The sequence below is a fragment of the Maylandia zebra genome, linkage group LG20, assembly GCF_041146795.1.
Source record: "Maylandia zebra isolate NMK-2024a linkage group LG20, Mzebra_GT3a, whole genome shotgun sequence".
NCBI lineage: Eukaryota > Metazoa > Chordata > Actinopteri > Cichliformes > Cichlidae > Maylandia > Maylandia zebra.
In genome coordinates this window covers 31006584-31126679 of record NC_135186.1, presented here as the reverse complement: position 1 = coordinate 31126679, position 120096 = coordinate 31006584, and the positions used below count along the sequence as shown (strand labels likewise).

Here is a 120096-nt window from a genome sequence, read left to right as displayed (position 1 = left end):
ATTTTACATTTTAAAGCAGTGCCATCTAGAGGTAGCGGCGTGAAATACAAACATTTACCAGTGACATCTCACTTCCTGCCTTTTGTGCGAAGACGTAGCAGGAAGTTGCAGCCAAGAAGCACCAAGCTCAACAGCAGACGACAAAATCAGTCCAGGAAATACGTGATCTTAAATTCAAAATAAAAGGAAAAAGTCTTACGCTCAACATAAAATAAAAATAAATAAATAAATAAATAACGTTTGGCAGTTTGGAGCAAATAGTAAAACATGTGTAAGGTTTTATGGTTTATGGTTTTTATGGTTCTTGTGTGTTTTGTGCTTTTTATAGCTTTAATTTTACCACACACACACACACACACACACACACACACACGCACACACACACAGATCTTAAGGTGACATTAGGTTCTTCAATTTTTCATATTTTCCATTTTTGGCTTAGTAAATTCAAGATGCCTAACTTGAAGCTTTGAGATATTAATTTCAATTTTCAGCTTAGCTCCCTGGCATTTACTTTTTGTTTACAATATTGACAGTAATTTCATTTAACTAACCTTTATGCTTTACTTTTTTTAAAAATTAATTATCTTTACTCTAAATATCTATTAAATTTTAATATTTTCTGTTTTAGACCACTAGACCACTGATTACTTATATCTAGCACTATTTCCACTTTTAAGATAAACCTTTATTAGTATTTTAATGTTACTTTTAGCATTACTGTCAGTTATTTTGTAATTTTTTTTGTACAACTGTTTATCTGTTGTTGTTCTAGTCATTTAATTATACTCAAAAGCTAAAAATGTTACATTTTAGTATGTGTTTAGTTGTTTTTAAAATTGTATCTATTGCATGGGCTATGTATCAGTTTCTTTTAGTTTTTTAAAGTATTGTCTATAAGCTAACTTTTAATTTATTGATTAATTTTAAGTGTTTAAAGATTTTTTTTTTATATTTTGCTTTTTTTTAAACTTATTTTCCATTTTTTTCTGAATCTGTGAGCTATCAATGTACAGTGCTGTGAAAACGTACATTGTATAAACAATTAAATGTTTTTTTTAATGATATATTTTATTTGTTTTTGTTTTTTTTAATATCATCAGTCAAATTCTAGACAAAGATAACCTAAGTAAATCCACAATGCAGTTTTTAAATGATGATTTTAAAAAACTCTCCACACCTGAAACCTACGTAATTTCTATGTGAAAAAGTAATTAATGATCCTTCTGGGGAAATATTCTGTTACATTCAAGCTTTCCGTTACATCTAGTGTAAAACCAACATGGCCTTTCATATAAAGTCAAGCAGACAAATATGGTGGTGGTAATTTGATGGTCTGGACAACTTGCTGTAATAGTTGAAACCATGAATTCCGAATGTTCATCAGTTTATACGCTAAACCTCAAGCACACTTGGCTTACAGCAGAATAATAATACGAAAAACAAACCCAATTCTTGCTGTTAGGAGTGGCAGAAACAGTTATAAGGTTTAGGGAGCAAACACCTTTTCACACGGGACCGCTACTTAAGTTTTTATACCACACTCCTCATACCCCCACATCCATCCTTTTACTTTGAAAGGGCTGACCGGAAATTATCCTGTATTCCCAGTCATCCAGCGGTGTCCGGTTAGAGACAGCCTCTCTTAATTTTGACACTAACTGGAACCTCAGCTTGGACTTGGCGACTGACCTGGGTCTGTCTGGGCTTGTTTTCAGACTGAACCATCCCACACTTTGGAAAGAGAGTGTTGTGTGGTGAGCCACGTGTACAGGAACTGGATCTAGAGGAACCAGCGAAGGTCTGTTTGACTAGAAAGTTACTACTGGTATTAACAGCTAACTGGTAAGTCCAGAACTTATCTACAAATCATTTTCTGGTCATGTTTTAAGGTATTGTTAATCTCTGCGATCACTGTCTTCCTTTACTGCCGTAACAACAGTTATTTTAGTTCCTTAGCAACGAGGGCTAACGTGTTAGCCTGCCCGTGCTAATCGTCAGTGTTTAAAAAGATATGACGAAGCTAAATTAGCATGCTAGCTGTTGTTTGCTTTACTAAAATGCTAGTGTTCGTGTAACTTTTCAGCTCCCAAATGAATATTAAGGCGGACATTAGGCAGGAACGTGAGTTTAGGCAGAGTTAAAATAAATAAATAAATAAATAAATAAGTAACGTTCCTGTTCGTTTGTAGCTCGGAGGGGGGGGAGACATGTCCTTACTTACTATATAATTAAGTCTATTATTAGTTTTATAACTGATGAATTGCTAATAAGTCTGGAGGGTTTTTTTGTTAAGTGATCTAATAAATTCGTTAAATTTATTTTGCTTTGGTGAGTTTGCTGACCAGTGTTAATTTATGATGGCGCTTGTTTGTTTAACTTTTGCGTATTTTTGCATGTTTTTTATTACTATGTGCATATCTGGTGCAGTTTTCCTCTGTTGTGTCCCCGTGGTCAATATTTCAGCAGAATAATGTACAGAAAAATGGCTTTATGCATATTTCTGACAATATTTACTGGGTTTAGAAGTGGGCGTGTTTGAGTTGCGAAAGTATCGATTTGTGTCGTTGCGACACTGAAGTCGATTTTTGTTTGTTCGTTTCCCATTTTTGTATTTTTAATTTTTTTTGAAACCCTGAATGGTATTTAATTTAAAATGAGCACATGGAATATTGAATTAACCTAAATACACTAATGCAGTAAGTTTACCAGAGTAGGAGAGAATTTTAAAAAAACAAACAAAAAAAAAAACTAAAATCTGAGTGATTATACTCGTCAAACAGAATAGGAAATGGGTTGTTGTCTTCAGCACTGAAACGAGCAAAGGAGAAAATGGCAACATATATATGAAGGCCTTACCAACACAGAAATGTAAACTGAATCGCTGAAAAAGCACAGCATTCATACTGATGCTCAAGAGGATGGAAGGGTACAACAGACAATGGTGGAGGCTATAATTTACATGTAGATGTTTAAATAGAGACAGAAAAGATCTCATCAAGGATCTGGATGACAACAATGTAGACTCTATATTGTAGATTAATGGGCTGAACATGGTTTTTGATTGGCAGAGCACACGTAGGGAGCTACAGACCGCCATGGAGATTAAAAAAAGAATGTGGTATTACTGGTCTGTTTGTTGTAGGGTGAAAAGAGCTTTCCATAGGCAAATGCCTACGCAAATGGATATGGCTGTGGTACCATTTAAAAAGAATAAAACACTGGTAAAAAACAAAACAGGGTGATAGGATAGGGTCTGAGGAATAGAGACTCTGCCTCAGTATTGTTTATCAAATGATTTCTTGAATCTATCAACACACTTTAAACACATATAAAAACACCTTTGTCCTTTAGTTTATATTTATTGGATTTCTTGCATATAATTGTCTTAACTTATGATTTCTTTTCAGCCAGATTATGATATAAGTAAATATTTTATTTCCTCAGTTTTAGGGGTAGGGAGTAGTGGGGCCGTTTTCTAGTGTTTTCTGGCAGTATGACACCTATGACAATAACTCAACAACCTGTATTTGTTGAACATTTAAGAATATAGTTCTAGAATTTAAGCTGAACTAAATCTGCTGCCACCTTTCGAGGAATGGGTTTGGGATTTTAGAGAAGGGGAAATGCACATTTATATAAAGGAAAGGCAAAATTGGTGCATAAAAAAGCAGGACAATAATTGTTATGTCTTGATTATTTTTATAGCCCTGCTTTGACCTTTCATCCAGAGGTAAACATGGCTGTTTGGAGGAAACTGTGGTGCAGAAACCTCCTGGCTGTCTCTCTGCTTTTCTACATGCTCCTCCACATCATCGATGTGCACGCACGGCCAGCCAACATGTCGGCCTCTAAAGATAAGTCTCCATCCAGCAAAGACGAGAACGAGATTCTTCCCCCAGATCACCTGAACGGGTTGAAGATGGAGCTGGACGGCCACCTCAATAAGGACTTCCATCAGGAGGTTTTTCTGGGGAAGGAGATTGAGGAGTTTGATGAGGATTCAGAGCCGAGGAGGAACAGAAAGAAGCTTATTGAAATATTTACCAAGTAAGACGTGGTTTTAATTCACTGAATAGCACTTGAGTCACAGCATTCCTGAGCAAGATGCTCAAGCATAGCTGCAGATCAAGTTTGACGCAATAAACCAAGCATTCAAGTGTTGTTAAGTCAACGTCATCCTTCAGCTCAAAAAAGCAAAGAAATATTGACTACTGACCAGTGTGGCTGTTCTCACAGGTGTTACAATAAAGTGTAATGTCCGCACATCCATTAAAAGAAAAAAAATGATTTAGGAGATTTAGCAGAGCTGATATAAGAGGATAAGCTTGGTTCTGGGTGAAGTATTTCTTTAAAAAAATGCAGCACTGCTATAACTTTGGAAGTAAACATAGACAGAAAGCTAAAGACTACTAACTTGGACCCAGTTTTATATGCTAATATAAACACTTTAGTTTCATTTTTCAGTTTTATTTGTCATATGCAAGTTAGCACAGGGTCAACATTGCAATGAAATGTGTTTGACGAGCAGCAGTCACTCAGCAGCATGGTACAGTAGAAGAAAATATAATAAAAAATAAATAGAAAAATAGTAAAGAGCAAAATATTAGAGAGACGTGGTAAAAGAGAAAAGATGACTAAATATATATGTATCTATAAATATATGTACACTAGTGATTAAATAAGAAAATCTTGAGAAGAAATATGACGGGGGGGGCAGATGGGATATTGCACAGGAATGAGCAGCAGAAAATTACAGTATTGCACTTTTTAAATATAAATATCAATGACAATAAAGTGGAGTAACCAGTGCAGATTAAACAGAGTACTTGTGAAGCTGCAAGGTAGCTTCTGAGTGCGTCCTGTGGACTGTGTTGTGTGTGTTTAAGTGTTGTGTTTGAGGTGTCGTATGGCTTGGTGGTAAAAACTGTTTTTAAGTCTTGTAGTCCGAGCAGACAGACTCCTGTAACGTCTGCCAGATGGTAACAAGGAGAACAGCTGATGTGCTGGGTGGCTGTGGTCCTTGATGATGCTGTGTGCTTTACGGAGGCATCGCTGAAGATAAATGTCCTGAATGGCAGGAAGCTGTAGGATGAGGGTTTAAATTTTTAATTGTTCTCACTAAAAGGAACATCATATTGTAGGAAGATTACATACAAAGCTTCAGACAAAAGATCATCTGAGAGGAGCCCATCCCCAACAGTTATGAATACATTGCTGCGTAGCTTGGATTACTTGCTATGAAAAATGAAAACATTGCTATGTTCCTAAGCTTAAAGTCTTAGTTAGCCTGAGAGCCATTCTTACTTGGCTCATGACATGCTGCACATAAATGGTAAAAATACAAAGCTGGAGAAGCAAAGAATGGCCGCTGATTAGTTTGCCTGTCAGTAACAAGATGAGAGCCTCGTCCAGCACAAGAAACACTTGGAGCCGGGTTGCAGGACTTAAAATTCCAGATGTTAGGAAAAATATCCTAGGGCATGATATATGTGTACCTACTACGGTTGTTGTAGAGGTGCATTTGATTTTGTTATGTACTAGGTTGTAGTTGTGGACCCTTTTGCTGTGCTGTTTACTGCACAACATGTTTATCTGCGTAGAGGGCAAATTTCAGAAATACGAGGCAGCACAGCTGTATCCAATGAAGCAATATACTGAAGTAAAGCAAGCTTTGCACATATTTCTTCATGTAGTGGTCCTTTATTTTGAAATTAACTTAGTAAATTTCCTTTCGTTATTTGACGAATTCTCAGTAGTATAAGACCATTAATGTAAGAGGTCCCAAGGGTTGGGAAATTCCTGTGTTACAATATGACAAACAAATAATTCAACCTGATGTCTTTTCCAAGCTTTCCAAACCAGCAAATTTTGGTCATTGGGTATTGGACAGCCAGGGGTCAAACCGTGACTGCCACCCAGAATTAGATCATGGATACAAGTGGTGTAAAGTGGCTTCCTCCAAAGGACGAATGGACTCTTTAGAGAGAGTGAAGAGCTTGTTCATTCAGAAGGGAATCAAAGTAAAGTTACCCCTCTTCTAAAAGAAAAGAGCTAGGTGAGGTGGTTCAGGCATCTGACCAGGACGCCCCCTAAGCACGGATCTTTCAGCATGTCCTATTTGAAGGAGGACCCAAGGAAGACCCAGGAGATTTAGTCTCTTGGCTTGGTCCAGTCCAAGCGTCAGTAAATGTTTTTATTCGTTCATCCATCCAAAGGCAGACAACTTAAAGGCTGAATTTATTAAATGGAAGAAACTAATTTATTCTCTGGTTCTTCTGAGTCACATGATTCATGCAGCTTATCATTGTCCTGGATGTTTTTAATCTATCAGCTTAAATGGCAAGAGGAAAGATTCCTGTTCACGCCGGAGAAGCAAATTCATGATAATAATATAAAAAACAAGCATATATACTGTAAATATACAGCCAGGGTCATAAATCACTCGGTCACTTCAGGGCTAAAGTGCTTTACATGTGTGAGCCAGACAGACAAAGCCTTAGGTGGGTCATTATCATCGTTTAATTAGACGCCTAATGGAGTAGAGACGCTGCTAATGTTCAGGAACTGGAGCTAAATTGGGAACTAATTTATTATTTTAATGATTTCCTCACAGGGTCGACTTCAACAGGGACAGGAGCATAAGTGCCAAGGAGATGCAGCGCTGGATTATGGAGAAGACGGAGGAGCACTTTCAGGAAGCCAAGAAGGAGAACAAGAACAGTTTCCGTGCTGTCGATCCAGACGGTGATGGTGAGAGTCACAGACCATGTCCCAGACTTAAAAATACTTCCTGTCAGGTCAAATCTAAATTCTGATTTCATGGGTTGTGTGTAGGTCACGTGACATGGGATGAATACAGAGTGAAGTTTCTGGCCAGCAAAGGTTTCAATGAGAAAGAGATTGCAGAGAAAATAAAGAATAACGAAGATCTGAAACTGGATGAGGAAAGTAAGTTGAGTTTTTTCCCGTCGCAAGTAAAATCTGCAAAGCTCTGCTGTAAATCTGACTGTGGTGTTAATATTTATCCGATCTTCATCTCTACAGCTCAGGAGGTCCTGGAAAGCCTGAAGGACCGCTGGTTTCAGGCTGACAACCTTCCAGCTGACCAGCTGCTGAATGAGGAGGAGTTCTTGTCTTTCCTTCACCCTGAGCACAGCAGAGGCATGCTCAAGTACATGGTCAAGGAGATTGTGCGTGACTTAGGTATGTTTTACTTATAAATATTACTTTATAGTTGTACTGTCACAAGATAATGGTGTATTTACACACTGAGCAGATGTGGAGCAACCTAAGGATTAACAGACAGTCAACCTTTTAATGGCAATAAACATTTATTGCCATTGCATTAAAAAAATAAGTCAAAGAGAAGAAAATGCAACAGAAGACAAATAAAAAGAGTAAAAATTCAGGACAACGTTATTAAACATCTTACAAAATCAACCTAAAATGGTGAGTTTTGCTAATTTTTTTAAAAATGAGGAACTGATCTCTCAGTAAGAGGAAGTTTTTTTTTTTCTACAGCACTGGGACTAAAACAGTAAAACGTTACAGTAAAGTTTACTTTAAACTTGCGTTTGAAACTGTAGTTGATTCTCTGATCTGAGGTCGGGAGGTAGCATGAAGTGTTAGGAGTACTGAGATGTAAAGTATAGCTGGACCAGGGAGTGATTTTTGAAGTAAATCTTAACCTGGGTGATTTCTGCGAGGTCTGGACTCAAGTGTTTTGTGAGGCCTCTCACTGCTTTGTACTGACTGCAGAAACCGCAGCATCATGCCGACATGTATGCAACGAGTTGTAGTAATATAATCGTGAGGAAACAAGGGTATTGAAGATTATTAAATTATTTGTAAGTGTGAGCTGTAGAGTGGTACAGATGTTTGACATGCTGGTTGGATTTCAGATTGCTTTATGTTGGTTATTAGTTGTCCGAAGTGTGGAGTGACACTAATATAGTGATAAAGACCAGTACAAAAGAGTTTTATCTGAGATCAGCTAAAGTAAATTAGAAGGCAATGTAATGAATTATAGTGTAAAGATGTGCTGCACACACACGGCTGTTTTAAAACATCCTCAACCATGCAACTCCAGCAGTGAGTTTGGAATTGCTTTACATTATGAAATTAATGTATCCAATCAGAGAGTCGCACACCACCCTTCAGCTTGTAACCTTCTCTTTAGTATTTGGAGGGCTGATTTGGTGATTTTTTTTTTTCTTCTCTTTTTAAGGCATTAACAGCACCATTGTGCTAAAATGTTTCGCTTCACAGTTTCTTAGATAGCAGGACAGTTCATTTGATAGAGAGAGGGACAGAGAAAAAATAGAGCAAGCCTTAGCTTTAGGCAATCACGAGACATGAGTTAACAACTTGAACTGATACAGCTCATTATTATTGTGGTCCTCTAGCTACCACGCCTAAGTTTAATAAGAGTTTCTTGAGGGTAAAATTGCTCCATGTTAAAAGAGAGCTTGAGAATGCCGCACATCAACATGGTCTCCTGAAGCCTCGTTTAATGGTTGTTTGACACAGAAACCGTGAGATGTTCAAAGCCCTGTAAACATTTATACTGATGCTTGAGGTGTGTCAGTCTCGCTGCAGTCTTCTCCTGACAGAAAACCTACAGCATCAGCTTTCCTGGTAGAGGAACAAAAGAAGTCAAAACAGGATAATAGTTTCCTGAGTTTTTACAGCCGTTGCAGCATCTCTTTCTCTTCCTGTCATTTGGGAATCTACAGTGTGAGAACCTGCATCACTGAAATGCTGGTAAAGACCAACCTTTCAATGCACTTGTGTCTCCAACTCGGCCACACATGCACAAACTGTGCTTATCTGCTGTTGTGACCTAACCTTTGCTCCATGGCATTCATAAGGGCGGCAACAGTGCACACTCATGTACTGAGAGTCAGTCCCTCCCTACACTTCCCTTTTAGTTCAGAATCGGAGGTGAAGTTATTGTTCCCGAGGCAAACACTCCTTATTCACTAAAGGTCCCAGTGTTTGTTTGTTTTTTTATCAAGAAGCTGTGTGTTGTGGAGCTGGAATAGCTTTTAAAGAAACCTGATGATGAGATGAGAAGGAACGTGGGCGACCGTGGCTCAGGGGGTTGGGAATCGCATCTGTAACCGGAAGGTCGCCGGTTCGATCCCTGGGCTCTCTGTCCTGGTCGTTGTGTCCCTGGGCAAGACACTTTACCCTACTTGCCTACTGGTGATGGCCAGAGGGGCCGATGGCGCGATATGGCAGCCTCGCTTCTGTCAGTCTGCCCCAGGGCAGCTGTGGCTACAACCGTAGCTGCCTCCACCAGTGTATGAATGTGAGAGTGAATGAATAGTGGTATTGTAAAGCGCTTTGGGTGCCTTGAAAAGCGCTATATAAATCCAATCCATTATTATTATTATTATTATTATTATTATTATTAATTATAACAAGGAAATTATGGTAAAAACACTAAATAACATTCAGACACCTCATATAGTGGAGAAGAACTGGATAGTAATTTTATTTAGAAAGAAAATAAAAAATAAATGTATACAAGAGACGTACATGGTTTTTCCTGCTTAAAAATAACAGGTTACCTCAAACTTAACCATAGTTGAGCCACATGTAATTAAAATGAGCTTATTTTACATTATTAGATATAAGCCTGTCCATTTAATAAACAGAAATGTATTTTATTCGTGAGAAAATTTAACCCCACTTCATTAAATACTGGTTTACAATCCTTTCATCTCAGTCCTGGTGGTTTTTCTTTCACAGAGGGACTAAAGCTCTTGCATGAAAAGCATTACTGAGATATTTATTTGACAGAACTGGTTTGGTCTCTCTGTTGGCACAGACAAGCACTGTTTGTACCTGTTGGCATTTTGTCACACGGAAGTAAGCATTAACTTAGTTTTATCTAAGTGATATTTCAAGCCCAAATATAACAGGTTTTCATTTACATCCCATATGGGAAAAGAGTAAAATGTCCCGTTCCCTAATTTTCCATCTTCTCCTATAGTAAATGTTTAACGTTCTCATACTAGGATTGGCAGTTGAAAGTGGCCCCACTTGCAATTTTCTCATGCAGCGTAATGTTTACTTTTCATTTTTCTCATGAAACATAATTTTATGAACAAACGGGGCTGCTGTCATTAGGAAATCTTATACAATGTAAACATTTCAGGCAATTTTTTTGTATGTTCTTTCTTTTCCGTATGGAACTAAAAAAAAAGAAAACGCAGTTAAAAACCAGAGGAAGGCATCAGCTAATGTAATATTTTCCTTTATTTATGTCATAATAATAGTGTCACCAGATCCCAGCAAACTAAATGTGCAGGTGTGGGATTAATGCTAGGAAGTTATTAACATAAAGATAAACACACTATGCAGGTTAGAAGTTTAACATGTGAAGGACTGAATGGCTGCAGCTTTCTCAACCAGTACTACAACAAAATACTTTTATGATCACTGTAGCTGTTAAACTGGTGTTAGGTTAGGTTTTTGTGCTGGCTCACTGTGGTGATTGTGACAGCTGATCTAAACAGTGCGCCGTATAATTCTGGGGTTTTTCTTTCAGACCAGGACAGCGATAAGAGGCTGACACTGTCGGAGTTCATTTCTTTGCCCGTGGGCACTGTGGAGAACCAGCAGGCTGCAGAGATCGAAGATGAGTGGGTCAGAGAGAGGAAGAAGGAGTTTGAGGAAGTCATTGATTCAAACCGCGACGGCATCGTAACCATGGATGAGCTGGAGGTGAGCGATGAAAAAGCAACTATAACCATGATAGATACAGAAATGATATGCAACATAATTATTTGATTGGTTTTGTTTATTTGTTTCAAATAGAAACACAATGATTGAGCTGATTAACAGAAACAACAGATCTCAACATCTCTACATAAATCAAAGCACAGAAAAGAACAAATTGATCAGTAAGGGTCCAATAATGCTCACCGGATTGATCACGTTGCACACAAACAGTCGCCACAGATCCGTACCATTACATACTAGTGATGAAGGCATGAGTACTTATGGCAGTACTCTCCACTACCACCACAATCACCACTCAGACAAAATGCCCATGTTAGTGATGGTATAAGAGGAGCAAAGATTTTGTTTCTTTTTTCTTGTTTTTTTTTGTTTAGAATGCCTAAATTTTTCAAACTCTTACAGCATCTGCCTCTGTCTCTGAACTCCTGTACGTATTATATATTATTTATGTTATATATGGTAGTAAAAGGTGACTTGGTCATGCACCCATGTCTTCAACCAACGCAAGATGATAAAACTTCAGACGTGGATGCCGAGCCAGAACGACACCAAACTGCAGTCACAACAGCGAGCGTAACCAGGCCATAACATAAATACTAGATATGGTAATTGAGAAGTATATAAACAATGGGAAATAAAAAAAGTAAACTAACATTAAAGATGATGGAAAAACTGAGTGAGCTCTTAAGTGTGATTTGGAGAAATTAAAATTAAATTAGTACAGGTTTTATTGTAATTTGTTGTAATCACAGTCTGCTCTGAATGAGCCCTGGGACTTCAGGGTTTGAGCTGATGTTGTCAGCAAGGTTATGCAAAGCCACCAAGCCAATTTCACAAAATGAGGTGGAGCGTGGCAGGAAGGAAGAAGCCGTGAAGTTGTTGTTCAGAGCCAGGTTACACTCCTTTAACACTTTGTTGGCAACTTGGAAAATGCCACCACTATTTTCCAATGTTTTAGCTTTTTACATTTGTCACTTTTTGTCAAGTTTTCACACATATTGTTTTATATGGTTCCACACTTGATAAAGGATTAAAGATGCGAGTGAGTAAAAAAATGCAAAATACAAAAGCAAAAAATAAAAGAAACCCTTCCATTTATACTTTGAACTTTTATAATTATTACATCAAAATAAAAAGTAAATCAACGTGTGTGTATATATAAAGAAAAAGTGACTTACTGAAAAAGATAAATTACATTTAATTTCACTTTATATGTGACTTTTCCTTAAAAGTTCCAACTGCAGGTCTCCTTTATATGGCGTGTATGAAACAGCTCAATAAGATGTGGGCTGAAATATCAACATTTTATATTCTTAATTATTAACACTTTCAAAAGGAATTGATAATTAAGCTTCTCTTCATAGTCCTTATAAATTCTCCTTCACGTCTTTTCTTGACCTCATGATGATTATCTGCGTTGTGAGTGGCTGGAAAACCTCCATCAGGAGGTATCCAGGTAGGCGTCATGGTCAGATGTACCAGCTCCCTCAGCTGGTTCTTTACAACGTGAAGGATTTAAAAACTAGTAGAGACCGAATAAAAACATTCTTACATATGTCCAACAAAATAGCTACAGCAGGTATAGCTGATATATTTTCCTGTTTCTCCGTGTTTCATCTTTCAGGAGTACATGGACCCGATGAATGAGCACAACGCTTTGAACGAGGCCAAGCAGATGATCGCTGTTGCAGACGAGAACCAGAACCATAACTTGGAGCTGGACGAGATTCTCAAGTACAGCGAGTACTTCACAGGGAGCAAGCTCATGGATTATGCCAGAAACGTACACGAGGAGTTCTGAAAACAGATCCGGCGTGAGGGACAAACCTGGAAGATTGGCGACGAGATGATCAAGATGTTCTAGTGTGCAATTCTGTATTTAAAAACCCTAGCATCAGCAGCCTCTGTCACTGCTGAGTCCAGTTAACACACTCCTCCTTCAACCCTGGACCAGTGAAGCTAACACAGTCTGCCTTTTGCGTGCCATTGGACTGTTTGAAGCGTTCTTCATTTTAAATTTAAAAGCGCTGCACCGATTCCAAAATTTATTTTTTTTTAAACCGTGAAATGTGTGTATATGAGGAATTTTCATTGCTGGTGCAGTGGTGAGAGAGACTGAGCAGCTAGGCGAGCTGTTTTTCTGCAGGATCTGTTGTCTGTATACAGTGTAAATATTCACATTTATCACACACAATGCATCTGTCAGTGGGAAAGATAATGGTGCTGAAGGGTGTGACGCTTAGAGAGACACTAATGGAGTAAAAGCGTATATTTGTGCGACAAGATATATCACATAATTGCCCAAACTTAAGAATTTCATTTTTAGTGTAGTATAGTTCCACCGCTTTCCACAATAGGTCGAGTCCGTCCTTCCACTGTACTTAAAAACAGGGTGTTTATGTATTTAAACAGAAAAAGTAAATAAGATTAGAATAGAAATATAAGAAGAACTTAAACTAAAAAATCTGTTTGTTGAAAAAGATTAATATATGAGTATATTTTGAAGGAAACTCAAAAGCAGCATCTAATCATGTCATTTCACCTGTGTCCGTTTCTAAATCTTTACTGCAACCACTCTAATTCAGACTTAATGTTTAGATGTGGAAGAAGAATATCTTATATATAAATATACATTATTATTTTAATTTTTTTTTTTTTTTGCATCTTTGAACGTCATGCAGACGTGTACTCATTTAGTCCTGGTGTCTTGGGTCTTATTTACCTCTTGAATCTTTAAATGCTCACAGTCGATCCATATAATTGATTTTCAGCTGCATGGACAATTATCGGATTTAACAATTTTCGCTGCATTTCTGTTTCCAGTAACCTGTGGAGTGTTGGCATCCCGCTGCAGTCTTTTCTGTCCTCTGTGCGATTGTAAAATAAGATTTATGATAAGAGAATGTGACACAGCTTTACAAAATGTACTGCAAATATGCCATAAACAATAAATATTTCTTATCAACTGATGACTGTTTGCGTTTGAGTTATGTTTATCCCCAGGCAGGAGGCTAGAGCCCTTTGGTCCTGGCTTTGAAAATGTACTTCAAGAACAGAAGAGGAAAGCCAAACTAAAGCACTGAGTGTTTGTCAATTTTGAACTTTGTTCAGTGGAACAAAGTTCAAACATGACCTTTTTTAGACATGGTACCTTAGGCAGATGTTGCATTTAATTACTGCGTTTCAATGTATCAGTCTGAAACCTGCATTTAAAAAGTAACTTTAAGTTAAATTTAGTCCCATTTAGTATCTTAAAGTCATTCGAACCCTTCGCTAATCTCCAAGACCCAAATCTGTCAGATTTTTCCACCAGTGTGACAAATTCTAACACAATGATGCCTCATTGTGTGTTATGTATCTAAAGCTTCTTAAAGATTATTTTATTGAAACCGTATTTGCAACAGTAACATGTAGGGGAACTCCTAGTGTTTATGTTGATGTGTTACAAAGTAACATCAGACTGGGATTTCAGTATTTGTAAAAAGATCAACTTCTGTAAATTAATATCTCTGTTCTGAGCTTTTGAGAAGAAGAATCAGAGAGAAATGTGTTGAAGAAAATCTGCCAGTGAGCAGGTTAAGTTCACAGGCTAACTCTGAGTTTAAGTAAACCCTCTTTTGTAAAACAGAAAACCCAGAGTTTCCCTCGTTTTTGAGTTAACAAACTCAGTTTTCACTAAGCCTGCTTCCTGGACCTAGGTCCTTGACTGCCGCTGGTTTTTCAATACTTTCCTCTTGTCATCATTCCCTTCCTCTCCTTCACTTTTTTTTCTTGCCCTGGCCAACTGCCTGTATCAGAAATGACCGATTCAGTAATTATCATGTTCAAAACCATGTGGGAACTTATCGTCTTCAGTCTGAAGGCTTAATTTATGCTCTGCCCCAAAAAGCTTGATGGAATTCAGGAAAAGGGCTCATGTTTAAGCTGCTCCTGTTTAACTAAATCTTCACCTGGTTTTACTAAATGCCTTTCAGTTGATTTTAACTGACCTGGACCTTTTTAAAGTTTTAGTGTTTTCTTTTTTTTTTTTAAGGTTCAAACTCGTTTAAATCACCTTTCTTCTTCATTCTAATGCTTAGTTTGACATTCAGCAGGTTGTCTTGACCATACCGACATGCACCGAGTTGTAGCCATGTGATTGGTTGATAAAATATAATAAATGGTAAATGGCCTGTATTTATATAGCGCTTTACTAGTCCCTAAGGACCCCAAAGCGCTTTACATATCCAGTCATCCACCCATTCACACACACATTCACACACTGGTGATGGCAGCTACATTGTAGCCACAGCCACCCTGGGGCGCACTGACAGAGGCGAGGCTGCCGGACACTGGCGCCACCGGGCCCTCTGACCACCACCAGTAGGCAACGGGTGAAGTGTCTTGCCCAAGGACACAACGACCGAGACTGTCCAAGCCGGGGCTCGAACCGGCAACCTTCCGATTACAAGGCGAACTCCCAACTCTTGAGCCACGATCGCAGTTGAAAAGTTGTTTCTAACAAAGTGGCCGCCTTCTGTGCACTGTTGTATGTAATGTGTGAAAGTATCGTGTTTTTAAAGCACACCTGAGGCTCGTATCCTGTTTTAATAAGGTTTTTATTGCGTATATACGGGTTAAGGTTCATTGTGTGTTCTATGTAATGTAGCACTTCACAACACAGCAGGATTGGAAGAACAACCATCATTTCACCAAACCAATGATTTGCTTAGAAGCAGTGACATACTGAACATCAATTAATTCTTATTTTTTTAATATAAATTGTCCTTGTCAGATTTGATTATTCACTATTAAAAATGCAGCACTGTGAATTTTTTAATCTAAATGGCTTCAGCTTCTACGTATGCCATACCCAATTTCATTTTATGTGCACGCTTTACTCCACAGACATCACTTCACAAGACAAGAACTTGTACATTTTCCCAGTATTATTAATGTGTTTGCCGTACAAATTAAACATTACTAATCTGTCTACAAACCAGCGCGGCTGCAGATTACAAACCTCCCCTGAATGCTACTCCATGTAAGACACATGCAACCTTAATGTTAAACTAAAAAACAGACGAAAAGAAAGTCTCCTCTGATACACCTACTCTATGCAGAAATGCATCATTCAGTATACCAAACATACAAATATAGTCAAGTTAATGGCCAGTACTCAAACAATAAAAACACACAGACACATCATTATACAGTACAGTACGCTGCTTACTCTCCATTAGTTTTTGTAATATAGTACAGATAAAACACACACATACATACAGTACATTCATAAATAAAACATAAAACACAGCAAGGTAACTTATCACAATGCGCAGACTTTTAAATTAAAAGAAAATGGTATAATTAAGTGAGGCATTTGTTTATATGTAAATGTGTCATTTAACCCATTATTTGATGAATGTGATGATTATTAATATAGCAGCATAACAGTAGAGTTCCACACAGCTTTCGTAAAATCAAAGTATTAGGTTGATATGTGACAAATAAATTACAGTCTGTAAGTAAATTTAGCTTTATCTTCTGCTTGTGTGCTCACAGCACGCTAACCTGTGACATATGACGCAAAGAAACCTCAAAGGTAGAGAATATTAAAGTAAAACTTGACGACGATTAAAATAGTAACACACTCTGGGCGGCAAAAAACAGTTGAGTTGAAGAAGAAGAAAAGTAATAAAAAGAGTCCGATCACAGTCGCCTGTGATGAGCTTGTGCTCGTCTCTAGTCGCGGTCTAAGTTTGGTCTTCATCAGTGTTCACAGGTAGGGATATTGGTTGAGTTTTCGCTGGTAAGCGGCACCGGAGCGTTGGAAAGGCTGTGCTGCCAGCTGTTGCTGCTGCTGCTGCTGCTGCTGTTGATGGTTGTTGCCGTACTGTCCTGGAGCAGACCCCCCGAGGGCTAAGCTGCTGTTCTTCTGAAGCAGAGCCAAAGAGGAGTAAGCCCCGCTTGCCCTGCCATGGCGGGATGTACCGCCCTGCATCTGGTCTACAGCCTGAGACACTGAGGCCAAGGCGGCAGACGCCGGGTAGGCATACAGATTTGGCGTCGAGCCAAAGAGGGTGCTTTCGTGGAGCCGGTAGGACGAGTGGGAGGAGACGGGAGGGGGATATGTGGGCTGCCTCCTCAGGGAGCTACTGCTTGCTGTTTGCTCGTGAGAAGATGGCATCACAGACTGCTGCAGCTGAAATGAAAGACAAGAATGGCTTGTGAAGTGCAGAGTCAGTCTACAATACCTTTGGCCAGAGAATGCTAAGTAACGCCGTGCACAGAACATCATGCTGTTGAAAGCCGTTACCTGACTCAGATTCAGAGGCTGAGATCTGCTGGACGCAGCCCGCTGATTGCGCTCGGTTGTGGAATCTCCTGACCGACCAGACGCTTGTGTGGATGCCTTTTTGGACTTTACTGAGCCGCTTGTAGCTTGATCTAAAAAAAAAAAAAAAAATACAGCCAAGTGTTAGCACTCAGAAGATCAGAAAAATCAATAAAACATAATTTTTTTCTTATTAAACTGCTGTTGAATAATCCAGTTTTGCATCTGCAGTAGCTCAATCATTTATGTGCTGCCTTTTAATAGGATGGTTCATGTACACATAGGCATGTCAACTCTAAATGTTTTTCAATCCCAAAACCAAAGAAGAATGTTGCACACAGTTTTCAAATTAAATGAGCCCCTCTGTTTGAACCGGTTTTGGACCTGAAGCTGCTGGAGCCTTGTGGGTTGTGCTTTCTCCAGGCTGGCTTTTAACTGAGGGCATGATGACTGCTAGAGACTTTGTAGGCTGAGAGGAGGTTTTGGGGCTCAGGGGGCTGCTGGTAGAGGAGTCTGAGTCATGGGAGTCGTGCACAGTCACACAGCTGATCACATTGGTTCTCTGACTTGTTCCAGAGCTGCGGGAGAAAAGAAGAAGAGTAAAAGGTTTTAAAAATAACATTTTTATTAGACACTACTAAAAGTTGGGGAAAAGAAAGCAGTGCAACATAAGGTGACCAGATTGAAAACGAGGCTCACCAGGCAGCAGGAAACTTTGTATCATCCTCATCTTCAGAGTCGCTGTGAATGGTGATGATGCTGACGGCAGGGCTTGGTGTGTCAGAGATAACAATGGGCTGAGACTGGTCACCGGCAAAGGAAGTGCTGTTGACCACATTGGTGGCTGATTGTACTGAGGACACCGGCCTGGAGGAGAGAATAAGCAGCACACTGACTGTCTTAAATCAAATATAAACATATGCGAACAATAAGGTGAGAAATGAAAAGATCGACAGGATACCTGGGTCTGCTCTCAGCGTGTCGAGCCTTTGATCTCTTGCCCTGTTGGGATCTCGAGTGAGCGGCCCCTGAGCTGTGGTTTTGAGTCCCAGTATGACGGCCAGCACCAGAGTCGTGCTGGTTAACGCTATCGTATTGGCTGCCATGGCGACCCCTACAAAGCAGAGATATCGCTTTAGTACAAGTAAGCAGTTACACTTGTGAGAGATGCTGTTCCATTTTAACTCAAAAATGAGCACCATCAGAATAAACTACCTCCAGCCTGAAGTCTGCTGACTGTCGGAGATGTGGGCTCCCATGGGTGGCTCTGGCACCACAGCCTGCCCCGGGTTGTGAATGGACATGCCAGGCATCTGTTGCCATGTGGAGGGGATTAGAATCTGCTGTGTTCCCGCTGGCCAGCCCTGCTGTGTGAGCACATGTACACAAGCATGCTGAAAAACTGTAAGAAACAGGTGTTAAGTGCAAAACAGAAATCTGAGAGAAGACTCAGTGAGCACATGCCTCTATCACTATGCCAGCTGAATAAAAGGCAGCATGGGTTCAGCTTACATATTGTTTTCAGATTTATTGCTGTGTGTAGAGAGAGATGTATTTTTAACTGCTAAAAAGGAAAGAGAAGTGATTTAACAGCTTAAAAAGAAAACATTTCACATGGATTATGATGCCAAGCATTTATGCCACATGAATCTGGGCCAAGCAAACGCTTTCTTTGTAACAACAATAATCACCAAAGCTTAGACACAGACGTGCACTGCTGTCTTCCACCAGGTGGCACCAAAGGTTTGCTGTATAAGTATGCTAGTAGGCTAATAGGTTAGTAATAAAGAGTCACAATTGTGTTTCCCACAATTATGTAGGAAAGAAGAAAAAACGGAAAAGAACTTGTCCCCTTGGACTGAAAATGTATGTCATCAAAGATTTCTTAAGCAAGACAGGAGGACCTGACTGGACACAGGCTTAAGCCAAAGGACCACTTGAGCCCCTTTTCCATTAGTACCTCCTCGGATCGACTTGCCACGGTGAACCATGCTTTTCAGGGTTTTCCATTTAGTCATAGTACCTGGTACCAGGTTCTAAAATAGTACCTGTTCAGCCGCGGTTCCAAGCAATCTGAGCATATACTAAAAGGTGACGTTGTCAGACTGCATGCCACCAATTGGTTGGTCAGTGACGTCACTCAATCATGAGAGCATCTCATTTACGAAAATCTAAACTGCCATTTTTGAAACCTGGCAATGCTACAAAAACAACACCGTGGTCCCACAGACCGAGCAGCTGGAATATCATTGCTTCAAAGTCCACCTTTGTTGTAGGGTTTTGTGTTGCATACTAATTACGCCAAGGATGCTCGGATACATTGCTATAACAACAACCACGCACATTAGCTGGTACTTGATTGTAATGGAAAACCAGTCGATCCGAGTCGAGTCTTGGCATGCCAATCCAAGTGGGTAATGGAAAAGGGGCTTTAAAGATTGATAACATTAAATGATCTGTAATGCAGCATTTTCTGTAAGAAAACTGTAGGCATTTCATTTAAACGTTTTAAGTACAGCTGTCAAATTTAGCAATATTTCCTTCTTAAATCATAAAAAAGTAGTTGTAAATGTAAATGTAACATGAGTAACACATACTAGTAATTTAAGCATTTATAGGATCCTACCTGTGCCAGCATGCTGGGCTGGATGTGAAGAGACTGGGAGGACTGGTTCTGAGGGACTAAGGGTACTGAGTTTTCCATTCTCACTGGGTAAGCAGATGGCTTGTTAGAGGTTTGAAGACCTGCACGAATGTCAGATATGAAGAACTGGTCACAAAATATAGGTGGAAAAAGAGAGAAAACATAACTTTTTGTTTAAACTGTCCCATCATTTTTACCCTGGATGGTTGGTGGGCAAACAATAAGTGTCTGCTGGAAGGGCTCGGTCTGGGTGCAGAGCTGGGTGGGTCTGGTTTGCAGAGGAACTCCCTGCTGGGTCAGACCAGGGATGTTGATGGTGGCCTGCTGGTAGAGGCCAGGCTGATAGTTCAGCAGTGGGACATTACTACTGAGAGACAGGGACTGGCCTCCTGTAGAGGTCATCTGGAAGACACGACAAAGGAAATTTTTAAATTAATGCCTAAAAAGATGAATTGAGATTTTTACATTTTTGTATGAGAGTTGCATTTACAAGCATACAATGTCAAAGTCTTCAAGTGCCTAAAGCCAGGCTATGAATCAGAAATGGAAAAGTTTCTTTGGTGCATTCCTACATCTAGTACTTGTAAATAAGTTGTTTTTAAATGTCTCGCCGTTTGAAATGAAAGCGTCTGTACATAGAAGTGTACAAGCTAATAAATTAGCATTGTTCTACAAAATAACCAATTACATCTTCAACAGAAATTATGAATATAATCTTAAGATCAAACTGTTCCCGAGGCAGTTTAGAGAGGATCTTCTCACTTGATTGTGCTGATTAAGTTGGCTACTGAATGTGACAGTGAGGTTTGTTGCTGCACTCGGGGTGTTGTTGCTTGCAAACATATTTTTTCCGTTCTCAAAGGCGCTGCATCGGCGTTTACATATATCCATATTTTGGAAGCAGGACTTCACGCTGTGGAATAAAAACAAATACATATAAATATATACATTTAAATCAGACAGAAGCTAAACAACAGTCATCACAATCTGTAGCTTCATTTCTTTATCCACGCAGGTCTTACTGTGAGCTGTGCGGGAAGTGCAGCAGGTGGGTCATGGTAACAAATGGGTGGTTCAGCGTCTTCATAGGTGTGATCCTTTTGTCAGCGTCGAGTGTCAGCATCTTCTTCAGCAGGTCTATAAACTCCCGTCTGTCAGCCTTCTCTGCCAGGATGTCTGTGCCCTCCAGGTTTGTCATGTTCACCTGCAGGAAGTCACGGCCCATGTGACATGTTCACAGCACAAAAAAGTACCTCCTTTCAACTTTTACTAATTACTTTTCCCTGGCCTACATGGAAAACATGAGCCTGGTTCTTTACACCATGCTCCTTTAATATGCATAGCAGAACCTCTAGTAAGAAATACCAGATTATTCCCAAGGTTGTTATTTAAGTAAAAGGGAAAAGGGGAAAATATAATGCTTGTCACATTGTTGCTCATCCTGTGCATCATTTTGTTTCCCTGATTAAATGATTCAGTGTAGCTCCTGCCTTTCCAAAGCTTTTTGATGACCGAAGACAAATTAATTGATCATATTAGAGGTATCAACACAACAACAGCTATAACAGCAGGTTATGACGTGAAATGGTGTTAATGTTTGTTGGATTGTGTACTGCTATGAACTGTGTGACAGCACTGTTTCCTTTATTCATAGAGAAAGGTCCAGTGTATCCTCTGCTAAACAAGGTAATCCAAAGAAGCATTAAAGCAAGCAAAACTCAATCAGGAGAAGAAAAAGTACACGTCACAGGGGCAACTTGAACTCCTGACCACTCGCTCTGAGATCTATTTCTTATCCTATTACACATTAACACACTTAGATCACAGTTACCAAATTAGCTAAAGTCAAATGTCGGTCTATTTAACAAAAATACAACAAAAAACAGACATATGCATTTCATTTCTTTGTTGCAATGATGCAGTTGCTGCAGTTTTTTGCTTTGTTGATATGGTCTGACTGGGGCTTTACCTGGAAACACTGTTGTTGTCTAAAATCTAGGGTATAGTTTTTGCCATCATGCCATTTTGGCTGCTGTTTGGGCCATGTTTGTGAGGGTCCTACTTTGCCCCAAAGAGGGAGCAACACTTAAAATATCTGCTTACAGCAGCTGTCTCTTAGACAGGATAACTCCTCACCTGCATCATGTCATCCAGACAGTTGAAGATGTATTTTCTTGCCTCCTTCGACTTGATGCCCATCTCTGCCTCGTGCTCTGCAGGTGTCTGCAGAAAAAGGAACCACAGCAACACTTCAGTACATGAAGTGTTTTTTCTCGTTTGGGGACTCATATCTGTGTCACCTACTTTGAGCCTCCACAGCGGGTAGCTCGAGTCAGGGCCTCGGTTGAAAAAGCGGCTGGTCTTGGTTCCTGCACTAAGGAGGTACTCTGCTGGAAGACCCTGGGTCTGAGAAATGTAGCGAATCTGAGAGAAAACAATGAAAAATAAGTATAAAATAGTGGTTAAATGATGGTTAAAATTAAAGGCACTGCCTCTTTGGTTGACAGCTGTCCCAAGACAGGCAGCTGTGTCTGATTTTTATGTAAATGTCAGTGTGTATAAGGGTGCTGCAGATGACCTGGTCATACTCTGAGGCACCGGGATAAAGGGGCCATCCTAAGAACAGCTCAGCAATGACACATCCCAAAGACCACATATCGATGGCTTCACAGAAAGGAAGGCCCAGGATAATCTCTGGAGCTCTGTAGGCCCATCAAAGCCAATAAATGTGAAGATCACAGCAAGTAATTCACAAGATATTTCATAGCTCTAGGCAAAAATGCTCACCTGTAATATCGAGACTGCAGGTAAGTTGAGCATACAGCTTTGGAAACATGGCTCGCCGAGCCGAAATCAATGACCTTCACCCTGTATGGCTGCCTCAGAGGGTCTACCAGCATGATGTTTTCAGGCTTCAGGTCAGCATGGATCAGCCCCAGGCTCTTCAGCTTCATTAGCGCGGTGGCGACCTGCTGCAGGATTGGCCGGATGCACTTGAGCATCAGAGGGCTGAACTTGCTGTGCTTCAGAAAGTCGTAAAGGTTCTGCTCCAGCATCTCAAACACAAGGCACGTGTGATTCTTGTGCTGGAAACACTCGTACGAGCGGACAAAGTTGAACTCATCGGCATTTTCCGTGCTCAGCCTGCTGAGGATACTCACCTGCAAGTAGGAGGAAGATGATATTATGTGGTAATAAACAGAAAAATGAATGCGAAAGTAACATCTTCCTTAACAGGCCAAAACATGAAGGTTCACAGAATTTATCTTCGGTACCACCAGTACTCAAAATCACATATCAGCCCTATGGCAGAAACAACACAGAGGATCAGAGAAGTCAGTAGGATTCATCCTCCAATTAAAACATATAAAACAAAACCTGTACAAAATTCTGCGGCAATCAAATAGATTGGCCACTGACTGAAATATCTAAAGTTCAGGTTATTGTATCTGTATTCCCGTAGCTGGATGTTGGCTGATCTCAACCATAACTGCCAACCATGCAGCCAGACCACTAACACTGCTTACAATATAAAGCAAATAAAAGAAACCTGCTTTTGGCTGCTCCCATTTGCACAAGGGATCACCACAGCAGGTAGCCATGCTCATTTGATTTGGCAGATTTTCATGCCGGATGCTCTTCATATTGTGTTATATTGTGAGCACAAGCGTCTCTATGGAGGTCCACGTGCCTGACAACTGCACAGGAAATATGACAGCTGTCCATGTCTACAATCTAGTATAATCCCTGCCATGTATCAGTGCTTCAATTCGCTGTAGTCTAGTCCTGAGGTAACTATTGATGTCTTATTAAAAACAAGGTGGAGGCTGACATGGTCAAACAAGCTGAAAACAGGCCAAAAGCACAAGTAGGATTGCATTTATGATGTCATATACATGCACCGCCATTCCCAATTTTCATATTATATGAAATTATATGCTAATAAAGGCTCCTTTCATCAATTTTAACAATATGTACTCACCTCAATTTGCCCTTGCCGAGCATAAGAGGGATGGTTCTTCAAGATTTTAATGGCCACTATCTCATTTGTGCCCCGCTTCCAGCATTTAGCCACCTGACCGAAGGTGCCGCGTCCCAGGAACTCGAGCACCTCGTAACTGTTGGACATGGAGCACAGGATCTCGTGCTGCACCAGCTGATAGTCGCCCTCGCTGTGGGAGTTGCTGCTCTTGGTGGTGGAGGTGGAGTGTGCTATGGACTGAGCAGTGGTGGTTCCCCCGCCACCGCCACCATTGCGGTTTGAGACCACGGGGGCGGAGAGCTCCTCCAGTATCTGCACGCTGTCGCTGCTGTCCACCTCCTCACTCTTCCTCTTCAGGCTGTACTGCTTGTGATAGAGATCGGACGGCTGGGAGGAGGACTCTGCATCCTTGATTCGCCGGCTGGAGGAGGAAGATGAAGAGGAGGATGAAGGAGGCCCGCAAAGGCTGCCCGTGCTGTCTGCCGCCCGCACCACCGTCTGCTCCCTTGAGCCGGCCGTTGGCGGGTGGACCTGGTTGGAAGTGTACACTTGGTTAAAGTTGGAGCCAGAGGTTGAGGGTGCAGCTCCCTGGGTAGGGCTCTGCTGGTAGTAACCATTGTCTCCCAGCTGGCTTGATGCATCCCAGGAGGGGTTTTCCACTTTAAGTCTCTTTGAGCGAGAGTAGGCACTGGAGGACACAGAGGGGGAGGAGAACACCTGGAGCTGCGACGCCATGTCTGTGGAGGAGCAGGAAGTGGGTTAGTTTTGTTTTAGAGCCTCTATTTATATTTGTGTGTGTGTTCGTGTATGTTAGTCATTTATTTATGTTTAATTATGTGTAAACAGACAGAAGCAGTTAACTGTTTTATCCTCAAGTTTGGAGCTGCAATAATCAATCAATTAAAGAATTATCTGATTAGTGCCAAACATCAAAGGTGATCAGTGGTACTATTTACGCTTGACTTTTGACCTACTTTACATCCCATTTCCTTTATATTTTCCTCTTCTGGAGTACTTGGCAGCAAAAATCATCCTGCAGGAGTAGACTTCACCTAAGCAGGAAAATGATTCTCATATAGTCTACCTAAAATCAGGTCTTTTAAACCCCGTGACTCTTTTTTTCCCCCCCAATTTGTTTTCTATTAATTTCAACAAGTCATTGGGATGTTATTTATGATTAAAGTGGACGTATTAAACTAATTTCCGGCTCTGTATTTTTATTCTTGGATTGTAGCAGGGTAGCTATCCCTAATTCCTTAAGTCTGAAACAAGCCGATTTGATTCCCGTAAAGCAAATTTCTTCTGATTAGTGACCCCTCCCATAAAAGCAGGTGGGTGGAGCTTCCGGGCACACAACTAGAACTGTACTCTACAGATGAGCACACGTCACACAGAGCCAAGAGCAGGAAAAAAACTGTCATGGTGAGCGTTTACAGCAGAGTGGAGATTTTGACTCACAGGAATTACTGGTACTTTTTTGAAATTCAAATAATCTGTAGGCCGATTAGGCATGAGTTTCATCAGTTAAAGTTAATTGTGAGTGACATGTTGTTGGTAACTGTTAGATATTGGGGGTGGACATTTAAATCTCCAGAACTGAAACCCGTATTTGATTGGTTTAATGAAATAAAAGGACAAAAATGATCACATTTTCACAAGAGACCTGGACTGAGCTATATACTGTTTATTATTCAGATTTGTGATATTGCATTTATTAGCACAGAAAAGTGTAATTCCAGTGTTTTGACCCAATAGAAACTATCAAGCTGGGGCTACATCTAAAACCACTTGACTTAGACATCATTAACATGTGTTTCCGCTAACTGGCAGTAACTAACCCCAGCAGCATTTTCCCAAACCTGACTGACAGTACCTGTATTTGCTGACTCTGCACACCGTTGCCTGTGTGATATTAAGGCCTCGTCATCTTCTCACCGAGCAGCTCCGTGTGGTGCAGCAGCGGGTCGGCGGAGCTGCTCGCTGCCTGCTCGGAGCTGGAAGGATGAGAGCTAACCGAGCTAACAGCCAGCTAGCTTTTTCACGAATATCTGAGTCATACCTGACTCCGATCCGCTGTCTCACATCGCGCGACAAACCCGCATTACGCTTGTCGTTTCTCTCGAAATGTCAGATAACATCCCGATGAGCACCGTCTCCGGGACACAGCTCCATCATCACAGTCTGCTCGCTCCACTTCCTGTCCTGCCGACGTAACCGGCGGCGAGATGTGACGGACGTCAACGGCCACGTGCGTCTCCTGCAGTCAAAGATCGTGTATCTCCCAAGTGTATCTCTCTTCCTTATTTTCCTATCTTTATTAGACTGATCTGGTTCTCTTTTAATTAACCCTGTGACTATATATGTATAACTACATTCGTGACATTTTCCCTGTAGTTTCTCTCTGAGTAGCACTGGTTGAACTGTCTGTCCTGGGACAACATGTCTATGTGGTGGAGGAGTCCAAGTACTTGACTGAAGACTAGTACAGAGTCTGTATACAAGAAGGGGATGAGCAGGCTCTGTTTACTAAGGAAGCCGAGATGCTTAATGTGTGCTGCAAAATGATTGAGAGTTTCTATCAGTCAGCTGTGGGGAGCAGAGTGTAGTTTTCTGTAGTTAGTCTGGCTCTGTGATTGGCAGCAAATTGTGCATTTTTGAAGCTGTGATAGAAAGGTGGACACTGAACAAACTGTTGTCCATAGTCTGTAGTCCTGACCACCCTCTGTGCCACTTGTACCTTCTTCAGTACTGGTGGAGCCTCAAGGACCTTCTATAAGGTGGTAGCACTAGGTTGTTAATGTTGTTATTAACAGTTATTTATATTGTATTATTATTATTATTATTATGACATGGAAACTAGTGAAAAATCATCAGATTAAGTGACTAATATACAGTATAAGTTTATAATTCTGTATGGAGGACCTGAGAAGCAACGTTCATGGCTGAAAAATTAGTCCTCCCGTGGTCGGCTGAGGCTGGCTCCAAAAGGAGTTAAATCCCCAAGTTCACAACATTAAGAAAACCGTCAGTATACACTGGATCATGAAAAAGATTATTATTATTGTTATCATTATTATATTGATGTGATTTACATTTAAATGTAAGGGTGTGGCTGCTTTCATTGACAGCTTCAGCCAACAGCTGCCAGAGAGGCCTCACCTCAGCTGAAGTCACTTAACTTGACCCCTTGACTGTCCACATTTCTCTTTTGGTGAGTGAAATTGTAGAAGTTTATATCTGTCAGATGCACTCAATACAGTTTGAAAATGCAGACGGCTAACTTTGCACTGCACTTTTTTTGTCTAAATATGGTCACTTCTGGTTCTAAAAGGAACAAACCCCACCTCCAAATGCAATGTCCAAAATCTGATAGGTGATGCCACAGTGGCTACGCCCATCTTTTTTTAAACAGTTGATGGACAGTTACCATGGAAATAAAGCATTAAATTATGATTTTATTATTTTATCTTCTTAGACAGCATTTTTAAAACATTCCATTCGTTATTTATATATTTAAAAATGTACTTTTTTAACCCATGGAAATTTAATATTGTTTTTGTACACCTTTTAAAATTAAACAATTTAGAGATAGATTATCTTTCACCCATCTATCCATTAATTTCATTACTTACAAATATATTAAACAGAAAAATAATGTGTAATCAATTCATTTATAGAAACTGAATTACTGAATTTTATAGATAGATATACATCTTTATATAGAGAGAAAGATGGAGTTGGATGTGTGTGTGTGTGTGTGTGTGTGTGTGTGTGTGTGTGTGTGTGTGTGTGTGTGTGTGTGAGAGAAAGGGCTTCACTGTATTTTTATTATTCCCTAATTAAAAAGATCAATTTGTCACACATTTCAACACACGGAGGCGCTGTTGTCTCAGCGACAAGGAAAAACGGAGTGAGTCGAACAGACGATGTTTATTTCCATCCATCTCTCATCTTGCCTTTTCAGATATATTAGCATTTTTATTTTTGTCTCTACAGCTTGTTTACAGCATCAGAAGCACTGCGTTTTATAGTGGTACACCACAGTAGACAAAAATACATCACCAAGACTACACCAGCATAGTCGATGCAAAAACAAAGGATAAAGAGAACATGTTTCAGATCAAAACTGCTTATCAAGATGATAATAACTAATGATATTAAATTTCTTATCCTTGAAATATAATAGGAGTACATGCATGCAGTACATATACAATCAAACATACTGGAAAGTATTGATGTAATGAATCAGCAAAGAAATGATGGTTCATACAAAACAAGTGCTCAACTAACAATGTATTTATACACATATATATCTGAGAGGAAAAGACCAGCAGATCCTCATAGAACAAAACCCTATCAAAATAAAAGTTGTAACTGAACTAAAATGCATTAATTTCTTCACTTTAATGAACTTTAAATGTGACGTTTATTTATTTATGCATTTTTTGTAGCTTTCTCTGTACACAGAGAAAGCTACAAAAAATGCATAAACTGACTGTATAGTATACTGTGATGGCTGAATTTATTCAGCAGCATCAGGCTCCTCTTCTCATTGAAATCCAGCTGTGGTGAATGTTTGGAAGGCTGCATTTTTCAAGTATTTTCTCCCTCTCTCGACTCTTGAAGGACTACCTGAAGGAGTGTCGGAAGTGCAAACTCCTTCTTTTCAGCTTTTCTGGGTTGTGGGAAGCCATGTGCGAAAATTCTCGGAAGATGTCAAGGTACGTGGCGTCTCCTGATGAACAAAAAGAGAAAACACAACAGGAAATGACGATGAAAACCACAGCCCGAGACCCAAAGCTCTTTGAAGAGTCAAAACATCTTTCTAAATGAAAGTTAGGAAGGAAACAACAGAGGAGCCTTCTGAATGAAGGGCCGAGGCACCATGAAGCTTCCCCTCTTTCAACTTTCCAAATACTGAGCCTCTACTTTTCCTGTTGTCATGGTGACCGCTGAGCCCACCACCGCTACTACCACAACAAAAGCAACTCAAGTCTTTTGTGTCCGTGAGAGCTGCCAGGCTCAGAAAATTAAAAAGGGGATGAAAATTCCTGGTTTTCCCAGCTTGTTTCTGAGTCAGAGAGTTCAAGGCTCCTGGTATTTATGGAGGTTTCCTTTCCTCTATAGACATTCCTTATTGAGCTGGTTTTCCTATCTGTGTTTGGCCTTTGCTCTCAGAATATTTTACAAATGTTTGTTCCCACAGTCTTAAGAGAATTGAGGCAGTAGAAAGGATTTTGTTGCCTCTTTTTTTTTTCCTCGAATAATGAACAGAAGGATTTTTTAGTAGTACCACTTTATTAGGTACAGCTGTTAAGTTTCTTGTTCATGCAACTATCTATTCAGCCAATCACCTGGCAGCAACTCGGTGCATTTAGGCATCTAAAACCGGTCAAGATGACTTGCTGAACTTCAAACTGAGCATCACAATGAGGAAGAAAGATAATTTAAGACAGCGGTCCCCAACCTTTTTTGCGCTACCGACCGGTTTATGTCCAAAAATATTTCACGGACCGGCCTTTAAGGTGTCGCAAATTAGTACAACAAAATAAAACCAGTACCGGTACCAAAACAAAGAAGTTTTATTCATAACACACGGGAAAAGACCCAGGGAAACAGAGTTAATGATAAAAACAATAAAAACTCTGAAAACCATAAATTTCACACCCAAGCCCCAACTGTCGCGGCCCGGTACCAAACGACTCACGAACCAGTACCAGGACGGGATTTGGGGACCGCTGATTTAAGAGAGTTTGAATGTGGCATGGGTTGGTCTTAGTATTTCTTTGCTGACCTGTTGGGACTTTCCCAAACAGTTAGGCCATTTCTAGAGTTTACAGAGAATGGTCATAAAAAGAGAAAATATCGAGTTATCCATACTATTTGATTATTTTGCCTGCTGAATTAATACGTTTGCTCACTTACAAAGAAATGAACAGTCTCTCATTTTTATGGTCGTCTCATATTACTGAAGAGAAATTGAATATCAACCAAAAATCCCCCCCCCAAAAAAAAAAAAACCCACATTACATAGAAATTATAAATTTATTTGTTGGAATGGAAGAAACTGATTCTGTGGACTTAATGTCGCGACTTAATGAGTTGAGATCAGGAGTATCTGTTATTGATCGACTGTCTAATCAAATACTTAAATTATTCAATGATACACAATTCAGTTTATAACTTTTATATAATGTGTTGTTATTTTTATCTATCATACTGTTTAATGCACTAAACAGCCCCCCCCCTCCAAACACACACACACACACACACACACACACACACACACACACACACACACACGCCACTTCAAATATTAAATATATTAGTTATTTGCTTCATAGTTATGCTTTGTGGTAAAGTTAGTAAAGCAAGTGAAAGAAGAAATAAAGCACAGAAGAAAGAGAGAAGTTAGTGATTAGTCAGACCTTTTGTTTATTTTTTAGTATCATATTAGAAGACACAAAGAGGAAAACATAGGTAGAAGTTAGTGTTAACACACACAAGTACTGTAAATTCTGAGATGCATGTTTTTGTTTTTTGTTTTTTTTGTTTTTTACAATATTACAATATTCAAAGAAATTGTACAGAAAACAGTCAAGAGACAGGAAAAAAGAAGTACAGGAAAGTTAGAAATGGCCTGTTAGAAGTTAAAGTGTTAATAGTTTTTGCGTTTATATACACAACAGTCACTGTAGACACATTGAGCTGTACAACACCTAATCCTTCAATGGCTTAATGCTTTGTCGACGACATCATTCATCTTGTAAAAACTGAGACCTTTTGGAGAGTGTTTTGGTGGTGTTGACACCACGTACTGCACAAAAAAGGAAAGGCTGAGAGACGGCATGTTTTCAAAGTGCGGAAATGAGCGAGCTACCCTTCCTGTCAATGTCATATCGTTTAAACAGTTTTACCTGGCAAATAAAAGAATGGGACTGTACAAAAATTATTAGGAAGGTTTGTGGAGTCAGAAAATAGTTGGCGGCAAAATAGTTTCTCCAACTAAATTTACTCAAAGGGGCTAAACCAGTAGCTGTAAGCATTGGGATATTACACTGTCTAAGCTTATCATAAGACTTTTTCTTTAGTGTCAATTACAAAATAACACCATTAGGCAGTAATGATGCTGAAATTCTTTCCAGTGGATAGCGTTTATATAAACTAATCTGGAAATCACAAACATCTCTACTATAATCATCTTTAGACAGTCCCAGATTGTTAAGATTCTCCATATAAAACTAAAATTGGTAAAAACATTTCTGCTCTCTAAAAGCTCTGCAAGCTTTCTTTGGTTTGAGCTAAACCCCAACAGTCTGAAGGGAGTCTGTCTGTATTTTTATGTAGGCTTTGGATAACACACTGTCGCTAACTGCAAGCTAGCAAGCGGATCAAACAAAAAGTGTTGAGCTGCCAGGTTCACTGTTCTTGTCACCCAGCCAACAGATGATTGCAGGAGAGGGTGTTCAGTCTGTTTGCATTAACTGATTTCTGCCATGGATGTCACCTCATGCACTGTTGTCGTGATTTGGTATTATATAATATGGATATTAACATTTTCCAACAATATTCAATGTTACATATTCACGTATACTGGGTACAGAACTTTAAAAATAAGCAACTGGGCTTCAGTGGACCTGGGCATCAGCCACCCATGCAATATAAACTAACAAACAATATAAGCCTAGGCGTGACACATCTGATTACCATAAACAAACATTTTAACATACAAATACTGTATATACAGTAACATGGTAGTTTAGAGTGACTTATCAAAAACCTTCCAGTGTAGTTTCTCCTAAAGAATAACTCCACCAACGAGTGATTTTTATATCATATTGGGAACATTAATATCGTTCTGTGTGGTTGTGGTGTTAATCCCCCCCCACCCAAAAAAAAAAAATCTATATCCAGCTTAAAAAAATACCATCTGCCTTGCTGTTAAGCATAATACAAAAAAATACTGATTATCTGTACTGAAATAGTCATTGCACTATGGCTCTGAGAGTCCTGTCATATATTAAAAAAAATTAAAAGTGCATCATTTTGCGTTTAATGAAAAATAAAAGCTTTACTTAATCAATCTTTTAATCACTACGCAGAAATAATTCTCACATCATTTTCTCTCCATTACAGTTATTGCAGCTTCACAGTTTCCCCTCATGAAGTTATTTAAATAAAGAGTTCCTCCACTATTTTATTCTTTTATTAAATAATGGAGGTTAATTTTTGAAAAATTGATTCAGTTAAAAACAAGTAGGAAAGAGAAACTGGCTGAACCCCCCTGCGGCTGTTTTTTTTTTTTTTTTTTAATTATTACTGGTAAACAAACACATGCTGACTCCTGAAGGGTTTTTCCTCCTTTGGTTTCAATATTTATAAGATTTCTTTCATTTTAGTATATTTATAATTCAACCAATTTCCTATTACAGTGGCTCTTTACGCTATGCTAACTTTCAAAACATAGTTTTTCAGCATTTAAATAAAACTGCTGCCCCTAACAGCTATTTTGCTCCTGAACCATCTTCAGCTTGCTGGCTGACCTTAAAACTTTTATATCCATCAGCTTATTTGCATATGTGAGGCTGTGGATAGCATCCTGTGTACCATTTCACACTGTAGAGGTGCAAGTTTCTGGTTTGCTAATAAGATAAGAAGCTACCATATTAACGTCATAAGACCTGAACTCATCATGGCATGCATTTTTAATTTCTCTCTGCTATTTGGGCTGATTCGACCTGATGAATGTAAAAATAAAGAATTATCTTTTTACCTGATTTTGCTCTACAAGGGTCTGATATCCATATATGAGGACATTTGTTTTAAATTTTGATAGAACAGTGGCAATATAATGTCTTTGTAAGTGCATATCAGGCCCTTGTAGAGCAAAATTTAGTATAGTTAGTAGTTTTTAGTCTAGACAACCCAAAATGTGATGTCCACATATGTGGACATATGGGGACTGCAGGTCCAGGAGGTTAAAGTTATGGAAGTCTATGGAAGACATTGCTGTTGCTGTTGTACGTTCCTCACAACTTTATAGGCTCAAACTATAGTTTCAAGTAATACTGAGTAAAACTTGCATGCAGTTAATGTTGTACATGTTGGTCATTATTCAAACCATAAAACTCTATATATGACTTGTTGTCTTGACCTTGAATTGGGAATAATACCATAATGGTATTAGAAACCAAACGTTTATAACAATTAGATTGTGCATACAACAAGCTTGGGTTTGACAAGCAGATCAGATTTTCAGCTTTAAGTAGATGGCGACCATGTTTTCAATCTGCATGTGTGGAATTATGGGATTTATAGCAGTAAGTGCTGTTTGGAGTTCAAGTCCATAAGATAAAGCACAAGTCTAATGATCTCCATTTGGTAAAGTTTGGTTTCTGTGTACAACTTGTGGGATTTACACACTGACAACTGGAGACATCATATGTAAGTTGTTATTCTTACAGTAGTACATCCTAGTTCACTTTGAGGACACATGCATAGTTAGTGGTCTGTTAGTTTAAAGGTCAGCATTCACACTGTGATCACAAAATTTACATGACCGGCACCCTCACTGATAAGTCTTAAGATTTCACACGTTTTGTTGTGCTGTGCTTTGTTTTAAACAACTTCTAAATTCCTGGGAAATCTTTAAAAGAAAGTATAGTGTGTAAAGTTAGCATATACCAAAGAGCCACGTGACAGACAAATATACAGATATCCTCATCACTTTGATCAACATCATCATTTTTCCATGGCACACATCTCTAATACAACACCTCCATGTGTCTTGGGTAGTTTTGCCATGTCTACTAGAAAAAGTAAAGAGGCTTTTACTTCAGGAACCAGCCGTGTCTAAAACAGGGAATCCCACAAAATATACACCCCGACCACATGATGAAATGAAACCTAACTCTTTTGAGTTCTTTGGTTCAGAGCTCCCTGTATCCTCTGAAACCCTCAAAGTCCTAGATTGGTCCCAAATACTCTGCTGATGACATTATTTAAGGTCCACTCCTGGCCTCATAATAACTAATAGATTTCTAACGTTTCCCTGGCAGTGATTTCTCTGCCACACCTGGCCAATTTATTTCTGTTTTTGGTCCAAACTGACATCGTTAAAAGTAGATTAGGAACATTGAGTTGCTGTTAGAACCTGAGAAGGGAGCGGCCGGCTGCTAGGTTTGCGGAGAGAAACATGACAGATGTAGAGAAGAAGAAAATTGGGTAGTAAAAAGTCTTTCAGACGAACATGAAGCCTAAGATCCCCAAACATGTGTCTTCATGCATCTATTGGCACCCCCTACATTAGTTCAACCTGACCTGATTATTATGAAGCTGCTATATTGAGACAGATAAACTCCTGAATGCATTTCTTATACTGCTGCTCAGTGGGGCTGCTGATTGGGTATTGACCTGGCTGTCCAAAGGGTCCTTCTGACTCCCGCATCTCATCGTTCATCCGGGCAAGACGCAGCCTGAAGGAAAAAATGAGAAATCAAAAAGAGGATTTAGTTATTTGAAAAACACTTAATGGACTCTATAGTGCGTAAGTAAAACAACATACAGCGTGACTATATCTGCGTTGGCTTGCTGCACAGCTATACTCAGCGGATCCTGGCCATCTTCGTCACCATCGTTCTGTGTAGCTCCTCGTTTGAGGAATAAACACACCTGCCTGGAAAGACAAAAGAAAACAAGATCAATTATAACCAGAACTCAATGGTAATCATTTTTTAAAATATTTCAACCACAAGTTAGGTCACGTTTCTTTTACACTGGATGTATCTGTAAAAGTAAGGAAGGTTTAGTCTGTTTCCTTGTTGCAACCGGGGCCCACACAAAAACTAACCAAGGGCCGTGCTTTGAGAAGCCTGGCACTATTGGAGTGAAAATATGATTTATAGCCACTTTCAGTCAAACAATGGTTTTCCCGGGAGAACAACAAGCCTGAACTTCTCATAAAAGGAAAAGTCAATTCTTTTAAATCACTCATGCATGCCTTTTAAATAGGTTTCCTGCACGAGGCTCATTGTCCTGGACAAGCTTAGCATCACTCCAACAAAGCTCGCTTTACTAAACTGTAAACCATGTGTGAAGTGGTTAGAAATGCAGCAGGGAGAGTAAAACTCCTCATGACTCACCCCGTGTGTCCCAGATACGTGGCATGATGCAGGGGCCCCCTCCCTCTCGCGTCTCTTTGGTTGACGTCAGCAGCGTTCTGGAGCAGAAACTCACAGGCAATCAATGAACCCTAAAATAAAGCAGAAGTGAAAAGATGTTTACATTGGATTATGTCATAATCAGATTTTTTGTCTAATGAAAGACCGATGCGAGAAGTTTCCAGACCTCTTCGGTCGATTCACTCACCCCGATCACAGCCTGTATGAGGGGCGTTTTTCCTTCGTCTTCCTCGTTTACTAAATTGACATCAGCTCCATGAGCTAGCGCTGCAGCCATGACGGGGAGGTTACGAGCTTTCGAGGCTTTATAGAGCAGGGCTCCGGGATGAAGATCCCTTAGGTCCTCCAGGTCTGACGTCTCTGGCTCGGCCTCCAATTCAGCCTCTCCGCTCGAGTCCTCGGACACCTCACACTCTGAGGACAGCGTAACATAACTCAGCAACAGCATACAGACATAAAAGCAGCTCGTTACAGTTCATCCCCTGGACTCACCCTCCTCTGTGACGCTGTCCACTACTGAGCCAAACACCAGGATGTCTGTGCTGCCGTCTGTACTGCCTCCCAACCCGCTGTCGCTGCTCAGACCTGCCGGACCGGGAGGCGCCACAACATGGACACATTAGTCACAGCTGTCTCTTTCAGAGCAATTAGTGTCATTTTAATGGTGCAATAGTGAACACACAATCCAAGCTCTGTAGTCCCATGCTTTAAAATGTGTGGTACAAAGGTGTGAGTGTCACAGTAGGGAGTTGCTTACTTCGAGGCCCAGATCCCGTATCAAAGTAGGAGAAGAGGGAGTCCAGCTCATCGGGACAGAACAGAGATTCTCGTCTGAACTTAGCAGCTGCTATGAGAGGAACAGAAAGAAAGCTTTTATATGGTGTCTAATTTGTATGAAAAACACTGGAAAACTACATCGCTAAGCTGCATTTCACCTGACATACCTGAGGAGAAGGTGGAGGGGGAGGTGTTTCCAGGCTCCTGTCGGTATCTCCGCCGTGTTTTGGGCACCGTCGTAGCGCTGTTGTGTCTTCGGCATTTCTTCACACTCCACCGCCGCTCCGACTTCCTCTCCCCGTTGATGAGTATCTCAGTGGAGCCCAGCTTCTTCAAGAATTTCTTCTCTACATATTTTGCCTTAATCCAGGCCTCTTTTTCTTGCCTGAACAAAACCACATGACATACGACTTTTGATGTTAGTGCCTCAAAGGTCACATGTTTATAGATCAGATTAGCTGCGCTTCATCAGTTCTCACCTTGAGCTGGATGGTAATGGTTTCTTAAGACCTTTTTCTTGGCAGGAGCCTTCATAGATGTGGTTGATGACGCTGTTTCCGAGTTCACACATCAACTACGAGGAAATATGACAATGATTAGGAACTTAAAGTAATAGTTTGATAGTTTAGGAATTATATTGGGCTTTTTGCTAAAGGGTAGCTGAGATAACCCAGATCACTCCCTTGTCTTTTTGTAAAATATAAATGCTTGCTAGCTTAGCATAAAAACTAAAAAGGGAAACTGCTAGTTTATCTAAGCTAAACAATCTCACCGTTGGTTTAACATTTCTGTTTTTAAACTAATTAAACAAACATAAAGCTCGTATTGGTTTCAGAGAAACATTTTGATATACATTTTGTGTATTTTGAGTAGTTGCCTTTAGACCACAGTTAGGGCTATGCGATATGACCAAAATCTCATATCCCGATATAAGAATTCTATCATCCCGATAACAACATAAATCACAAAAATGTAACATTTTCTGTAAATTCTGTGAATCTCGGGCAGCTCGACTTGCGGGAAGTGTTTCCAGCTGCGCGTCATGTAGCTGGAGTCGAGTGTTTTAACCAATGCATGAAACTATACATTTTTAGACATAAGTTGTAAAGGCCGCCATTTTCTTTGTGAGTATTTATTACACAGCGTGCTGCGGGGAAAGCCTGTTCTAACGTTTGAGTCTAAGGTTTATTTTTTAGCACCTGTCGGCTCTTTTTTGCTTCTCATCCATAAATAATCTGCTCTTTCACGTGATTCAGTTTATTTTGAAAAGTCTCAACAGTATCTTGAGCTTTATTGTGAAAGGTTTATGTGGTACATAAACAAGCGGACACGCGATGCTGTTACCGTCGTTGTTGCTAACGACAATGCATAAAAACAGGCGCTAATCCGTCTGTAGTGTGGTTATATTAAATCTAAGAGAAAGAGAGAACTTTAAGAAATTAATATAGTCACTACAGTGACCATCAAAACAATGAAAAAATATTGCCGTAAACAGTTTATTTTGAAACAAACGATAGCGTAAAATGAAACGATAGACGTTTTTATATCGTCATCCGATACATATCGTTCTATCGAACAACCACAGTTAATATAATTTTAAATTTTTCTGTAATTTCTTAATGAATTTCAACTTTTGCCTAAATATTATGAACCAAACTGGAGTTTCCAGTTTGTTTCATATTATTTAGTTATAATAGTTTTTATTTGTTTTAGTGTTAGTGACATAGAAGCCTTTTTTTTTTTTTTTTACATTGATACATTATATACAATATAAAGTGGGTTATTTTATAACAACGTATTATGTTACGATATAAATACTTAAGTAATGGTCATGTAGATATCACATTCTCAAGAAACATGTTCATAAATGGTTTTGAAGATCAAAACAATTCCTGTATTTTTCTCTGTTTTAGATCATTTTATCAGTGCAAACTATCCTTTACTTTTATAAAAGTCTTATTATTGTTTTTATTTCAGTTAATTCAGTGTTTTTAAATCATTTTTTCCAAATAAGGTGTTCATTTTAGCTGGTTACAAGGATACTGCTTTGGAAAAAGCCAAACAAATAGGTTCCTCTTTAGTCTGACTTACTATCATATCTTATATTTTTAATGTTTATGGAGGTGTGCATGCACGACGGTCTGTTTGTCTGTTTGAACAGGTACACTCGTGTTTTAATGTGGGATTTCATCCAAACTGTGAAGCCTTTTGTCACAGTAGGTTTTAACAAGTGCTATAAGACAGTGATATCCATTTTTCATCTTCAGGTTATTCTAGTAATGTGTTTAAAAACTGCCCCATGGCTGTTTAGCTGAGACTAATTGTACCTTTAATAATTCTGGTTCCCACGAGTCCAGCGTGAGTGAGCGCACCTTTGAGCAGTGAACTCCAAGACTCCTGCAAGAGAAACATATTCAGAGTCCAGAGATGTGCTGTTGATGTTCTGTAGTCAAACTGTTTAGTGCTTAAAGGGGAAGAATTTCACTTTGTTAGGACTGTAAAGCAGCAGATGGCGTCCAGCTCGACAAAACAGAAAGCAGTTTATATTCTTCTAATATGAAAAGATGCACCATGGCGTTGTGTGGTGACCTGATTTGAATCCCGGGCTCCTAATGTCATGCAAATCACTGTCTGGTATCTAGGCAACTGTTGCACGTTAGAAAAAAACTGCACTGAGCTACAAGAGGCCACGTCTGATCTCTCTGTGAGAAGAACAGTCCAAAGGAGGAGCATGAATATTCAACAGGTGGGCACACACGCATTCAGGGACGGGATTTGAGATTACATAAGCAGTGAAAATTGTGGCTGCAAAATAAACAAAACTCCTAAGGGATCAGACGCTTGAAAACGACCCTCAATGACGCCACAGTGTGATGGAATGAAACAAAAGTGCAAAGGAAGTGTCTTTCTGCAAACATGGTGCCTCCATTCAGCAGCATTACATCATATCCAGCACTGAATTCAGCTATTCAATGACTTATCACTCTGTGAAAACTCTCACTCAAGGCACGACTGATCCAATAAGCAGTGTCCTGCACTTTAATCTGTCAGCAGCGTGTGTGGCAGAACGTGCTCTCCCAACTTTAGCAGGCTGCTGGCACCTCTTCCTGTCCTCAGAGCCAGCAGCCGCCACACAGCACGAGGCAGGTTTAGAGGAAGCGCTCAGATTCTTTAAGTCCACCCTAAAGATGCTTATCGTGCTTAATTGTGCAGTTTGACATTGAGAGGCTGTTTTCACACTCTTCTTCTGTTGGGAAGTCAATATGACTATGATGACCTTCCCTTTAACGTGACACTGGCAGACTCCAATGCTAAGCTAAAAGTGACAACCTACGGAAAATATGACAAAAACAACCCAGGACTGTGGAGCTGCTGGAATACTATCAGACAAGAATGAGTCAAGGTTCCTCTTCCAGAGGACTCAGTTCCCACGTGTTTATAGACTGTAGTTAAAAGAAGAGGAGATGGTATAGTATAGTAAACATGGCCCTGTCCAAACTTTTCTGAGAATAATGCAGGCGTTTTTTCTACCTGTGGATGCCGGAGCACTCGATGCACAGCAGGATGCCGAGGTTGATTGAGGCCCAGCGAGGGTCGGCCTGACCGCAGTCGCAGCACTGCTCGTTCCCCGGCAGACACTGGATCCGCTGCAGGATGGTCTCGCCCCGGGCGCTGCGCTCCCGTGGCTCACTGGCTGAATCGATGCTGCTTGTGGATGGAGAGGCTGTTCTGTCCAGATGCTACAAACAAATGCTATCAGTTAGGACGGAATTTCATTCAATTTTAGTGAAACAAAGTATTATTTGTTATAAATTGAGAGGAAGTATGTGGAGTTGTGTCGATGTGAATTAAACTTTACAGATTAAACAAATGAGATAAAACGTTAAGTTTAAATATCCTAATAGGAACATCTGCTACGACTGGACTATTTTTTTATAACAGGTATTTTAGTCTAGGGCATTGCAGCATAATTTATTAACTGATCATAGAGCAACTGTGGGTGTTAGATAAATAGATTATAGTGGAATAAAAAGTACCATATTTGAATTAAAACATGGAAAAACATCCCATAAACAAGCATTTTTTCCCATTAATTTTGACTCACCTCTATGTAGTACGTGTCTGGGCTCTCTCTGTAGGCTGAAGCGATGCTAGCTTGAACAGCCTGAATCCACAAATGTCTTAACTTCTCAGACTCAGCCTGAAGCATACAGCTCCTGAAAGACGCCCACATTATATTCATGAATCAGAAAAAGGATTGTTGTAATATTTATGATTACCTAAAGCACAGATTAAGAAAGAATAAAGTAAAGCAAGCCACCTCCTGATGCTGTACCTGCACAGCAGTGATTTGAACAAAGCAGTCAATATTTAATTTATTTTTTTATGTGAGTTTAAATTTAGAGATACTTAGTAAATTGAAACTTTGTGATAAGTAACTTTAAAATTTGAGATATGGCCTGAATTCCTGTATTTATGACTGAGGTAGGATCTAGACCCTTGATGACCCTAAACTGGATGGATAGGATTGATTGCTGTGCAATCATTTTCTCTTTCAGCTATAAAAGTCTCACATAGATGCGTGCTAATTTTGGCTAAGATTATTACCAAGGAACAACTTCTGATGGGAAAATTCTAATCCCAATATGATGACTTCTGGCTCTAAAAAAACAACATGGTGGCAGCTAAATTACTATGTTGTGGCTTGAAAATGCAAAACGCAGAAATCAATGGGTCACTTTGCTACAGTCTATGATTATTACTAGACAAATAAACATGACACAGACACACTTTGACTTGGTGGCGTCTCTAGAGGAAAAGTTACAGGATCACCATAGTCAGACCACAGTGATCTGAGCCATTGATCCCAGTATGGTCACCAGTTTATCATTATCATGGCATCGTGTTTATTTACTTGGAGGGGGAGACGACTTCAAAGCAGAACCTCCTCTCGATGTCCTCGCATGGTTTAACAGAGCATAGCCGGAGGTCCTCCACTACCACCGTCAGAGAATCCTGCAAACACAAAAACATCTTCTCATTCCTGATATCATCAACACAGAAAACAGCCATTTTCCTTCTAGAATATACATTTTTCCTGACCAGCTGTTGGCTCCCCCTGAGGGTACACTGAGACCCGAGAGGTTAAGCATTCAGGCTAAAACAGACAGAGCAGTTTTTATTTTATGTTTATTAATCTCTGACCTGCTTAACATGCATAATTCAATGTAGATCACCATAAACAGCACTACTAAATTCTCACAAGCCACATCATCCCTAAAGAAAGCTGACATGGACTAAAGTGGACTTACCTTGAGCTTCTTCTGATAGACCAGCTGACTGTTTTGTATGGAGAACCACCGTCTAGACAGAGGGAGAGAAATAAAAACATTTGAAATGGGATGCATCACATCATCACAACCTTTTTAAGGTATTTTACTCTTTATTAGTAGTATTATAAAGTTTCTAAAGTAGGTCACCTCCTCTGTTTTTTGGATTATGTTTGGAATAACTGACTAAAATCACGGAGCCAAACAAATCTCCTGTTTTATAAAGAGATTCTCTAAGCCTTAAGAGATACAGGACCTTGACATATGGTTAAAAGCTCTGATCCCAGAGAACAAACCTTTGAGCTTCGGCTGGCTCCATCAAAGTTTGGTTGGCTGCTCTAACATATTCATCCCTCTATATTAATAAAATCTTAATAACACCATGAATTCACCTTTAACAGCTTCTGTCTCTCCTAATCTATCCTTTGCTTAGGAGAAAGAGTCAAGCAAGCCTCCAGCAGGTCCTGGTGATGTATTGACGTCACAGTTTGCGTGATTAATGCATTATGCATAGCATGAGCTAGAACTGGTCCCCACTGAGGACTCGGTTAAATGCAGAGAACACATTTCCCTACATTAATAAAAGATAACATAAAACATTTACCATGTATTTATTTACAAATGTATTAACTATGACTATGCATCTAGTCTAGAATAATTTTTTTGTTCCTTCTGCTTCAGGTTTTGCATTAAGAAACTCTTTAATGGCCCATCTATGTTAAAGGAAGGTAATAAAAATGTATCTTCAAGGCTCTTTCTGACTGGAAATTCAAGATTTTATCCTCTTTAATTGAATCTGAGATTTTACTTTATAAAGACAATTCATTATATTTTCTAAATTATGTAATTAAAATGAACTACTAATAAATTCTAGTCCTATTAGTAAATAGGAATTTTCTTTATTTCTACTTAACCTTTTTCCTTCATGTAGTTCCTGCCTATTATGAAGTATTCTATTGAGCAATATATACTGAGCCTGCTTATTAATGCCATTTGTTTGGTTGTGTTTATTGTTTCGTCCATAACTACTCGTTTTTAAGATATTTTCCTAACTATTTTCTTTACTCGTCATTTCACCAAATTATTACTAGTACTTTCGATAAGTTTGTCATTTTTGTGACTTAAAATATTCCCTTTAAAACTTCACTCGGTTTTCAGAGTACCGGGGTTACCCTGGTAACCAAACTTTTCTTTATTGCGTGACATATTGTATAATGAAAGTAAAACTGCTTTGTCAGATCTCTTTGAAAAGGAGATGAGGCTTACGTAGCATAAATGTTTGTGTGGATTTTTGTAGTTACCTGTTCCAGGTCTTAAACGCATTGCTGGCCCTCTTGAACAGGTAGCCCTCCATCACCACACCATTAGGAGCATCCACGTTAAACTCCACCTTCGATTCGTCATAGGAAAAGTCCTGAAGGAGAAGAAGGGCAAAATAAATCCTGTCTGTCACAGATGGAAGCCAAAGGCCTATTTACTGCTGGCAGGGTGTCGTTTTAACCTGTTAATGGCCAAATGAGGAAAACCAAAAATTTTTCTGTAGTGAAGAGGCTGCATCTGAGGTATTCCTCAAATACCAGCATACATACTGTATATAAACCATCTGAATCATCATAACTCGTGTGATGTAGAAATGGTCACATGTGAAGCTGCATGCCTACTAACTCTGTGGCACATTGGGAACAGATGTGACTGTGATGCAGATTATTACATAAACACAGTGATTCATGTGAAATTCGCCTTCAGCCTCTTTCATGACTGCCTTTACTGCTGGCCAATGGAAAACAAAAGCAAGCAGGTATGCAGGGGTGAAGGCCAAGTCGAGGCCCTGAAGGGTTGCAGGAAGAAATCATTTAAACTTCAGTGTTTTGGTAACCTACATTCTTAAAAGTAATTTCATATGCAGCAGGACAGAATATTAACTTATCCAGTATTAAATTTCAGCTTTGCATGCATGCAGCCCGGAGAAAATAGCAGACCTAAGCGTCCCAGCAGAGCGGGTTTTAGGCTGTTTCTTGTTCAAATGTAGAGAACACATGAGCGTTTCTGCTGACGCGACCCTTCAAACTACTCTGCTGTTTCATAACAATGGGGGATATGCACACCATTAGCTTCTTGCTGCTTGTTTAAATAATAGAACAACTTGCTGCATTACACACGTCCCCGTTTTGAATATATACACATGAATGAATTCCAGAGCAGAGACAGGGACTTTGAGCGGAGTAACCAACAACTCATGGAGGCTCATAGGAAACAAAAAAACAAACAAATGCACTTGAAAACTTAAAAATGAGTCATTTATAATCATTTTGTACGCACCTCCTGCCTAAGCTTCAACAAACAGTAGACATAAAATCTGTCCAACTCCCAAAACTTTCAAAAAGGACTGTACATAAGAAGGAGTCCTTCAAAATCTTTCAAACTCAAATCTGTTGCTTTCCGTTTGCAATTAAAGTAAAAACTTTTACTACTTTTAGTATTATCTAACATACTTAGTTATATTATATTTACAGGATAACAGTTTTCCACAAGAAAAAGGGAAGTTAGACATCCTTCGATGTAATTTTCAACGATAGTTACAATTACATGACAATTCAGAGTGGACAGTGACACCCCAGAACCCCCCTTTTAGCCCAGCCCATGCACAGACAGAGAACACTACAGGCATTGATATCACGGAGTCACAGTCTGCTGCAACCAGTCAACACAAATCTCGGCTAGCACCTGAGGAAACTATCACATCAGCAACTCTTTAATATGAAAAACTCATCATGTTATTTCTTTCCACATCCTCCACCACTTCTCCAAGTTTAATGAAATATAGTCAGGTAGACTTACAGTAACTTTATTAAACAAAAACAGCAATGAAACATAGCAAACATACCTTTGATTAGGCTTCCAATCAACAACACATGCCAGAAACCAAAATGAGATGACAAAATAAACCTGCTACAAATGGATGATGCAAAATTCCCACGCAAATCCACAGTTCAAAGTTTGCATGAATTTGAGCTTTTTCTGCATGACTGCATTTTCCTGTGTCCATTGCTCTTAACATTAATACGCATGTACGCATGTGTTACTGAGCATTATGACTGAGAGTTTAATCGGAGACTGTGCCAAGAGACAGCTATGTTAGAGAATAAGTAAGCTAGAGATAAAGGGAGAAAGCGACAGGATGTTATAGCACAAAGCATTTACCAGCACTGCTTCCTTTAAAGTAATAGAAAACAAGAATAAAGATGAATAGTGTGCAAAACCACCCACCAAACTACGGTCGAACCGGCAAAAGATCTTCATTCTCAAACGCTTCAAATGCTCCGGTAACATTAAAATGCACAAAAAAAACTTGTAAAACGGCTCCTGAAAAGTGGATTCCTCAGAGTAAAAGCATGTCTGTCTCCGTGCTGCAGCTCTCACGCTTTGTGCTGCTGCAGTCCGATGAGTAATTCCAACACTGACATGTGTGCCTTCCACTACAGCCACCTGCCTGCCACCCTGTGAGCCTCCAGATTATAGCTAATTACCATACAGCTGCCAATGTATCCCTGGCAGGGAGGTGTGGAGGAATTGCGGACTTTGCTATGCTGTCCTGTAGCTGCTCTTGACCCTCCAAAAAAGCAAGTTTCAACTCCCTAAACACACCTCCCTTACTGAAGAGGACCCACTGAGAATCCAACAGGCAGCCAGCCAAGACCCCAAACAAATCCTACAACTGAAGGCTTGATTTACCGGCCACACTGACAGCAGCTCTGCCCACTTAAATCCCTGAAATGTAACTGATAAGCCGGCGAGAAATCAAGTCGACACAGCTTACCTGCACATCGCCGCACGCTGGAGGAAACACTGAACAAGCTCTGCACTCTGCAAGCTTTCAAATCCACAACAAAGATCATCTATTTTTAATGAAGCAACGTCACACAGACCAAAAAAAAACCCCATCAGTGAATTATTAAACAAGCAGCCGGCCTCAAAGTATTACGAGCAAATATGTAAACTGATGTGGAACAGCAGGCAGGAAAAAGAAAAAACAGATGGGAACACTGGATGATGAAAACACAGTGTCCTGATACTTCATCCACCTGCTGCTCCTGTACGCAGGTTGGTGTGCAAACCTAATACACCAAATGGTGAGCCCAGTTGGCTGTAGTGATTACACAGTCATCACTCATCTGCAGCATCCTTCTGTTCTCATTAATACTACAGTCTGACTGCTGTCATACCTGTAAGACATCTGCTTAGCCACTTCCCACTAATCCTCAACCAACCTGCTTGGTTTTTTCTACAAGTTTCCTGAACATCCTTTAAAATACTAAACTGATACTAAACAGTCTCCTGGAACTGATCTGTTATGCCAACATGAAGGAAACAACCACAACAAGACAACAACAAAGAACGGCACTGGTCACACATTAAGGTTAATGCTTTAATTGAACAATGAGCTTTAACAACATCCTCAATAGCAGATGTTGATGGATTAGCAGCTACCTAAATCCCTGACTGGGCTATAAGAAAACTTTCCTGTGGAAATAAAGCTTCTCCCCAAATACCTGGAAATTTATCTAATGAGGTCTGAGTGTTTGGACATCATCTAATCTGAGAAAGGAGAAAAGTATTTACACAGAGCAGATCTGGGGCACCTATTACTTCAGAAAATGTTAAACGGGACAAAAAAGAATAGCCATTATTGCATTTTTTGCTTGGAATTTTAATAAGCCAATAAGTTAAGAAACAATTCTGTTTTTTTATTTAACAAGCTCTCAAGGAAAATATCATTTAACTGGAGTGACGTAACCAACTTACAGAGGAAAATATTTCATCATTACTAAATCACAAACAACCATGTGGAACACCTCATAATTAAAATAAACTTGGTGATGCATAAGGGGCAGCAGGCAGAACTCCGCTGGTTACCTAAATCTAGGATAGTAGGCAGAGCTTGGACAGGACTTCTCCATTAAACCTGTGGTTAAAAATGAATGGCTCTGGCATTTAGCTATCTGCACTGTGCAATGTGTACCCACACAGCAATAGTGACAGTTCTCAGTTGGAGTACTTTTAACTCCCTTTCTACCCCCCAGTTGCCCCTTTGCCCTGTGTAAGTTTACACAAACCTTATTGCACATGCTCAGTGTGATGAAGAAGAAAAGAGACCAAATGACAAAGTAGGCCAATACTGATCTAAAAGCAGCTGACAGTAAAAGAGGCTGAACATCCTACCCTCAAATCAAATCATCAAATGAGCTTCAGGGAAACTAGACATTAATTATTATAATGTATATAAATGAAATAACCCAGGGAATCAGTAAAAAAAAAAATAGAGAAGCTGACTGATTTATATTATACTTTAAAAGCACATTCTGTGGTAAAATGTTAGACCGGTGTCTATTTTAGTACACCACCATGATCTCTCTGCAGAGGCCCATGTAAGAGACAGGTTCTACATAGGCCTTTCAAGCTAACTTCAGTGTTTCTAATTGTTTCGTATAAATGATTCAGGATGCACTTCAGCTTGCCCTCAAGGCTTCAGGAGTCCAACTACAGCTGCAGAAAACTTCAAAGGAGTTTGCCAATGTTCCCTGCTAACACTGTGGGCTAAGCTGCAACCGCCTCCTCTGACACTAAAATAAAGAGGTGCTTGAAGTAGAAAAACAGAATTCACATGGGAAGACAGATGAAGGCATACTCACCTGCATGAGGGTCTGGGAGGAGATGGTGGCATTTGAAACATACAAGAAGAAGAAAAGAGAGGAGAGCATTAGCACCACCAACAGCAGACTGGTTAAAATGAGGATAATAGGCTAATCTTTCAGTTTCAGCGTGCCTCTGATTATCCTCATTACTGGATTTCCATCACTTTAGGAATGAGAAACAAAACACACCTATTGAAATAACAAAATGTTTTCATTCAGTGCGGTTTCAGCTAGTTTATTTACCACTACAGGCCCCTTGGTGATCAATGTTTGATGAAGCTTAGTGTCTAACAGATCAATAACTGGCCCCACATGCTACCCATCCCTTCCCTGTGGGTCTATCCTCAGCCCAGACCACAATGCCTGGAGGCTGACCAGAGCTGACTGACAGATGGTCACTGATCCTGGGGTCCAGACGATCCAGACCCATGCTGAAAATAAGTCTTTGTAAATTATTAAACATGCCTGCCATGCCTAACCTTGTCGATTTTGTTTTTGGGAAAATTATTAGAAAGCCAATAATACTGACAATTTAAAAAAATAAACAAGGTAAGTTATACTCTATTTACTCCAAAAGTTGGAAAATTGAGTGTCACAGCAGACACAATCAACAGAAAAAATTGCAAATTTTTGAGACAATTGAGGATTTTAAAAGGGGAAAAAGCTCAATTTTAGTTACATTAAAAGTTTATAGAAAAATGTAAAAACAAAATTAAACATTTGTGAAGCAAAAATAAATAGTAAATCAAAGAAAATACAATAGCTTAATAAAATAAAGGAAACAAGGCAAATAGTTCAACAAGGTAAAAAAAAAAATACAGTAAAGAAGAACCTCAATTAAAATATGTTAAATATGAGAGCTCACTGAATAAAAAAATAACAATTAAGTAGTATTTAGTAGATACTACTTAATAGGATTGGTATTTTGTTATGAAACCGTAGAGTTTCTGTACATGACATTGTGGGATCGTAGCTAAAATAGTTGTTAGCTAATAATGGTAAACAACACAAAGAATTGACAGCTCTACTTAAAGGTGACAGTGTTTTGACTCTACAATATACTTGTTGCTATGCAACCAATTAAAAATAAAGACTTGATGAGATATAATGTTTAACCTGAAAAACATTTTTATTTAACCTGTGTTAAGGAATAAACCTAAGTTAGTTCAAACTATCACCTGTTAGCATGCTAATGTTAGCTTATTATCACTAGTACTAATAGCAGTTTTTGTTCACTATAGCTAGCTAGTTTATTATTCTTTACTTCTGGTTTCTATTGCACTTTTTCATGACTGCTCAGCTGCAAGTGTTTGCAGACAAGTCCACATCTTCTATACGAACTACAGACCACCGTGGCAATCTGCCTGTGATCAAAACAATCACAGGCAATGTGGCTCAGCACCCTCTGTGTGACAGATCTCACCCATTTACAGCCAGAAGACACCCAGAGGATACAGTGTTGGTAGAGTCAAGTTTTTTTTTAGAGTCTTTTTATGGCACCAAAATACAACCCATACAGTCAGCACTTTACATGACTGCTTATAAATCAGCTTATAAAAGTGCTGACAGTTACCATTCACAGCAGACAACAGCAGGATTAATATCTGTTAAAACACTTAAATCTACCTGCTTTAATGCTTTAATCAATGCCTGGAGTTTGTTAGGGGGATTAATCAAACATTTCTCAGCTGCACAAGTCTAATCCTTTTCCAGCCACAACAGATCAACTGGTCCAAGTGGCAGACTGGATCTCAGAGGTGTGATATAGTATCAATGTGACTGGAAAGTCAATTTAATTGTGTATATTTTTCCCTGAGTGAATTTGAAATATTTTATTTCAATTTATTGTATCATAATCAGCTTTTATCTATTTAAATTAGTTCATATTTTACTTTTATTGCATTTAATTTTATTTCACAATATTCCATTACATATTTTCTTATTTATCTCCTTCAAACTATTTTATTTTACTCCTTCTGTTATATGTTTTTGTGGGGGGTTTTTTAATCTGAATTTCATTCATCTTTATATTATTCTGCAAATTTGAGATTTTGTTATAGTTTTTTCATATATGGCATGACAAAAAGGAAAACAGGGAAAAGGGGTAAAAAAAAATCTAATCTCTGGGAAAAATTAATAAGGAAAAGCTGTAAATTTACAAAAGAACGAGTGATACAATTGCTAGGACAAAGGTTAATTTACAGAGACAGGATGAAAAAAATGGCCAATGTATATGAAAAAAAACCTAACAAATTTGTGAGAAAAGGCTATTTTGCAAATATAAAAGAAAGAAATAGGAAATTATATAACAAAAAAAGGGTTAATTTATGTGTGAAAACAGACAAAATTACCAGGGGGGAAAAAACGTGCAAATTTCTGTAATAAACTGGGAAGAAATAAACTAGCATAACATTTTTTTTTTTGAAGAGAGATATTACACGATACAAAGTCCCCAGAGAAATGGTGTTGTTATGTTGGCTCAGTGATGAGCACAGATGGCAACATTACAAAGCAGAAGAAACAATTTTAAATGAAAACTCCAATCCAAGACCTTTGACCTGTGACATACTTTCTTTTAAAATCAAACTTAGTTTATTAACTATGTACACGTTCTATTTAATCAATCGAGGGAAAACAAAAAAAGAGGAACTCACCCTCTGCTGAATCGTTGCATGTTTGTGCTCCATTTCCCTCTTCTCCATGGCTGAATCAATCACCAGCTGATCCAACTTAAAAGTCAATTCACACAAAAGAAGAAAAAAATCAGTTGTTTCAGTATTCATTCTGCTGTTAAATAACTAAAATATACTGTAAATCCTGTAAATACAGTCAGAGCTGGGATGATTCAGATTAGCTGACTATAACTGAGCCTTTTCGGGTAACCGAGAGAGTTACTAAATGGAAATTGAAATTATGTAACAGGCTGGTATCAATAGTTAAAATGAGGACCAATCAAACCAGGGTGCCTGAGGAAATGAGTGGTGGTGAGAACAATCACACCTCTCACCTCTGCAGCCAACTTCTTCATGTAGGGGTCGATCTCATCCAGCAGGTTGTAGCCCTGCTGGAACAGCGAGTACTGGGCATTCATAAATGACAGCATCTGTGTAGGAAATGAAAATTAACTTTAAGAAGTGCACAGATCCTTCATGCTTTTTTTGACTATATTAAAAGAATAAAATATCGGCTTACAGCATCTAGGATCTCAAATTTCTTCTTCGCCTGAAGTACATTGATCTGCAGAAAAAACAAAAATGAAGTGTTTATAATTAACAAGGGAGTGGTCATTCACCCCACCCACTGACATTTTGAATTATAAAAATATTTCTTACCATGAATTTGCAAATATGTCTGATTTCATATGTAAATTCTAATTTATATAAATTAATAAAACCCAGAAGATAGACTGCATTAAAACATTATTAGTATTAGTATAAGTATAATATGGTCAAAAATAACACCACTCTCCTTTAAGTCACTCAGGGTTAACATTATCTTTTAGTTGAAGCCCTTAACACTAAATATTATTTGACACAAACTATTAAGTTAACGCCCTCTGGTGGACATTATTATCTATCTATAACATGACCAACAAAAATAAACATCAGCTGGCCCTATGATGGGTTTGTTTCCTTCTCACTGCTGTAACAAACAGCCCTTATGCATCAGTTGGGACACAGAATGCAAAGCCTTTGCATTCTGTGTTCCAACTGATGCAAACCTAAGTGATATTTTGTGCTACGTTTAAGAGGTTACGTCCATATAGAGCACATCGCCCTGCAGCTTTAACCTTTTCCACCTCGAGACACTTAAAGTTAAAACTCAATAGATTAAGATGTCTAAGAGCTGTGAGAGAAAGCTGCCGGCAGACAAACTGAAGAAAGGAAAGAGGGCACGGCCATCACGGCGATCGCTCTGAATCAGTCTCCTTTTGTTCCCGCGGGCAGTCCTGGTAAACGTGTGGGCAAAATAAGCCCATGCTAAATGCGACCAGAGCAAAGCATGCGCCACTCAAGCAGAAGGGCTCTGGCAGACGACGCTGCAGGCTGACAGGCTACATCATGGTCACTTTCTAATTGTAATGGCAACAAGAGGCTGTCTCGTGGGGGTGCAAATGAGTCTGAAGGGATTACACTGCTTCTTAAAACTTTACTCTTTTTGGGTAACTGAAACTGAAAATGATGCTCAAAATCAGTGCCTGGGTGTAGTTTTCATGATTTGTTACTCGGTACATTCTTAGATCTTAGTCCAGTGAGAGTATTTAGTACATCTTATATGTTGTCTTTTTTCTTTTTACAGTGTTTTTCTGACCTGTAGCACGTAGTCCAGAGCGAGGTGTCGGTAGCACTTGCGGGTGATGCTCAGTGCGCTAGTGGCTTCTTCGACCTCGTGAGGCTTGTTCCTGGGTGCCTGAGCGTTCTTCACCTGTGCTATTTCCATGTCCTCACGCACCCTGTCAAAGTGCTTTTTTGTCTCCTTGAATTTTCGAACATCCCTGACAAACAAAATAGAACAAAATACAAGTGAGACATTAGCGTTGCAGGTTAACGTTACGTCTGAAAAAACGTGTCTGGGCTGCAAAATGTTGTAGCCTGTTCTATATTTAAACACTTAAGAAAGGTTTTTGGGGGTAACAAGGACATGTAGGCCTTTTAAAGGTTGTGGAGTAATCCTTTTCCCACCTGTATTGAATATTTTATACATCTAAATATCTACAGGGATACTTCAGCAAATTGTAGGTTTACTTACTCTTTCACAAAATTGTGCAGCTGTTGCTTTACAGACCGCTGGGCTTGATCAAACAGGATCTGAAACAGGTCACAAATAAGACATTAGATGAAATTTATAATACTTTTAGACATTGCTAGTTCATTATTATTTATTCTTTGGCTTATGTCACCATAAAGTTATTATCACGGGATTTCATTTTGGTCATGGAAGCTGTGACCAGTAAATTTAACCAGACACTTTAGACAAGAGGACCAGAACCAGCCTGCCAAAGGGAGGGTATACATTCTGGCTTTTTCGCAGTTATCTCATATTCAATTTTACAACAATGATATCACCCATGACCAGCCATACTACCCCAATGTAATTAATATACATATATATAAACTAATAAAAAGCAAAAATATTGACAATTATACAAGGGAACAACTCTGGAAATATTACAGAAAAAAATCCTGGCTAATTTGCGAGAAGAAAACAGGAGGAAATTTACAAGAAAAAAAAATTTTTAGAGAAAAAAAAAAGGTCAAAATTTACTAATGAAATATTTGCAAATTTACAAGAAAACTGTATTTCAATTTTACAGGAAATTCTTTGGCGAATTACAGTCAAAGAAATTTAATATATCAGAAAAAAACTGCCAAAATTTATAAAACAAATCAAATAAGGATAAGTTTATGAGAGCAATGTATATAATAGATAAACTCTTAAAACAGACTATTCAATTAAACAAGAGAAGTACTTTTAGTGATTTACATTTTATCATTATTGCTTTTTATTTCCTACTCTAACATTTCTTTCATCGGGCTGGCTTAGTGTGGAAAACATCTCATTGCTCATCATCATTTTTGTAAATGCATCATTTATAAAATGTGAATGCTATTGTTTATGTGGTCCACAAAGTAAAAAGCTTTCGACAAACCAGTCAGCAGACTAATATTAGAATAACTCTAAATAAATAAGTACATATTGAAAATACCATATGTTGATGCCCAATCAAATTAGTGCAGCAAATGTATATTTATTGTATTGCGTGATGTATGAACTTAGTTCAAATTCAGGATGAAATGTAATGTAGCATTTCTTATTCCAAGTCTTTTGGAAGAAAGCGACAATGTTCCTATTGTGATATGACTTTCAAAGTAACCAGCAGAGGGCGACAAAGCCCAGCTGTTTTCAAAAGATGCTCGTAAATTATGGAAATCAGACATTAATGCCTGTTTGAATGAGTGGAGAGGCAATGATGCTGTGACTCAAACACCCCTGCTCCAACACAATAACATGCTGCCTTCAGTTTGGCGTTTTACATTCGAGATCCCTCCTCTTCCCTTTCATGCTCAGAGAGTACAGTCAGTGTGCAAGAGCTGCTGCTGCTAAATAGGTCACTCGGGCAGAGAGGGAGGGAGTGAGGAAGTAAGCAAGAGGGAGGAGAGGAGGATTCTGGTACAACACAACACTGCAGTCTGCATTCAGCACAGGGTACAAACCAGTCAAACTGCCAAGGCCCACGTGTCCTTACCACAACCGAGCAGTTAGACTGCTTAAAGGGTTTCACCCTCATCCCGCTAGAATAATTGGATACATGCGTTTTGGTATGGATTAGAAGATTTGAGTTTGCCAGGCTGTATAAATAGGCTTATGAGTGTTTTAACTCAGGGATTATAGGCGCGGATGATGGGAAAGACACTCTGCTATTGTTGTTGCTGTAAGCTGTGTATAGAGGGTATATGACAGACTATTAGGGTCAGTGATGGAAAAAAAAGAAGACATTGTGTTGGTGGTTGTGCAAAAACACAGTTTTTTGTTGTTGGTTTTTTTTATCTGTGGCCAATACACCAAAAATGGTCCCATAGTTCCAGCTTTTTCTCTTATATTACATTTTCTGTTTTAAAAATTTTGCAGGATTTTCATTGATAATTGTACAATTGCCACAGCCAAAATTTGCCATTTTTTTCTTGCAACATTTTTTTCCCTCCTAAATATGTCATTTTAATCTGATAAAAAAAACACGAGTTATCTCATGAATTTGCTGTTTTTTGTCACAAATTTGCCCATTTTGTTGTAAATTAACAAGTTTAATCTAAAAATTAAAAAAAAAATGTCAGAAAGATTCTACAAACTTAACTGTGGGTCAAATGGAAGTGGTACTTTTAAATGGATTCTCTTGATGCCTCAAAGAAACGTGTTTGTTTTGATGGTAGCAGCCCACCCATTCGGCACTTTGCTGTAATGCTAGTGAGGCTAGCTGAGTAACCTTTCCTGCTTCTTGGAAAGTAAAATGTTTAAAATGGCACCCTGTTTGGCAGTAAACAGGTCTGATAGTGCATATGTGGTCTGCCTGTTTCCCTGAATGTATTTTAACAAGCTCTCAGAAAAGTGAAAGTGGTAGCTGGAAGTTTGGGCCATCAGGAGCTTTCTCAAACACGTGATGCCTAAAACACGAAAATCAGCAGTGCAGTGGTGTATGGCGGTCATAAACTCTCCAGGGTTGGATTAGTTTAAGCGTCGAGCAGACAGAACTGAGGTGGACTGCGGTTTAGAGCAAACCGCAGTCTTTAAAAGTTGTGGGCTCACCCAGCACACCTCTGTGATGTTTGTGTGCGGCAGGAGAACTGCTGTGAAACTTCCTGGCTTGGGGGGAAGTGCAGCCTGTTGCATTCCGGAGCTATTTTTGTGGCAAGCTGACACCCTTGTTTTACCGGACCAACATGCATCAGGTTGTCACTGCATAATGCAAATGTAATGTAATATGGGGGTCTGGGGACTGGTTATGATTTATGAAAAATGATGGAAATTGTCAGACTGGACTTCAGAGGTTGATTCCTACCTGTCACACTTAAAAAACGGACCCAGTTTTCCATCACTTCAACTTTAGTTTGAACCTAAAGTCACAGTGTGGAGCTTCAGACTAATAAATACAGAAAATGTGTTTTTTCCATGTTCCCATTTTTGGTTTTTATGTAGTCAGAGATAAGATATTTCTGTTTTGATTGTCTCACATGGCTCCACAGAAACACTGTTTGTGGCCTTAAACTATAGTAAGCATTAGGTAATTTGGAGGGGCAGAAAAAGCTACTAAAGATCAGAAGCACTGTGACAAACCAGCTAACAGCTGGTGGTAGGTAACAGACACTGGCTTGCAAACTAGTTCAATTTACATAAATATTATGTTTTATTTAATTTACATTTTTTTCGATCTAGACTAAGAAAATACTTGGAAAGTGTAGATTTTTAATACAAGTATACGGATGCTTTATCTTTTAAACATCAAATATTGGCCTGCTATACATTAGCATGTAGTTAATATACTAACTGTACAACATCTAATTGCCATCATAACTGTATTAACAAAGCTGGAATACAAAAGACAGAATTACAACTTTTAAAAAGTATTTTTATCCTACATTTCTCATAAGTTTAGTGTTCAACAGAATACTGAATTCTCTTTTTTCATAATCTTAGTCATATATTCAATTTTGTTAATTTTTTCAAATCTTATTTTATTACTGTTATATTATTCTATTACTGTTAGCCCTGAAACAGGCTGGTGCCCTGTCCTGGGTGTATCCACCTCTTGCCCTATGGCAGCTGAGATAGGCCCCAGCCCGCACACGGCCCTGAATTGGATAAGCATAAGAGAATGAATAGATGGATGGATGACTGTTATATATGACATTTTTACTCACTCACAGGATAAAGCCTTCAGTATAGATCTGTGGAACTTTTAACAATGTTTGTTTTTACTGTATTTTTTATTGTAACAACAAAAACTGTATGATTCTATTGTCTATCTATCGTTGCTTAATGGCATCCCACCTGACAGACCAGCCATGTTAATTATGACAGAGTGCCACTTTGTTTTGACTTGAAATCTTCTTAGCAGTTAAATGTTGAGAGCAACAGACATTTCATTTCCATATTTGACAGATAAGCACAAACTGTAGAGTTAATGTCAAACATAAGTAAGTCCAAGAGTATCTGGCACACCTTCAGCATGCTGACATCAGAGCTAAGGAATGAAATGGTTGAAGACACCATTACAAAAGACTACTGTACTGACTATCACTTTTTTAAATCCCTTCGCTGATTCCACCAGCATGTTCAGACAGAATGATGTGATTTAGTCAGTCAAGCAATTATCTCAAGCCCACTCTGTGCACAAGAACACCTTTGTCAAATCGGAGTGGGTAAAAACACACTGTTGTTTTTAGACTTTATCCAGGAAACCATGCATGCTTCGTGTCTCTAGGTTTGGATTTGACTGTGAAACTGCAAGTGCGTTGGGTAACGACTTGTGACTGAGAATACTACAGTTAATCCTCCTTTCTTACGGTCAGCAGAAATTACAAAACCAAAATGCAGCATTTGAGCCCATAAACTCCGAGCTGGGAGCCAAAGGCTGTTGTCCCACATACTTCTATACAACCAGATTACATAAAAATGGATTTAATTAAAGATGTTTTAGGCTGGAAATGCAGGACAAAAAGAAGCACTTATTTGTATGCACTATGGGAATGTTTTTCCTTTTTGGAAATTATTTGGATTGTATATGCCAATGGTTGAAGTGTGATTTGTCCAGGGCACCAATGATCTATCTCCTTGAATGCATTTATAAAGAGAGCACTGATGGTGGGTCTAGTGACTTGTGCCAAACTAATCCTTTTGTTTTGGAAAGAATCTCAAACTCTGATAATAAAACTCCAAAAGGTTGATTCTGTTCATCTGGACGTATCGTTTTCAGTGGGACTACGTCCAGATGAACAGAATCAACCTTTTGGCATTTACTTACCTGGAGGATTGAGTAAGCATCAAGACATTCTGACAATGAAAATTTGGACTGAACAAAAGGACACTGTTGCTTGTGAAAAAAAACATTTGGGAAGGGTCATTTGTAAAAAAAAAAAAAAAAAAAAAAGGGGATGGTCAGGGAGCAATCAAACAGGTTTTATGAGTTATTATCTAAAGACAACGGAAAAGCATTTTGTGATGCATGTCTGACAGCATGTATTAGATATTTGGCAAGTGAATATTACCCAGTAAATTACTCTAAAAATTATATTAATCCACATCAGTGTCTTTGAACTTCACTTTTTCTTTTTGTTGTGTTTTAATGTTTTGGATTTAATTCATTTCAAATTCTGAAGTATAAAATTCAGAATCTTCTTTACAAAAGTAAGTTTTTTTGCAATCACATACATCGCCCCCTGCTGACCTTTAAAGAGGATGCACATTTATGGCACTTTCCAGATCAACACGCTACACCCATTTTTTATACTGTTTAGAGTTTTTTCACATAATTTAAAGCTACAAACAGCAGCTGGTTCCTTCATTCAAAACTCTGGAAACAAGGAAAAACAGCTAAGCTAAGGCACCAGTGAAACAGGCCTAGAGACCAGTCAGTGACCCCTTTATCTAATTACTTTTGTCACTAAGAGGTTACTATGGTTGTCAAAGGTTTACATGGAAGATGCAGACTTGTCCACAAACACTTTCCACAAACTGGTCATGTATAGATTTAAAATGTGCTGCTTGGCACAGCTTTTATTTTGAAGGTGAATGTTATCCATTTCTGGCTTGTAAGTAAGTAAAGTAAGTAAAACTTTAGTTATATAGCACCTTTCAAGATAAAAATCACAAAGTGCTTCACAGAAGCTAAAACCTAAAAATAAAAATCAACCAAAAGCAAGTTTAAAAAGATGAGTTTTTAGCTTGTGGCTTGTGTCTCAACCGTTAACTTTCACTACAGCTGAGGGAGTAAGTGTGGAAGTTCTGCAGAGAAATCGGCGATTTTCATTGGAAAAAACTGCAAGGTGACCACAGCATCTGCTAGCAACCAAAGCAAACACAAAGAGGTTTTTGATGCAGCACCCTCTTAGTGACTGATTTTAACTCGTGCCAACATCGTCCAGTAACTACGCTACGTGAAGTAGCCTTTAAATTATATATCCCTTGTTAATTAATCCACTTTAAATATGCTGGTGACACCATTTTCTTTCTTTAACAGGTGAAGACATTAAGACTGTTTCAATTTTTTATGTTTGTGTGCCTTTAAAAACATGAGATGGATCCATGGGATGGATGAAACACATCACTGAAAAAACAAAGAAAGTATATTTGTTCAAGAAGACTGTTGCTGCATAGCATGGGTGATAAATAAACAGCTGTAAAAACTGATCTTAAGAAATTGAAGCATAGATCTAGTTCTGCAGCCTTATCTAGAATAATCTGGTCTGCAACGGCCAAAAAGGAAATTAAAACTACTCACAAAAATTAGAGGCAGAAATCTCTAAGGAATCTTAAAACAACAATGAGCCTTACTGCTATTTAACTTGATTTCCATGTAGTGGTGTATCTAGAAACACCGGTTGATAAAAAATAGGCTAATTCAAATTGTATTATAGCAAGCTGGTTGATTTTTTTTTTCTTTTTGCACGAAACCCTAAACATATTTTCTCCGGACCGCAAATCCCATCCGTTTTTGCATTATGACCTCTTTCCAGTGCACAAAGATTCACTCACATCATATTCTCCCTGTGTCAGCCCTCCCCCTCATGCCTAATGTATGTTCAGAGAGTCAAACACGTGTCAATAATTTATCGAGTATTCAAATGGAGCTTTATGGCCCAATTATGTTGATGCTGCCGCCTGTGAGAAAGAAAAATCTGTTGTGAAAACTTTGAGGGGAAAAAGACTCTCAGGATTGGAGCTATACTTGGCCTGCTGGTGACATTCACACAAACAGAGCCTGTTTGTTCTGTTGTGTGGTACTGGACTGGCAATAAAGCCAAGCTATCAGGAAATGGAAGGAAGCAGGGCCAAGACTCTTTTAAACTTGTCCCGTGTATGTGCTCAGACGCCGTTTTGTATTTCCTTTCTGGATTTTAAAGGCATCCGAGTATGCCTGTGACAAGGGCGGCTGGCACTCCGTGGCCACATTTGTACCATGCCAGATATAACGGTCATCATTTCTTATTCATTGACGCTCTGCTGGAGTCCCTTGACTACATGAGCGCCACGCAGTAAAAATCACACACAGTGTCGTTTCTGAATAAAACACAAAAATACTAAATAAATTAAAAATAAATGTTCCTACACATCATTCTCATATCTCAGAGGATTCCCTTCTATCACAGGGTTTCTGCAGGATTTTTAAAAACCAACATCAATTAGTGTATTGAGATCAAACAGTGCTGAAATGATGCATTATATCTGGGTTTTTATAAGCAAGCTATAACTACTAGCTGCTCACGATTATTTAACACAATTATTAAAAGTAGACTAAAAGTAGTCTATTCATTATACTTAACAACCAAACAAACAAAAAACTTAATCTTAATTTTTGGGGATTTTCCTGAACTTTAATTATACTTCAAATGAGCAAATGAAATAAATAAATATGAAGTTAATTAAATCTGCCACAGTCTGGTGGGGAGTGAATTTGGACTTTTATGGAGAAGCAAAAGAACAGGATGTGCTGAAAGGCAAAACGGGAGATTTATTGAAAAACAGACTGTGGCACAATAATCGTTTTATCAGCACGGCCCCAGAGCCTCTTTGGTGGTAATTCATCAATACTGCTTGAACTATAACTGGAAACTAGAGCGCTTTCTTTACCTAAACTGTTGTTGCTTTCCCACCAATTCTACAAACTCATATTCAAGTATCTCATTAGAAAGATTACACATTACAAAACTTATTCTTGCGTAAATTAAATTTAGAAATGAGCCCCTTTCTTTTAGATGGCCGACAAAGCTCATCTTGATTCTCCTTCTGCCTCCTTATGTGTACTTTTTTCGTTTCCCACAGGTGTGAAAAGTGTGGCTGAGCTTACACTCCAGTGTTTGTATTTGTTGAGAAGGTCATGAGGATCAAGCAGCAGGAGGTTAACGGCCGCTGTGGGGATTGAGGTTGTTAAAAGAGAGTTAATTGAGCTTAAAGTGGACTTTAAGCACAATTAACAATTCCACCTTCATATTCTCGGACTCTACTAGAGGAGCTTTGCATGATTTACAGTTTAAAAATTTCCTTCTTTTTGTTATACTGCCTCCTGCCAAAAGAAGATTTTAACTGCTGGTGGATGGAGATAAAGGTTGGGACTCTCAGATGACCACAGAAGAAAGCTGTTGATCACTGACTCACAGGCGTTACCTGAACATATCCTGACTGTATTATTTGAAACTGTGGGCATCTCTAAAGTGCAATGTTTTTCTGGCATATGAAAAATGTTGGCTTTCGACCAAAGGGAAATGACCAGAACTGCATTCACGAAAAACTGCATTTACATGCAAAGTCACCCATCCAAAGGCCTGGTTTAAACTTGTAAAAACCCTCATTTATAAAAGACAAGAAGGAAAATCCTTATAGTTCCCCTTTAATAAACAGGAGAATTATCTTCGCTGTGAAATGCTAAGGTTTTGTTTCTGCAATCTCAGCCTCTGACACCGACTGCACTGTTTCTGCCAGGAACTACCAGGAAATGGAGATGATCCTCTTCCTTGCACTTCAGTTCATTTCAGTTTCACCACTATCTCATTCTTAGTTTCTGTCTACAAAAGCAAAAATATTTCAAAACTTTCTAAATTTATAACAGCTTCTAAGGTTGTTTTTTTTAGAGTACCTATACCTAGGGCTGTGCGATATGACCAAAATCTCATATCCCAATATAAGAATTCTATCGTCCAGATAACGATATAAATCACAAAAATGTAACATTTTCTTTAAATTCTGTGAATCTCGGGCAGCTCGACTTACGGGAAGTGTTTCCAGCTGCGCGTCATGTAGCTGGAGTCCAGTGTTTTAACAGATGCATGAAACTACACATTTTCAGACATAAGTTGTAACAGCCGCAGTTTTCTTTGTGAGTATTTATTACACAGCGTGCTGCGGGGAAAAGCCTGTTCTAACGTTTGAGTCTAAGGTTTATTTTTTAGCACCTAGCGGCTGTTTTTTACTTCTCATCCGTAAATAATCTGCTCTTTCACGTGATTCAGTTTATTTTGAAAAGTCTCAACAGGATCTTGAGCTTTATTGTGAAAGGTCTATGTGGAACATAAACAAACGGACACGCGATGGTTTTACCGTGGTTGTTGCTAACGACAACGCATAAAAACAGGCGCTTGTCCGTCAGTAGTGTCGTTATATAAAATATAAGAGAAAGAGAGAACTTAAAGAAATTAATATAGCCACTACAGGGACCATCAAAACGATGAAAAAATATTGCCGTAAACGGTTTATTTTGCGACACCACGAAACAAACGACAGCGTAAAATGAAACGATAGATGTTTTTATATCGTCATCTGATATATATAGTTATATCGAACAGCCCTACCTATACCTATAACAGAACACAAAATAATGATATAGTGACAGACATGCACACATGCCTGTAAGACACTGACATACAGGTTTATAGGCTATACAAGGCTTCTTCTGTCAAGCAGCTGTTCAACCGACTCAGTCCATTAAGCCTCCATTTGTAATGCTGACCTTCTTCTCTGCTTCCTGATCGGCAGTGAAGGAAGAGGAGGGAGTCGCTGATCTGCGACGACACATCTTTCTCCTCTCCCTCTCTTTCTCTTCTCTCTTCCCCTTCTCTTTTTTATTATGAATATATTTAACTCTGAATTTTGCAACCATGCTCAAAAAGTCTCCCTTGGATATCAAACACTGCTTATATGTCCCATTTAATAGAAAATATCCTTCTTGTCAATTCCTAATACAGTTTTATTCCTGTAATATCAGCCTTTAACCCCATCTGCATTGTCTCTTCTAGTGTATCCACTCAGAATTTTTGCATTGTGGAATAAATAATATTAAGACTTCTTTGGAAATCAAACATTCTCTGCATCAGCCATTATGACATATGGAGTTCCACACAAATTTATTCTGGGGCCTCTACTATAATACTATATACTACTGTCTACAGGAGTTTCCAAGTTAGTTTCTTGGTTGTTTCCAATCAGCTTGCTACCACTTGAGACAGTGTTAGCAAGCTCCCACTGCTTCCTTGTGCATTAAATAATACAGTATGAAGTGGCAGGTTTTGTTTATTGCTACTTTTTGTCTTTAATCCCCACAGTTGTAGTTCATATATCAACTTGTATCAACTGTGACTTTTTTGTTTTTAGATCAAAGCTGAAGACTTCACTTCGAGAACTGTTGACCTCTGGTACTGTCTGAATGCAGGACAGCTTGTTACTGCGCCGCTGTACGCAAGCAGTGTGAATGTCTCCATTGTAAGTTTAGATGTGCTACATAAATAGAATTTAGTTATTTATTTCTTATTGCATTATGACTTATTTGTACAAGCCTAAAACAGTTAAACACAGCGGAGCAACATGAGGAACTCAGGAGTTAAGGAGGAAGAGTTATTTAGACATTACGTGTGCCTTTTCACTGACTTGAGAATACTTTTTTTTTTCACCTTCCACTTTTTACCAAATCTTTACGTTATTTAGATGTCTGGCCAAGTTCAACATCTTTTTAAAAAGCATTACTGGGTGTTTACACACCGTCAAAATCTTTAGATGTGGTTTAACCGGAAGGTCGCCGGTTCAATCCCCAGGCTCTCTGTCCTGGTCGTTGTGTCCTTGGGCAAGACACTTTACCCTACCGCCTACTGGTGATGGCCAGAGGGGCCGATGGCGCGATATGGCAGCCTCGCTTCTGTCAGTCTGCCCCAGGGCAGCTGTGGCTACAACCGTAGCTTGCCTCCACCAGTGTGTGAATGTGAGAGTGAATGAATAGTGGCATTGTAAAGCGCTTTGGGTGCCTTGAAAAGCGCTATATAAATCCAATCCATTATTATTATTATTATTATTATTATTATTATTATAACTGAAATACTGTGGTATTTCTGAGGGTCTGCAGAAAAACTGGACAAAAATCTGTCTATTTAAAACCATTGAACATTATTTGATCATTAAAACCTTGAATTAAACTACAAATTTGATTGCTTACTTGTGAGTGAGAAACCCAGGAGGATTTCTTTATTAGGCTTACTAAAAGGAAATGAAAAGTACCTGCCAATGGGAGATTTTAATAACCTGGCAACCGTAATTTTGTTTTTATAAATGGCCTTTAAATGAGCTGTAAAGGATAATTTAATTATTCACTAACCATTAACACAACCTTTATTAAAAGGTGCCCCGTTGGTGAGTATTTCCATATAAAAACAACCTAAGGAGACACTGTCAGTGTCTGCCTTTCAGTGTGAGCTGTATATACTGACATTAATGCAGCCACAGATGGTTTCAGTGACCATCAGTGTTAAAATAAAAGGAATAAAAGGCCCTAATGTAGCCTTAAATGCCAGTTAAAATTCGAATGATACCACTCTGTCTCAGTATAATGTATATAGAGTGCATGGCTGGCTTACCATGTGGTAGTTTATGATCTCTTGCAGGCTTTCCCCGCATTTTTCCAAGCACTCCTGCACAGAAAATAACAAAAACCAGTCTTTAACTGCACAATACATCCAGAAAAATTCTCATAATAGTCTCACGCCACAATAGTTTCATTTTTGTGAATAAAAGAAGCAAATAAAATCTGTCAGAAACTAAAACCATAATTTATATGAATTCTGCATGGAAGAAAATAAAAAGATCCACAAAGCTAAAAGTAAGTCTAAGCTGGTTAATGTCACTGAGCTGTACCATGTACAGGAAAAAGAGCTATAATTGCAGGACTGATTCATGCCATTTATTTTTATTCGTTTACAATGGAAACTACAAATATGAACAAGGCTTTAATAAGAAACTCACAATTAGTCATACAGTTGAAGCCAAAAAGGCTTTTAATAGTACTTAATGTCAGTAGCAATGAAAACAGTTCAAGACGCCGGAGTCGTGAGTCGAGCCAAGAAGTAAGTTTCCAGGCCTGATTTGATCCTCGCTGACTAATCTGTTAGTAATCAGGTTTGTTCACACAAAAACAATGTCCGAGGCTTCTCCTCGGACATTAGCTGCTTTTTGAGGCTAAAAAAGGCTGATTTTTTTTTTTGGCTGATTTTTGAGGCTAAAACCTTCCACAACCATATCGACTAAAAGACAAATGAGGCCAATAATACCAGATTAAAGTCTGTGATGGATAAAACCGAGGCTTTGTTTCAGAATCTCACCGAGATCATTACGTCCTTCTTGCACTGCTGAGACAGATCCCGGATGCCGTTGACAAAGAGCTTGTTGGCGCTGACATAGGCCTTTCCTGCTTCGATCATTCCACTGCATAGCTTCACCAGCTGTGGACAGAAGACAGACGAGGGGTTAAATGAAAGATGTTGAAGCTTTCAACACACGCATCGTATTAGCAGGGCTGTAGTTCAGCTTAAGGAGATGACGATGGGCAGGCCTTGTATATCAGAAAGAAAAGAATCTGTATAAGGCCAAGGCCTAAAAAAAAAAAAAAAACTGGATTCATTTAAGAAGGAGAGGTCATTTTAACCGCTCTGAGCAAGTCTTGAATGGTCAAAAATAAAATAAATTAAAAGAAAGATGTTTACAGCCTGGCACAAAAATCAAGGTTGAATTTTTGATATTATCCATCTGGACACTAGAGTCTGAGGTATAACTAACTTCAGTCACAGGTGTTGCAACCACATCCACGTGTTCACTTGCACCATCTAAGGCAGGGGTCTTGAACTCCAGGCCTCGAGGGCCGGTGTCCTGCAGATTTTAGATCTCACCCTGGGTCAACACACCTGAATCAAATGATTAGGTCATTACCAGGCCTCTGAAGAACTTCAAGACATGTTGAGGAGGTAATTTAGCCATTTAAATCAGCTGTGTTGGATCAAGGACACATCTAAAAACCTGCAGGACACCGGCCCTCGAGGCCTGGAGTTCGAGACCCCTGATCTAAGGGTTTTAAAAGCGATGGTGTGACAGCAACTTATCAATCACAACTCGTTAGCCAAAGACTATATCTTGGATACTTCTCCTCTCAAATGTTGACTGAAATTAGCAAATAGGCCTATAAACAGAGATTTACAGAGATCACAGGAGAGGGCTGTTTTCCTATAAATATCCTATAATAGTTCCAGTATCTATTATTGTAACTTGACTCTCTGCAGTATAACTCAGATCTAAAAAAGTAAAGTTTATTAAACAACTTATGATGGATAAACTGCAAATAAAAACATGCTATTTTCCCTTAAATGCTCGTCTAGCAAACCTCAGATGTGATGAGAAAATCCCTGCTCATGCAGTTGCACATGAATGGGGATGCGACCTGGCCAGCCAGCAAGCAAAATTAGCCTTTTCTGGTCCATCTTTCAGTTTCTTGTAAACCTAGCGAAGCATTTAATCTCAGGTTTTATCATTTACAAATATATGTACAAGTGTCTTTTTATCTATTTGCTTTATTGCTAACCTATAATAATTCAAAGAAGGGATACTGTTTGTTTATTTTATATGAATTTGCTTTTGGTTATGTTAATTTAAGTTTTAAAATTTTAGTTGAATAAAAAAAAAGAAAATTCTGGATTGAAATCTTGGCCTGGTTTTCATATGGTGTTTCCCAATTGCACAACATCGAATGACAGTTTTGCATATGAAGGTGTTGCAATGAAGACCTGCCTCCAGGTATCCATGAAGAAGAGTGTTGATGAGTTTGAGCAGGGTTAGTAGAAAGCCAGTTGACATCTAAAGAGCATATCGAAATTACAACGTTAAAATAAAATCATGGCAGCGGCATCGTGTTTGAGCGGTTAACGCTGTTGCAATACAGAAACATTCCTGGCCCAACCTGCAGGTCAGCTGGGGCCATCTATTGAGTTTGCCTGTGTGGGTTTCCTCCAGGTGATCCTCCCACAGTCCAAAGACTGGATTGCGGGTGTTAAAATTATACTGCATGTCCATGCATGTCTCTTGAATGTAAATAAAGATCGCACTTTCTCCCATGTGTCAACACCTATGTGGTAAATAGAAGTCTGCTTAACATGAGGCTCCGTGTGACCCATCACTGAGGTACGATCCACGCTTAAGGCCAGCGGTTTTTATAACTCAACATCACATGCTCGAGTCACAACACTCAAGCTTTTGTTTCTCTGCGTTTTCAACTCGTCATCGCACCTGAGCCCCAGACGGGAATGGAGTCATCCAGCTGCATGTGTGCTGTCTATCCATCACCTGTGTTCACATATGGCAGTGTGTGCAGGTGGGCTCCGTATGTCAGCCCCTGACATCAGCTAGCCACCCTGCACGCATGTAAAAGAGCCAATGTTATCCAGGACTGGATAATGGACAGCAGACACCGGCAACTCAGCATGAATGTTTTTGTGCATTTCCAAGAACATTTTCTCTGTCAGCAGGTTTTTTCTGTCTGCTATAACGGCTGCTTTGTTTAGCTTCTGGTTTCATGAGAGGAAAATTAATCTCTTCTTATTTTTCACTCTGTGTTCTAATGCCAGGTTTTCTGCTTTTCAGCACCCGTCTTCTCCAGCAAGACTCATTTCCTCCCAGCTGCTAACCAGACATGAATCTGATGTGGCCTTTTCTTTGGTTTATAAGCAAACTCACCATTAGCCTAGCATTATGACTGAAAACAAGGCTTTACCTATCCTGCTATTAATAATATTAACAAAAAGCTTGCTAAAGCTCACCAGACAGCCAGTCTGCAGCATTCCCCATAGATTTGCAAAGAGATTTGTGTAGAGATAGACTGAACAAAAGTATAAAATTGCTTCCTGGTCTTAAAAAAAAGAAGGGGGGACTAAAAGTCCCTTAAACTTGCATCTCCCAAAGGTCTTTAAAAGCCAGAAGGGGATAACTTCAGAGCCATCAGCTCTCTTACTCTGTGCCCTCTTTAAATGCTTTCCTGATGACTCTAGGTGCATAATCACTACTTTCAAATCATACTGAAGTCTATTTTGCAAATTCTGATTATGATGGAGTCAGAAAGGAGGATTTGGTTCAGTTTCACAGTCAGCTCCACCCCTTAGTGCAGCAGAAACAGGTGAACACCTCATCACAAACCAATGGGAGGCGGTAGCTGAGTCCATCTTTCATGCGGTCTATGAGTCCCACACAGGCCTAGAAACCAGTCATTGTGTAGTCTCCAATAAGCTAGTGAGTGGTTGCTGGCTAGGTGTAACTGTTCACAAAGACAGTGCCACATCAAAAATCTCCTTGAGATTGATTTGCTGCAGTCACCCGTAATTTGCCATCAACTCACAGAACAGGAGTAAAAACTATAACACAAACCACAAACAGATATTGGTCACCATCAAAGCAAAAGCTGTGCCTTAGTCCTGCAAGCCAACCATTCAAAACAAGCTGGTTGCAGAGTTGTAGGGTTTCAAGGCAGGTCTGCAATGTAAACTACAGGTGACCTCAACAATCCCAAGGTTTTCCATGCAGCACCGTATACTTCTTTGCAACTAATCTGACCCAGTGACTGCCAGCAATGTCCAGTACTCACTTCTCAATCAGTAAGGAATTACACACTTTTCTGTCCTCTTGTGCAGCGGTCCCCAACCTTTTTTGCGCCACGGACCAGTTTAATGTCAGACGATATTTTCACGGACCGGCCTTTCAGGTGTCGCGGATAAATACAACAAAATAAAATGATATGACCAAGACAAAAGCTGTGGTATTTTGTAAATATAATAATAAATGCAAATTCACTGTGTAATTGTGTAACTTTTTTTAGCAGCATCCTCCTGAAATGTGCCAAAAACACTGAGAGTAACATCCTCCTCTCTGCCCCTTAACTCATTCACTGCCATTGACGTCTATAGACGTCAATTGAAAAACTTACGTTGACTGCCATTGACGTCTATAGACGTCAATGGCAGTCAACGTAAGTTGAACTGAAGCCCACCAGCAGTAAAAGTAGACCTGCAAGGAGGTGCAGGGTTTGCGCACGTAAGGGATTGCGCAGTGAGACAAAAATGTGGTGCAAGTCTTGTTGTGTTTCACTGCCAGCCATTTGAAAATGGCTGGCAGTGAATGAGTTAATACTCTCTGGTAGCTATGGTATGGTAACGCGTAAATATTTATTTCAAAATAAGACACACAACGACAACACGGAAAAAGAGCCAGGGAAACCGAGTTAACGATTGAAAACCCTGAAAACTATAAATTTCACACCCAAGCCTCAACTTTCGGTACGAAAGGACTCACGGACCGGTTTTTTCAAGTAACAAGTAAAGTAAGGGATTACTATTGCAAAAAAGTAATCCGATTACTGTAACTTTCCTGTTAGCACGCTGCGTTACTGTGTTACTAAACCGCGATTTTGTTTGTGAGAGTGTCTCATGACAATGACGTACGAGCGCGTGACGTCCGTGGCAGCAACAGACGTGTGCAGATCAACATGGATAATATGGAGCGTGGGAGAGAGTATGACCATGCAGCGTTTAATGCTTGGAAGTACTGACATTACTTTGAGTTTGATTCTGTAAAAAGTGACAAAACATTAGCATCTGTGAGTGTAAGTACAAAAACATATTTTATTTTATATGCTGGAATATGCAGAAAATATATTTAAATGTTAAACAAACCTTTTTCTACCTATATTACCCAAATCTTATCAGCTAATATTTATGTAAATATTTAGATTCACGTAAGAAGTTAGCTTTTTATGCAATTTATTATTTACCATTTTACTATGCAGTCTTATACAACTGATGATCAAATTTCATGTAAGCCTCTTTAGAGTATGTTGATGGTTAAATGCATCTTTGTGAAGACCCTGGTAGATGAATATTAATAATGACAGGAATGCCTGTGGTCTGGTATATGAACTAACAATGGAGGTTCCCAACAATGATGGCAGTAAAAGAACAGCCTGATTAGCGCTGGCTCTTTCTGACACATGCAAGTCAGAGTCAGGGTCAGGGTTAGGTTGAGAACAGCACCAGATGGACCTGTGACAGGAGCATTACAGCTGGAACATCTGGATGCCTTATTACAGGGCAACTGCACGCTCTGAAAGTCATGCAGTCTGATGTTTTCTGTAATCCCCATCTTGCACTGCTGCCACGTCACGTTTCAGCAAACCTGAGCTGAACTCTTCAACTGGGCCGAGCAACAATACCCCGTCCATTATGCTAGCAATGTTAGCACTAAGGGATTAGGCACTACACAGTGATATAATCCTGTGTGTAATAGGCAGGCCGTGGCTAAGGTCTGCCGCAACTCAATATAGTGTGACAAAATGTGGAAAGAGACCAAAATTCCTCTTTTTCAGCCATTAGTTCTGCAGTATTTCTACCAATCAGGGCTGCAGTCAGTGTATGTTTGCAAGGATTCCCTCATTAATAATTAAAAACATAAAACATGGGATAGGCTTCTTTGGCACACTAGGTGGGCTTCTCCAAATGTTTCTAATTTACAACAGAGTTTGGTTTTTTAAAGGGGAAAAAAAGATGATTTTATACTTCTGCAAATGTGCAAACTGAGATATTTCTGCTAAAAATATAGTTGAGATGCTCTCATGGAGAGAGGTGCATGCACGGCTGTGTAACTCTGTGGATGGCAGCAGTGTAAAAGATTGCTTTGCTTCACTTTTAAACTATCCAAACACGCAGTTCTGATAGTTCAGATTTTAACATAAATATTAACAAAATATTGACTTTTAAGTATAAAAATTCTCCTTGTAAGAAAAAAAGAGAAAAACAGAAAATAACTTGTTTTTTTAATCTTCCTAAATATATGACTGGCATCATTTAGGGGTCTGATTACAAGCGCTAAAGGCGATCGTGGCTCAAAGAGTTGGCAGTTCGTCTTGTAACCGAAAGGTTGCCGGTTCAAGCCCCGGCTCGGACAGTCTCGGTCGTTGTGTCCCTGGGGAAGACGCTTCACCTACCGCCTACTGGTGATGGCCAGAGGGGCCGATGGCGCGATATGGCAGCCTCGCTTCTGTCAGTCTGCCCCAGGGCAGCTGTGGCTACAACTGCAGCTTGCCTCCACCAGTGTGTGAATGAGTATTGGAATTGCAAGGTGCTTTGAGGGCGCTATATAAATGCAATCTATCATATATATATATATATATATATATATATATATAAATAAAAGAAACTGTCTTTCAGAAAAATCTGCAATAGAGATTTCTAATTTAAGAGTTTCAGATCACCTTTTTGATTGAATTTTAAGGGAAAAAAAAATCACAATCTTTAAGACTGGACGATTTAGCTGAAAAAATGTTGCAAGTGAACGTTTAGTATCAGCAATCTTACAGCTTGCCACACTGACACTTAATGCCATGACCTCATTATGTTTGCTTTTCTAAAAAAAACAAAAAACCACACACACACCAAAAAACGTTGGTGCCCCTAAGCTTCATAAAACCGGACTGGCTTCTTTAAGGCGGCAGGTCTTGTGCCTTCAGGTGTGCTCGGGGCTGAGTTTCTGTTTCATTTATTCTGAACACGTTTTTGAAAAAGCTATTGAAACTTGGCCTGGTTTCTGTTTACTGCTTATAGAGCAAGAAAAACAAAGCAAGTACTGACAGCGTGGACTGGGAAAACTGAAAACATTATAGAACGCTTACTTTGTTTATCCAATATTGTTTTCAGTCTTTCATTCGCAATAACTTCTTTATGGAAAGAAGCAAAGGCAAGACACAAGTAGAAGTAAAAAGAAAGCCCACAGACATAAATATTAAGACAATTTGCACTACATTTTTCCCTTTCACAACATCTTACAGCATCATCTTTGTATGTTAACTAGTTAACTAGAAGAACCGTCTTACCTTATCTAGTTTTGCCTCGATCTCCACCACCTCTGTTTCTACCTCATCAATATTCGCCCTGAAAAATAAAAGCAGGAAAAATCCATTATTACACGTGTGGTAATGTGTAACAAATTGAATTATGTTAACTTATTGGAAAACAGTTGATCTGCAATAGTCTTATTATTCCCCACATTCCCAGAAATGAAACAGAGTTTTGCGGAGCCAGGCGAGACTCCGGGTGTGTTTTTAATGAGCGAGACGCCATCCTGGGAGCAGCTCAGCTCTGTCAAAACAAAGTGATAGACATGGTCTCTCCGCAGCGAGGGGAACATAGCTGTCTGGCTCATCACACAACCCCCAGTCCACCTACTCACTGTCAACACTGAAACCGCACCCAGCCGCATCTGGAGCTCCCCTCTCCACCCTTGAGAGACGTGTGATTTACACCCAGAGGCAGCATGACACAGGCCTTATGAACACCACTCAGAGGCTCCTCCGCATGCTGAGGTCATGTCAGAGTATGTGCGCTGCAAGCACGTCTACGTTCACCGCCCTTATGTGCCGCTCATCTGTTACGGTATGTGCTTCCTGTTGCTGATGGTTTAAATATGATCTACAGCCAGCTTCTTCATGTAGTCACATTTTCCAATTTTTAGCGTGAACCCCAGGGATGGAAATGTTGGTCAGTCGGTCAGACTGGATCTCTTGTTCCAGGCAACACAAATATCCAAGCAGCTGTACAGTTATCTATGAGGCCTAGAGCACACACACTGTTAAAACTTGGCTTTACCGCCAAATACCAGCAGAACTAATTACACCCAAATTCTGTGTTTGCAGATGGCTGAGCACAGCTGATTTGTCCTGTTTGGGATTTCAAATCTGGGAGAACTGGCTCATCCAGTGCTAGTGTGCAATTTGGAAGTGCTGTGTGTTGAAGTCTTCCTTCACTGTTTAATGATAAGGACTTGTTGGATGCCTGGTTGCTCAATTTAACCACCTTTACAAGCAAATGTGCATTACTGCTCACCCCTAAAGACTCAAAATCGTTTGTTGCTTTAATGCACGTTGAGCCAAAATGAAAAAAGGGAGTGACGTTTTGGAATTATCCAGTGGAGTTAAAACGCACAAGGTAAGCATACAAGTCAAACTACCATTAGCATCAGTCTACCCAAGCGCAAGCATGTCTGCCATCTTGAGCCGCCCGTCAGAAATCTAATGTGTTCATAGTTGATGTGAATATCTACAGACTTAGAGGGAAAGCAGTAAACAACAGGTGTTGTTTGCATGGCAAATTTGTATAGCAAGGTCGAGATGGAGGGCAGGAGGTGTGAGAGCGAGGGAAAAGAAGAAAGATGTCTGACAATTCACACTTTTTTTTTTCTTTTTTTTTTACACACAGGACTCCTTTTCCAAATTTTATATCAATGTTGTATTACGAATCGCACAGCAGCTCCATCAGATTGCAGTCGTGGCTGGCAGAATAGACATCTCCGACTCATTTCTTCCTCTCTGGCCACTGGTGGATTAATCCGCTTGAACAAGCTCATGGGACGGAGGATGGCACATGTTCTCCAACCCCCACAGCTTCTACTCCCTTAATATGGAACCGAGAGGATTGGGGGAGAGAAATGCTCCAGAGAGGAAATGTCTGTCAAAAGCTCTAACTCGTGCAGAATGGAAACATGCATTACCTAAATAATCAATACCATATTATTCCACATGTGGACACGTGCTGTTGTAACCTCAACTGATCTCCTGCTGAACGGCTCTGAGCCCAACCACGCCCAGGGATTATCTGCCAGTGAGCGAAACTGTTTTCATTGCTGATGTCATTTTAGAAGCTGCTCTTTTTAAAAAATGTGATAGTGCAGCGCTTAGCAGGCGCTCGCTTTTCAAAAGGCTAGTTCTCCTCATGTGTTCATGGCTCCAGCAGTTCTTGGGACTGATTTTAATGTCATGTTTTATTTGCAAATGTCCACAGAAGAGTTTAGATGCTTAGGGTGGTTTTTTTTTTATAATAATCGACTACTTGTGAGTTATTAAGAAACGAGATAAGGTTAAAAATAGATAGCAGCTGTTCTAGCAGACTTGCTGCCCTAAAAAAAGTAGTTAACTTCTCAGGGTGATTGGTGAGGTGGATCGTGAGGTGTATTGTATTTTGGGCCATGTCTGCTGCGGTAAAGCAACAGATGAACCTGAAGGAGAAGCTTTTGATTTACCAATCCATCATGTTGTAACCCTCAACTATGGTCATGTGCTCTCAGAAGTAACCAATCTCATTATTTTGGAGTAACCAAAACAATGAGGCTGTTGTGAGAAAGGGTGCTTGTGGGAAATGTGATTATGTACTCATGCTTTCATTTTTTCATTGTAGGTAGAGAGGATTAGAAAGCTATGCTTAAACTTGGGTGATTTTGTTTAGAGTGCTGAAGTGGGGAAGACCGCAGGCAGGACAGTTGAAGGGGGGGTACAATGGGCGGGACACCAAACCCATAAGACTGTGTTGACTTCCAGTTGTGAGCCAGACCTCGCTAGACGTAGTGGGGGTAGGCTAGTTAGCTAGGTCTCCGGATCCATCTGTATTTTATTTATTTTAAGCGCAAATAAAGACGTCTGATTTTGGAAGTAAAAGTTTCCGCCTGATCGCTACCATCAAAAAGAATCCGTGAAATCGGCGTACTTCAACACTGTGAATATAAGGGTCTCTGTTTCTTCGAGTCTAAAGGAATCCCAATCAGGGGAAGACCAGAGCTCGCTGAAAAGATTGTATGTTTCATTTTGTCCAAGATTCAAGATTGATGAAGGATGGGTGGATGGATGTTCAGATGATCCTTCATGTGGTGAGAGTAGAAGCTGTGGTTATCAAGGTCGACCACTGGGCTTAGGCCAACCCTTCAAACTAGCTTATTTTTCATTATGGCTTTATCTGCTACTCATTATTTAAATCCACTAACTGATTATTGGATAAAATACAGAAAAATACTGGGGAAAAAAATGCCTACCACAAAATTTACAATGGGACATCTGAACTGTTTGATGAGATAAACCAAAGAAGATTTACTTCTGCTCAATTTAAGTTTTCTTCTTCTCTTCACGACATACAAGGCGAGTTCAGGATCAAAAATGGGTCGGAAAATTAAAACCAACGTGCCATTTATTTATATCCTACTGCTGTCACTAGTTCTGTGTCTACAGTTTAAAACTAAATGTCAAAACTGAAAATTAAAAGCTGAAAATACCTTCTGCTGGCTCACCTGCAGTACCATGATAGTCCCCACACTTTTGGAAATCACAGGTTAGTCAATGTAATGTTTGTAGGTTTTGTCTAATAAATAGAAATCTGTGATGTTTAGCCCTGCCTGACGGGGGGTCAACTTAGGCCAGGCTTTCAAAACGCTGGCAAAAACCCTGATCATGGAAAATGAAAACCTCAGAATGTTTGGCATGATAACAAATGACTGAAACTAACCAAGTGTTTCAGTTCCAGTCTGTTGGGCAAAGTGGAAAAATCCTCTCAAAACATCGTGTACACAAACACAAAAGATGCCACAAACATTAAACCTCAGTTACGCTGGTCTAACAACACCATAATGTGAACAATGTGTGTCTTGCAGTGATGGACGAGTTTCGGGTACAGCGTGGTGACACCCCAGCTAGCCGTCCCAGATGTGCAGAGACCGGCTCGTAGGACAGCTGCTCCCTCCAAGCTGTATCCCCCCCCACTCCCCTTTTTTTCTGAATGCACACGCCTCCTATAATACATGCAGATGGAGCCTCGGGCCTGTAGCCACGGTAACCGTCTCTTAAGTGGGCCGCAGAAGTCCCTGATGTGCTTGTGAGCTGACCCTCATTCACACCAAGAGGAGCGGGGAAGCCAAATAGTGCCTTACGCGACTCATTACAGGGCTGGAGCGACAAGAGACCACCTCCATTAAAACCTCATCGGGAGCCCATTAAACAGCAGTACATCCAGATGTGGTTCACACAGACGCCACCAATCAACTCACGTAAACACGGCGCTCCTTAATGGCTGATTAAGACCCAACAGCAACACCCACAGTACATTTAAAACACGCCGTCTAAAACATTCATCCGACATGAAGCCGTGTAGTTAAGCCACGGTGTAAAAACATAATAAACACAGAGATTGTGCTGAGCAAGCTGCAGGTCTGGTGGTTTCTGGCTGGTGGCGTGCTGACTGGGCATCCAGGGGAGAGGCTGAGGTGCCTTTTACTGGCCCAAAGTCACAGAACACCTCTGTTTCTCGTTAATTCGAGAACCACTGCACGTCTTAACCAGTTCCACCTGATGCTAAACGGAGATCTTTTGAAATTCTGGAAGGTAAATAAGTGTGATGTCCATGCTGGCCAGCTGTTTTGTGGTTTAAAGTATCTTCTCAGGGAAAATGTTTTCAGTTCAGACAGCAGTGGTGGGAAAATTTTAGTCACATCCTTCACTTAAACCAGGTTATTTTTGTGTCCACCTTTGGGTTCTGAGGTTAAGATGTCAGTTCAGCTGGTCTCTAACTATGTCTTAGTCGTGTACCGAGGTTATTTGGAGCTTTTTATCTCAAGAACAGCTGCTGCAGCAGCTTAAGAGCAGAGACCGTGATCCAAAACAGGAAAACAATAAGCTGAAATGCTAATGCAAGAGCTGCAGATTGAAGCGATAATTCTCTTTACAACAACCTTTCTCTCTAATCATATTCCACTGAAAACATTACATAAACATTACAGTGAAATAACATGTTTGTTACAAGTAAATGAAAGGAAACAGTCAGATTAGTAACATGTACATCACAATCATTCTAGACCTCAGCTGTCAAACGTGTGGTTTGGGGACCAGAACCAATCCACCAGACGTTCCAATTCAGCCCACTGAAAATTACAGGAAAGTTTAATTGGTAAAGATGTGTGAATCCCTCACCAAAGGCAAAACAGACACACAGGACACCGAGCGAAACAACACAAACACAACCTGTTTGAACAGGTGAGTTTTAAGCTGCTCTTTATAGGCTGTCACAGAGTCACGGGTGCAAAGAGAGAGTGGGAAGCTGTTCCGAAGTTTGGAAGTTAAAATTTGGAAGTCCCAATCACCCTCAGTTACACAGAATCACAGGAAGGCTCTTATCCAGGGATCCGAGAACCTGGTTTGGAGAAAAGTGGGAACCAAGATTTTAAACTGAAATCTACATCCAACAGGAAGCCAGTGCAAAAGTTTCAAAAATAGGGTGATATGTAAAGATTTATGGCAGTAAGTTAGTCAGTTTACCTGTGATGATTGTTTACTGTTGCTATGACAATCACAACAGCAAAAACATCCATCAAAATGTCAGGAACGCCTGCCATCAAGCATTGAATGAACATCAGTGTGAATCCTGACTTACTGTTACAAGCCTGGACATTTAAACATTTAGACAACCTAATCCACAAATCACCACATCCCAACAGCTCCTCTCACGAGTGGTGGGTCCCCAGCAGGATGGACTCATTTGAAATGAGTCCTGCCAACCACCACGTGTCTCAGCTGGCTTCGAAACACCTATTTGCACTTGTAATATGAATAATATGCAGGATCTTAACCTGTCAAGTATTCAGTATAAAAAGTCCTCAAATAAATGTGAGAGAAAATGTATTTTTACAGGTTTGCAGTAACACAACAAAGGAATGGAGATGAAGGAATACCTTCAGCGTTAGTTAAAATGTATTGTTTTGGCTGCAGTGTGTGAAGCTGTGTGTGATGCTGATGAGCATTCATATCAGAGAGGGTTGTGTTTTGGAGGGAGACACTGAGGCAGAGCCACCTGGTGGTCTGGGCGGACAGCAAGCAGGTGGGATGCTAAAGAGACTGCAAACACTGGGTGCATGTAATGACCCCTAAAATTCAACCAGACCGACAAGCGTCTTCCAGCTGGGGCAAAACCTGCGGCTAAACCTCCAGACAGCAAGCCCACTGGGAGGATGAATTAGCCACTGAGTGATGAAGCAGTGTCAGCACACAGCTGTGCAATAGACCCACTGTTATCTTTGAGTGATCATCAACAATCAGCACACTCTTCAGCATGTCCGCATCATCATTCAAACCCCAGTGAAGCGCGGAGGAAAGGTGGGGTCGGATGAAGGAGTGGAAACGAGGGACTGGAGACGGCACGAGCGTATCTGTAAGTCTGTCTGAAGGCGCGGTGATGGAGCACTTTCTGTCTGGAGAAACTGCATTTTGTCACAATATTGATTGCTTTAGTGCCCTAATTGAGGCTGGACTGCATGGCTGAATGGTTGATTATTGGAGGAGGGAGGGTGAGTGTACTCAGCATACCCCCTTCAGCTACAACTTAGGTTATTTTTAGCTGCATGGCTCCTAATGCCCTCTGCCCTCCCCCCCCTCTTGCTCTTCCAGACCACTCACTGCGTGAGCTAAAAGCAAGATCACAGAGTCACCCCTGGCTATGCCATGCTGACCATTAAATATAAATCTACACAGTCCATTTTCAGAGCTCTAACTCAAAAATAACTTCCCCTGAGAGATGACTGGCAGGACTTTCAAACTGTGGATTTCTCCCAATGCTGGAGCACTGAGTGTCCTCTACTGCAGCCTTTCTAAAAACCAAAAACACTAGAGCTAGAGATAATAAGATGTTCTGTTCTGCAAATGATAGCTTTTCCTTTTTAAAATTGATTATTTTTAATGTGATGTTATTTCAGTTTTTAAAGACTGCTTTGCAAAAATAATGCATTAGTTGGAGGCAGCGATGGATGGCAAGACGATGGTCAGACACCAGGTTTTTTGGTGTCAGTTTCTAGTATTTAATTTGTATTTTATCTATTTAGCAGATCTGAATCTGTGCAATGCATCAATACAGTCGCTTCAAATTAAGATGACAAAAACCAGGTGGTTTTCATAAGGGCTCGCCACAGAAGGTACCTCCATATGTTTGATTTAGCAGATGTTTCGCATCGGATGCCCTTCCCACCCCAATGGGATGTGTCTCCTCCCATAATAAAACCAAGGGATCTTTCGCTTGTTAGGCCATATTACCAAGAGTCAATGTTGTAAAATGGAAGTCCACAAACTAATCAGTGATGTCATGGTGATTAAACCTATCATTTGTTTACAATTACTGAACTAAACTGACAAGTACACATACATGACCACAGGCAAAGTTCTGTCTGAACATTTTCTCCTTCTCATGAATCACCATGTTGGAAGAATGCTACATTTTTTCCCGTGATATGTTATTTGAGTTGGGACTATTATTGCTGTGTGACACATAAAGCTGAGGAGGAATAGAAGCAGCCAATGAGTAAGTCGGGGTAAGCAAGCGACCTACAACTACAACCAATGATGCATTCACCAACCAAAACCCTGTGACCTCCGTAGAGATTTTTGTATTCATACAGTTGGTGTCACATTTATTTCATCTTTTACCAAGACTTGTGCTTTTCTACGGTCTGCAGTAACCCAATTATTTACGGTGCAGAGGGAGTTCAGATGTTTGCAGTAAAACCCTTCCCAACATATGTTCAAAGCCCTGACTATTGTTTCATAAGCCTTGCCTTTATTTTCCACTTGAAAGCTTAGATGTGTCACTCATACTTAAACTGAACGGCTTTCTGTTCTCCGACAGCTCAGCTCAAATTTCTGCCACAGACTGTGCTGACTGCGTCGCCGCATTAAACCCCCAAACCCTCTTCAGGAACACACATCTGTGCTAATGGCTTCGCAAAAGTGACGTGTCTGCTGCAGCGATAATGACTCATTTATGCTTCAATTGCAGCATCGCTGAAAGTAGAGATTTAGTTACATGTACTGGATGTGTGAGCTGTCACTGGGTTAACGTGGATGTATCCAGATAGGAGCACGTTCAGGGCATACTCTGCAAGTGAAGGGAAGCGTTCACCCCCACCACCAAATATCTGTTTTATAGCCAAATAGCTGAGTGGCAACCATTCACCAACTCTGGCAGACAGACTGCCCTCCAAGCCCACCCACTCATTTAGTGGGTTAATACAGAGATCACCAAACGATTTCAAGTCTCTGATCTTTGCCTCTGTGTATGGAAACTCGCTGGTGTCAAGTTCAGGGAAGGCACGGACCATTAAAATGCAATTAATCAATAAAACAATAATAACAAATGGACTATGTTAGTCAGCTCAAGATCAAAACTGATATCAGATCCAAATATTGAATCCCCAGCTTCAGTGCATGTTCTTTTATTAATTATATTGAGTTTCATTCTTTGAAAACTTTGTTTCTACTCTTCACTGTCAAAAAAGATGTTAACAGTGGGCGTTGGAATTAAGGATGTTGGTGTTTCTTTAGTTAAAAAGACCAGTATAAACATTAGACATTGTTGACATTAAGCAGATTTTAATTTAGTGAGTGTGAGCTACTACTTTTGTTTTATTCTATTATTTCACTGCTGTAAAAGCCAAATTCCTCTGCAGGTATCACATTTTTAAGTTCTGAAGGTGAAGATAAGTATTTTGCTCCAGGGGACACCTGAACTAACAGATCCAGCGGGATAAGCTTCAGGATGCTGGTTATTTGGGATCGCAGGGGCTCAGTGAAGCCCAAAGAAAGGCAGACTGAGTTAAAGCTGCTCTGTGAGTGTCAGAGCCTCTCATATGATCGTCTATCATCCGTTCCTCCCTTATGACTTCACTGTAAAGAATTCACCAGAGCCAAAACTCTGATAAGATGTCAGGAACTTATCGCACTGTATGCATGTGGAGCCCAGCTGAGCTCACTGCTAATAGGCCGCCATCAGATCTCCGCTGAGACCACTGAGAGACGTCTGGCCCAGAAACAAAGGCCAGGAGAAGCAAAAGAGAAAGGTGAAGAGATAGGGAGGATATCTGGACTGCACACGACCTCTCCAAAACCAACACCTGATGTTTTTTCTAGCCAAGTGGGATAGAGTCTGGCTGCGTGTTAAGCGCTCCACCTCAGATGACCAGTCTGCCTGCTGTGGCTGAACTTTTGCTCGTCTGCTCCCTCCACCATCACCACCACTTCCTCCTCCTTTTCCTCTGTCTCTGCCAGACCCATGCCAGCTCTCCCTCATTCGTGCTTGCATTGGCTGTGTGATACTCCTCCGAACACCACAGACCACAGCACATAAATCCTGAGGGAAGCAGCACGAAGCTTGAAGCTTCTCCTCAGAAAGAGATGGAAAGGCACAGCGAAAAATATTCAGCGTAGAAAGAAACTAAAGAAGATTCAAACAGAAGCATTAACGACTTTTTGAATGCCAACAGTAATACCACAGGGACTCATTTATACTAGCATTTGCATTTTTTTTTTTATATAAGACCATCTCACTGTCAGAAACTATAAATATTCACTGTTTCTTTAATATTTTTTTTAATTCTGAAATGGCAATTACATCTTCATTTGGTCCCTCTGACTCCACAGGAAAAACCACAGGTAATTAAAAAAGTTCACAAAAAAGCAAATTCAACTTTTATTGCTGGTTTTTGATCCAGCTGTGGTTAGAGACGGCCATCCATCATAATTTACTCTCCAAGTCTTGGTGAGCGATCTAGTCTACAGTGATGATATAAAAGATAGATGATGTTGCCACATCCACACACAGTCTAATGGTCTCACAGCTCGGAACACATACACACTTTTTCTTTTAAAACATACAACTTAATACCACTTTACCCGACTTACATGATATCTATTCACTTCTATCTGCAAGCCTGCCAACATATGTGGACTATCTGCAAATCTGTATTAAAACTGTCTATTTTACAATGTTACATTTTTTTAAAAAGTGAAAAATATTATGTAAAACCATAAAACTGAGGTATTAGTGTTTATGTGTTTTTCCCATATCTATTTGTATTCAGTGTGTTAGCTCCTCCGGTCTTTATTTTTGGTGAAATCTGATTTAAATCATCCTCTCTTTAGTATCATAATGGTTATTTTTAGACTTCAAAAATGTCTCTACAAGGCCTTAGAAGGTTTCATACAACTTTTACACTTCTGACAGTGGCTTAACTGGCTTCATCTGCAAAATTACTGGAAAAACAAGACTGCAAGAACAAAAACGCCAACACATAAGCCAATCAAACTTTGCAAGCTGTGCACGACAGATTCTGATTTTTTATGCTCTCTCTCTCTTCCGTTAGTCTGTTATGTCCTGCTGGACCTTGAAGAATGCGTGCATATTTTCAGAGCTTCCCTTGGTGAGAGACTTGAGCTCTGATGCTGTCCATCGGCCAGCTGATCACAGGCAGCAAAGCGACAACGCAAACAGGCAGGGAAACACAGAGCAGGGGATAAAATTCCCACATAATCTGAGCAGATGAATCCCATCTTCTCAATGCTGCACGACAACAGAGAGACTCTTCAGCAGAAACATTCAAATCAAGCAACACTCCTGCAGCCAAGTGTTGCATTTATATCCTGCCAAAATGAAGGATGAAAATCAGTATGTATCTCATAACAAAGCATGAGATAAAATAAGAGGACTAGTTCGGCGTTTTAGGATTTTTTTTTTCCTGCTGATCTTGCAAAGCTTTAGATTTTTTTTTAAAGCCTAGTCGTTTTGAAAGCTGTGTCTTTCCTTTGTTCCCTGGTTTCTCCTCTATTTTAACACTCTCAAGTTTCTCTTTACTCACTCCAGTCACTGCATACAATTATAACCATCTACCAATGTAACCTGGCCACCCAAAGCCTGATTAAGTGGACAGGTCTTCACATATACATGCTAGTTTGACCATGAAAGAATTATTTTGCTGTCTTAGCTACTGCTTCATCACTTCACCTCCTCTACCTGCAAAGACAGAGTAAAGTGAGACTTTATAGAACAGAAACTATACAGTTTTATCTTTAAATTCTAATATTTCAATTCCACTACTGTATAAATAGAACCCAAGCCTTTTTATTGCAGCTCAAGAGGTAGAGCAGGTTATCTACTAATCAGAAGGTTGCTGGTTCAATCCCTGCCTGCTCCAGTCTGCATGCTTTTGGCAAGATACTAAACCCTGAATTGCTCCCAATATGTTCATCACAGTGTGAATGTTAGATATAAAGCACTTAGGCTGAAAAAGCATATATGCATATATATATATATATATATATATTATAGATTATCATGATTATGAATAGTTTCTTCCAGTAATTAGCCACAATCATGCAGCCCTGCTCTACATAATTAAAATAGATCAACCGATTTCAAACTTGTTATTAAATCATCAGATACTTGCAGACCATGAACCACCTCCTGTTAACAGTTGAAGAAAAGTCAAGAGATCACTAACGTCAGTACAAGTCGTCCTCTGGGAACCACAAACGTCCGTTTAATATTTCATGGCAATCAAGCCAACAGATGTTAAGATATTTCAGTGGACCAGCTGTTAACCAATTACACTTCCAGTATAACTATATAACAGGCGATTTTTTAACATTTGAATGTAACACTTGCTCAGAAAGAGCTGCACCTTATTCACACTTAAGAGTAAGCACTGACTGCCAAACCCCGACCCCGCCGTGACCTCTGAGCAGCTGCCCTCGGCCCTCTTCTGCAGCACAGAGGGACTCAAAGACAAGAGCAGGGCTCGTCTGCCAAAGAAACGGGAACGTCACGGCATATCTCCTCCGTTTGCTTCACAGCTGCGCAGAAAAAACAGCTGAGGTAGCCTTTCCCGCTCTTTCTGAAATCACGCTCGCTCAAATTCGTAACCGTCTGCTTGAACACATCCGCGAGGACGCCGTGCCGACACACTCCTAACAAAGACATCTACACATTTTGGACTAAAGGAAAAAAACATGTTAAAGGCAGTCAGAATAATTACCACATGATAAAAGGCTCTTTCATGTACAAAATATGCAAATATGTCAAGTACAGCTGCCTCGCTCTCATTGAAGTCATCCTCTGAGATTCTTCTAATAAGGAAAATAACGTTTCCATTTATAACTCGTCTGGCTCGCGGACTTGCGCCAAAGAGAAATGGCAAAACATCTGGATTATCTAATTTTAGCTTCTTCTCAGACAGATTAATGTTAGGGTACACAAACCTGAGTTATTAGCTGGATTTCAGGGCTGAAGACTTGCATCAAGAGTGTGTAAAAGCACAGCCCCGAAATCCACAATTATAACCCTGAAAGTCTCTCTCCTGTTACATCGGATCCGTGATGGTTTTCTTTCCCGTGTCAGCCTTTCCACTAATATTTCAAAGCTTTAACTGCAGGTCAGCTTTGGAACAGACGTCTCCTGCACAATATCTCCTTTCATTCTGCAGTCAGACAGCTGGATGGATTTCAGCACTGAAGACAGTCAGGAGAGAGTGTCTAAAAGCAACATCACATCTCCATCATACATCTGACTGTGGATCTCTCGCTTTTGCCTTTACGAAAAACATCTTTTCAGAGACTCCTGATCTATTTGGATAACCTGAAGGGAAGCAGTCAGATACCACGTGTGTTCACTGGTACTGCTGAGTAAGCTCAGATTATTTCCAAATACATGAGCAATAAGGAGGCTCTTGAACCTACCAGCAGCTCCAGAATCAATTTCTCTGATCAGGGCTTGAGCTTGTATATAAAGCTGATGACTGTACAAGAAAGTGAAGCCAAACTAGGCCCAGTGTTTCTCTCAAACAGACTGGACGAGTGTATTTTGTGACTCATTTTAGCATTTCTTTCACCTGGCTTTTATTCTGAAATTTGATGGCTAACAAACTAGTTCCAGAGTTTTTATAGTTTGGCATTTTTAAATAAGTATAGTTTTACTGTTAGTTTTAGTCTCCTCAGTTAATATTAATATATAACTAAAATATTTTATGATATCTAATACCCCCCGGCTAGCTCCAGCTCTTCCTATCTCATGTTTCCCCGCAAACTGGCTGGACACGTAGCTAATGTTGTGCTCATGAATGTCATTGGGTTGCTGTCCAGAAAGTCTATCGCCCTGCAAACGGCGCTTCTCTAACGTCGCTGACAGCGGTTCTTGTTCTGTGAGCTAGAACGCCGCCCAAACCAGAACCTTCAGCAGGTGAAGAGCAGCTCAGAGAGACTTAAGTGAACTAGGACTACTGCCTGCAGTTGCAAGTTACTTGCTGTGGGAGTTGTGTATTAAACCTACACAACTGGCAAAAAGCAATGCCAGCATTTATACTTACGTACGTATTGCTTTACAGTTTTGCAGACAAAACATTTGTTGGCAGTGGAAAGTGTCTGCCCCACCCAATGTCAAACAAATCCACTTAAAAAAAAAAATCAAAGATGTTTATAACTACAGAAAGTAGTTCAATTTAGCTGAAAGAAAAGAACAAAACAAATAATATATATATTATACTGTAAGGTGCTTAATAAAGGATAAACCATCTGTATCATTTTCAAACCACATGAAGAAAATACAAAAGAAATGTATAAACCACCATAAAAACTAAAATTAGTCTTTACACACTGTACGACACATCACACCTTTAAGGCTCTTAAAAACCTCTGGAGCTTTGAGGTTAGAAACCCATTAGCTTCCTAATAATATCCCTAGTCTTTAGGGATATTATCTGAAGTCACTGAAGCGTATAAACACAACAACAGACTCAGAGATAGGGTTGCAAAATTCCCGGAATTTTCAAAGATGGAATCTTTCCATGGGAATTAACGGGAATTAACGGGAATTTATGGGAATAAACGGGAATTAACGGGAATTTATGGGAATAAAGTGGGAATTTTCAAAATTGAAGGTTGGCTCTTCTTAGGGAACTTAAATATAGTTGAGGAAAGTATATTTTAGCATAATATTGACAAAAACAAACAAATGCAATTCAAATACACTTGAATATCCATGCCATTCCTTAATCACATGTACAGAGCACAAGCTTGCTGCATGGCTATTGAGACCACCTACTGGCACTGTGCATGCCTCCATCACATGTACACATGGACCACACTTTTGAGCCTGAAGGACAAAGAGTATTAAAGGCACACATTTGAGCCTGTGGACTTAACAAGTGAGGTAAGTTTTGATGATATTATGGGAAAATATATTCATTAAATGTTTAAATTGTGAATATCACATAAAATGTATTAATCTGGTAGATAGCAATCTGATAAGATGCTAAATAAAATGCTAGCATCTGATCAGATGCTAAATAAAATGCTAGCATCTGATCAGATGCTAAATAAAATGCTAGCATCTGTTAGATGCTAAATAAAATGCTAGCATCTGTTAGATGCTAAATAAAATGCTAGCATCTGTTAGATGCTAAATAAGCCATAGCTAGTATAACATAAAGAAGATGCTAGCTTCCTCATTTGGTTGTTTTGTTTTGAAGATCATTCCAGTTGTTTAGCTAGCCTTACTATTTATATCTGTTTATTATCATATTGCAATTGTATTATTACGATCTCTTGCATTGCATTAGCATTTTTACAAGCTCTTGTTTTATTTTACAGAAAAATGCCACGTGCGCTATCTGATGTGTGGAGACATTTTACACCAGCTAATGTACAAGGGAAATCTGTATATATGTGTAAGTATTGTGATAAGACGTACGTGAAGAATGCCACAAAAATGCAGCAGCACATTGCAAAGTGCAAAAAAATTCCTCAAGGCCCAACACATGCAGCAGCCAGGAGTTCCACTCAAGGGGAAAATGAATCTGTTTCAGCTGTATCAGAGTCAGATACCCACTCATCAGCTCCTGGTCCCTCTGGCATCAGAGGATTCTTTGATTTTATGGATGACACTAGCCAGAAAAACGCAGATGAGTGTTTCGCTCGTGCAATCTATGCAACTGGCTCACCCCTGATGCTGACATCCAATGTGTACTGGAAGAGATTTTTGAATGTTCTCCGACCAGCATACATTCCCCCAACCAGACATGCATTGTCTACTCATCTACTGGATGAAGAGTTCAGTCGAGTTCAAGCAAAGGTGAAACAGACCATTGACCAAGCTGACTGTATTTCAGTCATCTCTGATGGATGGTCCAATATCAGGGGACAAGGAATTATTAACTACATAATCACCACTCCTCAGCCTGTGTTCTACAAGAGTGTAGACATAAAGGAAAACAGACACACAGGCCAATACATTGCAGATGAGCTAAAAGTGATCATCAATGACCTTGGACCAGATAAGGTTTTTGCACTGGTCACTGACAATGCAGCCAACATGAAGGTTGCCTGGGCACATGTGGAGGAGACCTACCCTCATATAACTACTATTGGCTGTGCAGCCCATACACTAAACCTTCTCCTAAAAGACATAATGGCACTAAAAACAATGGACACGCTGAATAAGAGAGTGAAGCAAGTTCTGAAATATGTTAAAGGCAAACAAGTAACTTCCGCTACATTTCTGTCAAAGCAAAAGGAAAAGAACAAGAGTACTACACTGAAGCTTCCCAGCATAACGCGATGGGGTGGTGTTGTTATCATGTTTGACAGCCTTCTGGAGGGAAAGGAGTCTCTGCAAGAGATGGCCATATCCCAGTCTGTAGGCATCGACAGTGACATCAAGAAGGTCATCTTGGATGATGTGTTCTGGGAAAGAGTATCTAGCAGTCAGAAAATCCTCAAACCTATTGCAGCAGCAATAGCGAAGATAGAGGGGGATGGTGCCATCTTGTCAGATGTCCAGTGCCTTTTTGCAGAACTCAAAGAAGAAATCCAGACAATTCTGCCCACTTCCCTACTACTGAAAGCAGAGGAAACGGCTGTGGTCAAGTCATTGGAACAGCGGAGGGAGTTCTGCATGAAGCCAGTGCATGCAGCAGCATACATGCTGGACCCCAAATATGACAAGGGCATACTTTCCGGGGAAGAGATCAACGGTGCCTATGCGGTCATTACAGCCATGTCTGACCACCTGGGTCTCGATAAAGGCAAAGTTCTAGGCAGTTTGGCAAAGTATCGAACAAAGCAAGGCCTTTGGAAAGGGGATGGAATATGGCAGTCATGCCAGCACATATCTGCAGCCACCTGGTGGAAGGGACTATGTGAATCTGAGGCCCTTGCACCTGTAGCCTCCATCCTCCTCCAAATCCCACCATCATCAGCCGCCTCCGAGCGCAACTGGTCACTGTTTGGGAACACCCACACAAAGGTTCGCAACAGGCTCACAAATGTGAGAGTGGAAAAGCTGGTCGGCATTCGGGCAAACCTACGGCTCTTTGAGCCTGACACAGAGCCATCCTCAACAAAGCTGGAAAGTGACACTGAAGAGGAAGACTCAGAGTTGGATGCTGAGGAAGTGGACATGTTGTTGGATGATGATGAGGTCCAGGAAGAGTCTAATGACTGAGCAAAAATGAGAAAAGAGGATTGCTTGAAGGAAGATTTGAATGTTTAATGGGACGTTTTGGAGGATAAGTGGCATTTTTCATTTAACCTTTTGAATGGGACTTTGTGGAGATTTTTGGACAGGGGGCATTTTTGAATGAGCGGGGTTAGGGGATGGTAATATTGAACTCAACATTTCTGTTTTTATTCATCCATGAAACAAGTTATTGAAACGTGTTCTATTCTACTGTACTTACAAATAAATCTGTTTAAATATCTGTTGAAAACATTTTGCATGGAGGTTTTCTTATGATTTCTGTTTATATTTATGCTTGGAAATAATATATTCCCAGTTAGTTCTCCTAAATTCCCATTAATTTCCATAATTCCCATTATTTCCATGGACAGTTTCCAATATGGAATATTTCCAAAATTCCCAAGCTTAACTTACCATGGAAATTTACCGGAAACTTTTCGGAAATTTACCGGAAATTTTCCGCCCCTTTGCAACCCTACTCAGAGAGGAAGAGAAGATGAGGTCCATCTACAAATGTAACCACCAATTTCAGCGTCCGGTATTTACAGTCGATTTGGAAGCAGACATGTTTCGAACTTCCCGCTGACAGCGCTGTTCTTGGAGAAGGGAGACAATGAACGGGAACGGAGCCAGCGAGTCCCGCGTGACCTTGACTTGTTGCAGGTCGGTGGTGAAGCTATTCTAGGGATTTCATAAACAATACGCTCCCACTTTGCTCGTAATACATGAGCGCACAACAATGCAGGTTTCACTCTCAGCGCTGTAATGGATAAAACACAAGTGTGAGAGCAAAACCACCGCTGCGCGCCGACGACCAGCGCAGTGTGATGCAACAGCCTGCGAACACACTTCAGCAAATGTCACAAAGAAATTAACACACCACATTATCTTTCTGTTCTTCTGACGCTGTGGTCTAGTGATCCCAAAATGGGAAAAAAATTAAATGTGAACAGTTAATTATTCATTCATAAGGATGAAACTACAGGACAGAAGGAAGCTGTAATAACCTTAAAATATTTAGCCTCCAGTTTTTAGCTTAATCTGGCAATTGCAACGCTACAGTCTACCTTTTATGAAAGTTCACACCCATGGCCATATTCAAACTATAAAGATTTCGGTCTCTGGTTAAATATCACCATCACTTTAAAATCCCATGTAGAACACATATCACAAAAATTGAAGACATACATTGGAGTTTTGCTGCTCACCACAGTGGATCATCTGCATGTCTAGCATCCTCCCCTGCCACACCCACCCTCACCATGTCCTCCTTCATTACATTCGTGAATCTTTTCTGTGTTTTTCCTCTTTTCCAACCAGCTGGAAACCTGGTTGGAAATGGTCGGTTTAATTCTAGACTGAACTGGTGGAAACACTCTGATCAGCTGCTAAATCAACTGACCTCTTCTTTGAATGGATGCCAACATCACTTTCTTGTATTCACCTGAAACCTTGCTGCGTTGAAGATTAAGTTGACTGCAGGTTTAAAAGTGTCACCACTGCACAATTAGAAAAAAGTGGCTGCAATTAGCTTTTTAACAAGCTAATTGCTTGTTAAAAAGTTTAGCCACCATGCACAATGCAGCGCCTGCTCCATACATCCCCCTTCAGCTCTGAGGGTGGGAAGGGGGTCATACAATTAGGCCACCACAGCCCAAGGGGGAAATGGCAACAGTCACGTAGGGGGAAATGTGACACAGATTAACCCTTTCAGTAGAACTCCACCCCTATTTCAGGAGCTGGCCTACAAGTTCTTCCTGTGCATCATAAAGGGGAAATGGACAGCCTCGGATTGAGTGTTTATTATTACATAGGAGGCAAGAGGATATGTGTGACGTCACAAGAGTATTGTACAACCGTCTGGGAAGGAGGGACAGGCCAAGAAAAGGTCAGGATACGTGAGGTCTGGGATGGCGGCGTAGGTTTATACTAACTCAGGGTGGTCCGAGATGACTGCAACACACAAAAATGTCAATGAAGATATTTGGGATGCAGGAGACTAAAGAAAGTCAACACACACACACGCACACACTGAGAGGCCTGAGTTGTGAGAAACGTCCTGGACAATGTTCCATTGAAGGGAGGAAGACAATAAAGCCTACAGATGTGCTGCTTCTCTCAGCCTTTTTCTAGGCAGCATACCAGGCTGTCGGAGTAAAATACCAGCACAGAATAGCTCACAGAAAGCCAAACCTACAGTGCAACACCCTGACATTTTGGTGAAATAGCTGAAATCCCCCTAGTGAAAATCCCTACACAGGCGTGATGTGTCCGGCTGTGACAGGGCTGAGCTGGGAGTCTTCCCAGCATTTTTGTGGGTTAAACATGCAGCTTGGCTTCCACTAGAAAGACATACCAGACGTGTGAAGCATTCAGCTCCTTCCTGTCTAGAAGCTTGAGAGATGGTGCTTACAGAAACAGCAGCTTCGACACGGCTTATGCTCACATCCTTTTCAGGCTGCACAGACTTTAACTGGGCTGTCTGATGTCTTAGTTTTAATCCAGAAATCCACAAAAAAAAGAATTAGCTTATTGACAGACAGTCAAAGATAACAGGAGAGCTGTCACTTCCTGCGAGGTTTCCCCCAGGTGTTTCCTATGCACCGTGTCAGCAACATGCCCCTTACGTCACTCTGGACCCTCTTAACCTAACCCTGCCCATGAACCTGAAAGTTGAGGTGACCGTCAGCGGTGATTTAACCAGACCATGACACTGCCAGCAAGGAAGCATAGACAAAGGCAGGCAGGGTATAGGGTTTGTTCTGCTATTCAGATGTGAAAAAGTCACACAGACCCGCAATCCGACAGCAATTCAGCGAAGTGCAGCGTGGTGGGACAGTTGTCTGCGCTCAGTTAACAATGCAGAAACAAGGCACTGAATACAGCCCCCCGGAGAATCGCAGCATTGCCAGCTCTGCCAGACTCAGAGCGACGAAAGAAAAGAGCAGAATTAAACAGTTTTGTGAGAAAACGAGGAGAGAAAAAAATGAAGCCGAGTCACGGCTCATTGGCCTCTTCGGCAAACTCAACTCTCAGAGGTGAGCCGCAAACAAGCATGGAAAACAGTGAGAAAACAATGAAAAATGAGTAAAGTGGAATGCAAAATACTGACTGCGCTGTTGGTTTAGCAAAGGTCAGTGAAATAATGTGACAGTTGGTGGTTTAGTGACTGTTGCAGAATTTGTTGTATTACCCACCTAATCTCCAGAGTCGGGTTAGTAGGTCGTCTGACGCCAGTAAATGTGACAGGAGTCAGAGAAAAAGCACAACTTTTAAACATTTCTACACTTTTCTTCATTATCAAAGCTAAACCAGTGATAGCGGTCAGTACATTAATGCCGATGGCAGGAAAACAGAGACCATGATTAGAGATGAGCTGAAAAGAAAGGATTGAGTATTAAAGTCAATTTTTAAGCTGTGCATCTGCAAGCTGCTTTGCAACCCACCACTGCCCCAGCTCCTATTTCATGATATATGTGATTTAGGCTACATCTACACTAATCTGGTCGTCTAAAAACGCTCCGCATCCACACTATCATTTTCAATCGTTTCCGAACAGTTGTTCATCCACACTGAAACGACTGAAAACGCTTGCGTTGCTGTATTGCACATGCGTGAAACGTAAGACGATTCGACCTGTCTCATTTCTGTCTGCCGTTTATTTACTTTCCAGCTCTTTGAAACTTTGTTTTTTAAATGGACTAACAATGAGGTGGAGTGTTGCTGCAAGTAACACAAAAGTACAAAGTTGCAAAAGCGAGTGAGAATTAAAGAATTTGAAGAAAAGCTATCTGGAGCATGTACAAACTGATATTAATCTTTAACAATAATTGCAGGTTAGTCAACCAGAAAATGAACCAACTGATCTACACAAAGCCAAAAAAAATTACAAATCCTCACTTTAAGGATTTGAGAGTGTGTTTCTTCAGTCACAGCAGTTTTGTTGGAGTGCAAAAAGGAAAACTCCGTCTTCTCCTTTTGCTCCTCGGTGGACTTTTAAGTTTTATTACTGCTGGAAGATATTTAAGAGATTTACGTTGTGAATCAGAGCTAGGTGTCATAACCGAAGACTCAGCAACATCCTCACACACATCGTCTCCCCAGCGTTTTGCCCTTTATGCTGAACCTGCTTTCAATATTTCAGCAAACTGACGTACTTCCTGAACCGTCCCCAGACCCTGTTCTGGTCCAGGCGTGACCAGAAGTCTACCCCCGCACACATGGGAAGGCAAGGGAGGACGGAAAGGGAAGAAAAGGGGAGAGTATGAGGCAGGGAGTGAGAGGGATGGAGCAAATCAAAAACAGATGCTTGTACACGTGTGATTCAGCATTGCAAATCTGAGCCGAGTCGAAGCCCAGCGAATTCCTCCTGCGTCTACTTTTCACACTGTCGGGGTAACAGCTTCGTATTTTCGTTGGATGTGCAGTCACTTTTCATTCCTTGGGTAGCGACAAACAGCCACAGCTGCACTGTGAAATTCCCACTACAGTCGATAACATTATCCTATGTAGCTGTGAGCTGATGTTCACACACCTGGAAGCCACCCAGCCAGGGAGGCTTTCCATGCAGCCCGGTCATCAGGGGAGCCATTATAGAGACATGACATTAAACAGAGAAAGCTCTCCAGTCACATCTTTCTATCTGTCCTATTAAACCTCAGTTAAAATCTCTGTGAAGCTTATTTTATGTGTAAAGAATTCAGTGATAAAAAATCCCTAATATGGGTTATCATGTCTGCTTTCTGTGAGTCTGCTGACAAATGACGCAGAGCCATAAGCTCACAGCCAAACCCAGAGGACAGCTCCTCACATGCTGCTGCTTTCCACTGGAGGGCAAGTTTAAAAAAAATAGCATATCAAAAACACAGCTGACGCACGACAGGCTACAAGATCGAAGCAGGTCAACCGCCACACGCTGAGGACATTAGGTATTTCTGATTGTCTGTCATTAAGAGATCAATTTTGGATGGCAAAGCAGATTTTTATCATCCAAACCTTTTGTCATTTTTCTGTATTGCCCAATCATGAGCGAAGGCATTAAAAAAAAAAAGAATACCAAGAAAAAAATCCATGATGTAAAATATTTTTATGCTTTTTACACCCCGTTTCAGTAAAACTGACACAGCATTTCAAAAAAAGATCAATCATGGTCAAACATGGTGGTGGCAGTGTAATGTCTGGGGTTGCTTTGCTGCGTGAGGATATGAACAACTCGTCATAATTGATGGAACCAGAAAATCCTGAAGGAGAATGACGGGACATCCATTCGTCCAAGTTCACCTCTGAATGGCTCAATACAAAATCAAGGTTTTTAAGTGGCCCAATCACTGCAAAGTTCAGAAGGAAATTAGATTCAAATGCTTTGCCGGACCTTAAACAAGTTGTTTCTGCTTAAAAACCCTCAAATGTCGCAAGACTAAACAACTCTGCAAAGAACACTGGGCCAAAATTTCTCAACAGTGTTGTGAAAAACTCTTTGCCAGTTATCTCAAACACTTGATTACAGTTCTTGCTGCCAAGGGTGACACAACCAGTAATTAGGATTGGGGGGCAATTAGTTTTTAAACACAGGGCCAGGTAGGTTTGGATAGCTACCTGGTTTTTAAATGATGGAATCATCATTTAAAAACTCGGGAAAACCGCTGTAAATTGTTCAATAAGTGTAAAAAAGTGCAAACAGAACCATCACATTCAAAAGTGCTTTATCTGATTTAAACGAATCACTGGAAAGCAAAACAACCTTATTGCAGACTTTGTGTATTCAAATCAAAGTGGCTGTTTAGCATTCATTAAACTAATTTTCCAGCTGCTAAGTGAACTCCAGAAACATTTCTCCTTTTGCTACTTTTCTCCTCCACAAAGCCCCAGAAACTGTTTTTTCTTTTTAAATCTAATTAAGTCTTTCCATTTAGAATTGCTTAATCCATGAACCCCAGCAAAGTTGATCTAAAAATGTGAGCTGTTGTCCACATTTTAAACAAACTGAATCATCCTTTCTCAAGATTTTTACTTTTCAGTCTGTCCAGTTCTTTCTTTATTTTTTAAATATATTGTTGGGGCAGAAAAACTGGAAGAAAGACCAGTGGGATTATATACAGCAAATCAGAGTGGATTCATACCCATGCCTCTACATTTCTCTTTTGGTATATAGGTCGCCTTCTCAACCTGGTAAGCTAAACCAGCACCCAGCTAGTTGGTTTTAAATACATTTGATTTCTGAGCACATCTTAGAAAACAGCTTAAACTGGCTGCTTAGCTTAAAGTTAGGTAACAGTTAACCAGATCCAGTTATTACAAAAGGTCCACAAAGTTTAGCATTTCAGCATTTAATTAGGACATTTAATTTGCTTAATTTGTCCAGATGCTGCCATGTAGGAACTTCATTTAGCTGTCGCGTAACTGCTATTTCTTGAACTGAGCAGATGTCGAACTTTGAATAACCCAAAATAAGACAACCCACTAACTGGCGATAGTTGTGTTAAGCTGTGAGCTTCCAAATTGAAATTAAATGGATTTGGTTTGTTTCTTCTGACAAAAGCGGCATGTTTTTATGCTAACTGGCTGCTAGGCACACTTTCGTACTTTGAGCTTAAACAGACACCCAAAAGTGATGCTAATCCTCTCATCTTACTCCTGGACGGAAAGCAAACGAGACCATTAATTCCTTTAATGTGAAGTGAAAGCAATAAAAAAAGAGAGAAAGAGACAGATGAGAAAAGAGAGGAAGAAAAAGCCACGCCGCTGTCCTCACAAATTACGCCGGCCTGTGCTGCAGTACATCCGACAGCTGGAATTCACAGTGTGATTAATCCAACAGGAACGTTATCCAGATTATTTATATTAACTCAAAGTTATAGTCCATTTCAAACAGCGCTGAGTCACACTGAAGCCCAGGAAGAGCTGAAGGTGAGTAGATGAAACTAGTGCATATTTCTCTATTGCTAGTGACACAGGTTACATAAGTTTTCACTGTTTCCCTTAATTTTTTTGGATGTTTCCCGTCATGTTTTTTCTCTTTGCCAACAGTTGAACAAACACATGATGCGGACTGTCTCTGGGCAAATTGGATCCCTTCTCCTGCATATCAGGGGAAAAGTTGATTTTCTCTTGAAAATTGTACGAGACATCTGATATCTGCAGACATAAAGAATTAGCATCAGATGTTCCATAATCCAATCTGTTGGGAAAAACAAATGCCAAGTTGTGAGAGGTTCTGTTGACCCACACTGTGAAGTAAGACCAAAGGCTGGGATTATCAGCATAAAAAGCTGCTCAGTGTCTGTGTGATCCTGTGCTTACTGGCCCAGCTCTTGTTTTCCATCTCTCCTGGCCCGCATTAGTCATTGCTTTTGCCGCGGGTTGCGCAAGGAATACTAATCTCAATTTACTACAACTCATCCATCATTTAGTTGCCACAGTGCTGATTCAACGTCTGCGGCGCAGCACGGTCAACCTGCGGAAACACCGGGCGGCTGATCTGAAAGCGAATCGAGAGGAACTGAGCAGCTGTGAGGTCGGGCTATTAGATTTCATTGCACTTGATAAACTGTCCGTGCTCTTGGTCTCTCCTGGCCGTGCAAGCGGCTCTGGGCCTTTGTAATCTCTCGGGACAGATCAGCACAGCACTCGGTATGCGGCGCCCTGCTTTTCACGGCTCTTTGTGTGCACAGTGTGTGAAACGTCTTGCTTTTCATTAAAATGAAATGAGGGGGACAGACGAGCGGCCTCCTTCGACACAAAAGGCACAAAAGGGGTGACATCATCTCTGCATCACAAATAGGTTTTACCAGGGATTCAATTCCATTTACACAAATCATCAATTAACTTTCAGGATTTAGACGCAGAAATAGTCTAACTTAGGTATGCAAGAGGGGTTGGCAACCTTTACTATCAAAGGAGAATTTGGGCCACATTGTAGCCAAAAAACAAGAATCAAAAACGAGAATCAAACGCATATTTATCCTTTTTAATATATACTATTGAGGTCTGTACCATCAGGTGGCTTTGACGTGCAATTCAGTTGGTGAAATATTCACTTTCTCCTTTGACTCAATGTGTGACGAGCAAGAGGCAGGTCTGACTGCGAAACCACACCCTCAGTGTCACCAGCTAATAGGCAGGTGATTGACAAATTACCCTCCTCTCTTTCTTTCCTTACTAAATATAAAGTCTTGAGCAGTCAGTCAAGTTCAAAAGAGACCCATTCAGCTGCTGTGTGACCTTTTCTTTTTCACAGGTCGTCATTAGCTGCCTGACAGCGACACATCCAATCACAGAGTAACAGAGCATCCCTCCGGCTTATCCACCACGGCACCAACACTGCGTCAAGTTCAAGGACTGTGTGCTCGTATTTGGCTTATCTCCACCTCTCACAGTAACACTGCTATCCAACTCCCAGTGTGAGAAGGCATCATCAGTTTTAATTTGCCCATCTTTATATTCATCGAATGGTCTGAACTGGTGAAAGAGATCTAACATAAAGAGACCTCCATCGGAACTTTAAATTTAAAACCAAAGCTTTTAATACCACAAGGAAAACAAAATTAAGCTCCCTCTGTAATAATAAAACAACTTTGAGCTTTTCTTCAATAAAGCAAAAAAGGTGATCTCAGGTCAAGCACTGCAAAAGCAGTCCGTCTCCTGAGCTCTGTCTTACAGATGTGTTTATCTGCTGCTTTTGTGTTTGCAGAGACATATTTCTCCTTTAATAATCCACCTTCCTGCGGCTGCTCTCCTGATGCTTTGGAGCATGCAAGAGCTCTTCATCTGGTCTCATTTTAAAAAGATAAAAGCCTCTCCAGCTAATAGCGCTGCACATTCTCAACAGGAGGGCAGCAACGATGCAATTATAAAGCCATATTTCCCTGTGTATCATCAGATCTGTTTTTGATGACACCATTTGGATATTAAGCCTGCAGGTGTGTCACCTCGATGTTGAGTTTTTGAGCGGGCAAAATGTGGGGCAATCCCTGATTAAGACACGCATCCAACCTACTGCTCTGTGCTGACTTAATCCACTGTCATTTTCATTACCTGCAACACGCAGAGCTGCTGCCCTTAACAAGACGGTGAAAAAAGCTGAAAGCAAACATCACTGAGCTTTCTCGACATGTGAATCAAGCGCATAGACTTAAAATTAGAACAGCAGAACCAACTTACATTAATGCTGGGGAAGCTGGCAGAAAAGGATCTAATGTACGACTCTCACAGGGAAGTCATTAAACTGAACTTCATGTTTCCACATGAGCATAAATATACAATAAGATACACAAGAGACGATGTAAATTAATAATAAACTAAGGTTGTGTTAGGAAATGGAACTGACGGGGAGCAGGTGGTTATCAGTGAAGTTTTTTTGTTTTTTTTTCTTTTACAATTATGGCGCGTTCCCCACCCTCGATTGGCCGGGAGTCACCATTCTGGGAGGAGCACTCTTGGCTGAGCACAAAGGCCACTGACACAGATTCAAGATGGAAGCGGGTCAGTCGGAAATAGAGCAGAAGCAACAAGACCATGCCGGAGAAATCCCTTCCAGCAGCTGGAGAAGTAGAAACACAAGCTTGCAAAACACAAAGATGATCCGTCACAGTCGTGAACCGAGACGCCTGGATTCATCGTGACACAGAGCATTTAAGATGATTCTGATACCATTAAGAATTTAAAAAACCTTGCAATTATAAAGATTTATTAATTCATGACAGAGCAGCAAGAGCAGACCCAGATATTTTAAAATCAGGGTGTTGAAAGGGTCTTTTACACACGAATCAGTATGCACCAGGAATATCAATCAAACACCAGCTGAAGAAGCAGAGCTGGTGATACATTAAAGGCCATTGGTGAAAATTACTTTCATTTAACTTGCTGACTTATTTCTCAATTAGCCATCTGTTCTCTAAAATGACAAAGGAACTGTGATCATTTACTGTATAAATAAGCTGTTATAATTGAGCACAATTCAACACGACATCTTCAAACGCATCAAATCTGGGACATAAAGCAAAGGCTTATGACAGCTAAGATCAAGGACTGACTAAAACCTAATGAGCAAAGCTCTACATGGGCTAACACCAACCTAACATGCATGTCTTCAGACTGTGTGAGGAAGAGAAACTAGACAGGCATGTGGAGAACAAGCAAACTCCAGCTCCAGCTCCCTTTTTAAAATAAATTGCATAAAAGCAGTGAAGCTTTAGTGCACTGGATGTAAATTTGCATGCAGTTACTACACTGTGGAGTCTTCATTATCCTTAGAATTAAATCCAAATCACTGAGAACTTGTTGCTCAGACTATAAAAGGATCTGCTAAACAATGTTTTATTATTTACTAAAATCTCTACTAAACCGAGGCAGTTAATTCTAAAAGACTGTGACATCCTCTCTCCCCTTATCCCGTCATCTGACTGTGTCACACATTCATCTGTTCACTCGTTTTCTCACAGACGCGATGAGACTCAGAAGCAGGGAGCGCCACAGGTCACTGGCCTTGGATTCCCCGCCTGCCGGGGCTCTCTGCTCTGCTGTGACTCAAAGCAAGCCCCTCATCACGACAGCAGCCTTGTCTCAGCTCGCCGCCCCCAGCTGTTGACATGGGAGGGGAAGAAGGATCATCTGGACTCTTTGCCCTGGGCCATTTTGACGCAGAGAAAAGAGTGTTTCTCAGCGGAAGCAAGAATCTTGCTGGACAATGGTCATATTTTTCTGAAGGAGTGGAAGCTCACTGGAACGGACGCGCCAAAAAACCCGCCAAATTGCAAAACAGCCATTAATGAAACATCCTTTTAGCTTTCGGTAAACTTCTTAAGACTAAAGGATGTGTTAACTGTAAGAGTCCTAATGTTAATTTTTCCTAAAAGTTCAACTAATGTCTGACATTTAGAAAGTCTAGTTAAATAATCACCAAAATATTTGCGATTATAATTTCTGCCATCGTCACGCAATCGTAATGTGTGAGAAATACTGGGATCAAATTTCTTTTGTGAAAAGAATAAAGGAACACTCATGTGTTTGACTCTCAGCTCTCTTAGTCTGTGACGTCAGACTAACACATCAGTGAGGAGAAAACAGCTCAAACGTTGCTCATTGCCAGTAACATGCCAGAGTAAACACAAACAGAGGGCCTCGTGCTGCAGTGCAATCCTCACAGACCGGTCCAGATGTGTAGAGCATCGCTGGCTGCAGTCTCACATCTGTCCTGAGAGTGAAGGCAACATTTGTCAAAGAGATTTTAATTCTTCATATTGTTTGATGAAATCAAAACTATGTGATATTTGTGTCTGACAGGACTTTCAGATGTGTCATGTTGGGTGATTATAAACACATAAATGTGTGATTAGGAACATTCACAGCTTTACGCCTTCACCAGTGTAGGTGCCAGGTATAAACAAACAACAGCATCTGAAAACTGTGTGTGAGATAACAGCTGTACAGGCTGTAATGGTCTCCATCTTTTCATCTGTCACTTTGCCTCATGCAGTCCAGAAATAAAGAGGGAGGCTATCATCAAGGTTGAGCAGTTTGGAGACAAAGTTAGAAATGCAAGGTTGAGATGGTTTGGACATGTGCAGAGGAAATATAGTGGACAAAGGATGTTGGATATGGAGCTGCCAGGCAGAGGGAAAGGAGGAAAACTTGGATGATGTGAAGAAGGGCATGCAGAGGGTCGTTGTGACAGAGGAAGATGTTAGTGAGAGTGAGTTGGAGACAGATGATTCTCACTGATTCACCCTTTAAGAGAGATGCTGAAAGAAAAAGAAAGCTGCACCAAGTTTGCACGATATGTTTGTCTTATTCTAAACTGGCAATTTTTGTGATTTGTGATTTCCACATCACGTTGGCATTTAAACCTGTTTAAATAACAGATTTAAACACAAAAATTGAAGTTTGATCCATCATTCGTCCAATCAATCCACTGCCTTAAATGTCCAAACCATTTCACCCTTGCTTCTCTAAAATGTACAAAAGCAACCTGTTTTGGTCTTTGAAACTAATTACCCACCTCATAGCATCTTCAACAAAGAAAGAAAGAACAAACTGGTCTCCTCATGTCGGTAGTCCACAAACCAGAACATTCTGTGACAGTGGTTACGTACATCTTTTGTATACAGTCTATGTATGCATTTCAGGTTAGGCTACTTTTCTTGCAAGTGTGAAAACAGCACATTAAAGTGGAAGAAGAAGAACCTGACTGTCTGCAGTTTTTGCTCCACTAGCTAATAAGTCATCCAACCTTGAGCTGGGAAACCGAGAAGGCAGCCAAGTGTCAGAGATAATACTTCAAAACTTATTTCCTGCATGATTTTACACGTGTGGGAGGCAGGAATGAATCACGCAAGTCCCAAATGTAAAAAAGACCCGATTTCCCTGCTGCTTCCTCCCAGTCATCCACCTCCAGGGTTGTTACATAACACAGCATACTGTAGCTCCGCTTTTAGCTCCACAAAAGAGCCGTTTGAATGGTGTCTGAAAACACTGTTACAGGCTTCAGCGCCTGCGAGAACATACGTTTACTTTACTTCTTTCAGCATCTCTTCTAGTCATTTAAACATCCTGGGCAGCAGATAAAAGACTCTCCACGCACTGTAAACTGGAGGACGGCTCACTTATGAGAACATCTCTCTGCAGCAGGAAAGGAAAATCTGAAAACATGTGCAGCATAAAAAGGGGAGGAGGTACATTTTCACTCCATATCGGCAGATAGGAGATAACTTTATCCACCCATTCATGACCCAGTGAGGCTTCTCCGAGCTCTGAATAATGAGGACGGTGGCTGTTTAACATGCAGCTTGTCTCGCTGTGGCCTTGCCGCACTGCTTTGCATATGAAACGAGGAGGGAGAAGGTCGTGATGTGCCTTCCTCCGGCTCCAGATGGGAGTCATTAAGGTGCTGCTGCCAAGTCGGGAAGTCTTTGATTTGGAAGCAGAGATTTTATCTCAGGGAGCAAACAGTAAAGTTCAGTGAAGTATATTCACTGTAGTAGACTTTTAAGGTACTTTAAATGAGAATTTCCATTTCAGAAGGAAGTGCTGCACATTTATCAGAGAGATTTTGCAATAAGCTTTTAAATCACAGCATACTCTATGGCAAAGAATCCCCGTTATTACAGCTGAGGCCCATAACAATAAAATGTATTTATTTATTTAAGCAGATTAGATAGGATTACACAAAAGTTGAAGAAGTTAGTCTGTGCAACTATTTGGTTTTTAACTACCCATCCTCTTTTTGCACCTTTTTCTATAGTCTGACTTCACATTTTTGAAAATCTAGCACAAAAGAAAATCAGATCACATCATGTTCCTGCATCATGTCCCACATAGCCTTGTTACATACGAGCAACAGAAATTCAACAAGTTGCATTCATTAAAAAATCTGCAAGAGACAAACTAACTCTGCAGGATTAAAATATACCCAGTACCTAACTTTTGACTGCATTTGCCTGATTTCAACTTGCACTGTTTTTACTTTGATGCACTGGTACTTCATCTCTGAGTATGTCTAAGTATCTTTCAGCACTGCACTGGAGGGGGAAATGACCCTGATTCCCCTCCCCATCTGACCGGCTCTTGACTCTGTTGGAAGCACAGGACCAGGTTTGCTCTTGACTCTGTTGGAAACACAGGACCAGGTTTAGATGTGGGTGTAGAAAATTCCTTACTTATTTATGTAACCTTTGGAGGACCCCTGTCAGGGGCTTTGGCATAGTCTGTGTGGAAACCTTCAGTTTCCTCTGATCCAGGGATCCCCTACACAATCAGACAGTCTATTCGATCATTTACCTGATTGCTGTAGTGAACGTTTGCTGCTTTTCCTTCTCTTATAAGAAAATTAAACTATTTCAGACCAGTAATCAGCTAATCGGAACATAAATGGGAAGGAGCTCATTCATTATGGAAATCAGTACAGATGATGCCAGGCTCTTGATTAATTCTCGAAAGCTTCGCAGTATTTCCCCTAAAAACATTTAATTGCTTCAGGGGCGGGATAATGATATCTTAGATGTCAAATGGATGCTAATGAATTGAAAACTGGCGCTGTGAGCTCAGATATCAGGAGCTTCAGAGTCAGCCCATGTGACAACTCATGTGGCTGCGTTGCTCATCGTTATCATCGTGCTTACTGTAAGAAACGATGCTGGAAAAAATGCGCACAGTCTGAATGACGCTCCAAACTGGGATTGTAATCTAGCATGTACCAAATAAAAGTGCTGATCACTGTGACAAACCAGCGTGGCGCATTTTAATCTGAGAAAACACATGTTAAGATTTAGGGGGGGAAACACCAGCAAATATGGATAGAATTAATGCGTTCAACAGTTCAAGGAGACATTTAGGATACTGAGTTCTCTGCTCTCACCTAAACCGGGGGGAATCTTTAATGCAGTCCTCAAAATCCACCGTCATCTTGGACTGGATTGGAGTTTTCCACGAGGTTAAAACACGGATTTCATCTCCTGGGAGGATTAAAGTAGAGATGCAAGTTAGTCCACAGCGATCCTGTCTGCGTCTCCTGCTCCTGCAGCAGACCGTAGCTCGCTGACTCGCTCAGTCCTGCTCTGCTGATCCTGAGCCGCTTCACTCAGTACTAAACCCGTTGATGCCTTCAGTGGCTCCTCACAAACTCGGATTTTAGAGCTTCAAGGTGCTGAAAAACACAGTCACGCGGTTTTCATATAGAACGAGTGCTTTAATTTAAACTTGGGGTACTACTTAAATATAAAATATTATTATTATTATTATTATTATTATTATTATTATTATTATTATTATTATTATTAGTATTATCAAATATAATAATAATAAGAATAATTAGTAAAATTAGTAGTTGTAGAAGCGGAGGGAATGTTTCAACCAACATTGAAAGGAGGAAGGGCAATAATTTGTTCTTATCTCCTAATTTTGATTTGCTTACATACAACTGGCAACAAAAAAATGAACAAAAAAAAATCTTTTCTTCAGTTTCAGTTGTTTTCAGTGGCAGAAATAGGCTTCCATAAATTGCTAATTGTGGAAATTATAAGTCATCATTCTCATGCAAGTCATATCTGGTAACCACTATGCATATTTATTGAATTATATTTATATTATTATCTTAAATTCAGAAAGTCACATGAATCCAAACAGATAAATGTAGCAGATTCAAAAGTGAAATATTTGCTGATAGAAGAAATTTAAAAAATTAAAATAAAGAAATTCAAATGTAATCACATGGTGCAGCACTAGAGGAAATGCACAGTACTTTCCACCACTGTGAATAGTTGCAGCTTTTAATTATTTTTCAGATTTTCTGTAATCTAAAAATAAAATTCTATGTAAATGAGAACTTATAGCTACAGAGGTGAGACTGACTCAGCATCACCGATCTACAGCATCATATTCATGTAACAATGAATTCTTTTACTTGGTCTTCTCACTTTAGGTAACATAAAGTCCTGTAGTGCAAAATTCTTTATTAGGTTTTAGTAGCAATATTTGCTGCTAAGCTCAGTTTTCACAAAAATTCAGTATCAGTTCAATTGCAAACTGTTGATGCAGTAAAATATCTACACAGAACTGTTTTCCATGAAAGAAGAAGCCTCAAGGCTATTAGGTCTGAACACCATGCAATAGCTCTGAAGTTCATCATATCACAGTCAGAGGTTTATAGTAGATAGTAACAACACTGTTAATTTAAGGAAGTAGCATTACCAAAATGTAGGTACAAATTTTTATGTAACGCAAAATAATGGTTTCATGACTGAAAAAAATAACCACCAGAGTTTTGTAGAGAATAACAGATTGTCTAAGGAGATGTACCCAATTTCCAAGTATATGTTTTTCTTTTCTTTCTTTCTTTCTTTCTTTCTTTCTTTCTTTCTTTCTTTCTTTCTTTCAATATCAAAATGTAAATGTTACAGTAAATTTGAAGTTTTGACAGCTGTACAATATTGTTTCAACAGCAATTCGTAACAGCTTTACTATGTTCGGTGTAACTTGAAAGCAACATCGCTGACGTCACATTCCAACTTGAATTGAATGAACTAGACAACAATACACCGGCCAAAAAGATTGCAACATTTTCATTATATTTATATTAAAATTTAACAAAAAAGGAAAAACGGAAAAAAAAGAAACATTGAAATATGTAGGTAACTGTAGTACCTAATAACAATGATAATGTTCATCTTAATCCAGTTCTTAAATTTCCACAAAATCCCAAATGTTGGGATACTTTTAAACACTATCTAACAAAACTAGCTTAAATAAAGCAAAATAGAACATGAGAAAACAAAATAGCTTAAAAAAATTAAAACAATTACAAAAAAGAAAGGAGTTAATTTTTTAAAAACAATCTTTAATTAAATAATTACAAATATAAAGTAAAATGTATTCAAACAGGAGTTCAGTAATTCAAATCTAAAGAAAATATGATAAAGATAAACATAAGTTAAAAATACATAATAATAATAATAATAATAATAATGATGATGATGATAATAATGATGGTAATAAAGAGCTCAGTAAGTAAAAAATATAAATAACATAAACTAAAAATAAAAAACATACATAGTGAAGTAAAATAGATCATTAAATAATAAAGGAAAATAAAACAGAACATATCTGCGTTACTAACTGTAGTGCAGAAAAAGTGCACAGCAAATGTTAGATGACATTACAGTGGATATTACAGTGCAATGGAATGTAAAGTCTTGTGGCCAGTGCAATAAATAAAAATAAAAGAAGATTTTTTAAAAACTGATAGTCCTGTGTTATATGTATATTCATCAGAGAATTGGGATGAAAGTATTTTTATATTCTCTGGTGAGCAGATGGTGAATAAGCAAACGCCCACAGTAGGTTTGGTTATAATTTCTCTTAACTTCCACACTTTTGATGAATTATGGTTTGTTTTCATATCAACTAATCATATTTTGTCAAAGCTGCAAAATCTATATCATGTAAATTCAAAAGAGCACTTTACAATGGCCTTTAATCCTGTATCCCACAACTTCGTTTTTCCCATGCAGCTCTTAAATGACTCTCTGTTAAGTACTTCCACTTCCTAAGCAAGCCTATTATAAATGCACAGGAAATGGGAAAGCTTGGAGAAAGAGCGCCTGTTTGGGATTTCTCTGCAGGTTTTCACTAAGCACCATTGTTCCTCCTATCCTGGCTTTAAAAAGGCTGCCGCTCAGGCCATGAATGGAGATGATCTCACTCTTGGGAAGAAATGGCATCATCTTTTAGCAGGAATGACAGAGACATCAGGTCTTCAAGCACTTTGGTTCAGAATGAAATACTACTGTATGCATTGCCATGAACTTCAGAACAGACATTTATATTCTCCATATAAATAATCCTACTGCTTTTGGCAGTCCACTGCCTATTCATGTGTTATAATCATGACATTACCATTTTTATTGATTGAGTAAATCACATGCATGAAGCCCCCACCCCCCACCCCCAAACAAAGAATATATATATGATGGTCCTTGACTTTCCAGCTAGAAGCATGTGTTTCCATTTATCTTGTGGAAAATCTGCTCTATAAAAACTATGTAAAGATGTAACAATAGTCACATTCCCCACACTGACTGGTGACTCTTTGACTTTTTGTTTAGTAAGACAAGTAATTAATTGAATGAACTTTTACCTCAAATTTTTCTCATCATTGGACTGGTACCACAGTTTTAAAGATATTCGTGGTCATCTCAACAGGTGATCCAGGTGATATATATAAAAATATGTATTTTTTTTGCCCCCCCCCCCCCCCCCCCCCTTTTTTTTCTTTGCCCTTCATCACTATTCCTCTTCCCCGCTGTCTTTGTTTCCCTCCCTCCCCCCGTCATGTCTGTCCCGTCTGTAACAACTGAAAATAAAATAAAATAAATAAATTTAAAAAATAGATAAAAAAAAACTAGTTTGTCCAATATTTTAAAAAATAGATATCTAAAAGGACATTTAGCTGCACGTCACATAGCAGGAACATGCATTTAGCCATGTAGACATAGTCAAGATGACCTGCTGAGGTCTGAACTGAGCATCAGAATGGGGAAGAAAGGTGATTTGAGTGCCTTTGAACATGGCATTGTTGTTGTTTCTTTTGCCTTGTAAATTTTGAATTTTTACTTTTTATGTAAAGCTTACTTCGTCCATCATGCTTATGAATATGATTATTGATTTTATCTTCTACTTCAGCTTGAGTAAAGAAGATTTCATGGTTCACGAAAGTCCTCATCAACTTTGTCTCAGTTTTCTCAGTCTTTGCCTTACCCCCGAGCTCCTTTTACTAATCTGAGATCAAAGCACTCCCCTCCTTCTGAAGCTGTTGAGTCAGCAGTTGGCTGATCCCAAAATGCAGACTGCTGGAGAAACTTAACAGCAAACTTGGTAGCACACATATTTTCTAGACTGTTCTGGGTTTTATTATAACATCACACGATCTTGGTAGGTGATGCATATGAGCACAGGCTTTCCTTTGAAAAAGTGTGATGAAGTAATAAGTACAAATTTAGGAAAATATGCTTATTAAAGTTCTGTACTAGCTGGATGAGAGGATATCCCTATTAAATGTTATTAAATATTAAGTAATAGCAGCAGGTGCTTAGCCTCAGCTCAGTTTCCTTAAGGTCAAACACAGAAAACAAACTGAGCACGTATGAGGGATTTTGTATGGGAATCAAAAATGCACCTAGATGGTAGCAGTTGGTTGGTTTCTCTCTTAGTGCCACCATGAAGTTCAGATTTTGTTAAGGTTCATCACTGAAATTAATTAAAATGTTCACGCTGCACCATTATTAGATTCAATTTTAAATTTGTTGTGTATTTTACAATAGCTTATACAATAAATTAAATAATGAACATTATGATGACCATGATAACTCAGACTCTAAGTTTTTATATTTACATTTTTTAAAGCTTTTTCATGTTTAGTACATATACTTTTGTGCAACCAAGTGCAACCACAATTGTGTGTTGCACTCGAGGCTAAGTTATCTTCTTTGGTTTCTTAGTGTTTTAGCTCATTAGCTAGGTAGTATGAGTAAATGTACACCACTAAAGAATGTATTTATTTATTTATTTTGTTGTCCATTGGTGAAATATTTGATTAGGTACCCAAAAGTTTCAACTTACTGAGAAGTAACTCAAAAATTAAAGATACATGACAAGTTAAAATTTTGACATAAACTAGCAGAGATTTTGAGATTTTCAGTACCTTTTTTAAGTAGTAGAAACAAACATCCATACATCTACTACCATCATCAAGACAAACTTATTTAGATTATCTATAGAATACTAACCTACATTGGACATTAATTGTGACTACCTGCTAAATATTAACATGCTAGGACGTTTATGTTAGCAAACCATGTTTTCTAAGATATAACCTTGTATTGAAACAGTGGTTGGGAGACTGTTTTCTATATCTTTACACTAAAGCTCAATACCTATCAGTACTTAATTCTAATTTTAGATATTAAACAACTTAGACATCTTCTTATGGTGCAACCTCAAAATCAAAGGCTAATTTCGCATATGCTAATTAACAAATTTATCCTCACTCACTGAACTTTAGCAATGAGCACAGTGATATTATCTTAAATATTTATATATTGTTTTAGTTAGCATGCTAACTTGGTCAGAAGCTGTCCTGAATTAAAAATGAATTCATATTAAAGGGGAAAAAACGAATAGAAATCAGTAAAAGTGATAATGGCATGGTCTTCAGAACTGACAGTTTGCTAACCAAGCATGCTAACATTAGCTGACTTAGCACACCACTGTTTTTATATAAATATAGTGACTTCAGGTTCCAAAGAAACTCTAACATAGTGACTGTGCAGAAATGTTGCTTATGTCCCTGTTTTATATAGAGTTGAAGAATTTGTCATCATATTTTCTCATCATTATTTCTTTGTGCAATGCACCAGTACCACTGGCATCAAAGTATGCCAAGAGCATGATGCTACTGCCACCATGTCTGACAGCTGGTAAAGTGTCCTTAGGTTTGAAACCTCCAACATTATTCCTCCAAGCATGCTTCTTGTCTGGGCCAGATAGCTCAGTCTTGTTCTCACTGTAAAGCTTTACTACGGAAAGTACTTGGCACAAATTTAGTTGTCCTTAAAGGTGTTGATTTTGGCCTAACTTTTTGGTCAGACCTTGGCAAAGTGGTGACACATCTCGATGTTAGGATCTGCATGTGGCAGGGCGTGGTCTGTGGCGCCACTGTGGGGAGGCTGACACACCTGAGCGGCATCAACAATTACGCCTCACCTGCATTTAAGAAGATTGAACACGGAGTCCTGTTGCTGTTGTTGTTGTTGGTGTGTGACTGACAGCTGAAAAACTGTGGCCAAGTACTGTTGAAACAGCAACCAAACCGATCTGAATAAGCTATAATCTTATGAAACCTTCATAATCCAAAAAACAAGAGCAATAAAACCTCTAAAACCTTTAAAATAGGGCAAAGGCACCAAATTTTGCCCCGCAGTTGTCCAAGCTATTTTCATCAGACGTGACTCTCCATGTTTTTTTCTGTCCCACTGAAACTACATGGTTCTAACCATTATTTTCCACAGGTCTTGTTAGCCCCAGATAAAATGAGCGGGGACAACACCAGGATGCCCGCAGCGGTGAGCTTTCAATGGCTGTACCTTTATATTTTAATTAGAGTTATGAAAGTGGTATTGACCTTAATCTAAGATAAGTGCATTTTCCAAAATGTCAAACTCTTCTTTTATGATTTGGATGATGAAATTTATGGGCAGATTACAAGCCATCATATCAGTAGTAGACTCTTCATGTTTCATCTCCCGTTGCCAACTCTGTGTGGCATGTACCAGGAGCAGGGATGAGTCCTGCCTCTGTGCAGGGAGGCAGGGAGCCGTCGGCTCCCATTTTTGCTTCCATCGCAGACTCGCTCTTTGCAGACATAAGCACCACTGCGGCATCTCCAGGAGAGACATGTGGGTCTCTGGGATGCTGACCTACTTTTTCTCCCCTTTTTTGGTCTGCTGGAGAGAGTCTCTCTGCTGAGCACACAGCTTGTAACACTACAGATGAGACATGTACAAATGCCGCATGGATGTTTTGTATTATGCATGCATATCTTCTCAGCGCACTTACTTAAAATTTTAAATTCATTTTAATCTTGCACTAGAAATGCTGTGCTCATACTAATTGCGTACTGGCATGATGTATAATACAGTATTTGTGTGTTACTGTCATCTGGCTTCTTTATCCAGCGTAAAAAGAAAGAGGTTAAAACTGAAATTTTGCAGTTTGATATTTTAGGCAAAATGTCGACATTTTCTTCAAATTAGACATAAAGATTGATAGTATGCTTACATTTGTATGTTGAAAAAAAGCCAGAAAATATGATAAAAAAAAATCAGTGGCACTGGCTGCCCCTGAAATATTACCCAGAGAGCCAATCAGCAGCTGAATTGTAAAACATGTTATTGTGGTATCTGCTGTATTTTTGACCTTTCCGTAAGTCATCGTATGTATTGTGAATTATCGTGGCATTTTTTTAGTGTTGTCATCAGATGAGCACAGACATAGATTGTGTTAACGCTCAGGATCGAGCTTTTAATAAAGCTGTGAAACTAAAACCTTGGAGGAAAATACAACCCTCTTAAGTCTCATTTAACGCAATGTCAGCAAAACCTTTTAGGCATGTTTTTATCTGACTTGACAGGTGATTTCATATATACAGTTGTTATGTCCCAGTGAGCACTGAACTTACAGGGAAGGCAGATATGTGACATATGACCTTTGTGAGTTTGAGGTGCTCTTTGCCAGAAGCTGTTTACAGTCACTCTGAGATCACTGCTGACTTATTTAACAGTCCTGCCAATGCACATTAACCCGGGAACTTGACATCTCATCCCGAGTGCTTCTCTCTGTCACCTCTAGCTGTGAGACACCTCCCTGCATGTGTTCAAATCCATCGCTGTTGTTCAGGTAAAATACCACGGAAGATATTCTGAATTTTCTTTATATTTAGACTGTTCTCTATTAAGTTCACGATGACCTATAAATGTGGATCATTTACAACCCACTCAAGAATTATATTACAAATTTGTGGACACGAACAGGACAAAGCCAAAGATTAGTCTACGACACTCTTCAATGCAGCACATTGGGCAAATATAGATACTAAATATGAATAGATATAAAATACAATGAAGTCCAACAATGTTCAAGATAAACCCTGATTACATTGTGATGTTTCTGTACTTAAAGGCCACTTTAAATTTAGTCTTATTCCTATTCACGGCATGGTCTACAGCTTTTGTTGGGTCATTTTGAGCTTTCTGTTGGGACTGCTTAGTTCATAGTTCTAGTTTCTCTAGACTCTGTTTAGATTTAACTTCATGCTACTTCTGTAAACCAGTTGTAGGGGGATGCGAATTAGTCACTTGATTCGTTGATGTTTCTTAACATACTCCAGAGAACATTAAAAATGAACTAAAGCTATCACAAGACCGATTAAAAAAATCGGTAAGACTCTCTACATAAAAAGATGTTTATGAATTGTTTTAAAGTGGACATGAAAAACTACATTACTAATCTCTGACTCTCTTCCACAGCATGTCTTTATCCTGTCTTCCTTCTCTCACCCCAACTGGTCAGGCAGATGGCCCCGCCCCTCTCTGAGCCTGGTTCTGCCGGAGGTTTCTTCCTGTCAAAAAGGAGTTTTTCCTTCCCACTGTCGCAAAAGTGCTTGCTCATTAGGGGTCATATGATTTTTGGGTTATTCTCTGTATGTATTATTGTAGGGTCTACCTTACAATACAAAGTGCCTTGAGGTGACTTTTGTTGTGATTTGGCGCTATATAAATAAAACTGAATTGAACTGAATGTACTAATGACTAATTTACACCACGGAGCTCAGCTCTCAAAAACTGATATGGATGTGATACTGTTCATGTTGCTGGATTTAGGAAATAAGTGCTTAAAATTAAAGTTTTAAGAACATGTTTAGCTCCATCTTCTGTCAGGACAGAACATGACATCGTGGGTTGGTTGTGGTCAGTAGACTTATATTAGTTTATGTTAGCTGACTAGTAACAGAAAATAAGGACACTAAAACTAAAAATCACTCTAAGGGGATCACTTTTGTATTCAATTCAATTCAATTTTATTTATATAGTGCCAAATCACAACAACAGTCACCTCAATGCGCTTTATATTGTACAGTAGATCCTACAATAATAGATACAGAGAAAAACCCACCAATTATATGACCACCAATGAGCAAGCACTTTGGCAACAGTGGGAAGGAAAAACTCCCTTTTAACAGGAAGAAACCTCCGGCTCAGGCAGAACCATCTGCTGTGACCAGTTGGGGTGATATAACCAAAGTTGAAATGGGGTGGTACATTCCTGTAATACCAATATATATCATAAGATGGTGCAGTGAGTCAAAGTAACCTTTATTTAACCACATACATGATTAAGAGCAGTTTGGGTATAGGTTCAAAATTAAATATTAGAAGTTAAAAGAACAGCAGCAAACACCTGGAAACAGTTAAATACACCCACTGGTAAAACACTGCCTTCTGCTGGTGAAGGTTTGAGTGGCGTTTTGCAGAGGGCGATTACAAAAAGTACCTTTAAGATCATAGCATACTCAAAAACAGAGTTTCAGTGAGTAATTAGACGATTTGACCTTGGTTCTATTGCATGTTAATCGTCTTAGGGTAAGCCTAATTGCTTAAGGAATCGCAGGCTTTACAGTGCAAAGCCCTTTAGTTCTGCAGCTTTTCATCTACTGCAGTCTGTTGTTCCTGTCAGTGATTCCCCGTGAGGGAGAGAGTGACAGGATATCATTACAAGAGGAGAAGGTGAGTGTTGGGTCAGGGATGGAACTTTAAACAAAGGAAAATACTCTTCAGGAAGTCTGTTTCACTGAGTCAGCTGGACTTAAGTCAGGTATTCCGAGCAATCCACATCATCACCACAAAGTATGAGGCCATCAGGGACTGGGTCATCCAGAGTCACACGGGTCAAACACTGTCATATACGTCATCTCAGCAGAAAAGCTGACCTCTTTAGAAAAAATAATTATTGCACTAGAGCTTGGGTCACTAGGTAGCCATTTCATGTTTTCCCTGTGCCCATATGGTTCCTCTTCAGGTCTTCCTGTTTCCTACCACAATACGAAGACATGCAAATCATGTTAATAAGATGTGCACATGCACAGTTATGTCTCTCTACGTTGGTCCTATGATGGGCCAACAATCTGTCCCTACACCTTACTTCACCCCAAAGCCAGCTGAGAGGCAACTTGGTCATCTGATCATAGAATCAACAGTCTTATTTTAAATCCAGAGGTGAACATTTTTTCTTGTGCTAGACTTGTGTAGAATCATTGAATTAAAGCTAAAAGTCTTGATTGCTGAGATCCACTGTGGTGCTCTACAGAGGCAGTATTACAGAAATTATGTTATTAAAAGCCTCAAAGCCTAGCCGCTGTTTTAAAGTGTCCTTTTGATTTTGAATTGCTGTATGCCACTAAACTTTCTTCAACTTATCAGCATAAAATCGGAAATCCTATTGTTCAATCCCACAAACCGTATTAATATCACTGAGAGTTCTCTTGGCCCCTTGTCTACTAATGCAAAGCTCATTGCCAAAAACACAGGAGTTCAATTTGGTTAACTTTGAACCACAATAAATACATTAATAAAACCAATGTTTTCAAACTCAAAACTAGAGAAAGTCATTCCAACATTTATTTTCTCAAGACCTAATTACAGCAGCTCCCTCGTCTTTGGCATGAATGAAAAATCTCTCTCTCCTCCATCTGGTTCAGAAAGCAGCAGCTCAGCTGCAAACTGATTTTTGGAGACAGTGTCACATTTAGGCCCTTCTGGCAAAAGTCAAGACCATGTTTTTGCTATCAGAGACCCTTCACTTTTAAACAAACTGCCCGAGGAGATTAGGCTTGGAAATTAAATAAACTCCTTTAAATCACCTCTTAAAAGACACTTTTATAGACTTGCTTTGATGTGGTTCCACATGTTTTACTTGGGAAGGGGATGAAGCAGCATGAAGCTCAGATAATGGATGAAGTGGACAGTTTTCAGTGATTTCAACAGTAGGTTTCAAGTTTCAGGTTCTGTTTTAAGTAGCAAATTTTAAAACAACAGACGTTAGACCAAATTGCTTTATAGGTACACTCTCATGCAAACTAAAATGAGGAACAATAAATCCTTAAAATCTATTTAAAACTTCACACATTTCCAGGAATAAAGAAGTTCTTAATCTATAAAGAAGATTTAGAACCCTACAAGGTTGACCCTACAGTAATACATACAGGGAACAACCTAAAAATCATATGACCCCCTATGAGCAAGCACTTTGGCGACAGTGGGAAGTAAAAACTCCCTTTTAACAGGAAGAAACCTCCAGCAGAACCAGGCTCAGGGAGGGGTGGGGCCATCTGCCACGACCTGTTGGGGTGAGAAAAGGATGACAGGACTAAAGACATGCTGGCTTATCACAGCACACAGCTGCAACATGTACACAATGGTCTACAAAACATAATTAAATAGCACCATACCTCTGCTCAGGTGGTCAGTGCCTCACCTCGCAAGAGCTGTAGTGGGTTGTGACATCTCCTCCAGACCTCAAAAAGCGGAAACTGCATTTGTAGGTCATGACATCACTTCCAACCAGCTGCATAAGTTTGTGGATTTATCACCAAATACCTACGGTAGGTAGTGGCATCATCTCAAGACAAAGTGCTGTGTCAGTTTGGGCATCATCTCCAGACAGAGGCCACTGCTGCAAGAGATTGTGGCATTTCCCTCTAACAGAGACAGCTACTGTGGTGGGTCATTGCATCACCTCCAAACACCAGTAGGTTGTGGTATTATCACCAAATAGCTGTGGCAGGTTGGGCATCAATTCTGGACAGAGGCAGCTGCAGCAACAGATCATGGCATCGCCCCAAACAGCACTAGCTGGTCATGACATCTCCCCAAAACAGAGACAGCTGCTGCGGGAGTTTGTGGTATCACTGCAAACAGCCAATGCAGGTCTTGGCATCATCCTCAAACCACAGCATGCACCAAAAATGATTGAGGGCTGTCCTCTAAGTGCCACAGTCAGCTGCCGCTGCCACGTTTTGACCCCATCTTTGCTCCTGCAAAGCTCTGTGTAAGACAAACACACAACCATGGTGGTCCCTCAAGGCAGTCAAATAGAAGGTTCTCCAAGTCTCTAACTACATTTCCATGGTCTGAATTGAGTTGCTGTGCAAAATAAAGGAGGTCAAATATCTCCGGGTCTTGTTCACAAGTAAAGTGACATTGATGTGTGGATAAGTGCAGCGTCAGCAGTAAAGCGGAAGGCAAAGCTTTCCAGCTGCCGTCCTTGTTCCAACACTCATATAGTCACGAGCTTTGGGAGAAAGAATGCAGACACCAAGCGCCAAAATAAGCTTCCTCTTCAGGGTGGCCCTAAGAGACTCTATGACGAGCAGAGTTATTTCTCCTTTTTGCTGAACACTGTCAGTTCATGCCTCTTGGTTGCTTTCCATTGGAACTTGATCCTTCCAAATGGTCAGATACCTGAGGGTAGACCCAGAAGATAATGAAGAAATACTACATCTCCAAGGATGTCTTAGCCTAGATATTTAGAATAAAATGTATGAATATGGATTTGATGTTATGAGAGCTTTAGAGGCGCTGCTAGTTGGATTTTGTTACCTTTTAAGAAAACTGTTTCATGAATAATGCATGTAGCTGCTCCCCAACGAGCCAAAGGTGCTTATCTAAGTAAGGTTATACAAACAAACAAAATGAGTGCTTTTCTGTGTACATTTTGTCTAACACACCTCATGACATCTCGGTCAGTATATTTTGCCCATTTCATCAGTTCTGCTCAGCAAACACGCCTGAACAATGTTTTTGTTTTTCCCTGCTCGTTGTTTTGGGGGGGAAAGTAGGGCAAGAAATGCTGCAGGCTCATATAAGTCCCCGGCCTTTGAACACACACACTCACACACACACGGATCAAACGAACACGGATACATGAGCTCTAATAACTTCACTCTGATATCGTCACAGTGGAATGAAGTAAAGGGATGGCTAAGCAGGTTATGTTAGTGGAATGATTTAATTTTTTTCTTCCATCTCTGTGACTGTTTTCACGTATTCTGCTCTGAGGACATCAAAGGATGGATTTAATATCAAATGACCACATGGGTGTGAGTGTGTCTGCAAGATTTTGAGGAGACAGGGAGGCTGGTGTTGCTAGGTGATGGCTTGGCGCTACTGAGGGAGGCGGGATGAGACATGATCAGAGGAAATTCTTGCTATTGAAGTCTGAGCCTCTGACTCTCCAACACCTCTGCTGGCTGAGGTCCACCTGACTGATGTGCCCATGAGGTGCTCTTAAGAGCAGACAAGATGCACTTTATTTATCCAAAAGTCAGGTAATTCCTTTGTCACAGTAGTTAAAAATGAACCATAATATGAATTTAAATACAAACTTTGAGTAATAATAAATGCAAGAAAGAAAAAAAAAGCACAATTTATGTAATAGCTTACTAAATGTAGTGAAAACAGAATAGCAAATATAAAATGAAATTAAAATTGTTTTTTTTTTCCCAGGTCAATTAAGAAAAAAAAACTAAACCTCGGACGTGTTGAATGATTTAAATTTACATACATTAGCTTTAAAACAGCCCGTGAGTTCAGGTCTAAGACAAGTGGTTTCAGGTAATCAATCGAAGCCAGCTTTCCTCTGATTGGCTGTTCCTTGCAAACAGAAGGTTGGTACAGAAAGTGGGTGGAGCCTCTTTTTTCACAGTGAGAGCTGCGTGCCTTAAATGGGATCCACTCTTAGTGACGTCCCGCAAATCTAAGAGTAGGTTTAAAAGAAAAAAAGGACTAATGGCATTCATAAGTGCAAACTCACATACATCTATCATAAGACATAACAGTTCAAACACTGAGCTGCTATGTCTGCTCCCAGATTGACACTTTGATGTGAATTTCAGATATTTTAGACTCCCAGAGACTGGCTTCAAAGTTTTTCAGTTCACAGAGTTGTTGCGTCAGACACATGAAACCTGCAGACACCACCACTGAAGGAGTCATGGAGATTACTTGTACACCCACTGACCTCGTATTTGCAATAAACAATATATGACAGGAAATAAGGAAAAGCATAATATTTTGTCTTAAATCATTAAACCATTGGCTTTTGCTTGACATCGTGAGTCAAGCTCGACCATTGGGGACTAATTTATTTATTTAATTAGAGAGTCACAGTGACCAGAAGAATCCCACTGACCTTTAATATCCCATGATTTCTCCTTCAGCACCATGATTAAGTGAACTGTCAGGACCACTACATAAAGGTTACCCTCTCAGTGAATTGTAAAAATCTTGGGATGTCATGTAACTTCATAACCACAAGGGGGCATTGTTGCCTCACTGCTGCTGTAAAACTGGTTTCCTTTGAGCTTAAAAGCTGGTGAAAGAAAAGTGAGGAAATATTTTATTTTTAGCATAACTGTGGGTTACATATTAATCCATGGGTGTGTTTGTAGAGTTACAGCTCTGTCTGGTATTTAACTCGGACTGATTATGTCTTTAGAGAAGACACAGAGGCAAAGAGCTGATATCTGTTGAATTTTTTTGTAAACTTTACCTCAAAAGGTTTGCACAGTTTTTCTGTGGTTATGAAGTGCCCTGTAAAATATTTGCCCTCTTCCTGATTTCTTAGGGGATTTTTTTCACACATTTGTCACACTTCCATGTGCAGATCATCAAACAAAAGCTACCTGGCTGTATCTAAAAAAGTAATTTTCTCCTAAATCTAATAATTTGTCGCCACTCTTGTAACAAGAACTGCCGTCCTGAAGCCATGAAGCAACCCCAGACCATCACACTACACATGTTTGACTGTTGCTATGACATTTTTATTAAATCATGTGTTAGTGTTAACTTTTCAGTCCACAGAATATTTTCCTATGTCTTGGGAATCATCAGGATGCTTTTTGGCATACGATGAGCCTTTATGCTCTTTTTGATCAGCAGTAATTTTCACTACTCTCCTATGGATGCCATTTTTGTTCAGCAGCTTTCTTATTGTTGAATAATGAACTTTGACCTTAAATGAGGTGAGCGAGGTCTGCAGTTCTTTAGTTGTTGTTCCGGTTTCTTTTATGACCTCATGGACAAGTAATTTTGGAAGGTCGGCCGCTCATGAGAAGGTTCACTGCCGCTCCAAGTTTTCTCCATTTGTGGATAATGGCTACTGTGGTTTGCTGGGGTCACAAACTTGGGGCATCGTTGTCTACCACACAAGAGCTATAAGCAAATATTATTTGCCCCACTCATAATTTAGAACAATCTAAAAAACATTAACATAATATTTCTCCAACAGAGAGTTAGATTTTTGTCATTGCTCAATGTTATATGGTAATTGTATCGTCTTGATGCATTCTCAATCATCCAGGAAAGTAAATCTCCAAAAAGTTGATTCTGTTCATCTGGACGTAGCGTTTTGTGGGAGAAACGTTTCGTCACTCATCCAAGTGACTTCTTCAGTCTCAGCTGACTGCAGGTTTCGCCAAATCTTATAACCAGTGAGAATTTGCATAATTAAGATTAAGGAACTGACCCCCCAGCCCATTGCTCCTTCAGTGGGCTGGTTTCAGTCATTATGCAAATGTACTGTTTATAAGATTTGGGGAAACCTGCAGTCAGCTGAGACTGAAGAAGTCACTTGGATGAGTGACGAAACGTTTCTCCCACAAAACGCGACGTCCAGATGAACAGAATCAACTTTTTGGAGATTTGGTAAATTTCCAAATGGAAAAATACGTTTTCAATAATGTTGAAAAACAAAACCAAAAAACAACAGATAATGAAAAACATTTATTGAAAGTTTGGTGGTTTTAAAAAACTGTATAGAAAACAGCTTCCCTGAAAGTTGAACCGCCTGGGCTGTACCAAAACTGTAGCCTCTTGCGCTTGAACTGTATCTCAGCAAATACAATGCTGCCACCTTGTGGTCACTTGTAGCACCTGGGTCTTTAATGGCGATATCCACACTCTGGATCCAGACTCTTCTAGATTTTGAGAAACGTCTTCAGGACCTAAAGCTGTCTGATCGATGTAATGTTACGACTGAGGCTCTTTCTTCATTTCACAGCGTTAAGCTGCATTTGTGGTAACCCATGACTGAAGAAGATAATAGCTTCAAACAGGATTCTAGTGCTTGTTTTTGTTTCTTCACATGTGAGGTATCAATTCATTTCTTCAAGGGAGCACAATTAGGACCTAACTGTAACATCTACTCTTTACTTGTAGCAGTTTATAAAAAGATGAAATTAATATTGAGCAGAATTGATTTCAGCTCATTGGTGCAACCCTCCACAAAAATCCGAGTTTTCTACGTGGCAATTTGGGAAAATGAATTGCCCACCCCTGCTCTAGATCATAGACTGGTGCAGTTTTGCTATTTAAACTATGACATATCCCATGATCCAGCTACTCAGAGTTTGTCGTAGAGCTAGAGATAAATTATACAGATTTGAACATTAAATTGTGACACTTAGAGAGGGTATAAAGCGGATATGGTCTTGAAGCATTCATGTGGTTATTTCTTGTACTTGGAAAATTACGAGGGGTCACAAATACAGTATTCATAGTATGAATTTTACACGACCTCATTACTGTACTAAAAGCTGATTCTGATCAGGTGAGACGGAGCGACTTTTCTTCTTTCACTTGTCAGCAATGCAGAGTTTAGGCTGCACGTTTCCTCCTCCCCTTCTTTCTTCTCTTTATCTCTGAAACATACATTCACATGCGTTATACAAGCAAATGTGAAAATGTGAGTCTTCGCATCTCAGCATCTCAGCACCACAGCACTGACAGTTGTTTACTTACTGACTGAAGTATGGCTGCTTTCACTCTGATTATGAGCTTTATCAGTTGGGACTGGAGGCTTTGATGCCCTCAGCAGATATTTTGGTACATGCTGAAAAATAAGAAACATTTACAGAGTTCAAGAACAGCTTCATGGGAAGATTAATTTATGATGTGGCAACTTATAATTACATGAATGCATTTTTTTTTTTTTTTGCCAAATCCATCTTTGAAAAAAACAGCACAGTCTGACATCCTCCTCTCTGATGCATGAATGTTTAAAACAATGTCTTAATTGAAGTCATGCACCATGAAATGTTTTATAGCACATTAATTCTTTTTAATATTTTATTTTTATTTTTGCATATGAAAATGTGCAAAAGAGGGATAGTGGATATACTGGACAAAGGATGTTGACTATGGAGCAGCCAGGAAAGAGATGAAGGGGAAGATCACGAAGAAGCTTCATGGATGTAGTGACAGCAGACATGCAGATGATCTGCTGTGAAGATGCCAAAGCGGCGCAGCTGAGAAGAAGAGACAAAATAAAAATGTAGAGAAAAAATGGAGGCAATCCCACGCAGTAAACAGTCAGGCCAGCTGGGAGTCGAATCGTGGACTCGCTGCCGAGGGCGATCGAGTTACCCAAGCAGAATAATCTTTGGTATTTTGTATTGTTTTCAGTTTGTTTTATGGTTTTAAGATATGTGACAAAAAAGATATGGAAACATTTAAGCTCAATTTCAGCTCCACATGTTTTTCCTCTACTTGAGTTCAAGGATCACAGTGCACAAACTTATTTATGATGTCCTGAGCTTCAGTTCATCCTTTGTCTAAAAAAGCGGTTTCAGCTCCTCCCCCTTTAAGGCCAACCTCTCTTTAAGCCAGATTTCTTGTGATTGGCTGTCAACAGAAGGTTTTGACAGCAGGGTGACAGGGGCTTTTTCAGAACATGTAGAGCAGCCTGAAGCCAGAGCTTCTGGGGCTCAGCTGACTTAACTAGCTTGACTTGGGGAACCTACTTACTAGTTACTTTTGGGAAAACCCACAAATAGTGTCACGCAAAAGTTAGTGAGAGGAGGAAAAGTGCGCCCGATAGCTGACATATTTACTCTCCTCTAAGCCCATTCAAAGTTGAATCATAGTCCTCAGCCTGCCCACAGACGACGACAATGAGCTTGTTCTCCATGTCTGATTGCTGGAATCCTGTTTTCAGCCTTTATTTGTTGAATTCATACTGAATTATGTCGCTGCAATGACTACATCTACTTTTTTCTTGGTTTTTTTATATTACTTTTTGCTTGTTGATATTGCAGAGACTAAATCCTACACCAATACCAGGTCTCAGTTTTTCTAAAACTGAGTAAGTGCATCAGCAATAAAAATTAATTGGCAGTATTTAGAAGTACTGTAGCATATAACATGAGGCTGGGAATTACCAAGGAGGGCAGCAAGAACATCAGCAGGTGCATGGGAGGATGTGATCAAAGGTTTCCAGTCAGAGGGTAAGGCAAGCAGGACTTTTATAGATACGTGCAAATTTGTGATTATTTCTATAAAAAGGTTCAAGGCCTCAGCCCAAAAGAGTTGCAATTCATCACACAGATATCCACTGATGCATATACTTCTGGGTCTACTAAACCTACAAGGAAACTGTACCATAGCATCACATCACTGAACAACTACACTGCAAACTGTGAAACAATGATGTGAGAAAGACGTAAATGGTAAATGGCTTATACAGCGCCTTTCTACTGTAAGCTGGCAGCAAGCAAAAACAAAGGAAAACATTAAACTGCACGTACAGTTGTGAACTGCACTGCTAAACTCTTGCACATTTTTTTATTTTCTTTTGCAAGTCAGGGGCTGCCAAAGTAATTTCGTTTTGTTTTTTCAAAACAAATTGTCAGTACAAATTCTGAATCTGCATCTCCATACCCTGAAACAGTTAACATATTCTATACATCTCCACAAAAGCACATCTTTCCATTTAAATATGCAGAAGTTTTCCCCCTTCTCCTTTTAGAATGCATAATCTTGCATTGACTCGTGCTTCAAATGACGACCTGTTGTTCGGTTTCTTAATTTGTTTTGGTTTTTTTGCATTGCAGAAAAAGCAATTTGCAGGACTCTGAAGCTTGAACTTTTGGGATATAAGGCATATTCGTACATACTATTGTAAATGAGTATCCAGTATTCCAACAATATCTATATTTAAAAATGTTTTTTAAAGGAACAAAATAAGGAAAAGAATGACAGTTTCTTACTCTAAACTTTTTTTTTTGTTTAGATAGGACCAGCAGCAGCTGCCCTGTTCTTCACCAACAGGCCTACTATAGACGTGTGTGCAGATGCTTGACAGGTGGAAACATCTTCATGCACCAACATTAGTGGCATATCTTCAGGAAAAAAAACAGTGAGCAGAGTAGAAAGTGTGGTTAAACACCGCTGCGCTGCTCATACAGTAACAAGTATGCACTGCACGATTGTTAACATCAGAGAAACCACGATCGAGGTCTTCTCTTCCTGAGTGTCTAACACCTGGTAACTTAAGTTAAGTAAGTGTCCTTTGCTCTTACTTTTATTTTGGAGTCCTTCAACTTTACAACAAACCATCCACAAACACACAAAGAAAAACTAAAACATCACATTAAACAGGGTCTAGGTGCTAGATTTGTGTGCATCAGTACATCCTGTTTTAAGGGTCACATGCTTCAGATATGTCCTTATTTAAAGTGCACTGTTATTAAATAATTGTGATGAACTGTTTGTGAGACAATAGTCCTAATGAAGACTTCAATTATCTGAATCTTTTCCTCAGTGTTTATAGGATGAATGTCGTTCTCTTCACTGTAATAGTG

At 39.7% G+C, this 120096-nt stretch overlaps 4 protein-coding genes across 12 annotated transcripts in view; 1 reads left to right on the top strand and 3 right to left on the bottom strand.

Annotated features, from left to right (window-relative positions):
* The first annotated feature begins 1594 nt into the window (after positions 1–1594).
* sdf4 (stromal cell derived factor 4) lies at positions 1595–13724 on the top strand. Of its 2 annotated transcripts, none has more exons than XM_076878117.1 (7): positions 1595–1801; positions 3709–4050; positions 6617–6753; positions 6838–6951; positions 7048–7206; positions 10562–10737; positions 12380–13724. In XM_076878117.1, exons 2-7 carry the CDS (start codon positions 3740–3742, stop codon positions 12554–12556), a joined length of 1074 nt encoding a protein of 357 aa, XP_076734232.1. In that variant the 5' UTR covers positions 1595–1801; positions 3709–3739; the 3' UTR covers positions 12557–13724. The 2 variants fall into 2 exon arrangements, with proteins under 2 accessions (XP_076734232.1, XP_004560407.1); XM_004560350.4 differs by having other exon boundaries at positions 1596–1845.
* Positions 13725–15334: 1610 nt separating this feature from the next.
* On the bottom strand, positions 15335–25925 carry hipk1a (homeodomain interacting protein kinase 1a). Of its 2 annotated transcripts, none has more exons than XM_004560351.6 (16): positions 25568–25925; positions 23695–24431; positions 22500–22873; positions 22291–22414; positions 22017–22136; positions 21849–21935; positions 20735–20916; positions 20475–20625; positions 19910–20114; positions 19695–19813; positions 18284–18435; positions 18030–18182; positions 17768–17935; positions 17453–17646; positions 17051–17181; positions 15335–16936 (listed from the first exon to the last, which is right to left on the bottom strand). In XM_004560351.6, exons 2-16 carry the CDS (start codon positions 24427–24429, stop codon positions 16511–16513), a joined length of 3321 nt encoding a protein of 1106 aa, XP_004560408.3. In that variant the 5' UTR covers positions 24430–24431; positions 25568–25925; the 3' UTR covers positions 15335–16510. The 2 variants fall into 2 exon arrangements, with proteins under 2 accessions (XP_004560408.3, XP_076734750.1); XM_076878635.1 differs by having other exon boundaries at positions 18284–18432.
* A 1684-nt stretch (positions 25926–27609) lies between these two features.
* On the bottom strand, positions 27610–100896 carry LOC101467505 (arf-GAP with coiled-coil, ANK repeat and PH domain-containing protein 3). 5 transcript variants are annotated; one of them, XM_076878637.1, is made up of 25 exons: positions 100708–100896; positions 70097–70154; positions 63522–63641; positions 62781–62834; positions 51424–51482; positions 50986–51169; positions 49867–49911; positions 49682–49777; positions 49329–49403; positions 46672–46683; positions 42283–42395; positions 40964–41015; positions 40567–40667; positions 39757–39868; positions 39183–39391; positions 37979–38048; positions 36131–36225; positions 35819–36036; positions 35632–35721; positions 35367–35468; positions 35062–35288; positions 34836–34945; positions 34259–34369; positions 34015–34169; positions 27610–28429 (listed from the first exon to the last, which is right to left on the bottom strand). In XM_076878637.1, exons 1-24 carry the CDS (start codon positions 100752–100754, stop codon positions 34022–34024), a joined length of 2508 nt encoding a protein of 835 aa, XP_076734752.1. In that variant the 5' UTR covers positions 100755–100896; the 3' UTR covers positions 27610–28429; positions 34015–34021. The 5 variants fall into 5 exon arrangements, with proteins under 5 accessions (XP_076734752.1, XP_014262943.2, XP_004560412.2 ...); XM_014407457.3 differs by having other exon boundaries at positions 34108–34169; XM_004560355.3 differs by having other exon boundaries at positions 34108–34169; positions 35367–35459.
* A 15334-nt stretch (positions 100897–116230) lies between these two features.
* The window catches only part of LOC101468226 (PHD and RING finger domain-containing protein 1), a 7332-nt gene continuing 3466 nt past the window's right edge, over positions 116231–120096 (bottom strand). The window contains exons 6-7 of one of the 3 annotated variants that reach the window (XM_004560358.3): positions 117257–117347; positions 116231–117156 (exon numbers count right to left, since the gene is read on the bottom strand). In XM_004560358.3, the coding sequence (XP_004560415.1) occupies positions 117113–117156; positions 117257–117347 (135 nt within the window). In that variant the 3' untranslated portion in view covers positions 116231–117112. The other 2 variants (XM_004560359.5, XM_004560357.3) reach the window with 2 other exon arrangements.

Coding starts and splice junctions, on each gene's coding strand:
- hipk1a (XM_004560351.6), bottom strand. CDS start 24,429: ATGGCGTCGCAGCTCCAGGTGTTCTCCTCCCCCTCTGTGTCCTCCAGT. Junction 21,936..22,016: donor ACCCGCTGTGGAGGCTCAAA/GTAGGTGACACA, acceptor CTTTTTCTGCAG/ACACCTGCAGAGCACGAGGC. Junction 17,647..17,767: donor ACAAAGTTTCCTGCTGCCTG/GTGAGCCTCGTT, acceptor TTTCTCCCGCAG/CTCTGGAACAAGTCAGAGAA.
- LOC101467505 (XM_014407457.3), bottom strand. CDS start 100,754: ATGACGGTGGATTTTGAGGACTGCATTAAAGATTCCCCCCGGTTTAG. Junction 41,016..42,282: donor GCGTTTAAGACCTGGAACAG/GTAACTACAAAA, acceptor CCCTCTGTCTAG/ACGGTGGTTCTCCATACAAA. Junction 34,946..35,061: donor TCATACAGGCTGTGATCGGG/GTGAGTGAATCG, acceptor GCTTTATTTTAG/GGTTCATTGATTGCCTGTGA.
- sdf4 (XM_076878117.1), top strand. CDS start 3,740: ATGGCTGTTTGGAGGAAACTGTGGTGCAGAAACCTCCTGGCTGTCTCT. Junction 4,051..6,616: donor CTTATTGAAATATTTACCAA/GTAAGACGTGGT, acceptor ATTTCCTCACAG/GGTCGACTTCAACAGGGACA. Junction 6,952..7,047: donor TCTGAAACTGGATGAGGAAA/GTAAGTTGAGTT, acceptor TCATCTCTACAG/CTCAGGAGGTCCTGGAAAGC.